Consider the following 144,020-nt stretch of genomic DNA (forward strand, 5'->3'; position numbering starts at 1 on the left):
AATGATAAAAACAAGTTTTCTACAGTTAATATATAAAATAATTTTCTTCTTCCAATTTTTTCTACTAAAATGGTGTGAATAAATTCCATATAAAGAAAAATATGTTGATTTATTTGAAAAAGCTTCGAGCAGAGTCAAGAAGAAGTGATGAAGTGCCAGATTGAGAGCTACCATAGATAAAAAGGATAAAATACAACAAAATAATTATTTTCTTTTCACTTCTTTTACTGAAGTGGTGTACATAAATTCCAAATAAAGAAAAATTGTGTCAATTTAATAGAAGTACCGTCGACGAAAGTCAAGATGAAGTGATGAAGGCCCAGATTGAGAACTACCGGAGCTAAGAACGACGATAAGAAGCTTTCCACAATTAGAATACAAAATAATTCTCTACTTCTAATTTCTTCTACTAAAGTGGTGTGAATAAATTCCAAATAAAGAAAAATATGTTGATTTATTTGAAGTAGCTTCGAGCAGAGTCAAGAAGAAGTGATGAAGGTCCAGACTGAGAGTTACCAGAGATAAGAAGGTTAAAAAGAAGTCTTTTACAATCAGAAAACAAACAAATTCTTTTCTTCCCACTTTCTCTACTGAAATGGTGTACATAAATTTCAAATAAAGAAAAGTTGTATCGATTTAATTGAAGTATCGTCGACGAAAGTCAAGATGAAGTGATGAAGGCCCAGATGGACAACTACCAGAGCTAAGAACGATGGAAAGAAGTTTTCTACAATTAGAATACAAAATAATTCTCTTCTACCAATTTGTTCTACTAAAGTGGTGTGAATAAATTTCTAATAAAGAAAAATATGTTGATTTATTTGAAGTAGCTTCGAGCAGAGTCAAGAAGAAGTGATGAAGGTCCAGACTGAGAGTTACCAGAGATAAGAAGGTTAAAAAGAAGTCTTTTACAATCAGAAAACAATCAAATTCTTTTCTTCCCACTTTTTCTACTGAAATGGTGGACATAAATTCCAAATAGAGAAAAGTTGTATAGATTTAATTGAAATATCGTCGACGAAAGTCAAGATGAAGTGATGAAGTCCCAGATGGACAACTACCAGAGCTAAGAACGATGGAAAGAAGTTTTCTACAATTAGAATACAAAATAATTCTCTTTTACTAATTTGTTCTACTAAAGTGGTGTGAATAAATTTCAAATAAAGAAAGATATGTTGATTTATTTGAAGTAGCTTCGAGCAGAGTCAAGAAGAAGTGATGAAGGTCCAGACTGAGAGCTACAGAGATAAGAAGGATAAAAAGAAGTTTTTTACAATTAGAAAACAAAATAATTATTTTCTTCTTACTTCTTCTACTGAAGTGGTGTACATAAATTCCAAATCAATAAAAATTGTGTCGATTTAATTGAGGTATCGTCGACGACAGTCAAGATGAAGTGATGAATCATCCAGAATTAAGAAGTTATTACGATTGAAAGTTACATGTTTGCCCAGTAAGCCAAAACCGTTATAAATTGTAACAGTTTCGACTGGATGAAAAATAACGTGAAAACTTTATCGAGTCCCCTCAAAAATATCTGGTGATATTAATATGAGCCCATAAATCCGTTGGAAAAAAATGTTAATAGCGCGCCCAAAGACACATCGTCTAATTCCCCGATTCACGAAAAACGCCAGAAACCAATAAAACAAAACCGTCACGAATAAATCACGCCGAAAATTCCGTGTCCGTTCTCCGAACGGAAAGATGAAAATCGACTTAATCAGTTCCGTCGTCCCCCGAAAAACCCGAAGGGCAAAAGTGGAACGAGTTTTTACGGCGTAGAATAAAATATAATGTGGTCGCGGACACGAAAATCGCATAAACGACGGAAATCATGTCATCGCCGGATAATTTGGTCGCGTCGTCGCGAGGGGGTGCGGGGGGTGGACGAAAATTATAAATCAAAATTTGACAAATCCACCGCCCGTTACGGCAGAGACGTCACCTGGTGTCGCGTTCGTATCCGCCGGCCTCAGGGAGGATCAGAGATTGGTCCGATCAATTGGGGGCAGTGGTCCCCAAAAACCTTCGGAGGAAAATCGACTAATTTGGGCCTAAAACTTATTGATCTAGCTCCAGTTAATGAACCTTCAGCAAATACAACGTTGTAACTTCTCACGTTGACCAGTTGGGGCCTTAAAACAGTCGGTAAGGCCGAGAAACGTTCATCGGAAGGCTGAAGCGGAACATTTTGGGGGTCCCCGCTTGGTAATAGAAGGATGAACGTTACAGATACGCAAAACAAAACACTCATTAATATATAAATCGCATGCCGAATGATTAGGATTGGGTAAGACGACATGCGACAAGCCGATACGGGCCCAACGGAAATTTTCTCGAGCACGCCAGTCAATATGACGTTTAATCAGAACGGGGGGAAAAATGAACAATCGTCCCGTAATTTATCCAGGCCATTACGACGAATGCTAAATGTTATTTAATTCGAAACTGTCCACGATAATAAATTGGCTTCGGATTTTCGACTGATGCCGATCACGAAATATAATTTTAATGGGTTTTGTGTGATGGATTTTGGTAAATTATAGAAAAAAACATGATTTACTATTCGAGGTCACATTAATACATTATAATTTATAGAAGTTAGTTAGTCCTTGGAATGGTTGAAGCTACTTAAGTGGAGCCCTCTTTAATAGACACATTGGCAGGGCTATTTTAATCAACACATTCTAATTGTGCACCTGATTAAGCCGAATCAATGTCGTAAAAGTAGAAGTGTCCCCAACAGGAACTAATGTAGTGAAAATTCAATTTATGTTTCAAACTCCACTACTGACCTTACGCTTCATCTGACTAATATGTCGTTCTCGTCTAGTCCCCCAAATTGTTGTTCGACAACTTTATATTCCGCCCTCATAACTTCAGTAATTCTGCCAGAAGTTGCATTCAATCAATTAAAGTATCAAGTTTATTACCCGAGTTGTTAAACTCACTTTTCTATCAGGTTGAAGCTTTTTTTTGAAGAGAGTGTTTGTGCTGGTGATGTAATAATGGCAAGACTTAGCTCTGACGAATGGTAATCACAATAATAACACCCATGACCAAGATCACATAACTAATAGAAAAAGGTTTCAATCATGCTCTCAGTCGACAACTAAATTGTTCGACTGTGTGCAAGGAAAATACATCTATCAAACTGGGAAATTACTGCCTTTTGGCCTTTGGTCACTTGCCAGTAACATTCCTGGCGACGGGCATTTGTTATGCCCTAATCGATCAACATGCCTTAGACCGGGGCAGTGCGATTTCTCCGATTGCAACCCTCGTTACTTACAGGGTCCGTAATGTGACCGGTCTGGCCGTGATGTTTAAAGAAAATCGGCGTGAAATAGACTTTAGCAAAATTGTCTAGACACGCAATTGACATCTCGTGCATTTAGCACGGTCAGTCGTGATGAATAAAAGATGATTTAAGGCTAGGTACTAATTTGATTTGTGTGTGTGTGTATGTGTAATCAAATAAATATTACTTTTAATAATAAACTTAACTAACAATAGGATGTATTCTTCTTTAATGAGCAGAACCTATATATACTAAATACATGGCTGTAATTTATAAAAATGGAACAAAGGGCAATAATACAGCACATTGAAGAACTATAAGACTAAAAAAGTGTCTAAACATTCCAATTTATGACATTATAATGGATAAGTGACCTCTTTACTGATGAACACTAAATAAATCTTTGTCTAATAGATTTAATGGAAGTCTCTTCATCCCTTCCACACTTTGCTATTGTAATGAAGAATAGTGAAAAGCTTATTACCAATATTCTTTAAAATCATAAATTAGCCTTTGATAATCATTTGTCTAAATTTTTAATAAACAGAATTCCATATTTCTTCAAAAATTTGTGGTGTATACGTATTAACACATGATTGACGCCTATTACATCTTTTTTCAGTATAACAAAGGATGTAATAGATTAGAATAACCAACTGTAAGTCTAAGCTAGTGTTGAAATTCTAATTGTTTCTGAAAAATCACTTCATCTCTTCCACACTATGCTATTATAATGAAGAATAGTGAAAAGCTTATTACCAATATTCATTAAAATCATAAATTAGCCTTTGATAATCATTTGTCTACATTTTTAATAAACAGAACTTCATATTTCTACAAAATTTTATAGTGTAGACGTATTAACACATGATTGACGCCTATTACATCTTTTTTTTAAGTATAACAAAGGATGTAATAGACTACAATAACCAACTGTAAGTCTAAACTAGTATTGAAATTCTAATTGTTTCTGAAAAATCACTTCATCTCTTCCACACTATGCTATTATAATGAAGAATAGTCAAAAGCTTATTACCAATATTTATTAAAATCATAAATTAGCCTTTGATAATCATTTGTCTACATTTTTAATAAACAGAATTTCATATTTCTTAAAAAATTTGTGGTGTATACGTATTAACACATGATTGACGCCTATTACATCTTATTTTCAGTATAACAAAGGATATAATAGACTAGAATAACCAACTGTAAGTCTAAACTAGTGTTGAAATTCTATTTCTTTATGAAAAATCTCTTCATCTCTTCCACACTATGCTATTATAATGAAGAATAGTGAAAAGCTTATTACCAATATTCATTAAAGTCATAAATTAGCCTTTGATAATCATTTGTCTACGTTTTTAATAAACAGAACTTCATATTTCTTCAAAAATTTATAGTGTAGACGTATTAACACATGATTGACGCCTATTACATCGTTTTTTCAGTATAACAAAGGATGTAATAGACTAGAATAACCAACTGTAAGACTAAACTAGTGTTGAAACTCTAATTCTTTCTAAAAAATCTCTTCATCTCTTCCACATTAAGCTATTGTAATGAAGAATAGTGAAAAGCTTATTACCAATATTCTTTAAAATCATAAATTAGCCTTTGATAATCATTTGTCTACATTTTTAATAAACAGAATTTCATATTTCTTCAAAAATTTATAGTGTAGACGTATTAACACATGATTGACGCCTATTACGTCTTTTTTTCAGGATAACAAAGGACGTAAAAGACTAGAACAACCAACTGTAAGACTAAACTAGTGTTGAAACTCTAATTCTTTCTAAAAAATCTCTTCATCTCTTCCACATTAAGCTATTGTAATGAAGAATAGTGAAAAGCTTATTACCAATATTCTTTAAAATCATAAATTAGCCTTTGATAATCATTTGTCTACGTTTTTAATAAACAGAATTTCATATTTCTTCAAAAATTTATAGTGTAGACGTATTAGCACATGATTGACGCCTATTACATCTTTTTTTCAGTATAACAAAGGATGTAATAGACTAGAATAACCAACTGTAAGACTAAACTGGTGTTGAAACTCTAATTCTTTCTAAAAAATCTCTTCATCTCTTCCACACTAAGCTATTGTAATGAAGAATAGTGAAAAGCTTATTACCAATATTCTTTAAAATCATAAATTAGCCTTTGCTAATCATTTGTCTACATTTTTAATGAACAGAACTTCATATTTCTTCAAAAATTTATAGTGTAGACGTATTAACACATGATTGACGCCTATTACATCGTTTTTTCAGTATAACAAAGGATGTAATAGACTAGAATAACCAACTATAAGACTAAACTAGTGTTGAAACTCTAATTCTTTCTAAAAAATCTCTTCATCTCTTCCACATTAAGCTATTGTAATGAAGAATAGTGAAAAGCTTATTACCAATATTCTTTAAAATCATAAATTAGCCTTTGATAATCATTTGTCTACGTTTTTAATAAACAAAACTTCATAATTCTTCAAAAATTTATAGTGTATACGTATTAACACACGATTGACGCCTATTACATCATTTTAATATTTTAATAGTTCACACAAATGACATATAGAGCACCTTCCATAACCAGTTAAGATGAATAAAACATAGAAGCCTGAACTTCTCAATATTTCAAAATCGTAAAGGAAAAATGCGACCATCAATTCGATCTGTGTGTGGCTATTCTTGTACGATCACATAATCGTTGTACGTACATAAATTGTTCGGGCAAAGAGAAATAATAATAATAAAGAAAAAAATAAAAAATAAATAATATGGCCGACGTAAGTGGTATCGGCAAAACGGACGACATCGTATTAGCTTTATTAAAACAGTTGAAGACCGCCACAGCCCACTGAAGCAGAACATTGTTTTATTGCATCCTCCTTAAAGATATTTAACGTTTGAGCATAAGGAGACTATTAGGCGGTTTATATGCAACCGAAAAAAGTGTCTGGCCAGGGAAACTTTTCAGTCAACTTAATTGTTTTCGAGTACCTTAAATAGTACTTGCGTTGAATAATTAGTCGGGTACCAAGGTGTGGCAACAAGACGCCGACCAAAATGATGTAATTTCGGAAGTCGTTTAATTCGTAGGCCATTAAAATTTGTTTATTTGCTTAAATTACAATAAATTCCTACTTAATTAACTCGGACGTAAATTAGCAACAACAACAAAAAAACACCCCATTTACTGGCACGACATAAAACTCCGTGCATTCGATTCTGGCGGAGCCGATTCAATATTTTATGTTACGCCCAATTTAACATATGATATAATATATGTGACACAACCAAAAGAGCCGGAGCTGAATGGCGGGGACTACCTTCCTTTTCGTGCTGGCATAATGTGGGCCAAAGTCCCATGTCCAGAACGCCAATAAATTTATATGAACACTATCAAATTAATTGATGCAATTTGCTGAACATATAAAATAGTTTTATTATACGTTTCTGTATCAATATGTAAATGGTCAATCATAAAAATGATTAGATCTGTTACTGTGTTTTGAAACCTTTGTTTTGTTGTGTTTTATCACATTAAGATTAATATTTATGAGCAATGTCGTACTTAGTTTTGGTTTTAGACTTTTTAATGTGTTTATGGATTCTTAGAAATGTTGTGATCATTCTTCCTCTTCAGTGTACTTTTCTGATGACCATTGCAGGAAGTGAAATGATGGAGTAAAACAAATATCTATAAAACTAGTACTGATTTTCTTTGTGGTACTGCTTGTTCTTATATTTTATCACTTTAAGATGAATATTTATGAGCAATGTTGTACTTAGTTTTGATTTTAGACGAGAGACATTATGAGAATAATGTGTATATGAATTCTTAGAAAGGTGGTGATCACTCTTTCTCTTCAATGTATTCTTCTGATGATCATAGAAGAAAAAGAAGTGATGGAGTACAACAAAGAATTACAAGACTAGTACCTTCTAATTAATTTACCAATAGTACCAATTTTCTTTCAAATCATAAATTAAATCTCGGTTTTAAACCTTTGTGGTTCTGTTTGTTGTTATGTTTTATCACTTTAAGATGAATATTTATGAGCAATGTTGTACTTAGTTTTGGTTTTAGACTCTCTTAATGTGTATATGGATTTTTAGAAAGGTGGTGATCACTTTTTCTCTTCAATGTATTCTTCTGATGACCATAGAAGAAAGAGGGGTGGTGGAGTACAACAAAGAACTACAAGACTAGTACTGACTTTCTAATTAATTTACCAATAATTTAGTATCAATTTCTTTTATTGTATTCATTGATGAAGAAGGACGAATAAATTAATTCTTAGTTTTAAACCTTTGTGGTTCTATTTGTTGCTATATTTGATCACATTCATCACTATAAAATCAATCCAAACATTCTAATTGATTTATTAAAAAATCTCTTCACCACATCATCATTATGACATTATACATAACAGGTAAACGAGCTCCATAGTCGATTATTACCAATTTTCGATGAAACCATAAATTAGCACTTAACACCTATTATGCCTCGATTGTTCCCTCGTCCCAATCAAAAAAGGGCGTGCTTCCAATTCCGTAACAATCGACTATCAGACGGCGTAGCAACGGAAAGGGAAACGTACATTAGCCTACTTGTTTTATGACGTTTAATTGGAAGCGTTTACCATATGAATGGGCACGTCTACTAGACTGTGGCAGGTGTTGAACGCAACACCGTCATTAGTTTAGGTTTGGTCCTTTTCAACGAAACATAGGCCACTTCCGGGGACGTGGGACGATTTTACGGGTGCTAATCCACTAATTCCTGAAGACTCAATTTGGCTACAAGCGACGGATACGGATTTTTTTAATATCGCTTCCCCCCAAGACTGCGATGATCTCCTTGGCCGTAATTAAAAGAATCAACTGCACATCCTCCCCGTAATCCGGGTGCACGCAATCAATCAATAAGTCGACAACACCGCGTAGGCCTTTTTTAACCCTAGATCACGCGCTGGGGTTGTAGCACGACGAGGGTTTTTTTTCTGCTTCGGTCTGTTCTGAGGGGGGGGGCGAACGTGGATTTTTTCTAATGCCCGAATCTAAATTCATCCCGTGTCTCGATGTGGATTTGGTAATGATAGATAAATTCGGTTTTATTATAGACGAGAGGACGGGGGATAAAGACCCGGTATGACCACGGGCCGGACGACTCAGTCTGGCGGATGATGCGGAAAATACTGTGATTGTGGCGGACTTAATAATCGGGAGTTTTTTGGGGGATTTCATAACTTTTAGACGTTGCAAAGTTATCAAGTTTTTGCCTTAAATTTACTGAAAACTGGAGTATCTTTAATTAATTCTTATTCCATAACTCTTGAGGAAATTCCAGATGATTGAACATCAATTACGACTCTTGTAACAAAAATTGTGCTTGAAATGTATTAATAATAATCCAGGCAATTTTAGAAGTTCTTAATGCTCATGAAATTTGCTTGAATTCTTATCATTGAGCTTGTCAAGCTTTGAATGTCTAATAGTTTTTGATAAAAGCTTTGTGGACCAATTAAGGAGTCATCATTCTATAAAGTAGCTTAAAGTATAATAGTTCAGGCACTCTTTTACAAGAAGTAACTAGTTTTGAAAAAGTTTTATGTAGATTACATTTAATTAATCCTTACTTCATAACTTTTGAGGAAATCCCAGATGATTGAACTTCAATTAAGACTCTTACAACAAAAATTGTGCTTGAAATGTATTAATAATAATCCAGGCAATTTTAGAAGTGCTTAATGCTCATGAAATTTACTTGAATTCTTATCACTGAGCTTGTGAAGCTTTGAATATGTGATAGTTTTTGATAAAAGCTTTGTGGACCAATTAAGAAGTCGTCACTCTATAAAGTAGTTTACAGTGTAATAGTTCAGGCACTTTTTTACAAGAAGAGACTAGTTTTGAAAATGTTTGTGTAGATTATTTTTAATTAATCCTTACTCCATAACTCTTGAGGAAATTCCAGATGATTGAACATCAATTACGACTCTTGTAACAAAAATTGTGCTTGAAATGTATTAATAATAATCCAGGCAATTTTAGAAGTTCTTAATGCTCATGAAATTTGCTTGAATTCTTATCATTGAGCTTGTCAAGCTTTGAATGTCTAATAGTTTTTGATAAAAGCTTTGTGGACCAATTAAGGAGTCATCATTCTATAAAGTAGCTTAAAGTATAATAGTTCAGGCACTCTTTTACAAGAAGTAACTAGTTTTGAAAAAGTTTTATGTAGATTACATTTAATTAATCCTTACTTCATAACTTTTGAGGAAATCCCAGATGATTGAACTTCAATTAAGACTCTTACAACAAAAATTGTGCTTGAAATGTATTAATAATAATCCAGGCAATTTTAGAAGTGCTTAATGCTCATGAAATTTACTTGAATTCTTATCACTGAGCTTGTGAAGCTTTGAATATGTGATAGTTTTTGATAAAAGCTTTGTGGACCAATTAAGAAGTCGTCACTCTATAAAGTAGTTTACAGTGTAATAGTTCAGGCACTTTTTTACAAGAAGAGACTAGTTTTGAAAATGTTTGTGTAGATTATTTTTAATTAATCCTTACTCCATAACTCTTGAGGAAATTCCAGATGATTGAACATCAATTACGACTCTTGTAACAAAAATTGTGCTTGAAATGTATTAATAATAATCCAGGCAATTTTAGAAGTGCTTAATGCTCATGAAATTTGCTTGAATTCTTATCATTGAGCTTGTCAAGCTTTGAATGTCTAATAGTTTTTGATAAAAGCTTTGTGGACCAATTAAGAAGTCATCACTCTATAAAGTAGCTTAAAGTATAATAGTTCAGACACTTTTTTACAAGAAGTGACTAGTTTTGAAAAAGTTTGTGTAGATTATATTTAATTAATCCTTACTCCATAACTCTTGAGGAAATTCCACATAAATGAACATGAATTCCATCTTCTTGTGTCAAAAATTATAGATTTTAGTTGAACACCAACAAGATTTGTCGTTTAAATTTGTGTCATATCAATGGGCGACCGACAAAAATTGAAAAATATGTATGTATAACCATTGAACGACAACCCGAGACGACCGCAAATGCAGTCGGACGAGCCGAAATGCCAACGCTTCAGAAATCTCTGAATCCGGTCGTCTGTGATCATGATAGACAGTTGACGAACGCGTAGACATCTGATGATCAGCGAATAATTCCCCTCCCGGTCGCCGGTCGTCCGCACAACTCGACCGGGCCCGAAGACAAGGACGGTACGACATCGGCACCGACACTTGTTAAAATTTTTCAGCGCTTCGTCTGTTGTTTCTTCCTTTTTTTTTATCTTTTTGTTGCACAAGCGGATAATAATATAAGACCGAGGCGAAGTGTTAAAATTGCGATTACGGTGTTTGCAACTGGTACGTGTGTGAAATTATAAAAGGTCAGGCTGTCGCAGAAAAATAAATTGGTCTAGTAATACAAATAACTGCGTAATTAGGTGGGGATTTTTTTTTTCAATTAAGGGACCCGCTCGTAATCCGCTTTATTGTTATTGTTGATACGTGTCTCGGTCGACACTGTCCCGCTGATGGTATAAAGGAGTAACAATTTTAATGGGTAATTCTTGGCTAAAGAAAAACCGATGCATTGCGGTGATGCGATTCCGAGATTTCTGACTTGTCACAATCGAAAATGCCCCAATTTAATTCATAAAAGCCATTAGAAGCATCTTAAACTGTCAGTAGTTAAGAGGAGATGTTTTTTCCTTCTTCTTCCATTTGTAAACTCCAACAACAATGGGTGTTTCCAATGATTGAAAGACAAACTCATTGAACACATCTTAAGCTGCCAATAATAAAGATGAAATGTTTTTACCTTCTTCCCCCAATTGTATACTCCACCGACCTATGTTCGAAAGATTTTTGCGTCCACCACAACAACAGTAGTAAATCAAATAATAAAGATAAAATCTTTAACGTGGCAAAAATTTGAGCGCCACATCAAACGATTCGATTAGTCGGTTTTTTTATCGTCGTCGGCAAATTTCTGTACAAATTACATTTGAATAATTAAATCATAATGGCTAATGAACGAACGACTGGATCGACACGCATTTATTTTAATATTAATTAAATGTAAATAGTCGCGGCACCTGTGTGGGTGTAAATATACCGGCCGAGTTTCAAGCAATATGATACTATCGTGGCGGCGATAAAAACGAATAAATTTAAATCGTCTGAATTATGATTCGCGTTTGTGCTGGCGTGTTGATGATTATATGGCCATTTAAAGTGTTTGCAGTATCATATTCCATTTACGTTTATATTTATTGTTGTCGGATTCTAAAGCAATGTAAAACTCTTTTGAGGTACGGCTTTCTATTAGATTATGTTAAGGTTAGATTATCGTGCGTAAGATGGACATTTATCTGATTTATTTTAACAACTAAAATCTGTAAAAAATCATGTAATTCTTCCACTTTTGTCCTATGACTTAAATACAGAAATTAGAGATAATAAATGTGTCAACTTCAGGTGAAGCCTGAGAATTAATTTAATCCTTCCATTTCCATTCCTTTAATTGATGGCATTAAAGATATTGAATATATCAATTTCAGATAATGTCTTTGAAGAATAACATAATTTTTCTATTTTTCCTAAGACAAAACTACAGAAAATAGAGATAATAATTCAGCTGAAGCGTGAGAAATAATATAATTCTTCCATTTGTTTCTTTTGGCATAACTTTATAAATTAAGGATACTGAATATATCAATTTCAGCTAATGTCTTTGAAAAATAACATAATTTTTCCATTTTTCCTTTGACATAACTACAGAAATTAGAGATATTAAATGTGTCAACTTTAGCTGAAGCCTGAGAAATAATATAATTCTTTCATTTGTTTCCTTTAGCATAACTTTAGAAATTAAAGATATTGAATATATCAATTTCAGCTGATGTCTTTGAAAAATAACATAATTTTTCCATTTTTCCTTTGACATAACTACAGAAATTAGAGATAATAAATGTGTCAACTTCAGCTGAAACATGAGAAATAATATAATTCTTCCATTTGTTTCCTTTAGCATAACTTTAGAAATTAAAGATATTGAATATATCAATTTCAGCTGATGTCTTTAAAAAATAACATAATTTTTCCACTTTTCCTTAGACGTAACTACAGAAATTAGAGATAATAAATGTGTCAACTTCAGCTGAAGCGTGAGAAATAATATAATTTTTCCATTTGTATAACTTTAGAAATTAAAGTTATTAAATATATAAATTTCAGCTAATGTCTTTGGGAAATAAAATAATTTTTCCATTTTTCCTTTGAATAACTATAGAAATTAGAGATAATAAATGTGTCAACTTCAGCTGAAGCCTGATAAATAATATAATTCTTCCATTTGTTTCCTTTGGCATAACTTTAGAAATTAAAGATATTGAATATATCAATTTCGGCTAATTTCTTTGAAAAATAACATAATTTTTCCATTTTTCCTTAGACATAACTACAGAAATTAGAGATAATAAATGTGTCAACTTTAGCTGAAGCGTGAGAAATAATTTAATTCTTTCATTTCTTTCCTTTGGCATAACATAAATTAAAGATAATGACAAGTTTCAATACTTAAATTTAGAAGTTTTTTGAAGATTTATGAAGATAATTATGAAAAAATCATTTTATTGTACAAAAATATCCAAAAAAAAAATGTTTTGGGTGGTTAAAACAAACTTTAGGCACAAATACTCAGCTTAAATCAATTATAGAAGCAACTCTGACATTTATAACCAATTGTAACCACATTGTTTATTTGTCGGGTCGGTTAGGAAAACACGTAGTTCTCCGGCAAGGTAAAAATTTTAATAAGAGACGTCGCTTGATGCACCGCGACACGAAACAGATTATTGCGACATGATTTTTAAGAGTATTTACAGTACGAGGCGGAATTTTCGTGACTACCCAGTTTTATTACCATTGCGGTGGGTTTTTTTCAATTTGCATGCCTCCCATTTGTGTAATATTGCATTAAAATCGTTGCCATTCTGGCATAATGTCACAGTATTTCAATTTTAATATCGCAGGAAATGGATAGTTTATGCGACCGGAGGCAGGAACTAGCAGGAACTTGCTTTTGGGAAATTATCATTTTACATATTAAGGTTGGCCGTTTAATAGGTTGAACGAATCGATACTTTTTTTGTTTTTTATTGGAGCAAACCGTGAAACTCCGGATCGAACGGCCCCCGATACTGCTCCGGTTACGACTGCATAGCTCCAGAAATTTATCATTTAATTATTTAACGAAATCCGAGTGATTTACGGCCGCCGATAGACCCAATTATCCATAACTTAGGACCGCAATTAGCAAATTTATTAGGAAAGTTGTCCATTTCATGTCTGCCGTAAGTTTATTACTAATGGCTTAACTTGCTATTACTTACTTGTCAATGTGTTTTAGTTGAAAAGTTTACGCGCATGCAACTCATTGCAATTTTCTTAATAAATACCATCGGAATCGCCTGCATTTCAAGCGTAAATTTTCTAACTTCCAAGTTATAAGTTGCCGTGATTTATTTTAATGGAGTTTATTGCGGTTGTTTGGGCTTTTTTTGGGCCACAAAATGGTTTAATTAATGTGTTTCATACATAAGATTTATAATTACGGAAAGGTCCCACTTAAATTTGTCTAAACACAAAACCTATAAGTTTTCAGGAACCCATAAATTTCAACGATTTAACTTAATCCTGCAATTTAGTACTCAATAAAGTTGGTTTAGGATGATTTTTAAGTTGATTTACTAATTTTAATTCGTGATTAATCAAGTATTAATAAAGTTTTTCTAAGATTCAGCAAAAATCTTACTCATATTTGTCCAAATCCAAATCCTGCAAATCTTCAGGACTGCATAATTTCATCTTACTCATATTTGACCAAATCTAAAACCTACAAATCTTCAGGACTGCATAAATTTAAAGATTGAGCTACAGTCTTCAACTTATTTAATTTTATTACTTAATAAAGTTGAAACATGTTGATTATTAAGTTGATTTGTTAATTTTAACTCATGATTACTCAAGTATTAATAGAAATAAGTCTCGATTTAATAAAAATTTTGTAAGATTCCGGATAAATCTTACTCATATTTGTCCAAATCCAAATCCTGCAATCTTCAGGACTGCATAAATTTAAAGATTGAGCTACAGTCTTCAACTTACTTACTTTTATAACTTAATAAAGTTGAAACAAGTTGATTTTTAAGTTGATTTATTAATTTTAACTCATGATTACACAAGTATTAATAGAAATAAGTCTCCATTTAATAAAAATTTTGTAAGATTCAGGATACATCTTACTCATATTTGACCAAATCTAAAACCTACAAATCTTCAGGACTGCATAAATTTAAAGATTTAGTTACAGTCTTCAACTTATTTATACTTTTATTACTTAATAAAGTTGACACAGGTTGATTATTAAGTTGATTTATTAATTTTAACTCATGATTACTCAAATATTAATAGAAATAAGTCTCGATTTAATAAAAATTTTGTAAGATTCAGGATAAATCTTACTCATATTTGTCCAAATCCAAATTCTGAAAATCTTCAGGACTGCATAAATTTAAAGATTGAGCTACAGTCTTCAACTTACTTACTTTTATAATTTAATAAAGTTGAAACAGGTTGATATTTAAGTTGATTTATTAATTTTAACTCATGATTACTCAAGTATTAATAGAAATAAATCTCAATTTAATAAAAATTTTGTAAGGTTCAAATCTTACAAGTATTCAGCATTGTATAAATTGAAGGACTTAGCTACATTGCGCAGCTGATTTACTTTATGAAGTTGATTCAGGTTGACTTTTAAGTTGATTTATTAATTTTAACTCATGATTGCATCAATAAAAATAAATCACAGCACAATAAAAGTTAATTAACATGATTTTAACGGACTGGAAATGTTGTTGATTTACTTCTATAATTTAGGATAATGGTGGGACACCCACACTTGTACAATTTTCACCAACCAGAAATTAAACAAAGGCTTGTTTCTTTGTTCACCGATGTCATTTGTGTAGCAACTGTTCCGTCCGCATATCTAGACCTGTTTAGCATTTGAATTCGGATCGTTTTCCTGTCACATTGTCGATGAGCCGTTTAATCAACGAAAGAACGGCTGAACATTTTAAAAAAAAATGTAAATTCGACCAAATGGCCAGCGATTAGGACGAACAATAATCAGTTACACCTACAATGCTATCGGTTCACCCGATCAGAATGTGTGTCACAAAATTACACGTGTATTTTTTAAAATGCGATAAAACCAACCAACTAACCGTGTCCAAGGTGGGACATTCCACACCACGTTTAATTTTTGTATATTTCATTTTTTTTTTGTTATCACTGTAATCATTTTACATCTTTACATTATTACTAATTACTTCAATTAATTTAGTAAAACGCTTCTTTAATAATACAAATATATAAACAGTGATTGGTTAATTTGTTTTCAAAGTACTTACTGCTTATAGTCTTACAAATTACTACAAAAAATTGGTTTTTATTTAAATATAGAAATTGTTTTGTTGTAAAACTATTCTTGTAACAAATACAAATAAGTAAACAGTGTTTGGATAATTTTCTTTCAAAGTATTTACTGCTTACATTCTTACAAATTACTACATAAAATTGGTTTTTATTTAAAAATAGAAATTGTTTTATTGCAAAACTATTTTTGTAACAAATACAAATATATAAACACTGAGTGGATAATTTTCTTCTAAGGTACTTATTGCTTACATTCTTACAAATTACTACATAAAATTGGTTTTTATTTAAAAATAGAAATTGTTTTATTGTAAAACTATTCCTGTAACAAATACAAATATATAAATAGTGATTGGATAATTTTCTTTAAAAGTACTTATTGCTTATATTCTTACTAATTACTACATAAGATTGGTTTTTATTAAAAAATAGAAATTGTTTTATTGTAAAACTATTCTTATAACAAATACAAATATATAAACAGTGATTGGATTTTTTTCTTTCAAAGTTCTTACTGCTTACATTCTTACAAATTATAACATAAAATTGGTTTTTATTTTAAAATAGAAATTGTTTTATTGTAAAACTATTCTTGTAACAAATACAAATATGTAAACAGTGATTGGATAACTTTCTTTCAAAGTACTTATTGCTTACATTCTTACAAATTACTACATAAAATTGGTTTTTATTTAAAAATAGAAATTGTTTTATTGTAAAACTATTCTTGTAACAGATACAAATATATAAATAGTGATTGGATTTTTTTCTTTCAAAGTACTTACTGCTTACATTCTTACAAATTACTACATAAAATTGGTTTTTATTTTAAAATAGAAGTTGTTTTATTGTAAAACTATTCTTGTAACAGATACAAACATATAAACAGTGATTGGATTTTTTCCTTTCAAAGTACTTACTGCTTACATTCTTACAAATTACTACATAAAATTGGTTTTTATTTAAAAATAGAAATTGTTTTAATGCAAAACTATTCTTGTAACAAATACAAATATATAAATAGTGATTGGATAATTTTCTTTCTAAGTACTTACTGCTTACATTCTTACAAATTACTACATAAAATTGGTTTTTATTTAAAAATAGAAATTTTTTTATTGTAAAACTATTCTTGTAACAGATACAAATATATAAACAGTGATTGGATTTTTTTCTTTCAAAGTACTTACTGCTTACATTCTTACAAATTGCTACATAAAATTGGTTTTTATTTTAAAATAGAAGTTGTTTTATTGTAAAACTATTCTTGTAACAGATACAAATATATAAACAGTGATTGGATTTTTTCCTTTCAAAGTACTTACTGCTTACATTCTTACAAATTACTACATAAAATTGGTTTTTATTTAAAAATAGAAATTGTTTTAATGCAAAACTATTCTTGTAACAAATACAAATATATAAATAGTGATTGGATAATTTTCTTTCTAAGTACTTACTGCTTACATTCTTACAAATTACTACATAAAATTGGTTTTTATTTAAAAATAGAAATTTTTTTATTGTAAAACTATTCTTGTAACAGATACAAATATATAAACAGTGATTGGATTTTTTTCTTTCAAAGTACTTACTGCTTACATTCTTACAAATTGCTACATAAAATTGGTTTTTATTTTAAAATAGAAGTTGTTTTATTGTAAAACTATTCTTGTAACAGATACAAATATATAAACAGTGATTGGATTTTTTCCTTTCAAAGTACTTACTGCTTACATTCTTACAAATTACTACATAAAATTGGTTTTTATTTAAAAATAGAAATTGTTTTAATGCAAAACTATTCTTGTAACAAATACAAATATATAAATAGTGATTGGATAATTTTCTTTCAAAGTACTTACTGCTTATATTCTTACAAATTACTACATAAAATTGGTTTTTATTTTAAAATAGAAATTGTTTTATTGTAAAACTATTCTTGTAACAGATACAAATATATAAACAGTGATTGGATTTTTTCCTTTCAAAGTACTTACTGCTTACATTCTTACAAATTACTACATAAAATTGGTTTTTATTTAAAAATAGAAATTGTTTTAATGCAAAACTATTCTTGTAACAAATACAAATATATAAATAGTGATTGGATAATTTTCTTTCAAAGTACTTACTGCTTACATTCTTACAAATTACTACATAAAATTGGTTTTTATTTAAAAATAGAAATTGTTTTATTGTAAAACTATTCTTGTAACAGATACAAATATATAAACAGTGATTGGATTTTTTTCTTTCAAAGTACTTACTGCTTACATTCTTACAAATTGCTACATAAAATTGGTTTTTATTTTAAAATAGAAGTTGTTTTATTGTAAAACTATTCTTGTAACAGATACAAATATATAAACAGTGATTGGATTTTTTCCTTTCAAAATACTTACTGCTTACATTCTTACAAATTACTACATAAAATTGGTTTTTATTTAAAAATAGAAATTGTTTTAATGCAAAACTATTCTTGTAACAAATACAAATATATAAATAGTGATTGGATAATTTTCTTTCAAAGTACTTACTGCTTACATTCTTACAAATTACTACATAAAATTGGTTTTTATTTAAAAATAGAAATTGTTTTATTGTAAAACTATTCTTGTAACAGATACAAATATATAAACAGTGATTGGATTTTTTTCTTTCAAAGTACTTACTGCTTACATTCTTACAAATTGCTACATAAAATTGGTTTTTATTTTAAAATAGAAGTTGTTTTATTGTAAAACTATTCTTGTAACAGATACAAATATATAAACAGTGAATGGATTTTTTCCTTTCAAAGTACTTACTGCTTACATTCTTACAAATTACTACATAAAATTGGTTTTTATTTAAAAATAGAAATTGTTTTAATGCAAAACTATTCTTGTAACAAATACAAATATATAAATAGTGATTGGATAATTTTCTTTCTAAGTACTTACTGCTTACATTCTTACAAATTACTACATAAAATTGGTTTTTATTTAAAAATAGAAATTTTTTTATTGTAAAACTATTCTTGTAACAGATACAAATATATAAACAGTGATTGGATTTTTTTCTTTCAAAGTACTTACTGCTTACATTCTTACAAATTGCTACATAAAATTGGTTTTTATTTTAAAATAGAAGTTGTTTTATTGTAAAACTATTCTTGTAACAGATACAAATATATAAACAGTGATTGGATTTTTTCCTTTCAAAGTACTTACTGCTTACATTCTTACAAATTACTACATAAAATTGGTTTTTATTTTAAAATAGAAATTGTTTTATTGTAAAACTATTCTTGTAACAGATACAAATATATAAACAGTGATTGGATTTTTTCCTTTCAAAGTACTTACTGCTTACATTCTTACAAATTACTACATAAAATTGGTTTTTATTTAAAAATAGAAATTGTTTTAATGCAAAACTATTCTTGTAACAAATACAAATATATAAATAGTGATTGGATAATTTTCTTTCAAAGTACTTACTGCTTACATTCTTACAAATTACTACATAAAATTGGTTTTTATTTAAAAATAGAAATTGTTTTATTGTAAAACTATTCTTGTAACAGATACAAATATATAAACAGTGATTGGATTTTTTTCTTTCAAAGTACTTACTGCTTACATTCTTACAAATTGCTACATAAAATTGGTTTTTATTTTAAAATAGAAGTTGTTTTATTGTAAAACTATTCTTGTAACAGATACAAATATATAAACAGTGATTGGATTTTTTCCTTTCAAAATACTTACTGCTTACATTCTTACAAATTACTACATAAAATTGGTTTTTATTTAAAAATAGAAATTGTTTTAATGCAAAACTATTCTTGTAACAAATACAAATATATAAATAGTGATTGGATAATTTTCTTTCAAAGTACTTACTGCTTACATTCTTACAAATTACTACATAAAATTGGTTTTTATTTAAAAATAGAAATTGTTTTATTGTAAAACTATTCTTGTAACAGATACAAATATATAAACAGTGATTGGATTTTTTTCTTTCAAAGTACTTACTGCTTACATTCTTACAAATTGCTACATAAAATTGGTTTTTATTTTAAAATAGAAGTTGTTTTATTGTAAAACTATTCTTGTAACAGATACAAATATATAAACAGTGAATGGATTTTTTCCTTTCAAAGTACTTACTGCTTACATTCTTACAAATTACTACATAAAATTGGTTTTTATTTAAAAATAGAAATTGTTTTAATGCAAAACTATTCTTGTAACAAATACAAATATATAAATAGTGATTGGATAATTTTCTTTCTAAGTACTTACTGCTTACATTCTTACAAATTACTACATAAAATTGGTTTTTATTTAAAAATAGAAATTTTTTTATTGTAAAACTATTCTTGTAACAGATACAAATATATAAACAGTGATTGGATTTTTTTCTTTCAAAGTACTTACTGCTTACATTCTTACAAATTGCTACATAAAATTGGTTTTTATTTTAAAATAGAAGTTGTTTTATTGTAAAACTATTCTTGTAACAGATACAAATATATAAACAGTGATTGGATTTTTTCCTTTCAAAGTACTTACTGCTTACATTCTTACAAATTACTACATAAAATTGGTTTTTATTTAAAAATAGAAATTGTTTTAATGCAAAACTATTCTTGTAACAAATACAAATATATAAATAGTGATTGGATAATTTTCTTTCAAAGTACTTACTGCTTATATTCTTACAAATTACTACATAAAATTGGTTTTTATTTTAAAATAGAAATTGTTTTATTGTAAAACTATTCATGTAACAGATACAAATATATAAACAGTGATTGGATTTTTTCCTTTCAAAGTACTTACTGCTTACATTCTTACAAATTACTACATAAAATTGGTTTTTATTTAAAAATAGAAATTGTTTTAATGCAAAACTATTCTTGTAACAAATACAAATATATAAATAGTGATTGGATAATTTTCTTTCAAAGTACTTACTGCTTACATTCTTACAAATTACTACATAAAATTGGTTTTTATTTAAAAATAGAAATTGTTTTATTGTAAAACTATTCTTGTAACAGATACAAATATATAAACAGTGATTGGATTTTTTTCTTTCAAAGTACTTACTGCTTACATTCTTACAAATTGCTACATAAAATTGGTTTTTATTTTAAAATAGAAGTTGTTTTATTGTAAAACTATTCTTGTAACAGATACAAATATATAAACAGTGATTGGATTTTTTCCTTTCAAAGTACTTACTGCTTACATTCTTACAAATTACTACATAAAATTGGTTTTTATTTAAAAATAGAAATTGTTTTAATGCAAAACTATTCTTGTAACAAATACAAATATATAAATAGTGATTGGATAATTTTCTTTCAAAGTACTTACTGCTTACATTCTTACAAATTACTACATAAAATTGGTTTTTATTTTAAAATAGAAATTGTTTTATTGTAAAACTATTCTTGTAACAGATACAAATATATAAATAGTGATTGGATTTTTTTCTTTCAAAGTACTTACTACTTACATTCTTACAAATTACTATTTAAAATTGGTTTTTATTTTAAAATAGAAGTTGTTTTATTGTAAAACTATTTTGTTAACAGATACAAATATATAAAGAGTGATTGGATTTTTTTCTTTCAAAGTACTTACTGCTTACATTCTTACAAATCACTAAAAATATTCTTGTAACAAATATAAATTATATTAGGTGATGGATTCTTTCAAACTAATCTATCTGTTATGTCCCTAATAAATATTAAGGCGATATACAACAGAAGCAATGGCTCGTATAAATGACGTCCCATCTCCGATTCCACGTCCCCATCCATCCGCTTCGGATTCCAAAAAACGGTAACATATTAATAAACCCCTCTGGCCCCCACTTTTTTCCATTCTTTCCCTTCTTTTTTCCGCCAGTCCGAATTCCGTTCATTGTTTTCGGTGGCCCGAAAACCGGATAAAATACGAGCGGGTCCGGGACACCGGGACGAGAAAAGGTGTGATCGGCTCGCGGCTCAGGTGTGGACACTTTCGCGAGATGAAACGCGCCGCGCGAGGTAAACTAGCGCTCCCCCCGTCAGGAAATTCGTGTTCGGTAGCTCGGTGTGCGCTCACCGGGGATTTTTTACGAGACTCTGTGTTTTTGTTTTATTTGCTCTTGAAACGGTGGACGCGGATTTTTCGGATTTCGGCCAGAAATGCGAGAGCGGACGGAGACTAGAGCCAGACGATTCAGTCAAACTACAATTTGCCTTGAGCTTTAAAATATATTTTTGATTAGTTTTTTAACCAACATTGCTGCTGCATGCTTCTCATCTTTAAGTTTGTACTAGAGAAAACCACTTCTATTTTTAAATAAAAACCAATTTTATGCAGTAATTTGTAAGAATGTAAGCAGCAAGTACTTCGAAAAGAAATTATCCAATCACTGTTTATATATTTGTTTTTGTTGCAGGAATAATTTTACAATAAAACAGTTTCTATTTTTAAATAAAAATCAATTTTATGTAGTGATTTGTAAGAATGTAAGCAGCAAGTACTTTGAAAGAAAATTATCCAATCACTGTTTATATATTTGTATTTGTTGCAAGAATAGTTTTACAATAAAACAATTTCTATTTTTAAATAAAAACCAATTTTATGTAGTGATTTGTAAGAATGTAAGCAGTAAGTGCCGTGAAAGAAAATAATCCAATCACTGTTTATATATTTGTATCTGTTACAAGAATAGTTTTACAATAAAACAATTTCTATTTTTAAATAAAAACCAATTTTATGTAGTAATTTGTAAGAATGTAAGCAGTAAGTACTTTGAAAGAAAATTATCCAATTACTGTTTATATATTTGTATTTGTTGCAAGAATAGTTGTACAATAAAACAATTTCTATTTTTAAATAAAAACCAATTTTATGTAGTAATTTGTAAGAATGTAAGCAGTAAGTACTTTGAAAGAAAATTATCCAATCACTGTCTATATATTTGTATTTGTTACAAGAATAGTTTTACACTAAAAAAATTCTATTTTTAAATAAAAACCAATTTTATGTAGTAATTTGTAAGAATGTAGGCAGTAAGTACTTTGAAAGAAAATAATCCAATCACTGTTTATATATTTGTATCTGTTACAAGAATAGTTTTACAATAAAACAATTTCTATTTTTAAATAAAAACCAATTTTATGTAGTAATTTGTAAGAATGTAAGCAGTAAGTACTTTGAAAGAAAATTATCCAATCACTGTCTATATATTTGTATTTGTTACAAGAATAGTTTTACACTAAAAAAATTCTATTTTTAAATAAAAACCAATTTTATGTAGTAATTTGTAAGAATGTAGGCAGTAAGTACTTTGAAAGAAAATAATCCAATCACTGTTTATATATTTGTATTTGTTACAAGAATAGTTTTACAATAAAACAATTTCTATTTTTAAATAAAAACAACTTTTATGTAGTAATTTGTAAGAATGTAAGCAGTACGTACTTTGAAAGAAAATTATCCACTCAGTGTTTATATATTTGTATTTGTTACAAAAATGGTTTTGCAATAAAACAATTTCTATTTTTAAATAAAAACCAATTTTATGTAGTGATTTGTAAGAATGTAAGCAGCAAGTACTTTGAAAGAAAATTATTCAATCACTGTTTATATATTTGTATTTGTTACAAGAATAGTTTTACAATAAAACAATTTCTATTATTATATAAAAATCAATTTTATGGAGTAATTTGTAAGAATGTAAGCAGTAAGTGCCATGAAAGAAAATTATCCAATCACTGTTTATATATTTGTATTTGTTGCAGGAATAATTTTACAATAAAACAATTTCTATTTTTAAATAAAAACCAATTTTATGTAGTAATTTGTAAGACTGTAAGCAGTAAGTGCTTTGAAAGAAAATTATTCTTTCACTGTTTATATATTTATATTTACTACAAGAATAGTTTTAAAATAAAACAATTTCTATTTTTAAATAAAAACCAATTTTATGTAGTGATTTGTAAGAATGTAAGCAGTAAGTACTTTGAAAGAAAATTATCCAATCACTGTTTACATATTTGTATTTGTTACAAGAATAGTTTTACAATAAAACAATTTCTATTTTTAAACGAAAACTACTTTTATGTAGTAATTTGTAAGAATGTAAGGAGTACTTTGAAAAAAAAAAAATTAACCAATTACTCTTTACATATTTGTTTTATTTTAAAGTGTCACTTTGTTTATGAATTTAAAAAATTAATTGTGGTAAAAATTGACCAGATTTTAATAAAATTGATAAAATCATTTTTGACTGAAACTAAATGAAGCAAAAAAAAGTTGATTTATTCTTTAAAAACAAAAACCAGAAAAAAAAACACATTACCTTCTCATAAAAATATAAAATCATGACCAGAATGGAGCAAGTCGATTTGAAATGTAATTAGCCCTTTCAACATCAAGACCAATTAATTTCTTTAAACTTGTCAACTTTTCTCTTACAGTAACATAAAATACTTCCATAATTGAAACTTCACATTCCCAATTATAAGACCGAACATAAATTATTTTACCTCGCCTTCCAATTTTTATGACTGACCCGGAGAGAGGTTGAAAACGGCTTGAAATTTTTTGGACATCCTGCCGTTTAAAACGCAGGAAAAAGTGTCCGGCGACAGTTAGTCAGTTACATTTCGGAACGGCATGGAATGGCCCGTATCCGACCTTAAACGGTTCCTTTATTCTTGTCACTTGGAGCGCGAAGCCTCGGCCTTTCATTAATATAAATTTTATGTCACCCGCATTTGTTTTATTTGTAGGATGGTATAATAGACTCGTACCACTTAGGCTGTCAAATTAATGCACGTTAAATTCGTGGTAATTGCCCCGCGACCGATTTTTGTTGAAATGTATCCCACAATTTGCCCCGATATAGGCACGGCGTTTGTTTACGGCCATTTCCTCCCGTCCTTTCAATACATCTGACGTCGGTAATGCGGTTTTGATCAAGCTCATTTCAATGTTGTCTACGTTTTACTGCCTCCACTTTTTGTTGCTCCGATTTTATTCGTTAATTTTATGGAAATTAATTAACATTCGACTCGTACCATGCACAATCGATGTTTGACCAAGACTAATTGTGGTGTTAATTATCGGGCTTATAAACGGGGTGTCGTCCGGATGAAATTGTTCTAATGAGACGGCAAAATTAATTCGCATGCTTTCGATCGACCACTTTTTTGATCGCATCGCATCGCCACTAATCTAAGGCTTATCAGTTACTGTGTTCGTTAATCCATAAATTAAACCTGAACTTTAACGCTTTTTTTAATTATATTTTATTCGTTTCATATATGGATAATGGCAATGGGAATAATAAATGTAACACACAAATTATTGTTTTTCATCTAAAAGTAACATTTTTTAATTACATTAGTTCATTGTAGTCGTTCTGTACCAATCTTACCTTACAACACAGATACATACTATGAATGAGACATTAATAAAAATCATAGAAACACTGACAATACAAATAAGAAATAGAACACACAGATTAATTATTATTTTAAAATTCATATTTGCTAATTAGTTGAGCTTCTTGTTGCCTCTCTTTATTAGTTCCATCTTGTACTATGATACTGACATTCAAAGAGACATTAATAAAAATAATGACAATTAAAATAATAAATGTAACACACAAATTACTGTTTTTCATCTAAAATTAATATTTTATAATTACATTGTTCATTGTAGTCGTTCTGTATCAAACTTACCTTATAACAGAGATACAGACAATGAATGTGACATTAATAAAAATGATAAAAGCACTGACAATACGAATAATAAATATAACACACAGATGAATCATTGTTTTAAAATTCATACTTGCTAATTAGTTGAGTTTCTTGTTACCTCTCTGTATTAGGTTCATCTTGTGCTATGATACAGATATTCAATGAGACTTTAATAAAAATAATGAGAATTAAAGTAATAAATGTAAGACACAAATTACTGTTTTTTATCTAAAATTAATATTTTCTAATTACATTGTTCATTGTAGTCGTTCTGTATCAAACTTACATTATAACAGAAATACAGACAATGAATGAGACATTAATAAAAATGATAGAAACACTGACAATACGAATAATAAACATAACACACAGATGAATCATTGTTTTAAAATTCATACTTGCTAATTAGTTGAGTTTTTTGTTGCCTCTCTGTATTAGTTTCATCTTGTACTATGATACAGACATTCAATGAGACATTAATAAAAATAATGACAATTAAAATAATAAATGTAACACACAAATTACTGTTTTTCATCTAAAATTAATATTTTATAATTACATTGTTCATTGTAGTCGTTCTGTATCAAACTTACCTTATAACAGAGATACAGACAATGAATGAGACATTAATAAAAATGATAAAACACTGACAATACGAATAACAAACATAACACACAGATGAATTATTGATTTAAAATTCATACTTGCTAATTAGTTGAGTTTCTTGTTACCTCTCTGTATTAGGTTCATCTTGTGCTATGATACAGACATTCAATGAGACATTAATAAAAATAATGACAATTAAAGTAATTAATGTAACACATAAATTACTGTTTTTTATTTAAAATTAATATTTTCTAATTACATTGTTCATTGTAGTCGTTCTGTATCAAACTTACCTTATAACAGAGATACAGACAATGAATGAGACATTAATAAAAATGATAAAACACTGACAATACGAATAACAAACATAACACACAGATGAATTATTGATTTAAAATTCATACTTGCTAATTAGTTGAGTTTCTTGTTACCTGAATACAGATATTCAATGAGACATTAATAAAAGTAATATACAGATAATGACAATAAATGGCAATAAAAGTAATAAATTCTCCAAAATTAACATTTTCTAATTAGATTAGTTGATTGTAGTCGTTCTGTATCAATCTTACCTTGTATTTGTGATACAGATATAAAAAAGGACATTTATGAAAATTATATAAGTAACATGTGTACAAATTTAATTTAAAATTCATATATTTCCTAATGCATTTAGATTAGGACTATTAAATAGGATAAAATAGTTAAAACAGGTGTTTACACATACTGCTTAATAGATAGATCCTTTTGGTGTAAAACATTATAGGGGCTAACCGTATTGCTACTGTGAACATATGTAGGTGTTTATTATTAGTAGGCCGATAAATTTCCAGCCAATTCATTATGCATAATGGCTAAAAATGGACGTTTTGTTTAAACAATCTGAATCGTTTAAATTTATGATCTTGCACATAAACACGCCATTAAACTTTAACCTGACAGTAAATAATTTAAATTTATCATATATTAATTAGCAATTAGTAATTATTAGCCCAAATGTTGCTTGCATGAGTCATAAGTGGCTTAGACTGTTCGATGAGTTTGACCCACGATTAATTATTATCAATGTGCAAACGATAATAATTGTTTTTCGTTTGCACATTTCGGATAAATACATAAATTCTAGACTTCAATCAGACGATCGTATCTCAAATGATGAATAAAACTATGATTTTTTTCACGACGAGGCTCAAAGATACGATTAATTGAGCGTGCCAGGACAAACAATGCCAATTAAAGTTTCCCCTTTTGCCAATAAGACCAAGAACTTTCAGCCCAGCCACCCGCATACCCTTAGCACAAGTAGCCGGACCTTAGCCCGCATCCCTGCTCCGGTCAAATGCAAATAAAAACTCTCTGCGACCGAACTAAGACGACAGAGAAAAAAAGGGAATCGCGACGAGTCGACAGTTTTTTTCCTCACCCTCTCTTCTGCCCAACTGACCGTCGTCAGTTTCCATTTGCATAGCGTCCGGAAAAGCAATCTGCTGATTGCCCCCCCGCCTCGATGCCTCCATAATGCTGCGTCATCGGTTCTGCTAAAATAACCCGGTGTGGTGCAACAGCTCATAAAAAATGTATCGCTGTATCTGCGAAGTTGAGGACATTGTCAAAGTTCGTGGTGAAAGTGTTTACTTGACCTTTAGGTCTCATTTTGAAATGTAAATAGACGATTGCACCGTTTATCGAAGGCACAAAAATAGCTCGTGCACGTAAAAATGAACGCACGGCGGTACGTCCTGAAGGTGGTACCGGGCGGTGCGGCTCCTCGAAAACTTTAGTTCCCTTAATCTGCACGTCCAACGTGTCCGCCATGCTGCCGTACCGCACAGTACTCCCACGTCAGAGGATATTAATCACCCCCTTTTTGCGATTCACCACAGCAATTCCCGAACGAATAATTCCATCGGGCCCCGACGCGGCCTCCATTAAATAGGTTTTCCCATAGTTTACCGTCTAATTTAAACGCGTCGCCTTTTTACCAACCTCTCGCTGCTGTATACGGCAGCAGAAATTCTGCCGCTGCGAACGCTCTCTCGTCGTCGTCGTCCACTTAAGCAGGAATCCGCAGATTGTTAAGTAAGTCGCGGTCGGCGCGAAAACATTTTCGCGTCCGTCGTCGCGTTGTTTGTCGTCGCTTTTTATTTTTCCTGCTCACTCTGTTGTGCGTATTTATTTATTTATTTTTTTTTTTCTTATTTATTTTGTTCACGTTGTACGTTGGTTGCCGTTTTGCAACGTTGAGTGCCCGGGACATTATTTCTGGGCTGTCAATCGTCGAACAATCGCGTCGGGCCGTGGCGCGAGAAAATAACTGAAACGCGGCCCGATGTTGGAGTGTTATTCGTCAACCGGGTGACAGGACGAGTGTTGGCACCTTTCTCTCTCCGAAACTGGCTTGGACTTTTTGGATTTTTGATGGAATATTCGCAGCACTCCAATCTTCCGTTAGAACGTTGATTTTTTTAGAAAGTAATACTTAATTTCAGTAATCTATCAACTGTTTTCAGGATTAAGTACCTGAAAACAAAAAATAAATAATTTATTAAACACTTGCATCAAGATTTTTTAAAATTAAAAAGCGGGGGGACCAAATTAATAAATAGAAGACACTGAGGACTCCTTATTAATGAAAAGAAGATGCTGTAAAGCAACCAAAGCTTCTTGAAAAGCAGAAGAGAGGGAACCAAATTAATAAGTAGAAGAGGCTGAGGTCTCTTTATTCAAGTTGTTTTCAAGAAGTGGATGACCTCAAAGGTATTAAGATGACAATTATGGTGTAAACATGATGTTCTTCACAAAGCTTATTAGAAAGAATGAAACCAGACAAGCTTCTGTATTCAGTGGAACCTTAAACAATTCTTAAGGACTGTAACTCAAGAATTGGAATCCTTATTAATGAAAACAAGATGCTGTAAAGCAACCAAAGCTTCTTGAAAAGCAGAAGAGAGGGAACCAAATTAATAAGTAGAAGAGGCTGAGGTCTCTTTATTCAAGTTGTTTTCAAGAAGTGGATGACCTCAAAGGTATTAAGATGACAATTATGGTGTAAACATGATGTTCTTCACAAAGCTTATTAGAAAGAATGAAACCAGACAAGCTTCTGTATTCAGTGGAACCTTAAACAATTCTTAAGGACTGTAACTCAAGAATTGGAATCCTTATTAATGAAAACAAGATGCTGTAAAGCAACCAAAGCTTCTTGAAAAGCAGAAGAGAGGGAACCAAATTAATAAGTAGAAGAGGCTGAGGTCTCTTTATTCAAGTTGTTTTCAAGAAGTGGATGACCTCAAAGGTATTAAGATGACAATTATGGTGTAAACATGATGTTCTTCACAAAGCTTATTAGAAAGAATGAAACCAGACAAGCTTCTGTATTCAGTGGAACCTTAAACAATTCTTAAGGACTGTAACTCAAGAATTGGAATCCTTATTAATGAAAACAAGATGCTGTAAAGCAACCAAAGCTTCTTGAAAAGCAGAAGAGAGGGAACCAAATTAATAAGTAGAAGAGGCTGAGGTCTCTTTATTCAAGTTGTTTTCAAGAAGTGGATGACCTCAAAGGTCTTAAGATGACAATTATGGTGTAAACATGATGTTCTTCACAAAGCTTATTAGAAAGAATGAAACCAGACAAGCTTTTGTATTCAGTGGAACCTTAAACAATTCTTAAGGACTGTAACTCAAGAATTGGAATCCTTATTAATGAAAACAAGATGCTGTAAAGCAACCAAAGCTTCTTGAAAAGCAGAAGAGAGGGAACCAAATTAATAAGTAGAAGAGGCTGAGGTCTCTTTATTCAAGTTGTTTTCAAGAAGTGGATGACCTCAAAGGTATTAAGATGACAATTATGGTGTAAACATGATGTTCTTCACAAAGCTTATTAGAAAGAATGAAACCAGACAAGCTTTTGTATTCAGTGGAACCTTAAACAATTCTTAAGGACTGTAACTCAAGAATTGGAATCCATATTAATGAAAACAAGATGCTGTAAAGCAACCAAAGCTTCTTGAAAAGCAGAAGAGAGGGAACCAAATTAATAAGTAGAAGAGGCTGAGGTCTCTTTATTCAAGTTGTTTTCAAGAAGTGGATGACCTCAAAGGTATTAAGTTGACAATTATGGTGTAAACATGATGTTCTTCACAAAGCTTATTAGAAAGAATGAAACCAGACAAGCTTCTGTATTCAGTGGAACCTTAAACAATTCTTAAGGACTGTAACTCAAGAGTTGGAATCCTTATTAATGAAAACAAGATGCTGTAAAGCAACCAAAGCTTCTTGAAAAGCAGAAGAGAAGGAACCAAATTAATAAGTGGAAGAGACTGAGGTATCTTTATTCAAGTTGTTTTCAAGAAGTGGATGACCTCAAAGGTCTTAAGATGACAATTATGGTGTAAACATGATGTTCTTCACAAAGCTTATTAGAAAGAATGAAAACAGACAAGCTTCTGTATTCAGTGGAACCTTAAACAATTCTTAAAGACTGTAACTCCAGAATTGGAATCCATATTAATGAAAACAAGATGCTGTAAAGCAACCAATGCTTCTTGAAAAGCGGAAGAGAAGGAACCAAATTAATAAGTAGAAGAGACTGAAGTCTCTTTATTCAAGTTATTTTCAAGACGTGGATGACCTCAAAGGTCTTAAGATGACAATTATCGTGTAAACATGATATTCTTCACAAAGCTTATTAGAAAGAATGAAACCAGACAAGCTTCTGTATTCAGTGGAACCTTAAACAATTCTTAAGGACTGTAACTCAAGAATTGGAATCTTTATTAATGAAAACAAGATGCTGTAAAGTAGAAGAGACTGAAGTCTCTTTATTCAAGTTGTTTTCAAGAAGTGGATGACCTCAAAGGTCTTAAGATGACAATTATGGTGTAAACAATGATATTCTTCATAAGGCTTATTAGAAAGAATGAAACCAGACAAGCTTCTGTATTCAGTGGAACCTTAAACAATTCTTAAGGACTATAACTCAAGAGTTGGAATCCTTATTAATGAAAACAAGGTGCTGTAAAGCAACCAAAGTTTCTTGAAAAGTAGAAGAGAAGGTACCAAATTAATAAGTAGAAGAGACTGAAGTCTCTTTATTCAAGTTATTTTCAAGACGTGGATAACCTCAAAGGTCTTAAGATGACAATTATGGAGTAAACAGTGATATTCTTCATAAAGCTTATTAGAAAGAATGAAACCAGACAAGTTTCTGTATTCAGTGGAACCCTAAACAATTCCTAAGGACTGTAACTCAAGAGTTGGAATCCTTATTAATGAAAACAAGATACTACGAAGCATCCAAAGTTTCTTGAAAAGCAGAAAAGAAGGTACCAAATTAATAAGTAGAAGCAACTGAGGTTTCTTTATTCACGTTGTTTTCAAGAAGTGGATAGCCTTAATGATCTTAAGATGATAATTATAAGGTAAACTTGATTTTGACTAATCTTATAAGAAATATTGAAAGAAAATATATATTTAATGAAACTTAAAGACAGTCACTGAAGAGTTCGAATTCAGCTTAAGACAGAACGACCAAAAAAAAAACAAACAAAAATGAATAATTTAATTCATCACCTGTGATGCTAATTGAGTCATCACCATAATTTGTAGTCTCGATGCCCAAGGCCGAATATGCTATTTCGTTACGAAAATAATTGACTCGCACACATAATTCCCCTCGGATGGCTCCAATCACCACAACGGGCACCACATTAAAATTCTCTGTACGCGTCACACATACGTCTTATTATAAATAACGAGGTCGGACGTTATTCCGCCGAATCAGTGGAAAAAATCAACAAAACGCGGCGACACGTAACTCGACCAGCTTAGATGGCCGATTCCATATTTTTTATCCTCTAATTCTCACCACGATTCGTGTCGGCGATCTTATCGTTGACGGTTTTTTTTTTATTTATTTTATTTGGTGCGCCGTTTTTTCCATGTTTCGGGTGTTAAAATTCGGTTTAAGGCTTCGTGATGAAGCATTGTTGGTGGAAGCTAATAAGACGGTGCCCGCATCTCCACCAACTCATGTCACAGGTCCAAAACGAGGAATTTCGGTGATCAGGTGATCGGCACGTCGAAAGGGATCACCTCCAAGACCGCAAAAGCACCATTTAACTTCCGATCGCATTAGCAAGAGGTACGACGCGCACCATAGTACTAGACAAGAGCTGCGTAAGATCTGATCGTCGAGATAGCGGCGAAGATTGATGATGAAAAAAACGGGGCGTACGGGACGGGCGCGGTGCCGGTGACAAGAGGAGAATAGACACCCGCCGCTCGTGGCAGCGGGGGGCACTACCTCCGGCTACCCTAAAAATGTCATTCCGGGCCCGAACGAAAGCGAAATTGTGTGCGAGTGGTCAGGGGGGCGGATCGCGTCATTAACGTCTAGACACGGGGCCTTTTGTTTTAAAAATGTCAGGGTTATTTATGGCTCCGGTGGTACCGTACGCCGTGGAATCAATTTTGGAATTTTTCACACGTTTTTTACGACCTCGGAGGGGTGCATCTTTAACCCCAGCACCAGTCACTCGAACGCTCGACCCATCTTCCATCAGTACAGTACCATTCGGAGTGGATGCGCCGAGAAGGCATCGATCGACGAAAAAAATCCGCGTCGCCTTGATCGATCCCCACAATTTCTGCCCAGCAGTGATAAAGCACACAATCAGGAGGCACGCATTCAGCGCATTTTGCACCTGTAAAGTGGTAGCCCAAGGCCCGGTGCCGTTAGGCCGTTGTTTATGGGACAGGGGGCCCCTTTGTAAGGCCGCCGCGTCGATCTACGACGCTGCCAGGTCGTATACCAATCAACGGGGTCGAGGAGGTGTACCACACGGATGCCCACCGTTACGGTACCATCAGATTTTATGGGGATTTTTTTTAAAAACGATTTTTGTCTTTTGAATTCATGATGAAAATATGTCTCAATGCGGAATTTTAATCATTTTTTTTTAATATAAAGGATTTACAGGGAATAAGATTAATTCTGTAATATAATTTATATTTTTTATTAATAAATATTTTATTTACAACAAAAAAATATTTTCTTCTGTTTTTTAAATATTTTTCTTAATTATAATTTAATATTTGAGCATATTATAAAAAAAAAACATTTTTAAACATGTGTTACTGTTACTTTTTTATCTAATATTTTTTTCAAGTACATATTTTGTATTATTATTAAATATTTAAATATATTATCCAAAAATTATAAATAATTTAAATAATTCACCTAATTATCCAAATTATAATTAATATAAAATAATAATTAACAACAATAATATTTTTATGAGAATTAACAAATAATTATCAAAATTTTATTTAACATTCTATAAAATGGCTAAACTAAAAAAGGTCCTTCATTTTTTCTTAATAATTTTCTTAAAATTATTTTAATTATAAATTATTTTTGAATTTTTTTACATATTTAAATGTATTATCAAAAAAAAATATTTCAATATTTTTTTAACAAATATTTTTTTTACTATTCTTCTTAATTACAAATTAATTTTTATTATTATTAAATATTTAAAAATATAATCTAAAAATTATAAAAACTTAAATCAGTTATCAAAATATTATTTACATAATTATTAAATATTTATATTTTTATATAAAATAATAATTGACAATAATAATTTATATAATTTTTTATCAGAATTAACAAATAATTATCAAATTTTTATTTAACTTGATATAAATTGGCTGAACTAAAAAAGGCTCCACATTTTTTCTTAATACTTTTTTTAATATATTTTTCTAATTATAAATTATTTTTATATTATTATTAAATATTTAAATATATAATATTTTTCATAATTACAAATTAGTTTCTTCTTATTATTAAATATTTATATATATTATAAAAAATTATAAATATTTAAATCCAATTTTAATTCTTCCATTTATTAAAATTTATATTTACATATAAAATAATAATTAACAATATTAATTTATATAAATTTGTATCAAAATTAGGAGTTAATTATCAAATTTTTATTTAACAATATATAAAATGGCTAAACTAAAAAAGATTCCATATTTTTCATAATAAATTTCTTAATATATTTTTTTAATTATAAATTAATAATTTAATTATTATTAAATATTTAAATATATTATCAAAAAAATATATTTAAATATTTTTTATCAAATATTTTTACATATTATTTTTCTTAATTAAAAATTATTTTTTATTATTTAAATATTTAAATATATTATGAAAAAAATATGAAAATTTAAATCAGTTACTCAATTTTAATTCTTCCATTTATTAAAATTTATATTTATATATAAAATAATAAATAACAATAATAATTTATATAAATTTGTTTCAGAATTATGAGTGAATTATCAAATTTTTATTTAATAATATATAAAATGGCTAAACTAAAAAAGATTCCATATTTTTCTTAATAATTTTCTTAATATATTTTTTAAATTATTAATTATTTTTATATTATTGTTAAATATTTAAATATATTATCAAAAAATATATATATTTTTTAAAGAAATAATTATTATTAAAATTTATTATTATCAAAAAATATAAAAAAATATACATACAAAATTTATATTTATCATACTGTAAAATTGCTAAATGAAAAATGGTGTTTTATTTAAAACCGCAAATAATAAAAATCCATTTGGATAATAAAAAATTCATGGAATCATATACAATGATAAAATTCTATTGTTTCCATGATATATTTATATTCTATTCAAATTCAACATTTGTTTATTAAAGGTCAAATGTTTTCTATTTAAATATAGATTATTTTTTACAAAATATTTAGAGATTAATAAAGTGAATTTTATTTTTTATATGCATTTAATATTTTATAGTATAAATATAAATTTTAATAGTTTTAATCTTTGTTTAAATTTAACAATTGTTTATTAAGTGTTGACTTTATAAAAAATAGATATTTTATATTTTAAAACTTTATTGTTTTTTATTATTTAATTTTAAAATGACTGTTTATTTAAAAGGCAAGAAAAATCAAATAACCAGTATCAAATAAAAATTGAAAACTATGTAATTTCCAAGGGTATGATCAAGAAATTTATATTACCCGTTAAATAATAAAACATCGACATAAAATTAGCAGTTCAAGGCGCAATTTGTAATCGCACCGTCCGTTTTCCAACATCCAATTACGCATTACGTAGGTACGTCGAACAAATAAAAAAATCACCCTCCAAAAAGGAAGTCATATAATTCATATATATTCGCAATTAATTAAATGCCCCGCAAGTGGCGTCCACCCTTATAATAACATGTTAATAACAGTAGTAGATAATGCAAAACGTTCAACACCTGTGAGCAACAAATTTAATTAAACTACATTAAACTACCACCATGTTTACGAAAAATTTAACAACGGCGTCACAACGCCCGACTTTTTTCTGCTAATTTGTGGACAATGGCTCAAACAAATTACCTACATGCGACCGAGCTGGGGATAATTAAAAATTTATTAAGTACTAAGAGGTTTTTTTGCGCCTATATGTCTAAGTACACATGTCCGTTGTGTATGTGGGATACAACAATGTCGGTAAATGGTGTTGTGAGTTGAGCCAGTATTTTAATTATTGGCTGGAAAGAGGGCTGGAATGCTACTGGTATTTATTTTTTGTTGAACGTGCTCGTTGTCTGTTTTGTTCTAGCATAATTATTGTTATAGATTATTGCACCTAACCACACTAGCACCACGGTGCTAACCTCTTGGGAGCTTTCGGGAAGCATTGTTAATCAATTTCATTAAGATATATTATAACTGTTTCTTGATAGTTTTGTTGAAGCATAATAATAATTATTATAGACTGGTGGATAAATACCATACTAGCACCACAGAGCTAACTTTTTGGGAGCTCTAGGGTGACATTATTAATTAATTTCATTAAGATTTATTATAATTTAACTATTTCTTGATAGTTTTGATGAAGCATAATAATAATTATTACAGACTGGTGGATAAATACCATACTAGAACCACAGTGCTAACCTCTTGGGAGCTCTAGGGTGACATTATTAATTAATTTCATTAAGATGTATTATAATTTAACTGTTTTTTGATATTTTTGTTGAAGCATAATAATAATTATTACAAACTGACGAATAAATACCATACTAGCACCACAGTGCTAACCTCTTGGGAGTTCTAGGGTGCCATTACTAATTAATTTCATTAAGATGTATAATAATTTAACTGTTTCTTGATAGTTTTGTTAAAGCTTAATAATTATTATTATAGACTAGTGGATAAATACCATATTAGCACCACAGTGCTAACCTCTTGGTAGCTCTAGGGTGGCATTATTAATTAATTTTATTAAGATATATTATAATTTAACTGTTTCTTGATAGTTTTGATGAAGCATAATAATAATTATTACAGACTGGTGGATAAATACCATACTAGAACCACAGTGCTAACCTCTTGGGAGCTCTAGGGTGACATTATTAATTAATTTCATTAAGATTTATTATAATTTAACTATTTCTTGATAGTTTTGATGAAGCATAATAATAATTATTACAGACTGGTGGATAAATACCATACTAGAACCACAGTGCTAACCTCTTGGGAGCTCTAGGGTGACATTATTAATTAATTTCATTAAGATGTATTATAATTTAACTGTTTCTTGATAGTTTTGTTGAAGCATAATAATAATTATTATAGACTGGTGGATAAATACCATACCAGCACCACAGTGCTAAACTATTGGAAGCTCCAGGGTGACATTATTAATTAATTTCATTAAGATGTATAATAATTTAACTGTTTCTTGATAGTTTTGTTAAAGCTTAATAATTATTATTATAGACTAGTGGATAAATACCATATTAGCACCACAGTGCTAACCTCTTGGTAGCTCTAGGGTGGCATTATTAATTAATTTTATTAAGATATATTATAATTTAACTGTTTCTTGATAGTTTTGTTGAAGCATAATAATAATTATTATAGACTGGTGGATAAATACCATACTAGCACCAGAGTGCTAACCTCTTGGGAGCTCTAGGGTGACATTATTAATTAAATTCATAAAGATGTATTATAATTTAATTGTTTCTTGATAGTTTTGTTGAAACATAATAATAATTATTATAGACTAGTGGATAAATACCATATTAGCACCACAGTGCTAACTTCGTGGGAGCTCTAGGGTGACATTATTAATTAAATTCATAAAGATGTATTATAACTTAATTGTTTCTTGATAGTTTTGTTGAAACATAATAATAATTATTATAGACTGGTGGATAAATACCATACTAGCACTACGGTGCTAACCTCTTGAGAGTTCTAGGGTAGAAATATAATTAATTTTTATTAATATTTAGTGGTTGTACATAAACAGAACCTTTTAGTTGTTGAGACAAAGAAGAAACGTTTGCCTCTCTTTTAAAAATGTTAGATTTGGCTAGTCTTAATAAATTCATTTTAATGTGAAAATAATGTAAAACTCCTCAAATTCACCATCGACCCTTGTACCGTCAAAATCATTACTTACGACCAGCCAACGTTCGTAAAAAACCAACTAAACAATAAATAATAATTAATGAATTTCGTTGATTTTACCTGGCGATCGTCTCGTGCAGTTTTATCTCGAACTAGGATCAAGCCTTGGAAAGTAAAAAACGCAGCAGGTGACAAATACAACACAAAACTATCTACCGACTGTTGGTGTTTTTATGTTGAAAATACGCAATCCGAGTCGTACAAGTTTTCGAACAAGAGGCAAGATTGATTGGGGGTACCGGACTAGTGGCTCCTTCGATTCATTAATTATGGGACAGTGCATTATTTAAATTTATACTGGTTTTTATGATGAAATGAGGCTTTTGATTTATTTCTTTTGTGCTTCGTTTTAATGTAAATAGGCTGGATTCTGAGATTGTCTAGAATGCTCAAACTTTTCTAGTATTTTTTGTAGATTAAAGAAGCTACTTTCAACTCTTTGGGCCTTATATCACTGGCACCGTGTGTATAACACAAATACCCGTATAAGTGCACACAAGAGCAAATTCGCATGCCTCAGATTATCCAGCAGTTTGTCAAAGGCAGAAGATGAAAATGGGCTGGCACCGTTTCGATCCGGGTTCGGTTTTATCGGCGAACGCGCCACTGCTTTTCAGCAATGTATTCTATGTAAAGTTCTCCGGTAACACTAGATAAAACAGTGGATATAATGCTTTTTACAGATATGTAACTAATTGCCCGGGCTTACAGTAGGTAATTATTCATTAATTGACTTTACTACTTGACAATGTTCTTAAGAATCCTTTTGCCGTTCGCCGACCAACGCTGTTTTCTAGAGGACCGGGCCCAAACTTTGCAGGCCTGTATAATAACGGGTATGTTAATTTAATATGTTTTTACCTTTAAATGTTAAAAAAAGTTCAAAATTCTCTGACAAATATTTATGAATTAAGAATTTCTAAGAAATTACTGAAAATCTTTCAAAGTACTATTGAACAATTTAAGTAACACCAAATAACTTAACTCTTGATTATATAGTACTTTTTTAAAATTATTTGAAAAACGTGTCTGTTTATAAATATTTGAAGATATTCTCTTCTTCTTCCATTATTTTTAATATTTTGTAAGTACTATTCAACAACAATTTAACTGACAACAAATACAACTTAGATTTGGTTCTAAAGTATCTTGAAATCAGTTAAAAGTACTTTATTAAAGGGTATGTTTTTACTATTAAAAGTACACCTTTCCTTCACTCATGTGTATGTTTTTAAAATTATTTGAATAACGTGTCTGTTTATAAATATTTCAAGATATTCTCTTAAAGAAATTACCCGAATCATCCATTCTTTTTAATATTTTGTAAGTACTATTCAACAACAATTTAACTGCCAACAAATACAATTTGGCTTTTGATTCTAAAGTATCTTGAAATCCGTTAAAAGTACTTTAATAAACGGTATGTTTTTACTATTAAAAGTACACCTTTCCTTCACTCATGTGTATGTTTTTAAAATTATTTAAATAACGTGTCTGTTTATAGATATTTGAAGATATTCTCTTAAAGAAATTACCCGAATCTTCCATTATTTTTAATATTTTGTAAGTACTATTCAACAACAATTTTACTGACAACAAATACAACTTAGCTTTTGGTTCTAAAGTATATTGAAATTAGTTAAAATCACTTTATTAAGTGGTATATTTTTACTATTAAAAGTACTCCTTTTCTTCGCTCATGTGTAAGTTTTTAAAATTATTTCAATAACGTGTCTGCTTATAGATATTTGAAGATATTCTCTTAAAGAACTTACCCAAATCTTCCATTATTTGTAATATTTTGTAAGTACTATTCAACAACAATTTAACTGACAACAAATACAACTTAGCTTTTGGTTCTAAAGTATTAAAGCAATTAGTTAAAATTACTTTATTAAATGGTATATTTTTACTATTAAAAGTACACCTTTCCTTCACTCATGTGTATGTTTTTAAAATTATTTGAATAAAGTGTCTGTTTATAAATATTTGAAGATATTCTATTAAAGAAATTACCCAAATCTTCCATTATTTGTAATATTTTGTAAGTACTATTCAACAACAATTTAACTGACAACAAATACAACTTAGCTTTTGGTTCTAAAGTATCTTGAATTCTGTCAAAAGTACTTTATTAAATGGTATGTTTTTACTATTAAAGGTACACTTTTTCTTCGCTCATGTGTATGTTTTTAAAATTATTTGAATAACGTGTCTGTTTATAAATATTTGAAGATATTGTCTTAAAGAAATTACCCAAATCTTCTATTATTTGTAATATTTTCTAAGTACTATTCAACAACAATTTAACTGACAACAAATACAACTTAGCTTTTGGTTCTAAAGTATATTGCAATTAGTTAAAATTACTTTATTAAGTGGTATATTTTTACTATTAAAAGTACACCTTTCCTTCACTCATGTGTATGTTTTTAAAATTATTTGAATAACGTGTCTGTTTATAGATATTTGAAGATATTCTCTTAAAGAAATTACCCGACTCTTCCATTATTTTTAATATTTTGTAAGTACTATTCAACAACAATTTAACTGACAACAAATACAAGTTAGCTTTTGGTTCTAAAGTATATTGAAATTAGTTAAAATTACTTTATTAAATGGTATATTTTTACTATTAAAAGTACACCTTTCCTTCACTCATGTGTATGTTTTTAAAATTATTTGAATAAAGTGTCTGTTTATAAATATTTGAAGATATTCTATTAAAGAAATTACCCAAATCTTCCATTATTTGTAATATTTTGTATGTACTATTCAACAACAATTTAACTGACAACAAATACAACTTAGCTTTTGGTTCTAAAGTATCTTGAATTCTGTCAAAAGTACTTTATTAAATGGTATGTTTTTACTATTAAAAGTACACCTTTTCTTCGCTCATGTGTAAGTTTTTAAAATTATTTGAATAACGTGTCTGTTTATAGATATTTGAAGATACTCTCTTAAAAAACTTACCCAAATCTTCCATTATTTGTAATATTTTGTAGGTACTATTCAACAACAATTTAACTGACAACAAATACAACTTATGTTTTGCTTCTAAAGTATCTTGAATTCTGTCAAAAGTACTTTATTAAATGGTATGTTTTTACTATTAAAGGTACACTTTTTCTTCGCTCATGTGTATGTTTTTAAAATTATTTGAATAACGTGTCTGTTTATAAATATTTGAAGATATTGTCTTAAAGAAATTACCCAAATCTTCCATTATTTGTAATATTTTGTAAGTACTATTCAACAACAATTTAACTGACAACAAATACAACTTAGCTTTTGGTTCTAAAGTATATTGAAATTAGTTAAAATTACTTTATTAAATGGTATATTTTTACTATTAAAAGTACACCTTTCCTTCACTCATGTGTATGTTTTTAAAATTATTTGAATAAAGTGTCTGTTTATAAATATTTGAAGATATTCTATTAAAGAAATTACCCAAATCTTCCATTATTTGTAATATTTTGTAAGTACTATTCAACAACAATTTAACTGACAACAAATACAACTTGGCTTTTGCTTCTAAAGTATCTTGAATTCTGTCAAAAGTACTTTATTAAATGGTATGTTTTTACTATTAAAGGTACACTTTTTCTTCGCTCATGTGTATGTTTTTAAAATTATTTCAATAACGTGTCTGTTTATAAATATTTGAAGATATTCTCTTAAAAAATTACCCAAATATTCCATTATTTGTAATATTTTGTAAGAACTATTCAACAACAATTTAACTAACAACAAACACAACTTAGCTTTTAATTCTGAAGTAACTTGAAATTAGTTAAAAGTACTTTGATTAAATGGTATGTTTTTATTATTAAAAGTACCTTTTTTCTTATCTCATGTGTATGTTTTTAAAAATAATTGAATAACGTGTCTGTTTATTTGTAATATTTTGTATTTTGTGTTAGGTACTGTACCAGTACTTTATTGAGTAGAACAGTGCGTAGAGTTAAAAAAGCTAAATGCGACTTAAAGTTCTTAGATAGAGACGCAGTTTGGCCTGTAGTCGTTCGAAGGCCCGTGGCTCAAGCTCGCCGCTCTTAGATTGCAGTTTATTTGGGAAACACTTGAAATCGCAGTCTCGCAAAAGGCGATGCGATAATTATTTTATTTATTATGACTGGCCGCTAATTGATTAAGGATCCGGACCCAGATGGACGTGCGAGTGGGGATGCACAAGTGCAGAGAGGCCGAAACGCTAACACGCGGGCGACCGTGTTCAATTCGACCACGGCCGGGGTAATTAGGATGCATTAAGGCAATAATTGGCCGATAAATTACGCCACGTCGCCGATCTGACCGGCCTGTCGGAAACTGCGGTGGTGCACCGCTGAAATTTATACGCCTTTAATCGGCTGCGAAAAAACCTTCGGACGACCTTCGAACATTCGTCGTTCCCACCCTCAACTCGATTTACTCGACGGTGTACCCGAATTTCGCAGAAGTTCGTGCCGGCCAAAAAATAACAATAATAATAATAATAATAAAATACTGCATAATTCAGCAAACGTAATTGGCCATTTGAATGGGTTACCTTCCTACACCGCCGATATGATCTGTCATACTTTGAAATGACCATACTTGAGGCACTTGCAGATCTCACATCCAGATTGCGTATGAATCACTGTCACTTTAAAGGTGAATTTTATTAGAATTATGGCCGGTTTATATGAAATTGCACGCGGTAATTATGTTGTGGATAGTTTGTGTGGGTTTTTTTGCAAAACGATTATGTTTTTAATTAGTTGTGTTGGCTCAAGTAACAGGTAATTATTGTAATCCATATGGAACAAGTGACAACGAATTTGTCAACTGTATGTAATTAAATGGTTTTTTTATTGCTGATGATGCTAATGTGGGTATAAATATGAAAAGCTTTTGCAAATATTTAAGAGGACATATTTCAAATAAAGGGAATAGAATTTTATAAGTTATAAAATATGTGTTATAGAATCTGAAAATTTATAAATCTGTAAAAATTGTAAGATGTAACATTTGTAATATCTGTAACATCTGTAATATCTGTAGTATTTGTATATCCGTAATGCCTGTAATATCTGTAATGTCTGTAATATCTGTAACATCTGTAATGTCTGTGATATCTGTAAACATCTGTAATATTTGTCATAACTGTAATATTTGTAATACCTGTAATATTTGCAATATCTGTAATATCTGTAATGTCTGTAATATCTGTAACATCTGTAATGTCTGTGATATCTGTAACATCTGTAATATTTGTCATAACTGTAATATTTGTAATACCTGTAATATTTGCAATATCTGTAATATCTGTAATAAATGTAATATCTGTAATATTTATAATATATGTAATATCTGTAATATCTATAATATCTGTAATATCTGTAATGTCTGTAATATCTGTAACATCTGTAATGTCTATGATATCTGTAATATCTGTAGTATCTGTAATATCTGTAATATCTGTAATATCTGTAATATTTGTAATATCTGTAATATCTGTAATATCTGTAATATCTGTAATGTCTGTAATATCTGTAATATCTGTAATAACTGTAATTTCTATAATATCTGTAATATCTATAATATCTGTAATATCTGTAATGTCTGTAATATCTGTAATAACTGCAATATCTGTAACATCTGTAACGTCTTTAACACCTGTAATATCTGTAATAACTGCAATATCTGTAATATTTTTAATATCCGTAATATTTTTAATAGACGTAATATCCGTAATATCTGTAATATCTGTAGTATCTGTAATATTTCTAAAATCTGTAATATCTGTAATATCTGTAATATCTGTAATATCTGTAATATCTGTAATATCTGTAATATCTGTAATATCTGTAATATCTGTAATATCTGTAATATCTGTAATATCTGTAATATCTGTAATATCTGTAATATCTGTATTATCTGTAATATCTGTAATATCTGTAATATCTGTAATATCTGTAATATCTGTAATATCTGTAATATCTGTAATATCTGTAATATCTGTAATATCTGTAATATCTGTAATATCTGTAATATCTGTAATATCTGTAATATCTGTAATATCTGTAATATCTGTAATATCAGTAATATCTGTAATATCAGTAATATCTGTAATTTCTGTAATTTCTGTAATTTCTGTAATTTCCGTAATATCTGTAATATTTGTAACATCTGTAATATCTGTAATAACTGCAATATCCGTAATATCTTTAATAGCCGTAATATCCGTAATATCTGTATTATCTGTAATATCTGTAACATCTGTAACATCTTTAACCTCTGTAATATCTGTAATATATGTAAAATCTGTAATAACTGTAATATTTGTAATATCTGTAATATTTGTAATATCCGTAATATTTTTAATATTCGTAGTATCTGTAATATCTGTAACATCTGTAATAATAACTATAAAATTTATAAAATCTATCTATCTACAAAATGTGTAAAATAATCTATAAAATCTATAAAATCTATAAAATCTATAAAATCTATAAAATCTATAAAATCTATAAAATCTATAAAATCTATAAAATCTATAAAATCTATAAAATCTATAAAATCTATAAAATCTATAAAATCTATAAAATCTATAAAATCTATAAAATCTATAAAATCTATAAAATCTATAAAATCTATAAAATCTATAAAATCTATAAAATCTATAAAATCTATAAAATCTATAAAATCTATAAAATCTATAAAATCTATAAAATCTATAAAATCTATAAAATCTATAAAATCTATAAAATCTATAAATCTATAAAATCTATAAAATCTATAAAATCTATAAAATCTATAAAATTTAAAAAATCTGTAAGATCTGTAAAATCTAAAGTCAACAAAATAAAAAAAAAACTAAAATCTATAAGAAATTGTATAAAATCTATAAATGTGTTTATAATAAGTTTATAAATCTATAAAAAATATAAAATATAGAAGTGTCAATAAAATCTAAGAAAAAGTCTATAAAATCTATAAGAAATTGTATAAGTGTGTATAGAAAATCTATAAACTTTAGATAATTTATGAAATCTACAGAATTATAAAACCAATAGAATCCATAAATATAGAAGAATCAAGAAAATCTAAGGAATTAAAAGTTGTATAATTTTCTAGCAACATATTTAGAATATTACTGTGATTCTGATGATACTAATTATTAATTAACAACTGTTGAACAAAAAAACATTGTTAAATTTTTGTTATTGGTATAACAACATAATTAAAACCGCGTATAATTATTACATGTAGAGTGATATGTCAATCAAACAATCCGCGACACATCCAAGGACGACCTCCTCAAAGCCCGAAACCGACCCGGTCCGCTTATCGTCCGGCCCGATCGATATGTGCCCATTTATTGAAACAAATCGAGTGTTTTGAACCAATTAATAAGCGTTCGGAACATTCATTTCACCACATTTTTGTTCTATCGACGTCCTAATCGTCGGCATTTATCTGGCGCGGCGCCCTTTGATGCGGCCCCAACTTGTCAACGGATCATATTATAATGCGGGCGAACGTACATGTCCAACGGTCCGAGTGTTCCACGAAAATTTTCGAGCCATTTTACACATCGGTGTCTCCGATTGATTAATGGACACGGCGGCATCCCGACGCGCTTCTTTCCGTGGGCATCCGTTGTACCTTTCAGTACCGATTGGCCCAATCAACAAGATCGGGTTACCGCAAATTGGCGCCCACTCGAAAGAGTCACTCGTTTGGACCTAAATTAAATGGTCTTGAACTTGGGGGTTAAATCTCCAAAATTGGTGGTACCGTACTCGCTTAACACGGTGATGTGGGGGACCTAGAGGTGTGTAAGTGCTGGGACAAGTCAAGGTGACAATAGTTCAGTTAATTCGGAAGGTTTTAAAAGTAATTCCAGTAATATATGTAGGTAGGTACTTGAAGTGTCCATCACCGAGTCAACGTGTACAGTTCCTGTACTAAGACATGACCAAACTATAAAACATAAAATTGAATTTTGACTCGTTCATAATAAAACTATGAATTTAAACTAGATTTGCGTGGTGAGAAAACCGAAGTAGTTTTTACCTTGCACGAGGTCAACATTCTTTCAGTACCCGACACCTATCTAAAGTACTGACTGATAAACACGTCATGGTTTTTAGACGACGACGGCGTGACACCGACTGGCCAGATAACTATTTTAAATAATAACATGACCAATCGGAAAATAATAAGCCATCGACGTATTTTAGACAATTGAATAAGGCAATTAAGTGGTGTCACTTTGTCAATGTTCAGACCGATCATTTTCAATTTCCAATCTCAGCTCGCACCACCGAGATAAACTCCTTTTAATATATGTTCGGTGTCCTCTGTGTCTGTGGCTTTCGATCGAAATCATAGATAGTGCTACTGTTTTAGGAATTTAATTTCTGGAAGTGTTATCTCACGGATTCCTCGAATTTTTACTAATTCGGACAGGGACGGAATTAGATGGACCATTCATCAATCCGGTGTCATTCCAGCTTTATTAATTAACAAGTTTTAGTGCTGCGTTGTGTTACAAAGAGGAATTTCAGTAAAATAACTTAACTGCCTTTTAAATTACTCACCGTTAGTACCGTTTGTATGGCAACAACTATGGTATGACCAAAAGTTGGTTTGGCACACCCATTCTACATAAAATTGTGCCCCAACAACTAATCAATTATCTCGAACCCCAATTAAGTCCTATTTTGTTAACAATTAATTATTTATTAAACAATAGAAGACTCCAGTTGAGTACGACCCTGGTATGGTGACCATATCGGCCATAAAACGAGAATCAAACGGAATCGGACTGTTCGTAGATTCGTAATAAAATATAATTGGGTATCTGGACACACACTGGTTGATTTTAATTGTCCGTAAGCACTTTTCAGGTGAAACCAATAAAGTCAGAAATGTTAATTGAACGGTGCTCGGGCAAGATGCGCTCCAACACGGCTAATCATACAAATTGGAGGGAAAAGCAGATGTCTGTGTGTGTGTTTTAAATTGAGTTTCTAGGAATTTTTCTTTTATTATTAAGTTGTAGGAATAATTAAATATTTATCCGGATCGATTTTTGGAATTGTTGGAATTTGGAGCACTTAATTATCTGTAACAAAGAAGGGTGGAACTTGAAATGACTCAAACAGAAGTCTAAGAAGTCTTTTTAATAGTGTGTCCTGCTGTAACTAATTCTTCCTAATGTGTTTACCTTAAAAACCTAAAAAAATGTTAAACAAAATATGTAGATGTTTTTTAGACTTAGAATTATAATTAAGAATGTCTATTAAGTTTAGAAATATTGATAGTTAAAAAAATCTATAGCTTAGAGAATTTAAAGTTTTCAAGAAGTATATGTCTATTAAGTTTGTAATTTGTAAGCAGTCCAAAGAGTTTCACTGTAACAAATTGTTCCTAATAAATTCACCTCAAAAATAATTTCAAGATTAGAATTAGAATTACTTATCTTATTTTTACTTTTTTAATAATTTTTCAGGAAATTAGTACTAGTAAAAAAATAAAAATCCATAAAGTTATTAAAGTAAAACTATGTAACTTAATCAGTATGAATTTAATCGTATGGATTTAATCCTATAGATTTTAATTGTATGGAAATTGATCGTTTGGATTTTGATCGTATGGAAAATGATCGTATGGAATTTGATACTATGGAAAATGATCATATGGATTTTGATCGTATGGATTTAGATGTTATGGAAAATGATCATATGGATTTTGATCGTATGGAAAATGATCGTGTGGATTTTGATGTTATGGAAAATGATCATATGGATTTTGATAGTATGGAAAATGATCGTGTGGATTTTGATGCTATGGAAAATGATCATATGGATTTTGATCGTATGGAAAATGATCGTGTGGATTTTGATGCTATGGAAAATGATCATATGGATTTTGATCGTATGGAAAATGATCGTGTGGATTTTGATCCTATGGAAAATGATCGTATTGATTTTAATTGTATAAAAAATGATCGTATGGATTTTGATCATATGGAAAATGATCGTATGGATTTTAATCATATGGAAAATGGTCGTATAAAAAATTATATGAATTTAGATCGTATAGAAAATGATCGTATGGATTTTGTTCCTATGGAAAATGATCGTATGGATTTTAATCGTATGGAAAATGATTGTGTGGAATTTGATAGTATGGAATTAGGTTACTTTATGTTTTTAGTAATTTTTCACGTTTTTAATGAATTTTTGAGATTTTAGTTTTTTACGTTTTTAGTAAATTTTTACGTTTTCCTAATAAATTAACCTCAAATATAATTTCAAGATTTATAATAAGTTTAAGAAGCTTTTAAATATATAAAATGTAAATAAAAATTTAGAAAATCCAGGAAGTCCTACAGAATTTAGAGTTTAGTAGGAAGTTCATAACTTGTAGGCAGTCCTAAAAGTCTCACTATAATAAATTCTTTCACCTCAAAAAATATTATCAATAACGTAATTTATACTTTCAAATTTTTCTCAGAAGTTTTAAAGCTTTTAATAATCTGTTATATGTAAGGAAGCTTCTGAGGCAGTAAATGAGATATGTATTTAATAAAATAATGGTCAGTATTTAATTTGAAACGAAATAGTCCGGACAAATTATACTTTTTTCTTTTGAAGTTACATTCTGGCCTTACACTGACGGACGCGTTAATCAGCCAAGTGTACACCACGTTGGTTTCATCGCTGTCAGCGGCACGAAAAAAATAAAACGCGATCGCCGCGAGTATCCAGCAACGAGAGAAGATAAAAAAGAAAACGGGTCGGGCCCATTCCCCGGCAATTCAATTCTCCAAAGGGAGACGCACCCGGTATAAATCACGTGGCGATTTATACGAAACCAACTAATCGCCGTGTACGGCCTTCCCCGCGTTTGCTGAACTGAAGCGCCGCCGAAGACGACGCTCACTGTTTCGGTATTAATGCCTAATTGGATTCCTGGCGATTCGCGATTGTTCTTTATCCAAAAGGAGCGCGGCCGCGGCCGCGGCTACCGTTCCTGCCGTTTTTTACGGCGGCCTGGGTGTCGCGCCGTGGCGGCCGCATCGTGTGCAAGGGATTTCGATCGTTGTTATGGTAACGATCGGGGTTAGGCTGATTAAATGTTTGCCTAATTTCATCAATTATTGATGGGGTATCGGTTACAGACAGATAAATCTGTCTCGGGAGAGGGCGGAACCATTAAACGGCAACGGCGACTCAAATCTGCAATCTGTAATGGATTAGGTTGATTAGTCGATGCAAAAAATTTTCTCTAATTTGATTGGGAATACAGTTTTTCTCATTATTAGATCCTTTACTGAATGTTACAGAATGTATAATGGTCTTCAAGAAGTTGGAAATACCCTCAGAAACATTTTAAGCTTCTTCTTATAAGTCTTCCAAGTTTTACAAGGATTATTTGAAGGAAAAACTACTAAACGATGAAATTTGTCTATAATTTGAATGAAAGTACCTTTTTCCACATTATTAGATCCTCCACAGACACTTACAAAATGTATAAGGTCCTTGAAGAAGTTGGAAACACACTCAGAAACATTTTAAGCTCCTTCTTATAAGACTTTTAAGTTTTAAGATCTCTTAATTAGGAACTTTTCATTAAATTCAACATTTTACATGGATTATTTGAAGCAAAAACTATTGAACGATGAAATTTGTCTATAATTTAAATGAAAGTACCTTTTTCCACATTATTAGATCCTCCACAGACACTTACAAAATGTATAATGTCCTTGAAGAAGTTGGAAACACACTCAGAAACATTTTAAGCTCCTTCTTATAAGACTTTTAAGTTTTAAGATCTCTTAATTAGGAACTTTTCATTAAATTCAACATTTTACATGGATTATTTGAAGCAAAAACTATTGAACCATGAAATTTGTCTATAATTTGAATGAAAGTACCTTTTTCCACATTATTAGATACTCCACAGACACTTACAAAATGTCTAATGTTCTTGAAGAAGTTGAAAACATCCTCACAAACATTTTCAACTTCTTATTATAAGTCTTTTAAGTTTTAAGTCTTCTTAATTAAGAACCTTTCATTAAATTCAAGTTTTTACAAGGATTATTTGAAGCAAAAACTACTGAACGATGAAGTTTGTCTCTAATGTGAATGAAAGTACCTTTTTCCACATTATTAGATCCTCCACAGACACTTACAAAATGTATAATGTCCTTGAAGAAGTTGGAAACACACTCAGAAACATTTTAAGCTTCTTCTTATAAGTCTTTTAAGTTTTAAAATCTCTTAATTAGGAACTTTTCATTAAATTCAACATTTTACATGGATTATTTGAAGCAAAAACTATTGAACGATGAAATTTGTCTGTAATTTAAATGAAAGTACCTTTTTCCACATTATTAGATCCTCCACAGACACTTACAAAATGTATAATGTCCTTGAAGAAGTTGGAAACACACTCAGAAACATTTTAAGCTCCTTCTTATAAGACTTTTAAGTTTTAAGATCTCTTAATTAAGAACTTTTCAATAAATTCAACATTTAAATGAATTATTTGAAGCAAAAACTATTGAACGATGAAATTTGTCTCCAATTTGAATGAAAGTACCTTTTTCCACATTATTAGATCCTCCACAGACACTTACAAAATGTCTAATGTTCTTGAAGAAGTTGGAAACACGCTCAGAAACATTTTCAACTTCTTATTATAAGTCTTTTAAGTTTTAAGTCTTCTTAATTAAGAACCTTTCATTAAATTCAAGTTTTTACAAGGATTATTTGAAGCAAAAACTACTGAACGATGAAGTTTGTCTCTAATGTGAATGAAAGTACCTTTTTCCACATTATTAGATCCTCCACAGACACTTACAAAATGTATAATGTCCTTGAAGAAGTTGGAAACACACTCAGAAACATTTTAAGCTCCTTCTTATAAGACTTTTAAGTTTTAAGATCTCTTAATTAGGAACTTTTCATTAAATTCAACATTTTACATGGATTATTTGAAGCAAAAACTATTGAACGATGAAATTTGTCTGTAATTTGAATGAAAGTACCTTTTTCCACATTATTAGATCCTCCACAGACACTTACAAAATGTCTAATGTTCTTGAAGAAGTTGGAAACATCCTCACATTTTCAACTTCTTATTATAAGTCTTTTAAGTTTTAAGTTTTCTTAATTAAGAACCTTTCATTAAATTCAAGTTTGTACAAGGATTATTTGAAGCAAAAACTATTGAACGATGAAGTTTGTCTCTAATGTGGATGAAAGTACCTTTTTCCACATTATTAGATCCTCCACAGACACTTACAAAATGTATAATGTCCTTGAAGAAGTTGGAAACACACGCAGAAACATTTTAAGCTCCTTCTTATAAGTCTTTTAAGTTTTAAGATCTCTTAATTAGGAACTTTTCATTAAATTCAACTTTTTACAAGGATTATTTGAAGCAAAAACTATTGAACGATGAAATTTGTCTATAATTTGAATGAAAGTACCTTTTTCCACATTATTAGATCCTCCACAGACACTTACAAAATGTCTAATGTTCTTGAAGAAGTTGGAAACATCCTCACAAACATTTTCAGCTTCTAATAATAATAAGTCTTTTAAGTTTTAAAGTCTCTTGATTAGAAACTTTTCATTAAATTCAACTTTTTCTTCTTTTTACTCTGTGATTAAGTTAAAATCTGATAATTATAGGAGATTTGGAATCTTAAATAGGCCACATTGTATATTTAAATAATATATTTTAATTTTAATAATAAATATACACAAACATCTACATAAATAAATATTTTAGTAATTACATTAATAACAATTACACATAATATTTAAATTTCACAGATTCCATGAGGGAAAATAAATAAATAAACTTAAACAAATTGAAATCCAATGGGAAACATAATGTATTAAATTAATTAATTCAATATTCATTGTGAATGTGTATTTTTTGTTTATTAACCCCAAGAATTTCTTACTTAATGAATTAATTTGAATAAATTATCGGGTACGTTATAACTTATGGGCATACGTACATTTTATCATTTTCCGCTGAAACCAGTGAAGTATGAACATGATTTATACACGACTCTTTACACTGAAATCTTAAGAAAACTTAAGAGTATCTAAAACGGGCAATAGAAAGTTCCGTAACGTTAAATAATAGATTGTGTCGCGTCTGCGACATTTAAACATTCTAAATGTTGGTGCGGTGTGATTTTTCAATCGACAACGCACACGTATCGAAAGAGCGAAATACGGCCGTTCTTTTTCTCCATACACACACACACACACACAGAGACACACAGACACTCAGAGAAACACAGATCTTATCACGAACTATTAATTAAAACCACCGCCGGGAGATCTAATAATTGATACACCTTAATTCGGTATTAGATAACTTATAATGGCATCTAAAGGCTACAAAACGCTGGTCGGTGGAGACACTGTCGATAAATCAGCCGCGGTAACAATGCAAGGTTACGCTATTTTGCGATAATAACAAACAATTGTCCGTTGTAAATTATAATATTTGCATTTGATTCATACCGTCCCGTGTTCTGAGTACATCGGAGGCCGTTCCTTTATATGGCGTTAGGAAAAATTGTTTGTTTATCATGTGTTATGTTTTATGGTGATTGATTTGCTGGTTCATTTGTTTTATTCAAACAGGTGATTCAAATTATTTAATATGCTGCCCATTTGTTACATTGTTTATTCAATTTATTCGATTTTCTGTGCCTAAAAGTGTTCCAAATTTGTTCAGTAACTGTTTATTTTCTGTAACATTCAGTGAAGGATGTAATAACGTAACAAAACGTACTTTCAATCAAATTGGAGACAATTTTCGATATGCACATCAGCGGAATTAAAATTCCCATTTTTACTAATAAAATTTTCCTTCTGATCATGAAAAATTATTATATTTAAATAAATATGAGAAAAAATTAGAAATTAATTTTTTGCTAACGATTTTAATTATTAAAATCAAGTAAAATGTATATATTTGTGATTACTTCTTATTTACATTAGAATAAATTATATTAAATATACAGTATGGCCTCTTTAAGATAGAAACTTTTCTGTATTCATTAATTTTGAATCAGATTTTAATGATTAAAAATATAAAAGATGTATATTAAATACTCTCATCAGGTAAAATTAAAATTTTCTTCTTTTCCAATAAATTTTTCCTTTTAATCATGAAAAAATAAATATTATTTTTTAATAAATCTGAGTATTAATTAAAAATCAATCTTTTGGTAATGATTCCTTAAAATCAAGTAAAATGTATATATTTGTGAATACTTTTTATTTACCTTTGAATAAATTATATTAAATATACAGTGTGGCCCATTTAAGATGAAATCTCTCCTGTAATTAATTTTTTTTTTTTTGGATTTTAATTATTAAAAATCAAAAGATGGACATTAAAAACTCTCCATGTCATAAAAATATTATATACAACAGGTTAAATTAAAATTTTCTTCTTTTCCAATAAATATTTCTTTCTAATCATGAAAAAAAAAAATATTATTTTTTAATAAATCTGAGGATTAATTAAAAATCAACCTTTGGGTTTTGATTTTACTCCTTAAAATCAAGTAAAATGTACATATTTGTGATTACTTCTTATTTACATTAGAATTAATATATTGAATATACAGTGTGGCCCATTTAAGATGGAATCTCTCCTGTAATTATTTTTTTTTTCGGATTTTAATGATTAAAAATTAAAAGATGGATATTAAAAATTCTCCATGCTATAAAAATATTATACATCATCAGGTAAACTTAAAATTTTCTTCTTTTCCAATAAAATTTTCCATTTAATCATGACAAAAAATGTATAATTTTTTAATAAATCTGAGGATTAATTAAAATTTAACCTTTTGGTAATGATTTTACTTCTTAAAATCAAGTAAAATGTATATATTTGTGATTACTTTTTATTTACCTTTGAATAAATTATATTAAATATACAGTGTGGCCCATTTACTTTTTTATGTAATTACTTTTTTTTCGAAATTTAATTATTAAAAATCAAAAAACTCTTCATGCCATAAAAATATTGTATATCAACAGGTACAATTAAAATTTTCCAATAAAATTTTCCTACACACCATGTAAAAAATTATTATATTTAATAAATCTGCGTGTAAAAAATGGAAATTATTATATTTCTAATGAATTTAATCCTTCCGACTAAGTAAAAGACGAAATGAAATGCCAAAAATGCCCCGAAACTATCAGATAATGTCCTAACACACATTGGTTCTCACAATTAATTTAATTTATAGTGCCGACAAGACGCAGTAATTCAATTTCGTCTGTTACACAAGGTTCACCGTGACACCGCACAGTTATACACTTCTATAGAAATTTAAATTAGCACTAAAGCGATTCTTAAAACTAATTATTTAAGTCTATTATCTATTCTCGGATGTTTTTCACATTTTATACTACCATTTAGTTGGTTTCATTGATTAGTAGACATCACTGATTTCATTAAATTCAATATTTATTTATATATTTTATTATTGAAACCTAATTTTAATAAAAAGTTACATCTTAGGGGGGCCACACTGTATATAAAATCATATTCTTGTATACAGTGTGGTTTATTTTAAGTGGTAAAATATTTATTTTATATTTTATTATTGAAACCTAAGTTTAATAAAAGTTACATCTTAGGCGGGCCACACTGTATATAAAATTATATTCTTGTATACAGTGTGGTTTATTTTATGTGTCAAATTAAAAATAAAATTATTAGATATTTTAACGTATTATAAAAATTTGAATATTTTATGTGTTAATTAAATTGCCATGTGGTCAACATTTAACGGTACAAATTTAATAATATAAGATATGCGATAGTTAATCAAAAAGGGATATAAACAATCGCCAATTTATCTATATAACTTCCCCTTTACGAGGAATTCTTTTGGGATTTCCCGCAGTACTAAATTTATATACAAATTTGCACTGGGTTGGTTTTAATTGCGGTTTCTTGATCCGTTTGCGTAATGCATGAAATTTGTTGCACGAGTATTTCAAACGGAAGAAGTCATTGATAAAATAGAAATTTGTCACCAAAATTGATTACTTAACCATTAATAAATAATTTTATAACTCATATTTATATGTGTTGTAGTTTAACTTTAGAGAAAGAGAATGAATTTACAAAAAATAGGGGATGAAACACAGGGAACATCCATCATCCAGCCTTTGGAGCTTCCTCAACGCACACGCACAACACTAAGTTAATTAGGCAGGTCCACGAGGCCGGAACGAATCGAACGACACCCCCCGCGACCCGACGCGTCCCCCAGCCACCCCCGGGAACATAGATCACCTCCGCACGTCGCGGCGGGCGTCCTCTTTATCGCGTTTTAAATGACGCGCGAACTCAAAAATCATGCGAAGCCCGGCTCATTTAACCACCCCCGAAAACGCGACACCCCGTCGCGCTGCACACAAAAAAACACGTCGCCGAAATTTCGCTTTATGGTCCGTGGGTAATTCACTTAGTTGGCGGCGCTGTTTTCGCGCCTCGTTGCCCATGGAACACCATCTGTCAATGGGCGGATGGAATTATGTCGCGGATTCGGGTTTTAAGTGTCGGGGGTTGAAATTTCGAAGTACTGAGAACGAGTTTACTGTGTTTATTAATTTGTCGGTTGTGTAAATAAAAACAGGACATCTGGAGTCGAAACAAATGGATGTACATTAATACGTGGTAGGACGGATTTATCTCCGCATTGTATCTACAACCCCTAAAAGATCCTCGACGTAACCGATATCTTGATATCGACCTAAGCTAACAGTGGCGTACACCCATTTAAATCTTGTACCTCGTCAAAGAACCGGTTCCTCAAGTTTTTAAACTTTTATTCCATTTATTCCAATCACATCTCCGAATTTACCCCTCCAATAATTTAAAATAAACTAATACTTGTCCATGAGGGTTGACGACTTAGGGATGTATATAAAAGCACATTTGTTCTACCACTGACCGATTGATTCGTACGCGTTCCCCACAATTTTCCCTAATCCCGGATTTGGAAAATAACAATTTGTCCTGAGGGAACAGTAGAATGTAATTGACGTCTTTATCTTCGGTTATCGCCGATTAATTTTTGATCCACTCGTATGTCATACATCGGACCCCGGTTACACAGTTAAAATGTCCATTAAGCTTCCAACATATCGGATTTCCCTAAGTGCACAGTTAAGGGATGGACGTGCATAACATCCTTCAGATGTAAATCTCGATGATAATAAAAATTTTACTTCTATGTGTCTTTTGTGTAATATTTGTTGGAACATTCTTAAACAGAGCTTTCATTGAATTATGTTACAAAATAACTTGAGTTGATTAAGTAGTGTTGAAAAACAATCTTCTATCTTTGTATATATATAATATTTACTGAAGCTTTTAATACACAGCTTTCTCTAACTTAAATTATGAAGTAAAAACTTGTAACAGTGTTCAGCAACAGCTTTCACACGTAAATCATGATCAAAATAAAAAATTTTACTGCCCTGTCTCTGTTTCATAATATTTACTGAAGCTTTTTATACACAGCTTTCTCTAACTTAAATTATGAAGCAAGAACTTGAATAGATTAAGTAGTGACGAAAAACAATGTTCAGGAACAGCTTTCACATGTATATCTTGATCAAAATAAAAAGTGTTACTGTTTTTATTTGTTTTATAATGTTTACTGAAACTTTTTATACACAGCTTTCTCTAACTTAAATTATGAAACATGAACTTGTAAATCTTGATTAAAATAAAAAGATTTATTGTTCTGTCTCTGTTTTATAATTTTTACTGAAACTTTCTATACACACCTTTCTCTAACTTAAATTATGAAACAAGAACTTGAGTAGATTAAATAGTGACGTACAACAATGTTCAGCAACAGCTTTCACATGTATATCTTGATTAAAATAAAAAGTTTTACTGTTCTGTCTCTGTTTTATAATGTTTAAGAAGCTTTTTATACACAGCTTTCTGTAACTTAAATTATGAAGCAAGAACTTGAGTAGATTAAGTAGTGACGAAAAACAAAGTTCAGCAACAGCTTTCACATGTATATCTTGATCAAAATAAAAAGTTTTACTGTTCTGTCTCTGTTTTATAATATTTACTGAATCTTTTTATACACAGTTTTCTCTAACTTAAATTACGAAGCAAGAACTTGAGTAGATTAAGTAGTGACGAAAAACAATGTTCAGCAACAGCTTTCACATGTAAATCTTGGTTAAAATAAATAGTTTTACTGTTCTGTCTCTGTTTCATAATATTTACTGAAGCTTTTTATACACAGTTTTCTCTAACTTAAATTATGAAGCAAGAACTTAAGTAGATTAAGTAGTAACGAAAAACAATGTTCAGCAACAGCTTTCACATGTGAATCTTTATCAAAATAAAAAGTGTTACTGTTTTTATTTGTTTTATAATGTTTACTGAGATTTTTATACACAGCTTTCTCTAACTTAAATTATGAAGCAGGAACTTGAGGAGATTAAGTAGTGACAAAGTTCAGCAACAGCTTTCACATGTAAATCTTGGTTAAAATAAATAGTTTTACTGTTCAGTCTCTGTTTCATAATATTTACTGAAGCTTTTTATACACAGCTTTCTGTAACTTAAATTATGAAGCAAAAACTTGAATAGATTAAGTCGTGATGAAAAACAATGTTCAGGAACAGCTTTCACATGTATATCTTGATCAAAATAAAAAGTGTTACTGTTTTTATTTGTTTTATAATGTTTACTGAAACTTTTTATACACAGCTTTCTCTAACTTAAATTATGAAACATGAACTTGTGTAGATTAAGTAGTAACGAAAAACAATGTTCAGCAACAACTTTCACATTGTAAATCTTGATTAAAATAAAAAGTTTTACTGTTCTGACTCTGTTTTATAATATTTACTGAAGCTTTTTATACACAGCTTTCTCTAACTTAAATTATGAAGCAAGAACTTGAGTAGATTAAGTAGTGACGAAAAACAATGTTCATCAACAGCTTTTACATATAAATCTTGATCAAAATTAAAAGTTTTACAATTCTGTCTCTGTTTTATAATATTTACTGTATCCTTTTATACACAGTTTTCTCTAACTTAAGTTATGAAGCAAGAACTTGCTTTTCTGTCTCTGTTTTATAATATTTCCTGAAGCTTTTTGTAACTCATGTTGTAAAACAATATTTACCAACAGTTTCACAACGTGGAAACTGTCGCCAGTTGCAACAACAAACAAACCCACCACAAGAAAAAATAAAATTAGAACAAAGTAACAAACGTTGGCCAGGTAACAAATTAATTTCCCACGATTGGTCAAGATCACAGTGAAAACCGAACGGCGTAAAAGGCGAGCGAAGCGCCACTGCCCTCGTCGGCTATTAACTTTTAACAAATACCAGATTAAGCATAAATATTTAACTAATGAGCGGTATTCCGGTCTCCTGTATACCTCCACACTCACCGGCTCAGATAAACTTTGTTACCGAACAGATTTTCAACCAATTTAAGGCTACGGGTGGTAATTACCAGTTTCCATGTCAACTGTTAATTTGTGATATTATTGCCACTTTTATCGCGCCCCTAAAAAAAAAATTACGAAACTTCAAATGCTTTATTGATGAGACCTTTTCAAGGACAAGAGTGAGTAATATAGTCTTAGTTTTCTAATTAATGGTTTAGTTTTTGATGTTTCTGTGTTATTAAGATAATGGTGGATGCGTTGAATTGTTTTAAATAATGGTTAGTAGGCTTTAAATAGTTATCTACTTTACCGACACTTATGTCAAACTATTACTTTATAATTTTAATTGGTTAATTAATAATTTAATTAATTAAAAATTGTCTGTGAAGTGTTTTAATAATTTGACATATGTAATGGTAAAGTAGGTATCTACTCTTGCCGAAAAACTAATACAAATACTGAATGTTGATGCACATGGTACCCTACCGTCACCCATTCTCCCTCGCATTCCTGGAAAAAAGGTCGGATGTTTTTATCAAAATAATTTAAATGCCGAAAGTGTCGCCGACTATTTATACCGGACCAAAACTGTTATAAAGATCTCAGATAATGCGACCGGGCTACCGGTTTTGACTTTTTCTCGATTTGAATAAAGATCGGCCATCGTCGGGACACTATTTGAATAATCACACTTCGCGTTGCATCCGAATTGTGCCGCACAAACCACCACCAACTTTTTCCCCCCGAGGGTGGCGGAGCACCGCCAAAATCCCCGACCAAACAAAGAACAGGCGAAGGCTAGCTTCCATAATTTTATGTCGTCGGATACCAAGAATCGTAGGTGACTACATTACATTATTCTGTGTGGCATATATGGGCAACATTCTTTGACATACATTCAGCATTATGTTTCTTTCTGGCTAATGCCTTATTGTAGGCAATAAATAAATGGCAAATAGTCGATGTAAAATATGCCCGATTGCGCCGTGTGTGTAAGCCACTAATATACGACGAAATCGGGGGAAGTTTAAGGTTTTATCAATAAATACAATGCTAACGAGAATATTGCAATGGAACAAGCGCTGAATTATTATGTATCAGTGTTAATATGTTGGTGGTGTACAGTTCTGAAACTGGTACATTTAGATCGTAGATAAAATGAGTTTGTGTAATATTTATGTAGCCTTGTTTTTGAAGTTTAGTTTAAGAATTAGGTTTTTAAAATGGGTATTTAATTGTAAGATTTAACTGTTATTATCACATAATTATACAGAGTAAGTGAACATTCTTGTTGTTTGTGTTATTACCAAACAATTTTATTTATTTTATTGATTAATAAAACGGTTCTAATTCAAATATATTATGAATATTGAAAAAAAAAATGATAAATTATTTTTATTGCAGTCATAAATATTTGATATTAATTTAAACTGTTCTTTTATTATCACCAGTATAATTAAATTATATAAACATTTCTGCAATCCACTTTGAATTTAATAAAAAGATAATTCTATAAATACCTTTGTTTAATTATTAACTAATAAAAAATATTCCATAGATCTGCTGAAACTACTTAACTGTAACACTTACCTTGTACCAACTTGGATTTTCTAACACTTACCTTCAGTGGTTTAGGGTAATTGGAATAATTAAAATTCTGTGGAATATAATAAAAGATTTACCTTAATTTAATTATTAACTAACAACAAATATTCTACAGGACTACTGAAACATTTAACTGTAACCCTTACCATGTTTTAACCTGGATTTTCTAACACTTACCTTCAGTGGTTTAGGATAATTGGAATAATTAAAATTCAGTGGAATTATAATAAAAAATCTTAAAAACTACTAAAATGAATTAATTGTTAATACTTACCTTGTTCCAATTTTAAATTTTAACAAAATCTTCTCTGTAATTTATGTTAATTAAAATAAAAAAATTATGTGTAGTAATAATTTTAAAATTACCTTAACTTAATTATTTTGTAATAAAATACAGACAGAACTTTAAATAGTTTAATTAAAACACTTACCTCGTCCTAACCTCAAATTTTAACAAAACCTTCTAGCACTTACCCTCATTAATGTATTTTAATTAAAATAATAAAAGTTTGTGTGGTAATAATTTTCTAAACTAATTTAATTTGATTTAATTTGATTCACAAAACTTTGAAAAGTTTAATTATAACACTACCTCGTCCTAACTTCAGATTTTAATAAAACCTTCTAACACTTACCTTATTCCAACCCCAATTAAAAAAATAAAAGTTTAGGTGGTAATAATTGTCTAATTACCCTAATTAATTTTAATAAAGAATATTCCACAAAGTTTTGAATAGTTTAATTGTAACATTTACCTTGTTCCAACCTACATTTTTAACATTTTAACAAAATCTTCGAGAACGTATCCTCAGTAATGTATTTTAACTTAAATAATAATTTTCTAAATTACTTTAATCGTCTAACAAAAATATTTCATAAAGGTTTAAAACAATTAATTGTAACACTTACCTTGTTCCAACCTCAAATTTAAAAAAAAAACTTTCTAGTATGTATCCTAGTAATGTATTTTAATTAAAATAATAAAAGTTTGTGTGGTATAAAGTATCTAAATTACCTTTATTTAATGATCTTATAATAAAAAATAGATATTCCACAAAACATTGAACAGTTTAATTGTAACCCTTACCTCGTCCTAACCTCAAATTTTAACAAAACCTTCTGGAACTTACTCTCAATAATGTATTTTAATTAAAATAATAAAAGTATGAGTGGTAATAATTTTCTAAATTACCTTATTAATTATCTTTTAATAAAAGATAGTTCACAAGACTATGAACAGTTTGATTATAACACTTTCCACGTTAAATCCTCAAATTTTAAGAAAATCCTCTAGAACTTACCCTCAATAATGTATTTAAAATAATAAAAGTCTGTGTGATAATAATTTTATTATTACCTTAATTTAAAACTTTGGATAGTTTAATTATAACACTTACCCCGTCCCAACCTTAAATTTTAACAAAATCTTCTAGTACTTATCCTCAGTTATGTATTGTAATAAAAATAATACAAATCTGTGTAGTAATAATTTTTTATATTACCTTAATTTAAAACTTTGAATGGTTTAATTATAACACTTACCTCGTCCTAACCTCAAATTTTAACAAAACCTTCTAGAACTTACCCTCAATTCAATAATCAATTAATGTGTGAGATAATATTTTTTTATATTACCTTAATTTAAAACTTTGAATGGTTTAATTATAACACTTACCTCGTCCTAACCTCAAATTTTAACAAAATCTTCTAGCACTTATCCTCAGTTATGTATTTTAATTAAAAAAAATTATCTTTTAATGAAAGATATTTTACAAAACTTTGAATTGTGTTTAATTGTAACACTTACCTTATTCTAACCTCATTTTTTTTCTTGCACTTACCCCCAGGAATTTATTTTAATTAAAATAATGAAAGCCTGTGTGTATGAATAACTTTTTATTCTTAAAATTACTTAGGACATTTACACAAAATCCACAGTTCACAATAGTCTACTTTGTTACAATATTGTTTTTTTTTTTTAAAAAAAAAAAGTGGTAGACCAGTTTCTATGCCAACAAAATAAATAAAAACATACCTCTCTCGAACTGGTATTCGTTTTTCAAAACGTAAAAGCGTTGATTTCTTTACATTATTTTGCTATGTACATTTTCATTGATTTTGTCACTATCTGCGTGTTCATTCACATAAAAGGAACTAAATCGTGTTTGAAATAAATAATTTTGAATATAACTTTAGATATTATACTAGTTTTTTTTTTACAATATACAATCTTCAACACAGGATTATTTACAAAATCAACTTAAACTTTATATGTTACACCTTATATACAATTTAAATTTAAAAAGGAACACTATGTATATTATTATACAAAAGCAGAGTAGAGATAGTCTATTAATTAAAACAAAAAATCACAAGTATATACATAAAGAGCGGCCCTGGAACTCAGCCTATCACAAAGTCGCCTCGACTCGAACCGAATTCCAAAGTCCTCCACTGTAGTTTGCCACTGTGTGTTTAAAAAATAATAATAATAATAAAATAAAAAAGTATTGCACTGCATTCAATAAATATCGAAGTAATTATTTTTAAAACGATTTTGTACAGCACCATTTCATAAAAAAAAAAATGAAATTTACCTCGAGATTTAATTTCTTTACATAACATACACATTTTTTTTGTACTTTGAAGCCGTTATGAAAAGCACTTTTGGGTAAAAAATACGTCAAATCCCCATTTTGAGTCACTAAAACGACTGAGCACTTTTTAGGTTTATCCTTTTTTTTATTTTTGAGGGCGGGGGTGTCCCCCCGGATCACGGATCGTACAAACGACATTGCATTGGGTTTGTGTGTAACCAGGAGTACGGTAATTGGAAACTTAAAAACTCTATGGCGGATTATCACTACTTCTCAATGTCCTCGACCTTTTTCACGTCCAAACCGTTCACCATCTTCTCTATGCTCTTCAGATCGCTGGGACTGCTGCTGGCCGCCTCGGGCTTGGGCGACACCGACGTGGGCCTCAGCGGCGGCGACAGCGACCCGCCCCGCAGCTTGCTCGTCGAATTGGGCGAGTTGCTCAGCGACCTGGTGTGCGAGCTCGGCGTCACCGTCTCGAACGCGCTGCCCAGCGGGCTCGAGCTGACGCCGGGCGTCGTGTTCGAGTTGGGCAGGGTGTACGGCGTGAACCGGTGCCCGCCCTTGAGGTGGTTGTGGATGGGCGACGTGGGGCTCAGGTGGTGGCCGGTGGTGTGGGGGTTGGGGTGCGCCAGGTTCTGGTAGTGCGAGAACAGGGCGGGGTGCTGGGCGGCCAGCGCCAGCTGCGCGTTGAACAGCAGGCTGGGGTTCATGCCGGCCGGACTGTGGGCGCCGGTGAACAGGCTCAGGGGCGGCGGGAAGTGCGAGGCGGCCGCCCCGTGGTACATCCCCGCCGCGCCCGGGTAGAGGTACGGTAACAGGTGGGGCGGCGGGTGGATGGGGGGGCCCACGCTGATGTTGGGGCTGGGGTACTCGCCGGACGCGTTGTTCGACGGGCCGGCGGCGTCTTTGGGGCTGGAGGGACGGGGCCGGAAGGCCGTGCTGCCCGGGGATTCGGAGCAACTGCTTTCTGAGCCGGAGTCCTCGTGCAGTCGTCGCCTTATCGAGTCCTCTTCCGCACCTGCAACAACAAATACACCAACATTAGACAAAATTCCAAGATGGCGCCTCTGGAAGACAAAACCAAACAACAGATCCTTACCTGAGTGATTGAGTGACGACGCCACAGGAGTGGAGGCATGCAAGGAAGGTCTGGGCGAGTCGGCTGTGCCGACCACATCCAGTTCACTGTCATCCGTCTTGGACACAGTAGAACTGTCAGCAGACATCCTGGCTGGCAATGGATGAGACGTTTTATCGTCCGTATGCCTCTGAGCGAGCATGGCTTGTCTGAAACAATAGATAAAAATAAAATTATAAAATTTGTTGTTCGTATGATCCAATTGTGACAATTCCCCATCCGATTGTCGGCTACTCGTTGAAGCCTAAACAGTTTCCGTTCCGGAGAATGGGTGGTGAGTCACCCGGTGTTAAACGTCGCGCGAAAAAAGGCGAGGAAAATTTATGCCTCCGTCACTTGAAAAGGTTACCCGGCTATAATTATCTCCAGCGTGCGGTCAATTAGATTTCACTGCACCCCTTTTTCAATTGCTTCCCTTGCACCAACGGTTAGGGGGCGAAGGGGGGGGTACGTTTCCCGTCGCCTCGTATCAATTTCCAGTCGCCGATCAATCGACGGCGATTGTCTTACTTCGTTGCCTGATGCGATTAAGGAGGCTGGGACTATCGATTGTTCGCCCCAGTTTTTTTTGTCTCATCTAGGAACGAAGGAGGCAGGAAGGAAAAGGAAGCGGTGGCGAATAAATTTAGTTGGAGTCCTGTCTAAACGTTGGGCATATCGGCGCAGCTTATATGCAAATAAGACTATCATCACCACCCTTCCATTAGACGTGACCTTAACCAAATGTCGCCCAGTTTAATGCGATACTGTCACCCTATGGTTTAGCTAAATGACGACTTTATTTTCTCTGTGTTGTGTGGACCTTTTAATTTAAATTTACAAGATCCACGTTTTCCTGGGCGAGGGAGCGACCGCTCCGCATATTTTACATCTAACAAGATAAAGTTGCAAAGCCGAAAATTATCAGGGGGGACGCCGCAAAGACCTTGTTAGCATGCGAATAAATTGAGGTTTTATTGAAAACGTCAGGAGGGCAAAGTGCATTAAAGGACGATAACGGAAACTATAACGGATTTGATACTTACTTCTTTTCACGTTTGCCGGCTCCCGTGTCCCTAAATCCTTTGGCGAATGGGTTATTGTCGATTTTGAGCTGGGTAATCTGCAACAACGAAAAAAAAAAACTACATTAGCAAAGTGATCGAGTTAGAAAAGCTATAATTAAAGACGCATCTGCTCCGAACAGTCATCGGGAACGCATAAAAATAATTGAGTACCGTACGTCTCGGTACGCCATTAACACCAAACGGAGCAAAATTGTGCCGTTAACAAACGAAAGGAAAAAATATATCATAAACAATGCCCTAATGTGTTCCGATGTCATTTCGAAACGGCACAGCGGCATTTAGCGTTAAATAAATCAAAATTAATAAAGCCATTATCTCGTACCGAAGAGTGCTATTTTATGTCGGGTCGTTAAATACTATTGTTCATTGTGATAATGACTTAAGTGCACATGTTCTTTTTTTCCGTGGCGTCTTTTAATAGGCTCAAATACGACAAATGACCATCAACTTATTAACCATTGGCTGGCGACGGGCAGAAAAAAGACGACCAGCACCATCTCAATATGCGGCCAACGGATACATTTAATCATGTATGGTGGCTGCGTCTTTTTTTTTTTCTTGCGAACAAGACAAACGTAATTGTTATTGGAAGGTCAGTGTTAATCTGGACAATGAGCGGTCGAAGACTGTTTCCCATCGACACCATTCAATTTTAATTTAACGGTTTTTTTGCTGGATGAAAACAAGTTGGTCGGCGTGGAGAGAAGACTGAATTCTTCAATAGAGTTGGAATCTAGAAAACTCTTTGGATGGTACCAGGAGAAGATTTAATATGAATTGTCTTGTGACATTGATAATATCTTCATTATTTCATCATTTATGAATGATTTCAATATTAATTAAACGGTTTTCAGCTGGAAGAGGACAAAATAGTCAGCAAAGATAGAAGACTTCTTTAACGACAGACCAAATTTTGAAAATTGAATTCTTTAATAGTCTTGGAATCTACAAAACACTTTGGAAGATGTAAGGAGATGGTTTAATATGAATTGTCTTGTGTCCTTGATAATATCTTCTTTACACCATTACTGAATGATTTCAATATCAATTTAAAGGTCAGCAAAGATAAAAGACTTCTTTAATGAGTGACTAAATTTTAAAAATTGAATTCTTTAAACCCTTTGGAAGATGTAAGACACAACAAGAAGACAAGAAGAAGACAGCATGATGTGCGAAGAAGAAGTCTTTAATAGTATTAGAACATAAAAAGCACATTAGAAGCTTAAGAAGGAGTAAACTTAATGCGCAATAGTTGTGCTGCGATAACATCTCCATAATGCCATCATTTCTAAACGGTTCGAAGCAATTTGGAGCCACATCATCTCCATAAATCACCTGGATAAAAACCCAGTAATTGTCTTCGTTACGCAATTACGTCACCGACCCAATTTCGATCGCCCACCGTTGGACGAACCGAAACAGTTTGTCGCAAGCCCATGCCCAGGTGTCATCATACTTGTGTCACCAGCTCCAGACCTACACGAAGCCCGAGTCATAGGTCACTGGAAAATTAACGCGTCATTACACCTCGGCGGGCAATAAAACCGTTTTGGGTGGCTGTAATTACGTAGAAACTCCACCGGCATTAACACGAGATAACGATCTAATTTGGTGCCGCGGCCGCAAACCGAAAAATCAAAAACGTACCCGCGCATCTCGTCAGCGCGCTAATTGTTCCCAGAAATCTGTCACCGGGAATGTCAGTGTGTGGAAAAAATGCCGCTACAACTCGAATAATTAGAGCCGCACGGTTGCGACGGCCTGTTCCGAGAACCATCGCCGACTAGTTTTTTGTGTCGTATCCTGTAATTTCGTCTGTTATTATCTGAATTTAAATACGAACGATGGACGGCGTTTGGTTTTTCAGTACGGTGCGACCACCTGTGCAACCCTCGCATTAATTGGTCTAACTAGTTTTATCTGGCTCTAATTGTCTGCGCCAACAAACTCAAGCAATTCATCTCTTCCTCCAAGTTTCTCTGTTTACAGATGGCCAATTAATAAGTAGGTAGTACCATGGTAATAAACTGTAACTTCTCATCTCAACTTGGAGAATAAGTAGAAGAGGAGAAAAGGGTGTCAAACCAGCCTTTTCCTTCTTCCATAATTTTTCTGCTGAACAAATTGGCAAAGTGAAGATTAATAATTTTGAATTTTTGTAAAGGTGTATCCAAGAATCTCTGCCTTCAATTATTACTTCTCGTTTCTCAGTGGAAGATTGTTATTTTTACAGTTGTTCTTCCAAATTAACTTCTCTGGCCAATTAATTGGTATCACCTTCATGGAAATAAACTATAACTTCTCATCTCAACTTGAGAATAAGTGGAAGAGGAGAAAAGGGTGTCAAACCATCCTTTCCTTCTTCCATAATTTTTCTGCTGAACAAACTGGCCCAGTGAAGATTAATAATGTTGAATTTGTGTAAAGATGTATCGAAGAATCTCTTCCTCCACCTATTACTTCCCGTTTCTCAGTGGAAGATTGCTATATTTACAGTTGTTCTTCTAAATTCTTCTCTGGTCAATTAATTGGTACCACCTTCATGGAAATAACCTATAACTTCTCATCTCAACTTGAGAATAAGTGGAAGAGGAGAAAAGGGTATCAAACCAACCTTTCCTTCTTCCATAATTTTTCTGCTGTACAAATTGGCCCAGTGAAGATTAATAATGTTGAATTTGTGTAAAGATGTATCGAAGAATCTCTTCCTCCAACTATTACTTCTCGTTTCTCAGTGGAAGATTGCTATATTTACAGTTGTGCTTCCAAATCAACTTCTCTGGCCAATTAATTGGTACCACCTTCATGGCAATAAACTATAACTTCTCATCTCAACTTGAGAATAAGTGGAAGAGGAGAAAAGGGTATCAAACCAGCCTTTTCCTTCTTCCATAATTTTTCTGCTGTACAAATTGGCCCAGTGAAGATTAATAATATTGAATTTGTGTAAAGATGTATCGAAGAATCTCTTGCTCCACCTATTACTTCCCGTTTCTCAGTGGAAGATTGCTATATTTACAGTTGTTCTTCTAAATTAACTTCTCTGGTCAATTAATTGGTACCACCTTCATGGAAATAACCTATAACTTCTCATCTCAACTTGAGAATAAGTGGAAGAGGAGAAAAGGGTATCAAACCAACCTTTCCTTCTTCCATAATTTTTCTGCTGTACAAATTGGCCCAGTGAAGATTAATAATGTTGAATTTGTGTAAAGATGTATCGAAGAATCTCTTCCTCCAACTATTACTTCTCGTTTCTCAGTGGAAGATTGCTATATATACAGTTGTTCTTCCAAATTAACTTCTCTGGCCAATTAATTAGTACTACCTTCATGGCAATGAACTATAACTTCTCATCTCAACTTGAGAATAAGTGGAAGAGGAGAAAAGGGTATCAAATCAGCCTTTTCCTTCTTCCATAATTTTTTTGCTGTACAAATTGGCCCAGTGAAGATTAATAATGATGAATTTGTGTAAAGATGTATCGAAGAATCTCTTCCTTCAACTAGTACTTCTCATTTCTCAGGAGAAGATTGCTATATTTACAGTTGTTCTTCCAAATTAACTTCTCTGGCCAATTAATTAGTACTACCTTCATGGCAATGAACTATAACTTCTCATCTCAACTTGAGAATAAGTGGAAGAGGAGAAAAGGGTATCAAACCAGCCTTTTCCTTCTTCCATAATTTTTTTGCTGTATAAATTGGCCCAGTGAAGATTAATAATGTTGAATTTGTGTAAAGATGTATCGAAGAATCTCTTCCTCTAACTATTACTTCCCGTTTCTCAGTGGAAGATTGCTATATTTACAGTTGTTCTCCCAAGTTAACTTCTTTGGCCAATCAATTGGCCTTCCCAACTCAACATAAGATTAGGTGGAAGAGGAGGAGGGTCGCTGTAAGGCAACCAGAGAAGTTGGCACTCACCTTTTCGTTTTGGTAGGCAGTAACCGCAATGAACTCCGTTTCCTTGAAGACGTACGTGCGAAACGTCGAATAGGGCAGCTTGAGTATGTCGTTCGCTCGGACTAGATGAAACCTGGGCTGGTACTTGTGCATCGAATTCAATATCGTCTGTAACAAAAACACAAAAAACGTTTCACTTCAGTCTCAATCGCGGCGTACTTACATATTTTTTTTCTACATAAAATGTTAAACGAATCTAATCGGTCTAACAGATGGCATGGGTCTTGGGAAAACGCTTGTTTCAAGTCGGTCGTGATGAGACGTGCAGATAAAATCGGTACGTATGCAAATCGGGAACCGGGTTCGCTGGTTCGCTTTAAATGGCCGCCGAGCAGTAGTTTAACGAAATAATTAGGCTCGGCTAATCTACGACCGGCAGAGGCTAATTTACTGGACGGCGCTGACAACATATTAGCCGGGCGATTTCGACCTGTGGGTTTTTCGTTCCCTCGCTCCGTTTGCCGATGTGTGAATCGCTGGTTTGCCCTTAACTCAGCTGTTGTTGGTGGTACTTTCATCAATATGGCGCCTCCAATTTATTGGGACCAATTAGAGAGGCATCGACACTTGGACTTGGACTTAGACTTGGAGATCAGTCTTACGTTGCTCCACCACATAAATCCCAAAGTGGGACAAATAGATTGAAATATATTTAAAATATACGGAGATTATGCTCGGCGGTGGGTCTGAGGACGATTCAAATGCCCCGATTTACATTGCATGGAAATGAATACATTGTATATTTATCAGGGGAAACAGGTTGAAGCCACCGCTTAACAAGTAAGGAAACGATTTTTTCCACAAACAATTAGATTGACACGACCGAGCTTTTTTTCATTTTGGAAAAGCTCGTACTTGAAAACACATAATTTATCACGCTCCAAGACAAAACACAAACAAGAGATAAGCCTCCATCCCGACAAAGACGCAGTGATAAAAGTTGATATTTATAATTACAGCTGTTAACTGAGTTTTACTCCGTATAAATAAATAATAATTAGCGTTATTATTTAAGGTTACATACAATTTGTAATTCATTACGGCCGCGGATAAAATATGCCGACGTCGCATGCAGGTGTGGATTTTTTTTTAATTATTCAATAGGCAGCAGGATTAAAATTTATTCCTGCTTGTGTCACCGTCGATGGCGAACGATTAATGGACTCCGCCGCAACAAAGAGCATCAGCTGTCCGTTCGTGACATATCTGGAGGAATTTCGATTTCCGGTACCGCTTTTTGCACAGGTGGTACCGTACGGCCGATTGTAAACGGCAGAGCTTTTTCTCCGGACATTTTTCAACCCCATCAACTCCAGTGGCCGACCAGAGGCGACGTAAAATGGAAAAGTGCCCCACCGATAGCAGTACCGAAGTACGACAATCAACCGAAACCACATAAAGATAGCACAGACTGGGAAAAAGAGGCCGGCATTTGTATTTAATGCCATCGGAATTATAAAATCCGAATCGGTGAGTGCTACCGGTTTTACACGCACGCTAGATGCGGTCGGTGGCGCTTCATAAAACCGACCTGCATACTTTTGTTTTACTGCCTCGCCGGAGCCGACGCAATAAAACTGGCGAGAGATCAAAGAGCGACCCGAATAGGAAATTCAAATGTCGAAACGCAACATTCACCCCAATTAACCATTTTGGACGTGTTTCGCCCGGTACGGTTTTCGATGCCCGGAATCTCGTTATTGGTCAATTAAGATACGCACAGTCCTTTCGGACCCCACACATCAAGGTGATTGTCGTGCAGGAAAGTGGCCGGCACCGTTTCATACTCGGGTTTTCGTCACCATTTAAGCCGAACATTATCACTTCGGTCCGCCAAGTCCACTTAAAATCTCACAGGCGCACGGCGTACTAGTCGCGGCCACCGGCGGGCGGTACCGAACTGACATTTGCTTGGGCGACTGTGGGCTTATCTGTACGGTAGCTTTGAGACGTTTCGGAAGTGGTTTTGTTTGGATATCAGGAATTCTGACTGTTTTTTTGGGGCCTTGGTTCGATTTACTACGGAATTGTTCTTCCTAATTAACTTCTCCGCCCAATTAATTGATACTACCTACATGGCAATGAACTATAACTTCTGATCTCAACTTGAGAATAAGTGGAAGAGGAGAAAAGGGTGTCAAACCAGCCTTTTACTTCTTCCATAATTTTTCTGCTGAACAAATTGTCCCAGTGAAGATTAATAATGTTGAAATTGTGTAAAGATGTATCGAAGAATCTCTTCCTTTAACTATTACTTCTCGTTTCTCAGTGGAAGATTGCTATATTTACAGTTGTTCTTCCAAATTATCTTCTCTGGACAATTAATTGGTACTACCTTCATGGCAATAAACAATAACTTCTCATTTCAACTTGTGAATAAGTGGATGAAGAGAAAAGCGTGTCAAACTAGCCTTTTCCTTCTTCCATAATGTTTCTGCTGAACAAATTGGCCTAGTGAAGATTAATAATGTTAAATTTGTGTAAAGATATATCGAAGAACCTCTTTCTTCAACTATTACTTCTCGTTTCTCAGAGGAAGATTGCTATACTTACAGTTATTCTTCCAAATTATGTTCTCTGGCCAATTAATTGGTACCACCTTCATGGGAATAAACTATAACTTCTCATTTCAACTTGAGAATAAGTAAAAGAGGAGGAAAGGGTATCAAACCAGCCTTTTCCTTCTTCCATAATTTTTCTTCTGAACAAATTGGCCCTGTGAAGATTAATAATGTTGAATTTGTCTAAAGATGTATTGAAGAATCTCTTCCTTCAACTATTACTTCTCGTTTCTCAGTGGAAGATTGCTATATTTACAGTTGTTCTTCCAAATTATCTTCTCTGGACAATTAATTGGTATCACCTTCATGGGAATAAACTATAACTTCTCATCTCAACTTGAGAATAAGTAGAAGAGGAGGAAAGGGTATCAAACCAGCCTTTTCCTTCTTCCATAATTTTTCTTCTGAACAAATTGGCCCTGTGAAGATTAATAATGTTGAATTTGTGCAAAGATGTATGGAAGAATCTCTTCCTTCAACTATTACTTCTCGTTTCACAGTGGAAGATTGCTACATTTACAGTTGTTCTTCTAAATTAACTTCTCTGGTCAATTAGTTGGTACCACCTTCATGGCAATAAACTATAACTTTTCATCTCAACTTGAGAATAAGTGGAAGAGGAGAACAGGGTATCAAACCAGCCTTTTCCTTCTTCCATGATTTTTCTGCTGAATAAATTGGCCCAGTGAAGATTAATAATGTTGAATTTGTGTAAAGATGTATGGAAGAATCTCTTCCTTCAACTATTACTTCTCGTTTCTCAGTGGCAGATTGCTATATTTACAGTTGTTCTTCCAAATTAACTTCATGGCATTGGTACTACCTTCAACATTAGAGGAACAAGGATCATCAAACTTTTCAATTAAACAAACAGTCCCATCAAATATAATATACAAGACCATCTCTTCCTCCAACCATTGCATCTCATTTCAATGGTCGTACCGACACGAGGAAAAATGAATGACGTCTCCGTTGGGCGCTCGCATATTTTCCCAAAGTCCGAGCACGGATGAATAAAACGGCAGAACCTGTTTCGTTGTTGCGGTGCGCCCGATCGGCCCCGATGATTTGTACGGTGAGTACGTCGCCGTGTCTGTGTGGTCTCCGTACCGTTTGAGAAACGGGGGAAGGGGGGAGGGGTGACTGATGCGGATTTCAGCGAAAACGTGACGTCAATTCATGAAATTTACGCGGTACTAACTAGCGTAATTACTCCCGGCCTCTTAGATCGGTACGGATTTTGTGGCTGGCTCCTTTTCTCGGAAGATCGGTGCGATAGTACCGAGGCTGAATTGGAGTCGGGAGAAAGCGGGGAGGTTCTATTGGCGTTAAATTGAAGGGTATCTGTTTGCGTTGGGGGTTTTGGAGTGAGCAAGGCTTACAACGGGGATTAGTGTAATCCGGTCTAACTCAATTATTGGCTTGGGTGTTGTAGTGTAGGTGGTTTATTGGGGCGAATCGATACGTCAGCGACACCCCGGACGGGGACGCTCCGAAGACGAGCCGGGGGCACCATCATCTCGGAGTCGGAGCCGGACCGGGGGTCGTGCGAGTGGATCGCGGATGTTTTCACGTGTTGTGGGGTGCGTCGTAGAGAGGGCGCGTCGCCTCCAAGAATGCACACCAGTGGTAGAAAGGAAGTAGCCAGCAGGATCGATGTCGAGACTTCCTGCCGGCTTGTGTAACGCCCTGGGGGGACCGTGCCAGTTCCACGCCGTTGCCCGGCCCGTTCCTTCCTCGACGTTCGGCGGCGGTTTCGGCGGTGGTTCGACGAACGGAAATTTATGCGTGGCCGGGGAGACCGCGGGACGTTTGAACGGGGCCGCCTGCCAAAATATTATTTATATTTTACGGCCCCGGTCCGCGGTGTGAGGTAGAGAAATATTAAAATGATTCTTTCGCATGGATAATTAGCGAGTCAGCTCGCCACTCTCGGGGGACCGGCTCATTTGGCCGCGTACATGCATAATTTTCCCATTTGGATTCACGTTATTGAATCGGCCGATCTGGCCGTTTCAAAAACGCCGACAACTTTATAACTGTGTCCACGGCGTTTATCGGGGTTTTTGCGCCGCGGACCGTTTCTATATCTCTCGGGGATTCGCAGAAGATTATAAATAAAAAAATTGAAAATAAATGAACGACGGATTCGACTTTCCTTCCCACTTAATAATCAAATAATTAGCAATAGTTTAATGTAGGAACGTTGCTGTGCTGATGAGACAAAAACAAAATAATTAAGTAACAAAACAAATTTACTACTATCTCTAAGTTATTTGTTTAAATAATTGGTAAATTGATTAATTAGTAAGGAGAAATGTTCTTACGTCCTCTTTAAAACGGAGCCAAAAACAAAAAGGTCCAAAATATTTATTCACAATTAAAAGTTACCACGAAATCACATAAAAAACTGTCTAAATTATGTTGAATAATTCATTTCAACTAAGTTAAATTAATGTAATATTCATCAAAAACTGTTTTAGAAGTGATAATTATATTATAAATCAGTGCTTTTAATTTCAAACCACATAAAACAACTCTAAAATTCTGTAACTTATTCATAAATTATTTTATTTAATCAAGTAATTTTGATTAATTCAGAATAAATTATTCATCAAAACTATTTCAAAGATAATAATTGTGTCTAAACTTTTTAATTGATATTCTATTATAAACTACATAAAAAGTTATATAAATTGTATTTTTAAACATTAATAAATTATATGAAATGTTGAATAATCTTTCATTTTATTCAATTTATTTTGATTTATTCTGAGTAAAATATTCATCAAAATTATTCTAGAGACCATAATTGTGTATAAAACATTCATAAACTGTATAAAATGTTGAATAATTATTTTATTTAATCAAGTTATTTTGATTTATTCTGAATAAAATATTCATCAAAACTGTTTCAAACATAATAATTGTGCCTAAACTTTTTAATTGATATTCTCTTGTAAACTACATAAAAAGTTGTATAAATTGTGTTTTTAAACATTAATAAATTATATGAACATTTGAATAATTCTTCATTTTAATCAATTTATTTTGCTTTATTCTTAGTAAAATGTTCATCAAAATTACTTTAGAGACAATTATTGAGTTTGAACACATAAATAAAATAATGAATAATTATTTTATTTTATCAAGTTATTTTGATTTATTCAGAATAAAATATTCATCACTGTTTCAAAGATAATAATTGTGTCTAATTTTTTTAATTCATATTCTATTGTAAACTATATAAAAAATTGTCTAAAATATTTTTTAAAACATTACTAAATTATATGAAATGTTGAATAATTCATTTTAAACAAATTATTTTGATTTATTCTGAGTAGAATATTCATCAAAACTATTTTAGAGACAATAATTGTGTATGAAAATATTTGTAAACTGTATAAAATGTTGGATAATTATTTTATATAATCACGTTATTTTGATTTATTCTGAATAAAATATTCATCAAAATTGTTTCAAAGATAATAATTGTGTCTATACTTTTTAACTGATATTCTATTGTAAACTACATAAAAAGTTGTCTAAAATATTTTTAAAACATTAATAAATTATATGGAATATTGAATAATTCTTCATTTTAATCAATTTATTTAGATTTATTCTGAGTAAAATATTTATCAAAACTACTTTAGAGACAATTATTGTGTTTGAAAACATTCATAAACTGTATAAAATGTTGAATAATTTTATATAATCAAGTTATTTTGATTCATTCAGAATATAATATTCTTCAAAACTGTTTCAAAGATAATAATTGTGTCTAAACTTTTTAATTGATATTCTTTTGTAAACTACATAAAAAATGGTATAAAATGTTTTTTAAAACATTAATAAATTATACGAAAAGTTGAATAATTCTTAATTTTAGTCAAATTATTTTGGTTTATACTGAATAAAATATTCATTCAAACTAATTTATGGTATGTAATAGTTATGTTTGAAAACATTCACAAAATACATGCAATGTTTAATCAAAATATTGTGATTTAATAAACATTATTTAGAGAGCTTTTGAAACAAATAAATTTCATTCTTTTAAATATAAATTTATATATAAGTTTCTCAATTTCCAACAACAACTGGACGGAAATACAAATTAGATACAAAAAACAAACAGGCAAATTATCAGCAGAGTGCAAAATTTGATGCAATTAACCGTTTTAAACTTAATTATGTGTACAGAACGTTCCAACTACAAACTAATTTGTTTATTACGCTCTTCAATGTCGAAATTCTTCAAATATGCGGGCCACAATACTAAACGTTCCTCCGTATCAAATTAAAAAGATTCTCAAAACATTATTCCCATTGTTCCACACCAATCCATTGTAGTTAATTAGCTGGTTTCAAATAATAATCATAAAACTCAAAATCAAAGTTGGCAAATCCCCCCCTCCCGCCTAATCGAATTACAAACAACCAAATTGCCCACAATTAACTGACGGCGACTTAATTATATGTACAAAGTATTTTACCCAAACAACTAATTGGTTATTACGCCGCTTAATCCGACAATCCCGGCCGAAATATGCGGGGAACAAAATTAACAACGTTCCCGGGGATTAAAAACACTCGCATCTCAACCGTCGACGAAAATGATCGTACGCGATCCGTTACCTGGTCGCGGGTCGTCCGGTACGCCGTGGCGCCAGAAGGTAACGCCCCACCTCGGTACGACTTTCCCTTTCTCGTCCTCTTCAGCCCTCGACCAGTTTCGCGTCCGATTTTAATTATTAATGGGTTGCCATTTCTGTTTGTTTTTGAGGTTCATTGAATCATCCCCCGGGGAGTACCGAGGTGGTACCGCGTTTGCATGCAATGGTTTCATTTTTTTTTTTCTACTATTCTATTCCATTTTATTGATTTATTGATAATCGTTAACGGTTTTGGGGGACACGTTAAAAATTACTTTGTTTTTTTTTTTGTATAATAATTAATAAAATTTTACATACCAAAAAATCTACAGCCTTTTCTTTTAACTGAAACCAAATACATTGCTTTTAGATTTTGTTCATAATAATCTACACAACAACAAACTATTAACTAGGTTATGTCAGCATAAAAATATGGCAAAAATGGTGACCAATAAAAAATCGTCAACACCTACTTGGGTATTACGAAGGAGGCCAGATAAACAACATACGATAATTTGATTTGTTTATTTTCGGTTGACGCAAAGTTATCTCGGCCCGCATTAATAAATATAATTAATCAAAGAGTAAAATTAACAAACAGCTTTGATAAAATGTGGCATTTCCCTTATCTTTATGAATGTTTGTTATTTAACACTTCTCCGATTCATGTCAATTAGTAACATCGACACAATCTCGACCAATTCATTATTGCAGTTATCGGTACTTTCAAGTTAGCCGCGTCGGGATTTAATTGTGACATGCGCCCCGCAGTGGGGGGAGCACGGTAAGGTCACCGCCGGACCGCTTGGATACACGAAATTGTTTAAAAAAAAAAAAAACATTAAACAATCCCACAGCCAACGCGCAGTGGTACCGGGGACGGATACAATCAGCCACCCGTCGCTATTTTGATTTCCCGCCGACGAACTCCCCCACCGAAGCGTTCCGTGACCCCGACGAGCGTCAATTCGGTCGCGGAGATGAAGCAATCGCCCCGACGCGTCTTCGCGAGGCCCCCCGTATCAGTTTTCGGCGATCTCCACGTCCGAGGTGGCCGAGGTACTCGGGTAATAACAGTGCCCGCAACGGACCGGGATAAACAGAGGTTCATATACATAATTATATGTTTGTTTTACAGACAGCTCGGGGCGTTGTTGGTACGGCGATGATTGATGGCGCCACTTTACTACCCGTGCCCGAGCCTCCTCGCCCCGGCTCGTTGCGGCCCCAACGTCGGACGTGTCTGCGTGTCCGGACGCCCGGACTCGGGGTTTTTCATTCATGATCCGGCCAACCCCAGATCGCTATCGCCGGTTTCGATCGGGGCACCGTGCATTACGGCGGTGTTTCGCCTTCTGGTTTGTTGGTTTGGTGGTTTTCTGGGAAGATGTGCTCGCCAGCTTGGCTGATGGGTGTGGGAGATAAACGGCTGGAGGTGCCAAATTTCCTCTTGTTCAGACAGAATTGACGACAGTATTGATTAGATGGTGTATTCCATACATTACAACCAAATATTGGTACTTAAGAAGTAAATACCATTAATTAGACATTTGATGAAACGAAGAAGGTGGAAGCCAGCATCAACTTGCAACTAGAAGACCAAATGTGAAGAGTAAATAACTAAGTAAAAGGCCTCTTCAAAGTTTTCACATCTTTGAAATAGTACTCATAGTACCTATACTATAGAATTTCTTCTAAAAGCTTTAAATTGGTATAAATAGTTAACTTATGTATTTATTCATTACATTCGTTTCCAAACCTCCTCATTTCTTCTTATTATATTGGTTGCTTCTATTAAACTAAGACTTCTTTACAGAGTTCATCATTTAATAAATTGAAGAAGACGAAAGTCAGCATCATATTCATCGATGACAATAAAAGACGAATCGTTGCTATAGATATTCTAAAATCAATACATCAAAGGGAGCTGCTTGCTGTTTATGTTTTTCTAAGATGGGCTTACCATCATGTCTGATAACTAAAGAAAATAAATAGCTAGAGGTACCAAATTTAGTCAGTTGCCAGCCTGTCTTCTTCTTGCTCGAAGAAGATGATGAGCAAATATAAACATAATTTGGAAGAAAGAAGAATCATTACATAGTTGATCTTTTGATAAAGAGAGGGAGATGGAAGACAGAATCATCTTCATTGACGTCAGTAAAGGATAAATCATTGCTATAGATATTAAACAATTTTAACACTAGTTTTCACTATTAGATGGTGCTAAAATCAATACATCAAAGGGAAAGATCAATATATGAAAAGTAAACAATTAGTTAGCAGTTCCTCTTCAAGGTTTTAGCTTTGAAATAGAAATTGGTTGCTTCTATATTACTACAAGACAATGTCTAATCAAAGTTGATACACCAAGAGCAACTTAAAACTTCTATCAAGGAAAAAGCTGTTCCTCCATCTTTCCATTATTGACAGTTGATATGTATTAGAGAAAAACTAAAGTTTGAAGCTTCTTCTCAAACTTCCTTAATTCTTACATGTTCATTTAAGATTGATTACCATCTATTCCAATCATTGCTTCTTCTAAAACAAGGAAGTTTTTAATTTAATCTATTTTCTAGTGGTAATTGAGTAATTGAACCTTCATCACCTCAACCTTTCTAATCATTAACTGAATGTTAAACGGGAATTAAAGACCTTTCCACAAACATTGAGGTCTTCCAGAATGTGTTATTTGAAGGACTTCTCCACAATTTCTAGATAATTTGAATTCACCAACTTGTTTTCATTGTTCAGAACTGTTGAATCTTGATCATCATAAGATGGTGAAGCAATATGAAAAGAGCCAGAGCTTTCCACGATGGAGGAATTAACGACAAATTAACCCTTCACAAACATTGAAGGTGTTGGGTCTTCCAAAATATGTTATTTGTAAGACTTGTATACAATTTTTAGATAATTCAACTTCACCTGTTTATCTTCATTATTGAGAACTATTGAATTTTGATAATTTTCTCAGTTTCTCTCTTAAACTTGCATCAGAAGGGTCTACATCATGAGGCGATAAAGTACTATTTTACCATCCATTTCAATCATTGCTTCTTATAAACCAAGAGAGTTTATAATTAATCACCTTTCTAATAATTAACTGAATGGTAAACATGAATTAAAGACAAATTGACTCTTCACAAACATTGAGGAGTTAAGTCTTCTAGAATATGTTATTTGAAGGACTTCTACACAATTTCTAGACAATTTGATTTTACCAACCTGTCTTCATTGTTTAGAACTATTAAATTTTGGTTCCTTGGTTCCTCTCTTGAACCTTGATCAGAAGAATCTACATCAAAAGTGCCACAGCTAGATTCATCAAAGGAAGTAATTGTTCCTCCATCTTTCCACGATGAAGAAATCGATAAAGTGTGATAATTAAAAATAAAAACAATGGAGGAAATCGAGGAATATTTCCAGTTTGGGTTGGTTTTTTTGCGTCGCCGACGAAAACACGGCCATTTATCATTGGGAATGTGCATTTCAGTGTTGGCAACGTAAAATAATAGTACAAGCGGCGTGCGATCATAAACATTTGTCCAATTCACGTAAACGCCAGTCCCGTCGATAAATCGACGTGGAACATTGTTGGCGACTGCACAAATAAATAAACAGCACTTCACCGCCAAACAAAAAGCGAGAATTCTAAAATAAAATCGAACAATGTCTTCGCATTCGGAACTTGCCGCCGGTAATGATAGTATTGTATTTTACCCAATATACCTATATCGCGTGACGGAGGCTCATAACCTCAACACTTTCAGAACATTAGTGGCCATTTCAAAGTTGTATTAACACTATAAAATTACCGAACCGCAGTACGAATATCGACCTCACCCAGCCTCTGGTTAAGGTCGAAATTCGTCGGTGCCGCGCCTCGATTTGGCCCGACAAAGGGTGTTATATTCTTTTGTTACACATGCGAGGAGAGCCGCGTTTTTCCCTCCGTTGGAAAAGCGTCGTGGAAAACATGCGATCCACCACGAAACGGAACACCGTAATCACCGAGTCCCACGATCGGTTTGTTTGTGCGTTCAAAAATCTTTTCCTCCTCCCGTGCACAGCTTCCAAATTGATTGTCGCGCAAACAAAGACTGATCAAACAGGGCGGCCGACTTTGTGCCCGTTGAGCAAATGTTTGTCCAAGTATTAACCGATCAAAAGCACTACTTAGCAGCGACTCCTGTTTACACTGTCAGAAAAAACTAAGCGAATTGTTGTGTTCACCTCCTGGTGCCTGAGTTAATTGTGGCCCACCAAAAAACTCCGCGTATCCACTTAATGATTATATTAAAAGGTGTCTTCGTTATGATGGGAGTCTTATGAAACCCATCTCGGTATTTAATTAAATTCCTCGCCTTCATTTTTCGGTCGCCCGATGCATTTTAGGTGCCGGCCCGTCAGTTCCAGACCACCTTTGACGAAACTACGCCGGGCTCATCTCGCTCTCAGCCGAGAGTAAGACAGAGACGGTCCGGGATAGTAGGCCGAAAAATTAGATAAAAAACCAGCCAGAAGTCGCGGTAAGTAAGTAGAGAAATGTGTCGTCGGTATCTAAATTGCCTCTGTTATCGTTTATTCAGCTACTGTCCGTTTGGGTGGCAGGTCGACGTCGAAATAAATGGTCAATAGTAGCTTTTAACACTTGATAACAAATGAAGATAGGACACGAATTAATGTATTTTATACCTCCGGCCCCGACACAGCACCGAGGACATTACGAAATTGTTTTCCACCGCTGCCCACGTTGGCGAGAGGCCTTTTTGTCGGCCCGGCGTGCACGTTCGTGTTGTGTTGCTTCGCTGAAATCGGTTAATACGTTGTTAGCGGTAGCATCGGACCCCGGACTGGCGGCAAATATTTGTACAATGTTTAGACGGAGCAACACGAGTCAATAATTGAACAACTGGTCATTCACAAGAGGGAGAGGACCATGGAAAAAGAAATGGGCTCCCTTCGGGAAGACCTTGACTCGAGGGGTCCTGTCAATTTGATTTCGTAGGTCAACACTGTTTCAAATGTTTCACAGTGTGACAACCATTTAGCTACAAAAGATTTCTTCTAGCTCCTCATGATGAGCTAGAGGAAGACTTGTGAATGTTTAAGTGATAATCTTGATGAATAATATTGCCTCAGCCAACTAGCCAATTCTAAATTTGATTCGTTTGTAACTAAGAGGTTTCACAGCTTGTCAATCAGGAAGGAGTCACTCAACAACTAAAGACTTGTTCTAGTTTTTCTGGAAGATGAAATACTAATTGATTTCTTCCTTGCTTGACACTATTTACAACTGTTATAAATAAATCAATATTAATGAATATTTAAGTGATAATTTTGATGAATAATTATTGCCTCAACCAATTAGTCAATTCTAAATTTGATTTGTTTATAACTAAGAGGTTTCACAGCTTGTCAATCAGGAAGGAGTCACTCAACAACTAAAGACTTGTTCTAGTTTTTCTGGAAGATGAAATACAATTGATTTCTTCCTTGCTTGCCACTATTTACAACTATTATAAGTAAATCAATATTAATGAATATTTAAGTGATAATCTTGATGAATAATATTGCCTCAGCCAACTAGCCAATTCTAAATTTGATTCGTTTGTAACTAAGAGGTTTCACAGCTTGTCAATCAGGAAGGAGTCACTCAACAACTAAAGACTTGTTCTAGTTTTTCTGGAAGATGAAATACTAATTGATTTCTTCCTTGCTTGACACTATTTACAACTGTTATAAATAAATCAATATTAATGAATATTTAAGTGATAATTTTGATGAATAATTATTGCCTCAACCAATTAGTCAATTCTAAATTTGATTTGTTTATAACTAAGAGGTTTCACAGCTTGTCAATCAGGAAGGAGTCACTCAACAACTAAAGACTTGTTCTAGTTTTTCTGGAAGATGAAATACAATTGATTTCTTCCTTGCTTGCCACTATTTACAACTATTATAAGTAAATCAATATTAATGAATATTTAAGTGATAATCTTGATGAATAATATTGCCTCAGCCAACTAGCCAATTCTAAATTTGATTCGTTTGTAACTAAGAGGTTTCACAGCTTGTCAATCAGGAAGGAGTCACTCAACAACTAAAGACTTGTTCTAGTTTTTCTGGAAGATGAAATACTAATTGATTTCTTCCTTGCTTGACACTATTTACAACTGTTATAAGTAAATCAATATTAATGAATATTTAAGTGATAATCTTGATGAATAATTATTGCCTCAGCCAACTAGCCAATTCTAAATTTGATTCGTTTGTAACTAAGAGGTTTCACAGCTTGTCAATCAAGAAGAAGTCACTCAACAACTAAAGACTTGTTCTAGTTTTTCTGGCAGATGAAATACTGTTTGATTTCTTCCTTGCTTGCCACTATTTACAACTGTTATAAGTAAATCAATATTAATGAATATTTAAGTGATAATCTTGATGAATAATTATTGCCTCAGCCAACTAGCCAATTCTAAATTTGATTCGTTTGTAACTAAGAGGTTTCACAGCTTGTCAATTAGGAAGGAGTCACTCAACAACTAAACACTTGTTCTAGTTTTTCTGGAAGATGAAATACTAATTGATTTCTTCCTTGCTTGCCACTATTTACAACTGTTATAAGTAAATCAATATTAATGAATATTTAAGTGATAATCTTGATGAATAATTATTGCCTCAGTCAACTAGTCAATTCTAAATTTGATTCGTTTGTAACTAAGAGGTTTCGCAGCTTGTCAATTAAGAAGGAGTCACTCAACAACTAAAAACTTGTTGTAGTTTTTCTGGAAGATGAAATGCAATTGATTTCTTCCTTGCTTGCCACTATTTACAACTATTATAAATCAATATTGATGAATAATTAAATGATAATTTTGATGAATAATTACTGCCTCAGCCAACTAGTTAACACTTTATTTGTTTCATTTGTAACTAAGACTTCTTTTAGTTATTTTAAAGATGATTTCTTATTTCTAATCAAATCAGTATACATAAATAATTGATTAATAATCATTCTAGTGACCAACTAGTCACTGGCAATCAAAAGCAAGTCTAAGACTTCAACCAGCAACCTCTTGATCATCATAAATGAACGAATAATACTGATGATAAACAATTATCGAAGCTGAAAGTCAACACTTCAGAAAATTGACAAAACCTCGTTACACCACGAACAACCCGGGACCAAATAAACTCAAACGACAAAGATTGTATCTGCAAGATGACAAAATACATCCCAAAAAAGGTTCCCGTTTGTTGGCGTCGAATTTGAATTCCGCACGGGATGCGGACTAGTCGATCGGTTCCATAAAAAGCGGGGGAGGGCTGTCTCGGTTTCGGCCTCGCTAAAGTGCATCGGAAGATTAAAGATATCCAGCGCCGTGCCCCCGGGAATAGTTTAAAAGGAAACCTTTGGGCGAACAGGGGGGGGATCGGACCGAACGGAGGGAGGACGGAAACCGCGATACCGAATTATATGGTCGGTAATGCGATTAGGGGGTGCGGCGTTATTAAAATTATATTATGGAGGGCCGTGTGTGTGTGTGTGTGTGTGCGAGTCCGGGGGGGTTAACTCCATCACGTTCCACGCGGTCAAGTCCCGAATACCTCGAACATGCGTGGCACGGAAGGGGATGGCATTGTTTTAATGGCGAACAAACAAAAGTTTACCGTTTTCGAGACACCTGTTGTCTTTACCTGGACGGCTGCCCCCCCAAAAAATCACTTGCCAGACCGAAAACAATTATAAACAAGAGACGAAAATATTAAAATAAAAAGGAATACCATTATTTATTTGCTTTCGTTGAGACGACGACGACGAACATCGACTGGGCAGAAGCAACCGACTAATAAAATACAAAATGTCTGACAGTTGAAATAGGCCCTGGCGCCTCGTATTAATTTTTATATTTTAATTACCTCGGAGGCCCGAAAGTTAAGTGATTTAAGAGTCAGGGGAGAGGGCAATAAAATATTTAACATTTCAGGCATTTGACTCGATAAATTTAAAAGTAAAAGAGAAACCTCGACCCTCGAAAAGTCTCTTTGTCATTTCTATTTATGCGGAATATTTTAATAGGCCGTAAGGAATAAATAGATGCCGTAAAAGTTTTAACTGACTATTATTGCCTTAGATATTATCTCTTTACCAATTAAACACGACGGTTTATAAATATGCTTTTAAAAAGACTTTTACTACTTTGTTCTTATTATATTAAAGGTCTGTGAATAATTAATTATTTTATAAATTACACTTTTATAAGTTCCTAATATCCACCTTTCTAGTTTTATAAAGTGAATATGTCATTTTTATCCTAGTTAAGGAAGATAAATGACTAATGGTGATAAAATCTTCTAAAAGGTCCTCATTCCTTCTTCCAAATAGATGACTACATATTTCATTGGTTGCTTCTATTAAACTAAGACTTCTTTATACAGTTCATCATTTAATAAATTGAAGAAGATGAAGGCCAACATCATATTCATCAATGACAATAAAGGATAAATCGTTGCTATAGATATTCTAAAATCAATAAATCATTTGCTGTTTATGTTCTTCTAAGATGGGCTTACCATCATGTCTGATAGCTAAAGAAAATAAATAGCTAGAGGTACCAAATTTAGTCAGTTGCCAGCCTATCTTCATCTTGCTCCAAGAAGATGATGAGCAAATATAAACATAATTTGGAAGAAAGAAGAATCATTACATAGTTGATATTTTGATAAAGAGGGGGAGATGGAAGACAGAATCATCTTCATTAACGTCAGTAAAGGATAAATCAGTGTTATAGATATTAAACAATTTTAAGACTAGTTTTCACTATTAGATGGTTCTAAAATCAATACATTAAAGGGAAAAGATCAATATTTGAGAAGTATACAATTAGTTAGCAGTTCCTCTTCAAGATTTTAGCTTTGAAATAGAAATTGGTTGCTTCTATATTACTACAAGACAATGTCTAATCAAAGTTGATACACCAAGAGCAACTTAAAACTTCTATCAAGGAAAACGCTGTTCCTCCATCTTCCCATTATTGACAGTTGATGTGAATTAGAGAAGAATTAAAGTTTGAACCTACTTCCTTAATTCTTACATGTTCTTTTAACATTGATTACCATCTATTCCAATTATTGCTTCTTCTAAAACAAGGGAGTTTTTTATTTAATCTATTTTCTAGTTGTAATTGAGTAATTAAAGCTTCATTACCTTAATCTTTCTAATCATTAACTGAATGTTGAAGAGGAATTAAAGACAAATTGTCCCTTCACAAACATTGGGGATGTTAGGTCTTCTATAATATGTTATTTGAAGGACTTCTACACAATTTCAAGATAATTTGAATTCACCAACTCATCTTCATTATTGAGAACTATTGATTTTTTATCATCTTCTCAGGTTCTCTCTTAAACTTGAACCAGTAGGATCCACACCGCGAGGCGATGAAGTAACATTTCACAGCGGCCGTCGTTCGAAATGATTTAGCGTGGCCCGCTTTCGTGCGACATTAACATAAAGGGTGTAAAATTTATTATGACGATCCCATTAAAATGGGCCCGGAACGCGGGCGCCTGATAAAATATTTTACGCGTGACACTTTATATAAGTTAACCGTCATAACTGACGCCGAATTATGCGCCGCGGCGTTTTTGTTACTCGCAAATTATCCCGGACGCCACCCAGTTGTCCCGCATTTTTATGCGCCTAATTAGCGACAGCCCCGACACGACAGCCCGAAACGGACGGGAACTCCAGTTTTACGTAAGCCACTCGAACCCGGTCCACTTGATCGGTCTTAATTTAAATCCATCTGGTCTCATTTTAACCGGGTTACCGGCGGATAATCTTCGGGAAAAAAGACACCGCCCCATTGTGTCGACTGTCAACGTGAATAGCGGGCGCACTTACGCCACAACGGGCGTTTTGAAAGACGTTGCGGTAGCCCGAACGGTCCGCTATCTCGATCCCAAAACATCCTTTTGTCGGGACATAATGGGTGCCCGTTGCGGGCCTGTCAAATTTTCGGGGCGGCAGGTGCTCCCGTACCCGGGCCAAAACACACAAACATTCGTCGTCCTCGTCCAACGATCTATGATTAATGAAGTTGTAATTGGAGTTATGTCCGACGAACGCACCAAATTATAACCCGCGTTGGTGCCCACAAATTTCTTCGGTTTCATTTCGTTTTGGCAGTTGATTTATCTCACGGAATGTCATCGCCCTGGTTTTCGGTATTTTTTTAGCGCCAGGTAAGGCACCCGGTGACGAGAACGAACGTGGGTCGTAAATTTTTTAAAAAGTCAGATTTTAGTGTCCTAAGACAAAGGCGGTGCCGTTTTGCCCACGGAGACCCCTGCGGCCGTCCTCTTGTTTTCTTTTTATTACTCCTTTTGTTTTTCTTTTTAGTGCCATCCCAAGTCCTCTCCGGGTTAAATGCCGATCGTAAAAATGAAGTGCACACCGTAGGGCTGTACTTCGGTTACTTTCAAATCATTATTGGCTTACGCATCGTTAATGGTCATAATGGATTTTTGGCACCAACCACCATTTAAATGACAGCTGAGGGATTATTATGGTCTTCCAAATTGTTCAAACCAATAAACCATTGATTAGTCAATAAATCATCAGGAAAAAAACAAGTATTAGACCTTTGGAATTTGCTCTAAAAGGTTTAAATTGGAATAAATAATTCACTTATGTATTTATTCATTACATTCTTCTCCAAACCTCATCATTTTTTCTTACAGATAGATGACTACATATTTCATTGGTTGCTTATATTAAACTAAGACTTCTTTATACAGTTCATCATTTGATAAATTGAAGAAGATGAAAGTCAGCATCATATTCATCGATGGCATTAAAGGATGAATCCTTGCTATAGATATTCTAAAATCAATACATCAAAGGGAGCTGCTTGCTGTTTATGTTTTTCTAAGATGGGCTTACCATCATATCTGATAACTAAAGAAAATAAATAGCTAGAGGTACCAAATTTAGTCAGTTGCCAGCCTGTCTTCATCTTGCTCCAAGAAGATGATGAGCAAATATAAACATAATTTGGAAGAAAGAAGAATCATTACATAGTTGATATTTTGATAAAGAGAGGAAGATGGAAGACAGAATCATCTTCATTGACGTCAGTAAAGGATAAATCATTGCTATAGATATTAAACAATTTTAACACTAGTTTTCACTATTAGATGGTATTAAAATCAATACATCAAAGGGAAAAAATCAATATTTGTGAAGTAAACAATTAGTTAGCAGTTCCTCTTCAAGGTTTTAGCTTTGAAATAGAAATTGGTGTCTAATCAAAGTTGATACATCAAGTGCAACTTCAAACTTCTATCAAGGAAAAAGATGTTCCTCCATCTTTCCATTATTGACAGTTAATTTGTATTAGAGAAGAACTAAAGTTTGAAGCTTCTTTTCAAACTTCCTTAATTCTTACATATTTTTTAAGATTGATTATCATCTATTACAATCATTGCTTCTTCTAAATTAACGGAGTATTTAATTTAATCAATTTTCTAGTAGTTATTGAGTATAATTAAAGCTTCATCACCCCAATCTTTCTAATCATTAACTGAATGTTGAAGAAGAATTAAAGACAAATTGACCTTTCACAAACATTGGGGATGTCAGGTCTTCTATAATATGTTATTTGAAGGACTTCTACACAGTTTGTATATAATTTGAATTCACCAACTTGTCTTCATTGTTCAGAACTATTGAATTTGAATCATCTTCCCCCTTAAACATTAAAATTAAATGATATCTAGGGGAAAATCATGAGCTTCCCAATAGTTCAGATCAATAAACCATTGATTAGTGAATAAATCATCGGGAAAAAATCCCAAAAAACGTCGAAAATGTTATCGTCGGTGCTAGTGGTTGTAAAACAAATGGAACACGAGCTACATTTGCATTTACAACGGTCGTGGACCAGCGAACAGTCCGTCGAGACAAAGGGCATTAAATCTACACACACACACACAAGTTTTATACTAAACGGGGTACGTACAATTCAATTTCCCCAAATTAAAATCAATGAGTTAACCTCCGACTAATTATCCAACCAAAGCGTCTTCCCGGTCCAAACACAATGACCCGAGAGCGTAAAATAAAATTTCCCATCCCCGGGTCTCATCCTCGCTCCCACACATTTTAAACATGGCAAAGAATTTCCGAGCCAATTCATCCGTGAACCCATCCTTAATGCGGTGTAGGAGACAATTTTTTCTTGTCATTCGATTAATTTTTGGCCCGCTGAACTGGAAGGTCAAAGGGACCGATACGGTTGCCGAGTGCCCGACCTTATTTCCACCGTAAATACGTGCCACGTCGCCTCCGGTTTTTCCTTGCAAGACTCCGGCAATTGTTCTTTTCAACCCCTTTGCCGGGAAGTTTTCAACAAAAGTCTCGAAAAACGGCGTTTAATGTAGATTATTAGGGCCGATAATGCGCCGAACGGTTTCAATGGAGCCCCGGAACGCGGGTTTTAACCCTAAAAAGCCGGGCTGTATTTAGGCAATAGCCGATAGTGATCTAGTTTCAGATCCGCCCGCGATAACGGTGCTAAACAGGTGAGATAAAGGCGGTCGTGTTTTTTTTTTTGTGTGCTGTGCAAAAAGTCGATAGTTTACGGGGACACGTCGAAAGTGACCTTTTTTGTCGGGAGGTTTACTTTAAAAGTTTGCTTTCAGGCCGATTCTAAAGATGTTTGTCGCTGTGAATGAGGCAAAAAAAAAACACTTAAGGTGAAGTAAAAGTGATGTAAATCATCTTAAGAAAAAAGAAATTGCCATAACACATCTAAATGTTTATCTCAAAAGTTTTTTAGTATTCAAATTAGGCTTTACAAGATAAATATAATTCACGGTTGTGACATTTATTTTGTAAAAAATCAGAAATATTTGATTTGTAATTTTATTTTCAATTAATCTTAATTAAATTTCAATTGATAAAACATAATTAATGCCTTAAAAGATAAACGAGATGACAGAAATTAATTTTTGTTAGGAGATAAGAAAACAAATTAAAACTTGATAATTACAAGATATTCAGAGAGTTGAAAAGACAACGAAACAAACATAAAAAACTCCTAAAAACTGCTTTTAAATATTTTTAAGATAAGATTTTAATCGTTGAAACCACAAAAAATTTACACGTGAAAGAATATTTTAAAACAAGGTGAAATATATTTTTCTATAAATAAAACAAATCTAGAATATCATATTTAAAAATATATTTTCATTAACATTTATTTAAATTAGTTTGTTTTCGACATATAAAGTGATAATTAATTTATCTTCCACCATATTACTTATATTTTTTAATTTATTAAAATAAAATTAAATTTTTATATTTTTAACTGCAGTTTTTTATTTTGTAAGACATTAAGATATTTTAAATAGTTGTTTGGGTTCTGAAAGAATAAAAATAAATTTGGATTGTTTACATTATTATTTATGCAAATTTATATTTTACTTAACATTTTAGTTAAACATAACTGGATTTTATTTTAATTTTACTTTAATTTTAAACCATTTTTAAAGATATTTCAGATGTTTTTACTTTAAGCAGAGACTAGAGGTAACTTGAAACAAAACTAGATTGTGTTTTAATGTTTTACTTTAATTTTAAACCACTTTGTAAAGATATTTCAGATGTTTTAAATTTAAGAAGAAATTAAAGATAACTTAAACAAAACTGGATTGTGTTTTAATGTTTTACTTTAATTTTAAACCATTTTATAAAGATACTTCAGTGTTTTTACTTTAAATAAAGACCATAGATAACTTGAAACAAAACTGGATTGTATGTTAATGTTTTACATTAACTTTAAACCATTTTTTAAATATATTTCAGTGTTTTTACTTTAAGCAGAGACTAGAGATAATTTAAATAAAACTGGATTTTATTTTAAATTTTTACATTAATTTATACCATTTTTTAAAGATATTTCAGATGTTTTTACTTTACGAAGAAATTAAAGATAACTTAAACAAAACTGTATTGTGTTTCAATGTTTTACTTTAATTTTAAACCATTTTAAAAATATACTTCAGTGATTTAACTTTAAGCAAAGATCAGAGATATCTTGAAACAAAACTGGATTGTGTTTTAATGTTTTACATTAATTTTAAACCATTTTCTAAATATACTTCAGTGTTTTTACTTTAAGCAGAGACTAGAGATAATTTAAATAAAACAGGATTGCGTTTTAACGTTTTACTTTAATTTTAAACCATTTTTTAAAGATATTTCAGATGTTTTTACCTTAAGGAGAAATTAGAGATAACTTAAACAAAACTGGATTGTGTTTCAATGTTTTACTTTAATTTTAAACCATTTTATAAACATACTTCAATGTTTTTACTTGTATTTTAATGTTTTACTTTAATTTTAAACCATTTTTTAAAGATATTTCAGATGTTTTTACGTTAAGGACAAATTAGAGATAACTTAAACAAAACTGGAATGTGTTTAAATGTTTTACTTTAATTTTAAACCATTTTATAAAGATACTTCAATGTTTTAACTTTAAGCAAAGATCAGAGATATTTTGAAACAAAACTAGATTGTGTTTTAATGTTTTACATTAATTTTAAATCATTTTTTAAATATATTTCAGTGTTTTTACTTTAAGCAGAACCTAGAAATAATTTAAATAAAACTGGATTGCGTTTTAATGTTTTACTTTAATTTTAAACCATTTTTTAAAGATATTTCAGATGTTTTTACCTTAAGGAGAAATTAGAGATAACTTAAACAAAACTGGATTGTGTTACAATGTTTTACTTTAATTTTGAACCATTTTATAAATATATTTCAGTGTTTCTACTTCAAGCAGAGACTAGAAATAATTTAAATAAAACTGGATTGCGTTTTAATGTTTTACTTTAATTTTAAATCATTTTTTAAAGATATTTTAGATGTTTTTACTTTAAGGTGAAATTAGAGATAACTTAAACAAAAGTGGATTGTGTTTCAATGTTTCACTTCAATTTTAAACCATTTTTTAAAGATATTTAAGTGTTTTTACTTTAAGCAAAGACAAGAGATAACTTGAAACAAAACTGGATTCTGTTTTAATGTTTTACATTATTTTTAAAACATTTTTTAAACATACTTCAGTGCTTTTAGTTTAAGCAGAGGACATTTTTACATAAACATAGACTAATATTTAAATAATTTTTATTTTTTATTATTTTAAAAAAATTTCTTCCAATTTGGAATGAAAAAAACCTTTAATTTGTTCATTCAAATGAATAATTTTTTTAAAGTGGTTTGAGTAATAAAAACATTACTTGATGTTGTGCCTTGTTTAACTAAAAAGTTACACGTTGCCCAAAAATCGAGGCCGACTCTCATAAATATCACAAAGCCTTAAGAAGACTTTCGATAATTTCTCAATCCCCATCGCATTATCGAAACCGCATCGCTCATTACATTAAACACATAAATCTTGACGGGCCCGAATCACCGACCAATTAACCGTGCTCCCGTAATTGAGCCCTGAGGTGCGCGTCGGGCGACACGACGCGTACGAGCACACCGACCACTAGGTTTTTCGTCCACCCTTCCCCCGGTTTCGGGGCACCTACCGGGGGGGGGTTGCTCCGAACCCCTGTAACGCGAGCGGCAGCCCTCCCGCGAGGCGTGGCCTCTGGCCCTTCGCGATGCTACGCCGACGGCGGCGTGTGTGCGAAACGTATATACAGGGGGGACGCGTCGCCGGCCCGGCCACTAAACCTTGAACGTCTCCATCTTTTAATGGCAATTCCGCAAATAATAAAAATGCTTATTATCGGAGGTGGCTATCGATAAAAAGGCCGGCGAAAGAGAGAGATACGTATAATTAGCGAATTTTTCAACGATTCCCCGGCTTAATTGTGAAAAGACCACCTAGAGTGCGGGCTTTGACGGTTTTCGCGGTCGACCGGGCCGCAGTTAAGATGCCCCGCGATAACGTTTATTATATATCCCTACTTTTATGACTTTTCGAAACGACCGGCTACTTAGTTTCGCAGTTTCGCACAGTGACACAGAGACGTGGACGACGCCGATCGTCCTGAACCGACTTGGACTTTAATGGTCTTAACCCCCCCCCTCCCATCAGCGAGAAAAAATAAAGTTGTTTTATCGAGTAAAATATTGTGGCACCGACCAAAATACATAATGTTATTGATTGAAAATAAAAACAAATCGTCCGGCCGGGTCGTTAAAAATGAAAGGATGTGTATTTAAATTTGGATGGTAAAGCTTTATTTAGTAGTCACGACATCAGAATGTAGCATAAACACTTTTATAAAGTCATTGTGAAAGCACAAAGCTTTTGTGTAAGGATTATACTTGCTTACAATAAAATTCAAGGACATTATAAAAGTACAAAGCTTTTCTGTAAAATGTATCTGATAATGAAATTAAAAGCTTATTTTTAATAAAAAATACAAATCTTTATTAAAATGAATACTAATCAATTATTTTAAAGTGTTTTGTACAAATAAAGAGAATTTTATATTTTCGGTTTCAAAGCAAATACGTTAAAAATCATTCTGAAAGCACAAAGCTTTTGTGTGTATTCCTTAAAATAATATTAAAAAGTAAGTTTTTAAATAAAAAATACTAATTTCTATTAAAATTAATACTAATTAATTATTTTAAAGTGTTTTGTACAAATTGAGACATTTTTATAACTTCTGTTTCAAAGTAAATACAAATATTTTTTAAAATTCATTCTGAAAGTACAAAGCTTTCCTGTAAGAAGTTTTATTCATTAAAATAAAATTAAAAAGTATGTATTTATAAAATACAAATTTTTATTAATATTAATTAATTATTTTAGAGTGTTTTGTACAAATTGAGACATTTTTATATCTTTTGTTTCAAAGTAAATACAGATATTCTTTAAAAGTCATTTCAAAAGCACAGAGCTTTGCTGTAAAATGTTTTATTCCTTAAAATAAAATTAAAAAGTATGTTTTCAAATAAAAAATACTAATTTCTATTAAAATTAATACTAATTAATTATTTTAGAGTTTTTTGTACAAATTGAGATGTTTTTATATCTTCTGATTCAAAGTAAATACAGATATTCTTTAAAAGTCATTCTGAAAACACAAAGCTTTGCTGTAAGAAGTTTTATTCATTAAAATAAAATTAAAAGGTACGTTTTTAATTAAAAAATACTAATTTCTATTAAAATTAATACTAATTAATTATTATACAATATTTTGTACAAATTGAGACATTTTTATATCTTGAGTTTCAAAGTAAATACAGATATTCTTTAAAAGTCATTTCAAAAGCACAGAGCTTTGCTGTAAGAAGTTTTATTCATTAAAATAAAATTAAAAAGTATGTTTTTAAATGAAAAATACAAATTTTTATTAATATTAATATTAATTAATTATTTTAGAGTGTTTTGTACAAATTGAGACATTTTTATATCTTCTGTTTCAAAGTAAATACAGATAGATATTCTTTAAAAGTCATTTCAAAAGCACAAAGCTTTGTTGTAAGAAGTTTTATTCCTTAATATAAAATTAAAAAGTTTGTTTTTAATAAAAAATACTAATTTTTATTAAAATTAATACTAATTACTTATTTTAGAGTGTTTTGTACAAATTGAGATGTTTTTATATCTTCTGATTCAAAGTAAGTACAGATATTCTTTAAAAGACATTCTGAAAACACAAAGCTTTGCTGTAAGAAATTTTATTCCTTAAAATAAAATTAAAAAGTATGTTTTTAAATAAAAAATACTAATTTCTATTAAAATTAATACTAATTAATTATTTTAGAGTATTTTGTACAAATTGAGTCATTTTTATATCTTCTGATTCAAAGTAAATATAGTTATTCTTTAAAAATCATTCTGAAAGCACAAAGCTTTTCTGTAAGAAGTTTTATTCATTAAAATAAAATTAAAAAATATGATTTTAAATAAAAAATACCAATTTTTATTAATATTAATATTAATTAATTATTTTGTATAGTTGTTTGTATAAATTGAGAAATTTTTATATCTCGAGTTTCAAATTAAATACAGATATTCTTTAAAAGTCATTCCAAAAGCACAAAGCTTTCTTGTAAAAAATATTATTACTTACAACAAAATTAAAAACTTTATTTTTTAATAAAAACTAGTAATATAAGACATTTTTTGTAAAAGATACAACAAAACTAAAGAGCTTCCATTTTAATAAGAGAATATTAATTTCTATTAAACGACGTATATTTAAATTTGAATGCTGAACTTTATTTATTCGCCTCGACATCAAAATGCACAATTAAAATTCACCCAAAAAAAAATGATTAATTTAGTTTTATTCAACATAATTTATCGGAAGCGTTTGGATAATTATCGTTAATCACATCGATTAATGTGGTTTTGAACATATCGAATGTCGATTGAGTCTTGACACAGAAAAAAAATTGCCATAAAAGTTATCCTTGATCGTAGATTTCTATGCGATACAATAAAATATCATAAAAAATGTTAATATTTAAATACAATAAAGTATAGTTATTCAAGCAATGTCCATTTTCAGTGTGATCTGAATCCATAAATAAATTCGCATAATTTATTTGGCGAGGTCGAAAAATGCAAGAAAAACTGTTTGTTTGGTTCCGTTTAAAAAATGCATAAATAACTATTTGTTATTAGCATTAGATGTTGTAATTTGTTTCTGATTATTATTTTAATGTGCTTTTAAGAAGTTAAGAATAAAAGCACGAAGCTTTGCTGAAAAAAAAGCTTTGTGAAACCATGTTGGAACTAAGTTTATTTTTATGTTAATGCATTAATCTATAAAAAGTTTGTCGATGATCATAAATAAAATTGCTAGTCACATAAGTCTAATCGATTTTAGACCTCTTCATATTTTATGAAGTTTTTCTACAACCGAGATTGGTGTTACCCAAATTGATTAATCAAGAAAAAGTATCAAACTAAGACGAAGAAGACTTCAAAGCTGTTTCTTCATCATCACTCATCTTCAATTAAAGCTAAACTTAAAGTTAACCAACTAATGTTGATGAATTAAAGGAAAATGACCAAACAGGAGTTGCTTTTTGGTCATTTTCCTTCAGGACTTAAGTTAAGAAGATTTAAATTAAGACTACTTACAAAGCCGTGTTTGTCGCTGATGTTGTTGGTGAGTTTTAACTTGTGAAAGGACACAACCTTCTGCATCCATTGCTCCCCCGTCGACGGACTGTCGGGATGGATGTACATCCTCTTCGGCATCTCAGGATCAGCCTTCCCAGCCACCATCCACCTACTATGGAACACAACAGACAAAATTCAATTCTCCCACGTCCCCTTTTCAGTTTTTTTTTTTTTTTTTTTTTTTTGGGCATGCACTTTATTAATAGTATTTTAGCTAATTTACAACCATGCACACAATACTAGAGTCTACATGGGTGAAGAAACATGAAAATATCGAAACTCAAAACCGTCTTTAGTATTCAGCAATTTTGATATTTCCTCACTACATTTACAAATTACGCATGCTTCTTGCCTAGTACACTTTCGGGCATCTGTTTTCGGTTCGCAATTTTGTTCTTTTGTTCTAGTTCTTTGCCTTTCGGTTGGTTGGTGGAATAAAGCAACGATAAAAACAAACACCCGAACGTTCGGGTCCAAGAAATCAGCGTTTTCTTGAATACGAACATGTCGTTAACAACAAATCGCTACCCAAAAATTAAAATTAACAAAAAAAAAAAAAAAAGGTGGAATAAAGATTTTACTTCTAACCTGTTATGGAATTTATACCGACAGTCATCTGCTGCAACAATGTCCATCAGCAGTATGTACTTTGACTTTTTGTCTAACCCAGAAACGCGCACCTTATAGGCAGGAAACATACGTCTGAAACAATTGGCAAATGTTAATAATCATCGATTTTGGGACGCGTACCTGTTATGGAACTTATATCGGTAATCGTCGGCCGCCACAATGTCCAGCAGCAGTATGTACTTCGCCTTCAGATCGAGACCGGACACGCGAAATTTCATTTGCGGAAACATTTGCCTGCAAATCCAAAAACTCTGAGCCTCCACTTCACTGGGCGTGCCCCCCTCCAAAAAAACAACCCCCCACACCGGTGAATTATTAACAACGTTAATGATTCGGCATCATTAGGAGCAACAATAATATCGCTTTTCAAGTATATAAAACTTTTTATCGTCATTACCAATAATTGTACGTTTTCAATACGTTTGGCTAAAATATCAATTACCCTAATTGCCTTTTTTCCCATTTATGCCCCTAAATAAACATAAAACCAACATTAAATGACAATAGATACGTACTTCACCGTTTTATAAATCATTAATCGATAAGGAAAAAAAAAGCTGGTAACCAAACATACGCAGGTCATTTGCATATTACCAACATTAACGTTTTCATTTGTTTATTGAAGACGACGCTTAATCTATCTGGAATATCGTTATTTTTGTGTTAATATAATTAACGAAAATTTCAGGTAAAAACTATACACACACACCAAGTCCATCATCAATCAAAAAACTTTCGAGGGAAACCATTAACCTTTTATTAATGGCGTCTGAAATTCAATAATTTTTTGTTTGTTTAATAAATAAAACACCGTTTGCGATTTACAACGTGAAATTCAGCATAAATTATACGTAGATGGAGACTAAGTATTTAGCACCATAACATTATTTATGCTTTAATTAATTATACATATTAAAAAGGTTATTTGCATACGAATTGTAAATGTTATTGTTAATATTATTAAGTAATTTTAGCTTCTTTTGATGTTTTTAATATTTAATTTAATGTGTAACATTTTTAATAGTTTACAAAATGAACAAAAAAAGTTGTAAATTAAACTAAAGAGTCAAAATATTAATTAGGAATTAGCACTATGGTGCTAAACTTCAATTAGCTTAAAAGAGTTAATTTTTATAAAGAATAATAAAAGGAACTTAATTTATAAAATAAAAATTTTACATACTAAAACATCTAAAAAAGAACTGAAAAACTTAACACCAAACTAAAATATTATATACTATAAATTTTTGTTATTGTTTGAATTCTAATCACTGAAAATTAGTTTTGAATTCAAATTTTGGTAAATTTAATAAAAAAACTAATAACAAGTCAGAATATACATATATTAAAAATTAGCACTATGGTGCTAAACTCTCGTTGACTGAAAAGACTTAATTTTTATAGAGAATAATAAAAGGAAGTTAATTTCTAAAATAAATATGATATATAATAAAAATTTTACGTTAAGTTAAGTTATCTCCAGGATAAAATATTATATACTATAAATTTTTATTATTGTTTGAATTCTGATCACTGAAAAGTAGTTTTAAAGTCAAATTTTAGTAAATTTAATAAAAAAACTAATAACAAGTCAGAATATACATATATTAAAAATTAGCACTATGGTGCTAAACTCTTGTTGACTGAAAAGATTTAATTTTTATAGAGAATAATAAAAGGAAGTTAATTTATAAAATAAATATGATATACAATAAAAAATTTACATTGTTATTAATACTGAAACATCTTTAAAAAAACTGGGAAATATATCTCCAGGCTAAAATATTATATACTATAAATTTTTATTATTGATTGAATTCTAATCACTGAAAATTAGTTTTAAAATCAAATTCTGGTAAATTTAATAAAAAAAATTTATTCTTTAATTTAAAAAATAGTAAAATAAATTAATGATATACTAACAAGTCATAATATATATATTAGAAATTAACTCTATGGTGCTAAACTCTTGTTGGTTGAAATGACTTAATTTTTACAGAGAATAACAAAAGGAAGTTAATTCATAAAATAAATATGATGTATAATGAAAATTTTACATTGTTATTATACTGAAACAGCTAAAAAAGAACTGGAAAAGTTATCTCCAGTCTAAAATATTATATACTATAAATTTTCATTATTTTTTAAATTCTACTCATTGAAAATTAGTTTTAAGCTCAAATTCTAATAAATTCAATAAGACATTTTATTGTTTAAATAAATAAATTGTAAAATAAAGAGCTTGAAAATTTCTTAAAATTTAGCACTATGGTGCTAAAATCTCACTGACTGAATAGATTATACTTTGTATAAAAATTAAGTTAATTTATAATGTTTGTAATTAAACAGAAGGAATTCAGCACTGTTAGTAATATTGAAATACCTAAAAGGTACAGAAAAATGTAGTACCGTACTAAAACAATATGTACTTAAATTTCTATTATTATTAATTATAATTTAATTTATATGTTTGTAATTAAACAGAAGGAATTCAGGACCTAAAAGGTACTGAAAAATGTAGTACCGTACTAAAACAATATTAAATTTAACGATTTAATTTCTAACAAGTTTAATAAACAAGCCACCACACAATTTAAAACCGACTGAAGTGAGCAGACGTTTAAAAGACACCGAGAGCAGGCACGAAAAAAACTTCCAACCCCGAGTGTACGCTAATTTCAGAAATAGCTCGTGTGGATGTACGCTCTGTGAATCGGTGAGAATAATTAGGGTGCTTTTCTCCAGGTCCTGCACTCCGTTCACCCCATTACTGCGTCCTTGTGTGCATGTGTGTAGCGTTCTTTTCGCGGGGTTGAAATCACCCCTCCGCGCTCCCGCACCGTCTCGTCCATTCATCGGCGACACGTCTCTTCGGGCATCGGGCATGTTTAATTTCATTTTTTTTTTTATTTATTATTCGCTAATTGAGTCGAGAGAGAAGACGCTCCGGTATGCTCAATAAAACTGGAAACATTTTAATATACGCTTGTTTCAATATTTCCAGTTGTGGAAACGTGGAGAAATTCTTCCACCCCGTCTTGTAACCAGTCGAGCGTCAGACATAATATCCGTATATATTAAATATTTTCAGTCGCCGTATTTTTATTTACACTGGTCGGAGAGATACACACTTAGGGGGAGCGACGAATTAAGGGGGGCGCATGAATGGGACGCGGAATTCGGCGGCGAAAGGGGCCCGGAATTGTGAGTGAGGCGGTTTGGAGAAATTATTTTTCATGTATTGAATTCTCTCCGAGTTTAATCAAGGAAGGAAACTGTACCGAACACACGAAATTTATTCGTCATCCACTTTTCGGTAACAATGCACGAAACGTCGCAAGGCGAGGCACCGCATTTCAATTGATCACCCCACCCCGCTGTATATATAAAAAAACACCCCAGCCCATAAATAAGCTCGTATTAAGGGATGTTTACATATTATAGACAGCTGTACGGAATTCGGGGGCTGGTTTTTGTCGAAATCGCCATTATACCCCTCTGATATCTTCATTTAACGGGTCCGATAATCGACCCTATGGACGGCGAAAGGTGTGTCAGTTATAATGAAAATTTTCACGCCCCAACGGACTTTATTAAGCCCACATTGTGCCCGAATTATCTCGCACCGGATGGAAAAACCGGCGCATCTTCCCGACCTCCTAATTCACATCAAACAATTATTATCCGGTTAAGGGGCAAATGACACGGTTCAAACGGAATTAAATATTTGCGGGGTCGCCGCCGCCGCCGCTAAATTGGCCTCCTCCTCCTCCACCACCTCAATTTCCATCGTCCGCATCGGGGTTCGCACCTCTGGGAAATTCGCGTGGAAATTGGACGAAAGGCAATCATCTCGGCGCGGCCCGTTTAGAGGCCTCTCGAAAGATGTGCGGGGCTGAACGTGTAGTGGGTCCTTTCCGTCGTCGCAACCCTCTTTTGTCCGTGAATTGGGTTTCGATCGGGTTTAATCGATTAGTCTCACACACACGGTGACGTTAGAGACACTTTCTAATTGCTCTCTCGTCCTATTAACGGGGATTATGATAATGTTGGGGTATCTGTTTAATTTGTGCACCTTTAAGTTGGGAATTTTTCTAAAAACTTCTAAAAAGGTACTGAAACGATGCCTACACATTCTTCTAATTAGTCTTAGGATTCCTCAACTTTGTTATGTCACTGTAGATTATGATTAAGTTAAGGAATGTGATCAGTATGTACACTTGTAAGTTGGAAACTTCAACAGATATGAAGAGGTAGTACCGCAATGTCCACAAACTTTTCTAACAACTGTTTGGCACCCATTAAATTTGTCATATTTTGTTGAGGAATATGTTTAGTTGTGCTCTTACAAGTTGGAAACTCCAATAGATATAAAAAGGTAGTACCGCAAAACCCACACACTCTTCTATCAAGTCTTTGGTGTTCATTAATTTCGTCATATTATAGAAGATTATGATTATGTTTCGTTACAAATTGAAAACTTCAACAGATACAAAAAGATAGTACCCCAGTGCTCTTACACTCTTCTATCAACTGTTCATTTACTTCATTAACTTTGTCCTATTATCGAAGATTACGATTAGATTTAGGAATGTCTTCTCAAGTTGGGAACTTCAACAAATATGAAGAGGTAGTACCGCAATGTCCATAAACTCTTCTAACAACTGTTTAGCACCCATTAACTTTGCCCTATTGTAGAAGATTATAATTTTGTTCAGGAATATGTTTAGTAGTACTCTTACAATTTGGAAACTTCAACAGATATAAAAAGATAGTACCGCAAAACCTACACACTCTTCTAGCAACTCTTTGGTATTCCTTAATTTCGTCACATTATAGAAGATTATGATTATGTTTCGTTACAAATTGAAAACTTCAACAGATACAAAAAGGTAGTACCGCAGTGCTCTTACTCTCTTCTAGCAACTGTTCATTTACTTCATTAACTTTGTCCTATTATCGAAGATTACGATTAGATTTAGGAATGTCTTTTCAAGTTGGAAACTTCAACAGATCCAAAAGAGGTACCACCATCCAATTAATGAGATTACAACGTCCCAAACTCTTGAAAGTGCTCCTTGAGGTTCATTAACTCCGGGGTCCATTATCCGGGATTACGATTACGCCGAGGAATCCCTCAAGTCTCCCTCCTTTATATCGGAACTCCCAAAAAAAGGTACTAAGCACCGAATTAATGCGATCGCATTGACCACTCGAGTAAAAACGTCCCGCCGACTTGTGAACAATGCTCATTACGGTTTTACGACACCGTTAATCGGCTCCGATCGGCTCTCTAATCCCGTTCCAGCGGGCCCCGGCATCTCAAGTTGAGATTCTCAACGGCGTGATTCATGGCCGGGGTACCGGGGCACACTTTTCGTGGGCCGATCTCTCTTTCTCTCAGGTATAATCATTACGGGTTCTTATTTGTTTTGCGGAGGAAAAACGGTGGCGCCCTTATGACGGGCCGTCGACGGGGGGCATCAGTCGGTGGAGCGGACCGCGGGGCCTTAACAGTCTGGAATCTTTCTGACCGCGGTCGGCTCCATCTCGCATCGCTCGGATGTTTTATGGGTGCCGTGATTTGTTTTGGTGGGTTCTTCGACGTGCGGGGCCGCAACGTGTAAGGGTCATGTGCCGCACCACCTTGGTGATGTGAATTGGTGACGTATCTTGTACGACAACGTGGTAACACGCATAAATCAATTCCGGCTGATAAGGACGGTCGATATTATTAATTGCCCACCCTTTTCGGCCTTTATCTAGTCACAATAAAACCGGTACTAATTATTCAAAAATTGACAGATGGTCTCCTATAACTTCGGCGATAAGGAATTCGTTAGAAATTATCGTACGCACTAATTTATAATCCCCCATTTCGTCTGATGTTTTCGTGATCGTGTTCCACCGCTTATCAGCAAAACAAGTTATAAGGTCCCGAGTCAGAGATCATCTTGGGCCCCGATAGCGTACTTGGCAGACCATCTGGGATCAACTAATACTGTTGAAATTCGACGCTGGCTTATCAAAACGGACGAAATTAAATTGTGATAAGTTCGCGTTCGTGGAACTATCAACAACCGTTTGATTTATTGGCGGCGGAATGTTATAATTGTAAGCAGTACGACATTGTTTTTACCACGTCCGTGCTAAATTTAGATCCGTACCGCATTACTCCATTATACGTCTTTGTTGATCAACCGGGCAAAGATGACATGTTTATTTTATGGCACTGGTAAATTTACATGTGACTATGGGTACTACTTACAATGAGTTATTTAAATTGAACTCCTGTTGCCAACTCAATCCGACAACGTTAATTAATCTCTTCAGGCTCACAACAAGTTTTTATGAGTTTTTAACAGTTTATTAGATACTAGTTGTACCTTATAATTATGGAACTTTTTCACTCAATCGATTGCAGTTTAATTATCAGTGAAAAACTTGAATAATATTTAGCACTGTGGTGCTAAATCAATATCTTGACAATATGCAATAAATTTATATTTTAAATATTTTGTCAGCATTGCAATTTATTTAATTACCTTTGTAAAATATTAGAATAATATTTAGCACTAAGGTGGTAAATTAAATTTTTTTTAATACATTACAATTTAATTAAGTACCACCATCATACGAAATTAATATATTGACAATGTCTCATAATTTTAAAATATGTTTGTAACAAGAATTCCAATTTAATTACTATTTATGGAGGTAAAATAATATTTAGCACCATGGTGCTAATTCAATATATTGACAATATGTAATAAATTTATATTTTAAATATTTTTTCAGAATCAATAGCAAATTATTTAATTACCTTTGAAAAAAATTACAATAATATATAACACTAAGGTGCTAAATTAATATATTTTAATACATTACAATTTAATTAAGTACCACCATTATACGAAATTAATATATTGGCAATGTCTCATAATTTTAAAATATGTTTGTAACAACAATTCTAATTTAATTGCTATTTAAGGAAGTAAAATAATATTTAGCACCATGGTGCTAATTTAATATATTGTGAATATGTAATAAATTTATATATTAAATATTTTTCAGAATCAATAGCAATTTACTTAATTACCTTTGAAAAAAATAGAATAAAATTTAGCACTAAGGTACTAAATTAATATTTTTCTAATTCTTTACAATTTAATTAAGTTGTCTCATAATTTTAAAACATGTATATAATAACAATTCCAATTTAATTACTATTTAGGAAGGTAAAATAATATTTAACACCATGGTGCTAAGTCATTATGTAGATCATATCTTATAAATTTATATTTTAAATATATTTTCAGTTTCAATAACAATTTAGTTAACTAATTACCTTTAAAAAAATAAAATAAATAGTCTTAGCACCATGGTGCTAAATCAATATCCCGTCAACCAGCGACAGTCCATCAATCGATTAACTTTCAACTTTCCACGTCCACCAACAATGTTAATTGAACGTTACAGTTGGTCGTCTTGGGCCCCAACCCAATAATTTATGTAAAACACAGTTTCCATTCAAAATTGCTTTTTTATTTACATTCTATCATCCTGTACGTTTTTAGTGGTGTGTGTGTGTGTGTGAAGGGTCCAAATTACAGTGTTTATTTTTCGATGATTGCATAATGACGGGTTAGATAGGTGAGAAAAAGGATCAGTGGGCAATTAAGTACAGGGCCCCATAAAATACCACACGGAATTCGGGTACAGTCCGGTTAGGAACAACGTCGGATGCTGCGTCCACGGCCGGACCGTACGAAATTGTACGTAATGATTATGATTAAGACGTGCCAACGGATTAGATGTTGATTGTAATTATACGGTTGGCGCAGTTTGCTCTGGGATATGTTAATATGTTTTTTAGCTTGATAAAACAACAGTTCCTCGTTTTGTTCTTATTTTTTTTTTTGTTCTTCTTTTGGGGGGTGCATTTGGAATCAGTTCAGTTCTTTGATCTCATTACGAATTAAACGGGAACGGGGCCAAGAATTTTACAGCTTACTTACTCCGGGAGATTAAATTATTCAGTGCCCCCTAATGATAGGACAGGCCGGATTAAAAATTACACTTATTACTTTATGTGGGGGCTCATTAGTATTAAAATATCCGTGTGCCTAATTGTATGTCATTGTCTCAAAGTAATTTTAATTTTATGTCATTACGTTATAAAATCTGGCCCCGGGGTGAGGGGGTGGGGTTTAACCGGTGGGAACATGAAGACGTTTAAGGTGATGTTTGTTTTAATATTCGATTAAATATGAACCCCAAGGGGGCTTTCTCGAAATGTCACCGATAAATTGGCCCGAAAAATATTTTAAATCCTTACCGGACACGTATAATTACGGGGGAGGCGTGACCCCACGGTGCCACGGAGAGACATAAATCATGGGCGAATTTGTTGGGCAGCCACCTCAATGCAGAAAAGGTATATTTACAAAACGCATACATTAGTATCTGGGACGTAATATCTGGTTAGGACAGTCGATGACTGGGGGCTATCATTTTTAATGGTGGGTTTTGGGGCAGTGGAAGGCGCCTCTAAACAAGACGTTGAGACGTCCGAAACGAACGGGACACGAAGCCACGTCGAGATTATGCTAATCTGCGGGGCATTTCGAAAATTGTATTTGTTTTGGGACCACACAGCGCTGACGCAATCAAAAATCGCCCCTTCCACCGTCGAAATGGGACGCGAGGAAAGTCGTAATTGAAACCACATTATTTATTATAATGGGAAACGGGTAAGGAGGTTTCAGTTTAGCGTTACGTGCTAATTAATCTTTCAGCCAGATATCTATAATTAAATCGGTTTAAGGTAAATGTTGACAAAGACTGTGACCATGTGTAATTACTTGTACCACTTGTACACAGAATAGAAAGATTTGTTAATTGAAATAAGTACGAGTAAAAAAGCGTGCTTCGAAAACCTTGGATTTGAATAAATCAGTCGTGGTTCACATCTTCAATTAATACGTTTGTATTAATTAAATGCTTCAACTTTTACTTCTTTAATTAAATGTGACTGACTATTCCCATTGTGATTACGAGTTTATTAATGAAAGTGTTATATTGTTAATAAATAAATATTAATTCTCTGTTGTCTAATTAACAAGTTAACGTTGCATAATGATGATTATTTATAGAAAATCATCTTGATGGAAAAAAATATTATTGGTCTTGTTGTTATCAGTAGAAATTGTTTTTGTCCTTCATTATAATTAATTTCTTCAGCCTCCTCCTTAGGTAATTTTTGTTCAGATTGAGGCACATTTGGACTTTCTTCTTACCACCATTGGTTTTCTTCTCTATATTTTTGTCAATTTTTTATTATTGGAAGAAATTTAACCCTATTTTAAATTGGAACTTTTTGACATTTATTAATATTTGTAGATTTTTCTTCCACTTACTTCAATTCAAATCGATTTTTGAACATTGGAAGAACTTATATCCAATTTTGAAGCCAATATTGGACTTTTGAACACATCAAAGTGATAATTGTACAATTTAGTATTTGAATTCCTTTTTCTTGTCCTCCTCCTTAATCTAGGACATGAAATCTTTCCTTAAGTTGAACTATATTCATTCCTGTAACTACAACAGGCTTTCTTCTTTATAATTCGATAATGTTGCTACATTTTTCTTTCACTTATTTCAATTCAAATCGATTTTTGAACATTGGAAGAACTTATATCCAATTTTGAAGCCAATATTGGACTTTTTGAACACATCAAAGTGATAATTGTACAATTTAGTATTTGAATTCCTTTTTCTTGTCCTCCTCCTTAATCTGGGACATGAAATCTTTACTTAAGTTGAGCCTTATTCATTCCTGTAACTACAACAGGTTTTCTCCTTTATAATTCGATAATGTTGGTACATTTTTCTTTCACTTACTTCAATTCAAATCGATTTTTGAACATTGGAAGAACTTATATCCAATTTTGAAGCTAATATTGGACTTTTTGAACACATCAAAGTGACAATGGTACAATTTAGTATTAGAATTCCTTTTTCTTGTCCTCCTCCTTAATCTGGGACATGAAATCTTTGCTTAAGTTGAGCTATATTCATTCGTGTAACTACAACTGGCTTTCTTCTTTATAATTTGTTAATGTTTATACATTTTTCTTTCACTTACTTCAATTCAAATCGATTTTTGAACATTGGAAGAACTTATATCCAATTTTGAAGCTAATATTGGACTTTTTGAACACATCAAAGTGACAATGGTACAATTTAGTATTAGAATTCCTTTTTCTTGTCCTCCTCCTTAATCTGGGACATGAAATCTTTGCTTAAGTTGAGCTATATTCATTCGTGTAACTACAACTGGCTTTCTTCTTTATATTTTGTTAATGTTTATACATTTTTCTTTCACTTACTTCAATTCAAATCGATTTTTGAACATTGGAAGAACTTATATCCAATTTTGAAGCTAATATTGGACTTTTTGAACACATCAAAGTGACAATGGTACAATTTAGTATTAGAATTCCTTTTTCTTGTCCTCCTCCTTAATCTGGGACATGAAATCTTTCCTTAAGTTGAGCTATATTCATTCGTGTAACTACAACTGGCTTTCTTCTTTATAATTTGTTAATGTTTATACATTTTTCTTTCACTTACTTCAATTCAAATCGATTTTTGAACATTGGAAGAACTTATATCCAATTTTGAAGCTAATATTGGACTTTTTGAACACATCAAAGTGACAATGGTACAATTTAGTATTAGAATTCCTTTTTCTTGTCCTCCTCCTTAATCTGGGACATGAAATCTTTGCTTAAGTTGAGCTATATTCATTCGTGTAACTACAACTGGCTTTCTTCTTTATATTTTGTTAATGTTTATACATTTTTCTTTCACTTACTTCAATTCAAATCGATTTTTGAACATTGGAAGAACTTATATCCAATTTTGAAGCTAATATTGGACTTTTTGAACACATCAAAGTGACAATGGTACAATTTAGTATTAGAATTCCTTTTTCTTGTCCTCCTCCTTAATCTAGGACATGAAATCTTTGCTTAAATTGAACTAAATTCATTCCTGCAACTACAACTGGCTTCTTTCTTTATAATTTGATAATATATTTATACATTTTTCTTTCAGATTAGATTAGAAGAATTTACATCTAATTTTGAAGGAAATGTTGATTTTTTTCTATCATATAATTTGTTAAGCATTGGAAGAGGTCGTATACAATTTTGAAGACATTAAAGTGATAATGACCCAGCCGAAGTAATAATGGTACAATTACAATAATAAAAAAGTGTCCCAAAGGCCATCATTAAAAACAATAGGAGCAACCTGATTTAGCATCAGATAACCGGGCGTAGATGACTTGATTTTGTCGAAATCACAAATTATAGTGGTCGATGGCAAGCTGTAACAATCAGTGAGGTGGGTTTGTTACCAGATAGTCCACAATTACTTGTGGGTACCCACCTCTGTGTTGATATATTGGTAGTAACAACGTTGTTAAGGCCATAGCCGGGACGCTGGCTAGCTCTCATCATAGGTAATAACTGCGCTACAGCCGGCCAGATGGAAAAATGCAGATTATTAGACCACCATGGTGGAATATTCGCACTGGTCCAATACCACCTAGTGGATGTGTATGATAACTACAAAATTATAGGCTGGCTGAATGGGCCGGCAGTCGCCCAGACCGATGCCTCCACGTGCAACAAGGACCGAAAACAATGCTCCATCGATCTGACCCACACCGATGATGTGTCTGTTAATGTAAACATGTAATTATGGGTGGTTTTTTTTCTTCGGCTCAATTGTTTATTTTCTTTTACCCTCACTCCTTCTCTGTCCGGCTGAAGTCCAAACCTAACGAGCCTTCGCCCGTTGTTGGATGTGTGGTCCTCCAAACAGCTGTCTCAAAATTATGTGTTATTAGATGGGTTTTTCGGAATGGCTCGACGCAATAAATCCCTTCGATAATCACGTCTAATTCACATCGTCCTCCGCAACTCCGGTCGTACCTGGTGTACATCAGGTACAAGTGTGAGTGCGATTGCCCGATAACCTCCGGACAGTCGTACCAATTACCCGTTTGACGGGGTGAAACACGGAATCCATTCATGCTCGTGTCTCGTACGGTTTAAAAATTAGATTGGCCCCGCCGATAATGGTGGACGAGATGCCATTTCACGACGCACTCTTATCCCACAATCGGACGTACGCACGATGATGGATGCGTAAAAATATTTAATTATTGTAATTATCGCGACGATTAAGAGGTGCGTTCCGTGCGAAATTTGCAATTTAGATTCGGGGTGGCGGGAAGTTCCTTCGGGAAGATCGTTACGTTCTGATAAATGGACCCCGTGCGTTGAGTAAAAAATAAGTTTTATCGGGCTTCCTCATCGGCCGCGACGACGAATCGCCGATGTTGCCGGTTAAAGAAATTTGTTTGCGGAGTTATCGGCACCGAATAAATTGTTTTGAATTATCTACGGTGCTGTGCATATTTATGGCGGTTTATGTCAGAAATTTCAAACAATGTTTTAAAGTAAGGTAGTAAATTGTGGCCGTTAAATGTTTCCTGTCATTCTCTCGTTTGTTATTTTGCACTCAAATATTAAATGTACAAATAGATATGTGCATTTACTTTTGTTTTTTTACTGTCAACTCCGATGTTAACTATTTTTTTTATTGTCGCTTTTCTTGTTAATATATTAACATATATTGATAACAGATATTTATGAATTCTAAAATAATTTATTTAATTTTTTTTATTATTTTATTTATTAATTTACAAAATATTAAAATAAAGATTAATTAATTTAGAAGAAACAGAATATTTCATTTAAATTACTTAATTCTAAAATTTCATAAAATTAACATTATTATTTAAAAATATTTACAATAAACTTTGTACTTTAATATTTTTCTTAATAAATTTATACATTTTATAAGATTTAACTGTTTCCTCAGATGTTTTATTTATTAAATCAATATTTTATGACAGAATATTTTATTTTTATTATTCAACTCCCAAAATCCCTAAAAATTGACAGTATTATTTAAAAACAATATTGTTATATGTTTTTATTAATAAAATTAGCCATTTTTATAGAATTAAAATAAGTTCACACAGTTTTTAGCCATTAAAATCAATATTCAATGGAAGAATATTTTATTTATGTCATTCAGCTTCTAAATTTTATAAAATTGACACTATTATTTAAATAAATTATTGTAAACTAGTTATTTTGATGTTTTTATTAATAAAATTAACCATTTTTAAAAGATTAAAATAAATTCATACAGTCTTTAGCTGTTAAAATCAATACTCAATGGAAAAATATTTTATTTGTAACATTCATATTCTAAATTTTATAAAATTGACACTATTATTTAAATAAATTATTGTAAACTAGTTATTTTAATGTTTTTATTAATAAAATTAGCCATTTTTATAAGATTAAAATAAATTCACACAGTTTTTAGCCCTTAAAATCAATATTCAATGGAAGAATATTTTATTTATATTATTCAACTTTTAAATTTCATAAAATTGACACTCTTATTTAAATAAATTATTGTAAACTATTTATTTTAACGTTTTTATTAATAAAATTAGCTATTTTTATAACATTAAAATAAATTCACACAATTTTAGCAGTTAAAATCAATATTCAATGAAAGAATATTTTATTTATATTATTCATCTCCTAAATTCCAATTGACACTCTTATTTAAATAAATTATTGTAAACTAGTTATTTTAATGTTTTTATTAATAAAATTAGCCATTTTTAAAAGATTAAAATAAATTTACACAGTTTTTAGCCATTAAAATCAATATTTAATGGAAGAATATTTTATTTATATTATTCAGCTTTTAAATTTCATAAAATTGACACTCTTATTTAAATAAATTATTGTAAACTACTTATTTTAACGTTTTTATTAATAAAATTAGCCATTTTTATAAGATTAAAAGAAATTCACACAGTTTTAACAGTTAAAATCAATATTCAATGAAAGAATATTTTATTTATATTATTCAGCTCCTAAATTCCATAAAATTGACACTATTATTTAAATAAATTATTGTAAACTAGTTATTTTAATGTTTTTATTAATAAAATTAGCCATTTTTATAAGATTAAAATAAGTTCACACAGTTTTTAGCTGTTAAAATAAATATTCATTGAAAGAATGTTTTATTTATATTATCAACTAACAAAATCCATAAAATTGACACTAATATTTAAATAAATTATTGTAAATTGATTATTTCAATGTTTTTATTAATAAAATTAGCCATTATTATAAGATTAAAATAATTTCACACAGTTTTAGTTGTTAAAATCAATATTAAACAGAAAAATATTTTATTTAAATTAAATTCCATAAAATTGACACTAGTATTTAAATAATTTAATGTAAACTAATTATTTTAATGTTTTTATTAATAAAATAAGCCATTTTTATAAGATTAAAATAAGTTCAAACAGTTTTTAGCCGTTAAAATCAATATTCGATGGAAGAATATTTTATCTATACCGTTCAGCTCCAAAATTCCACAAAATTTGCACTCTTATTTAAATAAATTATTGTAACCTGTTTATTTTAATGTTTTTATTAATAAAATTAGCCATTTTTAGAGGATTAAAATAAGTTCACACAGTTTTTAGCCGTTAAAATTAATATTCAACGGAAGAATATTTTATTTATATTATTCAACTCGTAAATTCCATAAAATTGACACCATTATTTAAATAAATTATTGTAAATTAGTCAGTTTAATGTTTTTATTAATAAAATTTAATAAGTTTTTTGGCCATTAAAATAAATATTCAATGAAAGAATCTTAAACTTTTCAGCCTTTAGAATTAAATTGAATAAAACAAGTATTGATTTCAATGTTTAATTTTCTCTTTTATTAATATCTACATTTTTATTTTCTCGCATAAAATTTTAGAACAAACTTTGTGTTTGCTTTGGGTTAACATAAAACGTTCCACATTCAAATATGAGCATGTTGAACGTTTTATCATTTGCTTTTCTCGTTTCCATTCTTTGAAATTCTTCATTGAAACTTTTACTATTTATTTATTTATTTATTTATTTATCAGTGGATTTATAATTGAATGTGCGTTGGCAATAAAAATATGGAAGACCAAACACGTTATATCAAAATAGATTTTGATATTATCAACTTTTATAATTAGTCAGTCTGTAAATTTTATGGCTTAATTTAATAACGAGACTTCCCGAATGTCATTATAATTTCACCCAAAAAAAAAAAAAAAAATAAATATTTATGAAGTTATTTTTAATATATTTTAATTAGTTTTATTTATTAATTTAATTTTAAGACAATTTTGTCTGTTTACTTAATATATTTTTTATGTAATTTTTAGGCAAAACTGCAATTAATCCAGACGGCCACACCAAAAACTAATTATCTAACCGCCACCCATTTATTCCGGCCTTTATTCAATTAAAACCCGTCAAAATCATGCGGCTAATTAAACCGATCTGGCTGGCAGTAAAACAAAAAAAAAATAATATATATAGTAAATCGGACCCGGCCAAATTGGACGTGCACACACGGTGTCGAAATCGGTGGAAAAAATTAAATTAAAACAACATTTAATTAATGCAGTGTAAAAAATCAATTTGCGCGTCCGACGCCCAATTGAAAAATTGTTCACGCTCCACATTTTTGTTTTCGTTTTGTTTCTGCTTTTTCGTGTGTGTGAGGCCACGTCCGGCCTATTTTCGGAAGACGTAAATCCCCGATTATCCGGTTAATTATCCGCGGTGGTCCAATTAATCGGGACGAGGATGGTGTCGAAAAAAAAAAAAAAAAAACAAAAAATCGACGCATGAACCAATTAGATGAAATAACGAACCGGAATCCGGGTTTGCACTCTGTGTGTGCGGCGGTTTGCCGACGGCAAACGGCTTTGCCTTATTAATTTCCGTTAATGGCGAGCGCAAACAAATCCAGGGATTCGTCCGGGACGATTGTCAAGTCGCGGCCGCGGGCCTCACGGCGAGGAACAAACGAAAACAATCGGCAATTAAATGGTAGCGGGTCACGATTAAATCAAACGTCGATGGTGATTTGTTAATTGGTTGTAATTGCGGTTGTACTCTTCGGCGATCTGGCAACCGTGCACGCGTTGTCCGAGAATATCACTTTGGCTTAGCCAAAAACTCGGATTCCCTCCGGGTTCGGTTTGGCTTGAGCTGCGGTCATAAATGATCGTCTAAGTCCGTCAAATCGGGTAAATATGATTGATAGTTGACGGCGTCCAGTCCAAGTGATTGACTTCACTTAACTTCAGGTTTAATTTTCAGGTATACGCATAAAAAATAAATTGATAAATTGGTTACTTAAATGGTAAATTACTTGTTTTCTTAACCGGAACTATTTTCTAAGGCAATAGTTGTAAAAAATTGTGTCAATTTTAATCTAAAAAACTTACATCTTAAGTACTATTATTTAGAAAAAAACTGTGGTAATTATTGTGTAATTTTGTGGTTATAAATGGATGAATTGTTCTGTCAAATCAGATAATTTTGATGGATTGTTTGTGATCTCAGCAAAGTGACTTTTGTTTCGAAGAATTCAATTTTATTGTTTCTTAAGGATAAAGTGCCCTAAAATTAATTTTTAAATTATTGGCAAAAAGCTTAAAAGTTTGATAAAAAAACAAATACGAAAGTTGAGCTTTTAGACTTAATTTAGACATTTTAAATTAATATTGGTATACTTCAATTAGTAAAAGCTTAAAAGCTTAAAAATAATTTTGGTATATTATATTTTATCTATTATCATAATTTATGGTAATTTAATTCAATGTTTTTCACAGGATTTTTAATTAAAATATTTATTTTATTGTGAGTTTTATTAATTTAATTTAGTTTGAGATTCTTTAATTAAGGTAACTTTAATTTCTATTTTTATTTAGAGTACAAATTTTATTTTTTAATATTAAAAGAAGAAAAATAAATAAATACTACGAAAGTTGAACTTTTAGACTAAATTTTAAATAATATTAATTTAATTCAATTGGCAAAAGCTTGAACATCTTTCAGTATATAATATTTTATTTTTCATCATAATTTCTGTGAATTTAATTTAAAGTTTTTCTATAGAATTTTTTACTGGAATATTTATTTTATTGTGAGCTTTTCGATTAATTTATTAATTTACTTTAGTTTGAGATTCTTTAATTAGGGTAACTTTTGTTTTCTATTTTTGTTTCTAAGAGCAAATCTTTTTTTAACTTTAAAAGAATAGAAATAAATAAATACTACGAAAGTTGAGCTTTTAGACTAAATTTAGACATTTTAAATAATATTAAATTAATTCAATTGGCAAAAGCTTAAAAGCTTGAACATCTTTTAGTATATAATATTTTATTTTTCATCATAATTCATAAGTATTTCTATAGAATTTTTTTATTTGAAAAATTTATTTTATTGTGAGTTTTTCGATTAATTTATTATTTTACATTAGTTTGAGATTCTTCATTACTTTCTATTTTAATTTCTATGAATACAACTTATATTATTTTCAAAATAAAAAAGAGAAATATATAAGTTGAGATTTTACACCAAATTTAGACATTAAAAAAAAAACTAGTTTACTTCAATTGGCAAAAGCTTAAAAATATTTAGAGTATATTATATTTCATTTTTTATCACAATTTCTGTGAATTTAATTCAAAGTGTTTCTACAGAATTATTTATTGAAATATTTATTTTATTGGGAGCTTTTTGATTAATTTATTATTTTATTTTAGTTTGATGGTTCTTCATTAGAATAACTTTTGTTTTCTACTTTTATTTCTAAGAATACAACTTATATTATTTTTTAAAATTCAAAAAAAAAAAAATAAATAAATAAATACGAAAGTTGAGATTTTAGACTAAATTTGACATTTTAAAATAATATTAAGCTTCAATTGGCAAAAGCTAAAAAACTTCTTTTAATATACAATATTTTATTTTTTATCATAATTTCTGTGAATTTAACTCTAAAAATATAACTTACTTTTTATAGTTCAAAAATAAGAATTACATAAATATTAAAGTTGAGCTTTTAGACAAAATTTAAACATTTAAAAAATAAAACTAGTTTATGTCAATTGGCAAAGGCTTAAAAACTTGAAAATATTTTTGGTATATAATATTTTATTTTTTATCATATAAAAGAAAAAGATTTTTTCACTGTAACATTTATTTTATTGAGACCTTTTCCATTCATTTATTTGTTTATTCCAGTTTGAGATTTATTAATTGGAATAAATCTAAACATTTTTAACCATTTTTATTTAATTTTATTACCATGTCCTCGACAGTTTTATTTATTTTTAGCATCATAAAACTTTTTAATATGTTTATTTAACCTTTACTTGTATATTATTTTTTTTCAGACACATTTCAATTATAATTGAACTCACGTTTTTATATTTGAATTCTCAGAAATTACTTTTATTTATGTTGGTTTGTCCTAAATAAGTAAATAGATTAACTATTTATTACCTTTTTAGATTTTAATTGTTCTCGGAAACACATTTTATTTTATTTAAAGTTGGTCTATTTTAATTTATTTTATTTTATACAAGTCTAAAAAGTTTTTGATTTACATTTTTATGTTCTAAAGAAATAAATACACAAATAATTGCGTTGTTACATTTATATCATTCCTGGAAATAGAAGCACTAAAGTTCTTAAGTTGTTTTGAAACTTTCTATAACTATATTTTTTATAAATCATTAGCTTCACAACATTATACAACATTAATTAATCTATTCTTGTTTTGCCTCAAATTTAAGTTTATCTTTTGCATTTTATATTTAAATAAATGTTAGTTCTGAGAAAACGGACTACAACAAACTTTCCTTTGAGACCACAATATGAAACAAAATTGTCTTTTATGTCTTCGAAATTGAACATTTCATTCAATTAGTGTGTTCCCCTTTCAAGACTTCATCTAAGTCTTTTAACCCACCACTTTTTACATCGCTGTCTATATATTTTTTTACGGCACTAAAATTTCTGTCACAATATTGATTTAGACTCGTTATTTTTTATGATTTTTTAAGCTCATTTTAATGTTTTTTTTTTGTATCATAGTTTGGGTTACTATCTAATCAAGATCAAGTTTTTTGTTGTTGTAGTTGTAGTTGTTGTTGTGGTGATTTATGTTCTTGTTTTAAACAAGCTTTTAACATCCCAACGAGTTTGGGTCAAGTTGTCGTTGTATTAACTTAATTGAAGCTCATTTTAATATTTATCTTTCTTATTATTAATCTCTATTTATTTAATCTAGATCAAATTTTAAAGAACTACAGTATAAACTAAATCATCCCAAATAATTTGGGCAACAACTTTATCGAAGTTTTTATTTTTTATGTTCACTATCTAATTAAGGCTTTAGTTTTTTTGTTGTGTATGTACCAATTTTTTCAGCTCTCAATTTCAATCATCCCAAAGGACTTAGTCAGATTTCTTTTTTATGGCCACTATTTTATCAAGACTTTGGAGCTTTTTTTAGCTTCTCCTTTCACTTTCAATAAAAATTGGGCTATCCCAAAATATTTGGGTAGACTCATCTAGTTGTACTATCTAATTAAGGCTTTAGTTTTTTTGTTACATATTTGTTTATGTACCAATTTTAAGTAACTTTGGAGCTTTTTTAGCTCCCAATTTCAATCATCCCAAAGGTAAATTTATGGTCACTATTTTATCAAGACTTGAAGTTTTTTGTTATAATTATGTGATTTTTGAGATTTTTTAACTTTGTTCTTTAATTTTCAATAAAAACTGAGCCATCCCAAAATATTTGGGAAGCCTGATCTTGTTGGACTTGGTGACTTTCTAACCGGATTTTCGTACTTGTACATAAAAATTTTCGTTACATACCTGCCACTTTTGGTGATGACCATTTCGGTGCCCAACTTATGGAACTTTTCCCACAAATCTTTCCCTTCCAACGTAACTTTGGGATCGTCGACGACGCCGTCCTCCTCCGGCTGTATGGCCCTCAACGGCCTCACCATGGCCGGATGGTGGTTGTGCGCGGCCACCGCGGCCAGCACCACGTCCTCGGCGGTCGTGAACGGATGCCCGGACAGCGGATGGTGCGGATGCGGATGGTTGATTTTCGGTATCAACGTGCCCGGATAGCAGCCGTGCGGGTTGCCGGCCGGGAAGCCGGCCAGTCCCGACGGGAAGAAGCCGCCCGGCGACGTGGCCGCATTCGACCCCGTCGTATTGTTGTTGGCGGCGGTTAGCAACGAACTGACACTGAAATCGGTCTGGCGCGGCAGCTGCAGGAACGGGTGGTAGGCCATCGTGGTTTTCGGTTTCGTGTCCAAGCCAGTGTCTAGAACTGAATCAAATCTCATAACTGTTTGATGGGGTAAGCGGTTTCACACAACCGCTTTGCACGAACAATCATAAATCCGGGGACACGGGCTACCGGCAGTACATCCGACTCAGCTTCCGGGTTTTACTGTGTCCGTCAATTTTTAATCCGGGGTCGTCGGTATTCGTCACTAACAACGCACTCACTCAAAAATATCGGGTAGAATGGACGTGGACGCGGGTTGTCCCACTGGTTCGGTACGCGCCCGGTACGGTCGGTGTGCCGTTGGTCGTTGTGTGTGTACAGTCCCTTCACTGGTGGCGAACCGCTCTCGGCTTCACACCTCCATTCGCTGGCAGAGACGGAGTTTCACTAACCGAAGAAACTCACACTTGGCCGTGTTAATGATCCGGACACTCTGTCATTGGCCGGGCGGCGTGAGGTCGCCGGCGAGGCGGCCAATCGGGCGGCCACGTACGACTCGCCCCCACCACCGGCGCGAGGACGGCGGGCGTGACCCGGGCGCAGTCGGCCCCGGTCGAGGCGTCGCCCCGTCGCTTTTTGTCGCCGCGTTATGCCGCTGTCGCTGCCGCTGTCGTCGCTGCCTTTTTGTTTGGCGTGGCGATGATGCGTTGTCGCCTGGGCATTTTTCTTGGTCGGCGCGTCGCGCGCGTCGCCTCGCCGCTCGCAGGTGCGGGACGCCTGAAAACTGATTGCGGGGATTAAGAGGACGGTTTTTCCGGGTGCGTGGGGGTGAGATGGGGGGGCGAGAAAATTCGCGGGGATTGCACACTTTGGCGGCGGTGCGGCGTTTCCGCGTTTCACGGGGTTCTGACGGGTGGTTTTTTGGTTGTGTCGAACGTTACGGCCCGGCGGGATTATCGGGGATGCTTGGCTTTGGAGTTGTGGAACGACGGCTTTCTGTTTTCCGTCCGCCTCTGATTACAAAGTGTGTTTTGCTATATTCAATTGTAAAAATACAACATGTCGAATCAATGTTTTTTTAGTAATTCTAGAGCATTGGATTATTTTACTTGGATTTTATTTTGATATTGTTTTAAAACAATGAAAATATATTCTATCAAAAAAAAAAGTGATGATTTGTTTTATAATTTTGCTTGTTTTGTGTTTTATTACTGATTTTCTTTGTTTAATGTTGGTAAGTACAAATAGAAAAGCAATTTGGAATTTTTGTATATTCATTTTATGACTATAATTATTATCTTTAATTTAAATTATGTATTTAAAAATAAAATAAAATCCTTAAAAACTTTTTGATATTTTTATTTATATTGATAAGTGAACATAGAAGAGTAATTTAGATTTTTGCCCAAAGAAATTCTTGTATTAAAATCTAAACTTTCATTTATTATCTCCTAAATCAATAATTATTTTATTTTATGACTATAAATAGTGTCTCTAATTTTAATTATGTACTTAAAAATAAAGTAAAATTCTTAGAAACACTTTGATATTCTTATTTAATTTGCCTTTTATTAAGAAGTGGACATAGAAAATTAATTTAGATTATTTTTACTCTAAAAATTCTTACATTTAAATCTGAACTTCCTTTTATTATCTCCTAAATAATTAATTATTTAATTTTATGGGTGTAAATAGTATCTCTAATTTGAATTATGTATTTAAAAATAAATTAAATCCTTAGAAATACTATGATATTCTTATTTTATTTGCTTTTTTATTGAGAAGTAGACATAAAAAATAAGATACATTATTTTTTTTAAAAAAATCATATTAAAATCTAAACTTCCATTTATTATCTTCTAAATCAATAATTCGTTTATTTTATGACTGTAAATAGTACCTCTAATTTGAATTATGTACTTAAAAATAAAGTAAAATTCTTAGAAAAACTTTGATATTCTTATTTTATTTGCTTTTTAGTGAGAAAAAAAAGAGAAAAAAGTAACTTAGATCATTTTTTCTCTAAAATTTCTTGAATTTAAATTTGAACTTCTTTTTATTATCTCCTTAATCAATAATTTTATAATTGTAATTGATATTCTCTTTTATTTACAGTAAACATATACAAAAAATAACATAGATTATTTTTTCTCTAAAAATTTTTATATTAAAATCTTAACTTCCATTTATTATCTCTTAAATGAATAATTCTTTTATTTTATGACTGTAAATAGTGTCTCTAATTGAAATTATGCACATAAAAATAAAGTAAAATCTTTAGAAAAACTTTAAATTCTAATTTTCTAAACTTCCTTTTATTGTCTCCTAAATCATTAATTATTTTATTTTATGACTGTAAATAGTGTCTCTAATTTAAATTATGTACATAAAAATAAAGTAAAATCCTTAGAAAAACTTTGAAATTCTTATTTTATTTGCTTTTAATTGAGAAAAAAGATATAAAAGTAATTTAGTTTATTTTTTCTCTAAAAATTCTTATATTAAAATGTAAACTTCCATTTATTAATTCCTAAATCAATATTTTTTTTTATTTTATGACTGTAAATAATGTCTCTGATTTGAATTACGTATTCAAAATAAATTAAAATCTTTAGAAACACTTTGATTTCTTATTTAATTTGATTTTTATTAATAAATAGGCATAGAAAAGTAATTTAAACTATTTTTTTGTCTAACAATTCTTGTTAAAACTAATAAACTTCCAATTATTATGTCCTAAATCAATAATTCTATTATTTTATAATTGTAAAGAGACAATTTTTTAATCAATTCATTTAAAATTAATATTTTTTAAGTGTAGAATAATTAAAAATCAATTTTTGTTTAAATTTAATGAAGCTAATTTTCAATTTAACTGTTACAAACATCACAAAGACTAAATGAACACAAAACGAATAATTTTATAAACAAAATAAAACGATTAAATAAACAATTAAGCTTTAGTAAATAATAATTTTGTAAAAACTCAATTACTGATATAAAAAGTAATTCAATTTATAAAATATATATTTATTTAATAAATTATAATTGACACATTATTTACAAACTGTTTTGTAATGGGACACATATTTAGTTTTATTTTTCGAGATAAATATGTTAATTAATTAATAACATATCAGTATATAAATTATTAGAATTTAAATATTATTATTAAATGATAATTTTATGACAAAAATTGTTTTAGGAACATTTAATAAGATATTTTATTTAATAAATAAACCAGCCCAATGTTTTTTTTCTATTTACATTTACGTAGATTTTTACTAAAATAACATTATAACAATCTATTTATTTATTTGAATTGAATTAAAACATAAAAAATGTTTGTTTTGAGAACGCAACTTAAAATAATAAATATTATTTTGTAAAAATGTGCAGAGTTGGAAATATTTTTTTAAAAAACAAATTAAATTAAAATATAAAATTGTAAATAAATATTTTTTAACACAAACAATGGCAGTTTAATTAAAAATATTTACCCATATACATAAACGTAAAAGGAAAGTTAAAAATAAATAAATAAATAAATAAAAATAATCGATAAGTATTAATTACAACGTCATTTGGTAGGAAACTAATAATAATAAAATTGATACCTTCATTATTAACATGTTTTAATGAACATTATCATCTGATACTTTACCACTAATATGGTGCAACCTCATTTGTGATACTATTATTAGCCGTTTATCGCTTTTATTTATGACATTTTGCACAAATAATATTTTTTTTATTTTCATTTATTCCAACCAAAAAAGGTTTTGGTGTCGCCATAAGTTATTTTTTTCCAGGTAGGTACTTAATTATTTATTACTTTTCTATCAATTTTGCCTTGGATAAGTTTAAATTACATTCTAAACATTTTAATCACTTGAAACTAAATTCTAATTATTTTTACTGAGTTAAAGAAAATTTGTTGTAATTAATCTAACAAGATTTTAATTAATTAAAGGAGTTAATAATAGGTACAATTTCAAGTCAAATTAAAGAATTAATGAAATTTTAATTTATTATTCAATAAGCAATAACAAATTAAATAAATGAATTAATAATTAAAAATTAATTATTCAAGAAACTATTGATAAAATCTAGTAACATTATAAAAATGAATGGTTTATATGAATATGAAAAGATTGAAAATATATTGTGTATTTTTTTTATAATTCATTTATTTATTTATTTATATTTATAAAACTAAATGATAAAAATATTTACATTTTACTTCATATTAGTCAAAAATTAATTATATAATTTTTCTGTTTATATTTTCTTCTAATTTCGAGTAATTTAAAAAAATATCTTAAAATTATATGATAAAAATTATATAGACATTTTTTATAGTTACATATATTATAATAAAAATTAATAAAAAAAAAATAAAATGCATTGTTCATAAATCAATTGCTAAAACCTTACAAAATTTCAAAATTAATTTTTTTTTCTTATTTTCAATATAATTATGAAAACGTGAATTAATTTGTTTATTTATTTGAATTATGATAAATATTGAATTATTTCATAAAATAATATAATTTCTGATGTGTCAAAACATAAACAATACTAAAAAATGATGAATAATACTTATTTTATTTAAAAAATAAAATTCATTAAGACATTGCATATTTTATTATTTTTTTTTAATAACTGGATTTTATCAATATTTTTTTAATAAAATTTATTTTATAATAATTTTAAAATACAAAAATATGAAAAAAATAAAAAAATCATTAAGATAGTTTATATTTAATTATTATTTATGTTTAAAAAATTGATAAAAACCCTTATTTTAATTAAAAATGGCATTTTGTTGAATAATTTTTATATACATTTCATATTTTTTAATATAACTTGATTTTTGACATATTTTCTTTAATAAATTGTAATTTATTATAATTTTCATATACAGTAATGTGAAAAAAATCAGATAATCTGTAAAAAATTTAATACATTATTATTATTTTTGTAATATATTTGTATTTTATTAATATTTTTTTAATAAATTGTAGTTTATTATAATTTTCAAATATAAAAATGGCAAAAAATAATTAAAAAATTCTATATTTAATTATTATTTTTATATAAAAAAATAATAAATATATAAAATATATATGAAATTATAAAAAAAATTCAAGTCTTTTCATATTTTTATAATTTAATTTGATTTTAGACATATTTTCTTTAATAAATTGTAATTTATAATAATTTTCAAATGCAAAATGTAAAAAATCAGAAAATTATTAAGAAATATGTTTAATAATTATTTTTATTTAAAAAAATGATATATATTTTTTGATAGAACTAGATTTTACCAATATTTTCTTTAATAAATTGTTATTTATTAGATTATTTTTAAATACAAAAATGAAAAAAAAAAACATTAACAAATTATATACCTTTTTTTTCTTTTTTATCAATATTTTCTTTAATAAAATATAATTTTTTATATTTTTTCTAATACAAAATGTGGGAAAAGAATATCAAAAAAGAAAATTATATTTAATATATTTAATAAAAAGTTTCAAAAGTCAATTTAAAAAATAATAATAAAATATGAAAATTTTATTTATTTATTTTACAATGTAAAAGGGTTGTTATATATGATTTAATTAATTAGAAATTTATTTTTTACTTAATAAATATTGAAAAAAAATAATTTTTTTAATTAATATTTTCATGAATAGTTATGAAAATGATATGAAAGATTCAGAATATATATAATTTTTTTTTTTTTTATTTTTCTAAAGTCTATATCACAAAAAATTTCTGTAATAATTCTGTACAATTATGTTAAGAAAAAATTATCGCTTTTCACGAAGTTTAAAATCCAAACCCAAAAATTTATCCAAGAGGAAATTTTTATTTACATTTCACCAAAAATTGAAGAAAAATGAGTAAGAAAACAATTATCACAAACCGATGCCCGTTCTTAATGATGCACCAATCAATCCGTAAATCGACACGGTTGTTAGAAATCGTCCAGGATGTCCGCGAACTCCATCCAGATGCGCCCAGATCTAGATCCATCTGTTCCCCCCTCCGTGGCAAATTGGCCTGGCATTTTTTTCAGGAAACAACCGCCCGCTTCCCATCGCATCGATATTTAACTTAATCATCCTGATTATAATGATTTACTTCATCGATCCGACCTTATTACGTATTCAAAAATTAATAAACACAAAAATGGGGATAATTCGACAAAAAACCCACACACACACACACACACTACAGCTCCGGTAATTGATTAAAACGGAGCCGGAGCGGGGACAAAAAAAACCCTCATTACACGCACAAACACCGGAATATTTTAAGCTGTGGGTAATTTGCCGGCAAATACGTTTACGATCACAATATAAATAATTAAATTATTGGTTATACGCACAACATTTTTTTTATCTCCGATATATAATATAATATCAATTAGGTAAAGAACCATAATTTTTATCTAATTAGTCTAATTGTAAGTACCGTAGAAATTATACAGGCTGGATTACAGTTTTTCCCATTGACGACGGTTTTTAGTGAGACCGACGAACGGAAGGGACGATTATTTAGATACGCCTGGTAAAAAATCAAAAGGCCGCACCTGTTCTACATCGGTCGGTCATTTAAAACGTTTTGTCTGTGTCTGTGTGTCTTTTATTTGTTGTTGTTGTTTTTATTGTTTAATTTGTTTACAATCGAATCCACGATGTCAGTTTTAATTTGGGATAAAACTACACTTATCAACCACGTTAATTATTACAAATCTTGTTAGATTAATTGCAAAATACATAGTTTCAGTCAACTGAATTCATGAAAAACTTTTCGGTTAGTAATTTTTTTCTTTTTTTTTTAAATAAAAATACAAAAATATTTTTATTATATATTGTAATATTTTATAAATATTTTAATACATTTAATTTTTTATAAAATATTTATTGCTTTTTTTAATATTTTAAAAAATAAAAAATTTACTAAAAATAATCAATTTTAATTAAATTTTATTTTTTTAATTTATTATATGTAATTATTATTAATTATTTAATTTAATAAAGTTATAATAAATTTACTAATATTATTAATTTATTATTATTTTTTAAATATATATTTTTAAAATATTAAGAAATTTATATTAGTAAAATACTTAATTTAATAATTTTTTATTTGTAATTATTATTAATTTTTTAATTTAAGAAAATTTATTAATATTAATTTTTTAATGAAACAATTTGTTTAATCTATCAGAAAGTTATAAAAAATATTTTATATCATTAATTGTCACCAAATTTTCTTAAAAATTCCTGATATATTCACAATAAATGGGAAATTAAAAATTTGATTTATATGTTATTATATTTTATTGTTTTTCAATTTTTTAATTTATAAACATTGTTACTCAGAATATTAGTTGGAATACATCAAAAAATTAATTAATAAACAATAAATAACAAAAATAAAATTATGTCACATTTAATTATTTCAACATTTTTAATTTTTATTTAAATATTATTTTAAATTTATTTATTTTATTTTATTAAAATATTATTTCAAATTTTCTAAAAAAATTCTGAATAATTTATTCATTATTTTGAAAAAAAAAATAAAGTAAAATTTTTTTCTAATATCTATTTTTTTATTTGATTTATTTTTGTGTACAGTAATTAAAAAATTAATTATTAAATAAAAAATTACAAAAATAAAATTGTCTCGTTTGATTATTTCAACATTTTTATATTATACCAATTTTAATACTTTTTATTAAAATATTATTTTAATTTTATTTATTTTATTTTATTAAAATATTATTTCAAATTTTCTAAATAATTTCTGATTAATTTATTCATTATTTTGAAGAAAAAAAAAATAGTAAAATTTTTATCTAATATCTATTTTTTTATTTGATTTATTTATGTGTATAATAATTTAAAAGTTAATTATTAAATAAAAAATTACAAAAATAAAATTATGTCTCTTTTGATTATTTCAACATTTTTATATTATTCTAATTTTAATACTTTTTATTAAAATATTACAATAAATATTAAAAATACATAAAGATAATTATTTTAATAAATTAATTAGTGTAATTTGATAGAAAGTAATAAAAAATATTTTATATCATATATTTTTCAAATTTACTTTAAAACTTCTAATTTATTCATTATTTTGAAGGAAAAAAAAATAGTAACATTTTTATTTAATGTCTATTTTTTTATTTGATTTATTTTTGTATAAAAATAATAATTTGAAAATTAAAGAAAAAATTACAAAAATAAAATTATGTCACATTTATTATTATTTTAACATTTTTATATTATTCTGATTTTAAGAGTTATGATATTTTATATCATAAATTGTCACCAAATTTTCTTAAAAATTCACAATAAATGGGAAATTAGAAATTTGATTATTATGTTATTATATTTTATTGTTTTTCAATTTTTTAATTTATAAACATTGTTACTCAAAATATTAGTTGGAATACATCAAAAAATTAATTAATAAACAAAAAATGACAAAAATAAATTTATGTCACATTTGATTATTTCAACATTTTTATATTATTCTAATTTTAATAGTTTTTATTAAAATATTATTTTAATTATATTTATTTTATTTTATTAAAATATTTCAAATTTCTAATTAATTTATTTATTATTTTGAAGAAAAAAATAGTAAGATTTTTATCTAATATCTATTTTTTTATTTGATTTATTTTTGTGTATAATAATTTAAAAATTAATTATTAAATAAAAATTACAAAAATAAAATTATGTCTCATTTGATTATTTCAACATTTTTATATTATTCTAATTTTAATACTTTTTATTAAAATATTACAATAAATATTAAACATACATAAAGATAATTATTTTAATGAATTAATTAGTGTAATTTGATAGAAAGTAATAAAAAATATTTTATATCATATATTTTTCAAATTTTATAAAAAAATTCTAATTTATTCATTATTTTGAACGAAAGAAATAGTAAAATTTTTATTTAATGTCTATTTTTTATTTGATTTATTTTTGTATATAAGAATAATAATTTGGAAATTAAACAAAAAATTACAAAAATAAAATTATGTCACATTTATTATTATTATAACATTTTTATATTATTCTGATTTTAAGACTTGTTAATAAAGTATTTCGAAAAAATTATTCATTAGTTTAAAAAAAAATTATATATATAAAATATTTTTTAATTTTATTTATAATTATATATAATATTTTGCAAAATATTAGTTGGAATATATGAAAAATTTATTATTAAACAAAAAATTACAAAAATAAAACTAGATAAGATAAGATTATTTTAAAATATATTTAAAACAGTATATTGCATAATTTATTTATTAATTAATATTAAATTAATTTATTAATATTCGACAGATATTTTTACAACATATTTGATAAAATTTTTTCCTCAATACAATAACTAATTATTTTCAAGAACATAAACAATTTCATTGTCCAAAGAACAAGAAAAGACTGAAACACAAGAAGCATTGTTTTCGCAAAACAATACAACCGAAACCCGAGCACGGAGTGCGCCGTTTCAGCAATTACAGTTAACAATTAAAATAAAAAAAAAATTCGCATTAATCCACCGCCGATTAATTATTATAATGTTGGGCATTCCGTGTCGGTCGGAATTTAAATAATAATTTACCGATTCGAAACTGAACTCGCTTAACATAACACACTTTGTGCACTCGCAAATTTACATTAACAACATTAACAATATTCTATGCGGATTCAGCGATAAATCGTCGCTTGTACTTGTCATGATTAATATAAATGCTTAATTCATTTAAGTCCGTTTGATTTATTGGTCGTCGTATACATTATATTATCGGACAAGTTGTTGAGAAATTTGTTAAAAGCGGAACTGTATGCATGTTTAGGTGCTACTTACCATATTTACAATGTGCCTGTTTAGTAACAAAACGTGCCTTTTTTCATTCTTTCTTTCATTCTTTCGTTTTTATTTAATACCATATACTAATTACGTTGTACATGTTAAAAATGTCATTTGGGTTTGGATATTATCGACATGTTGTGCATATACTTGGGTAATTAATTTAATGTCAGTTGCACCCTTTAGTATGCCATATTAAATTATTTTTTATAAATTCATTGGTTCTGAATGTTAATTTTACTTTCCTATGTCAATTTCTTTTATATTAATTGTATTTAAATATTTAAACTATAGATAAAATAAAAAATGAACAAATAAAATTTATTTTTTTCTTATTCTTTAACATTTTTAATTTGATTTATAATTTTAATTTATATATAAACATTTTATTTTATTAAATGATATTCAAACCTGACATTAGAATTTTTTCTTTCATTATTTGTATTTTCTTTATACTTTAATTAAATAAGATTCAAAAATGAATTGTTAAATATTTTTTCATTAAATTATTTTTTTTTCATCACAAAAATTTAATATTTAAGAAATATTTCATATTAAGAAGTTTTTTTTTTACAAAAATTTAAATATCTAAGAAATATTTTAGAATAAGAAGTAATCCTTTTAAATTTCTTTATTTTGAAATTCAAATAAATAAATATTTAAATATAAATAATAATAAAAAACAACAAAAATTTACAAAAAAAAACTTCGGAAATTATATTTATTTAAAAAAATAACGAATATTTTTGGTAATTTAATAATTAAATTAATATTGTTATATTTAAAGTCAAATGTGAAATTTATTCAAAAAATTGTTAATTATTTTTATTAAATTAAATAATTTTTTCACAAAACATTAAATATTTTACAAATATTTCAAAATAAGAAGTTGTCCTTTAAATTTCATTAATTTTAAATTGAAATAAACATAAATAAATATTAAAATATAAATAAAAAGGATAATAAAAAATTATAAAAAACTTCAGAAACTATATTTATTTATAAAAATAACGATTCTTTTTAATAATTACATTACCAAATAATTTATAAGAAGTTTTTCTAGAAAATTCTTAATTATTTTTTGTTAAATTAAATATTTTTTATTTAAGAAATATTTCAAAATGAGAAGTTGTCCTTTTACATTTCATTATTTCAAAAATGAAATAATTACTAAATTTTAAAATATAAAATATAATAAAAAATAAAAAAATCTTCAATAAATATATTTATTTATAAAAATTACAATTATGCCAATTTAATAATTAAATTAATCTAATATATAAGAATGTCAAACTGAAGTTTTCCCAAATAATTGTTAATTATTTTTTGTTAAATAAATATATTTTTTAATAAATAATAAATATTAAAATAAAAATAATAAAAAATAAAAAAAAATTTAAATATTTAAGAAATATTAAAAAATCAGTTGTCCTTTTAAATTTCATTATTTTAAAATTAAAATATATAAAAAATGTTAAAATATAAATAATAAAAAATAAAAAAAATTATATATTTATAAAAATAATGATTATTTTTAATAATTTAATAGTTAAATTAATATATAATATATAAAAAGGTCAAAAGTCAAGTTTTTTCAAAAAATTATTTTTTTTTTAAATAAATTATTTTTTAACCAATACTTAAATAATTAAAAAATATTTCAAGATAAAAAGTCATCCTTTTTAATTTTATTATTTTAAAAAAATAATAAACATAAAATATAAGTAAAATAATATTAAAAAATGAAAAAAAAAAAAACTACAAACTATATTTATTTATAAAAATACGGATTATTTCATGATGAAATTAACATATATTATTATAATATATATAAAAGAAAGTCAAAACTCGTCCTTTTTACTTTTCTTCAATTAAATGGCAATAAATGATTTGACAAGTAATAAAATAAAACATTAGAATTAATAATATAACTTGTCAATTCAACAAAGTGAATCATTCATAATTTTCTAGTTTTATTATTAACAGAAAAGAATTTTATTGCTTTTATTAAGTAATAAAATTTATATTTATTTCTATATAAGCAATGAAAAATTAAATTCCTAACTGAAATTTTTCAATATTTCAGTTGTATTTTACAGAAATATGTTTTTAGTAACAATTAGTAAAATATTATAAATCGACAACAATAGAAAGAATAGAATAGTGAATTTATTTATATACCAAATTATTTTTTTATCTTTTAATTGTTGAATTTTAATTTTTAATTTTATCAACAAAAGGAAATCGTTTTTATATGCGTTTATGATACATATTTAAACTTGAGGAGACATTTAAAAAACATTAGATTGTAATTAGGATGCTAAAATTGTGACATTCCACATCATAATTAATAAAAAATAAAGCACCACATAGTAAAAATTGTAAATAATTAAAAAATGGCCAACGTCAAGCAATGTATTTAAAACGTCGACTCAATTAATAATAGAAATTAACATTAAAATTCCACCGCTAATTAACCACCACCTTAATCCGTCCCCCAGGGCAAAAGAAAAAACAATCAATCTAAAATTCCATCATAACTCACCCCCAGTTCGCTCTCTAGCTCTAGCTCTATCTACGTTGCTCTACGACGTTGCTGAAACACGCCGAATGGAAAACCCGGAAAAGAAATAAAACACAAAACAAAATAAAATCGACGTCCGGATTCCGGGCGATTTCCGTGGTCCGCGTGCGGATAAAAATAGGTGGGCCTTTTTTTCGGTGGTTCGGGCCACGCCGTTATGTCGTTTCGCACTGAAAGCGCGGCACTGAAATCGTGTCGTTTTCAGCGGGCGCGACGCGCAGCCCGATCGCCGTGGTGGACGGGGCTCTTGCGCCTTTTGGCGTGCGAACGGTGCGAATCGAAGTTTCGCCCCTTTAAATGAGTCAAATGTTTCAAATAAATTCCTGAAATAAATAATAATAATGATAATAATGAAATTATCAGCTGTTAAAGTCTATGTTTAAGATTTATCTTAACTTAATCTTAATTATCTGAAGTCAATTAATTTTAAAATGACATAAATTGATTGTTTTGTGTAATTTTTTAATCTTTTGACATTAAATATATATTTTTTTAACGCATAAAACGTTTTACAACAAGTAAATTCTTAAAAAACATGAATTTATAAGCTGTTAACATTCATGTTAATTCCTTATCTTTATTTAATAAAAAGTGCAATTTTAATTTTAACATCATAAGATCATTAGATAATTAATTGTTTTATAATTGTTCAGTAATTGGTCTAACTACATTCAATATTATAACATGTGAGACTATCAGCAGTTTAAATTTACATTTGCACTTTATCTCCAGCCTGTGGAGGAAGTTAATTTTTAATCTACATAAATAATTTGTTTGGTTTTGATATCTCAAGAATGAATTAAATGTTGCATTACATAAATTCCTAAAATGCATAAAATTATTAGCAGTTTTATAAAATAAATTTATATTTATGATCCTTAACTTTAGTCGATAAAGGCGTAAATTAATTTCTAATTATAGTCACGTTTAGTTTTTTTGATGCTTAATTTGTTTAAATTCATTCAAAATTTTACTAATTACGAAATTATCAGCAGTTAAGGTTGATGATTATTTAGTCAATGACTCTAAATAAAACAAATGATTGGTTTTTTAACTTCATAAAAACTATTTATATATCTAAATTCAGTCGTCAACCTAAAAAAATTATCAGCAATTAAATTTTATGACTGATTTTTATTTCCAGTCAATGAACATTGGAATTAATTTTCAAGATGATTCAGTTTTCTTAAAACTATTAAATGGTTTGTATAAATTTAATCAAGAAATATGAGAAATTAACAGCAGGTAATATTTTAATATTTTATCTAAAGCTTTACTCATGAGAAGTTTTTGAATTTCATGGGTTACAATTTGTTTTACTTATTGAATTTATTTTATGACTTGACAGTTTAGTTTTTGAACTAATCGAACGTTTTATTAATCTTAATTTATGTACAAATTCTTGCTCTTTAGCTCTACAATAAAGTTTTGTTTTAATTTTCAAGATAACAAAGCTTATTTGTCTTATTTTGATATTAGCTTGTAGTATATCTTATAAGCCACTTCAGAGTCCTTAAAATTCTTAAATGTTTTAACAAGTTTAACCTGAAAATTATCAGCAGTTAATATCTACATTTCATCCAAAGCTTTAAACGAGATAATTTTCTGAATTTAATGGTTTACAATTTGTTTCTATTATTGATTTTCATTAATATGTTGACTGTTTAGTTTTTGAACTCATTAAACGTTTTATTAATCTTAATTTGATGTCCAAACTTTTAACAGTTAAAATTTATTCTTCTTCTTTATCTCTACAATAAAGTTTTGTGTTCATTTTCAGGATAATAAAGATTATTTGTTTTACTTTGATATTAGCTTGTAGTTTATAAGCCATTTTAGTATCCTTGAAATTATTAAATGTTTTTACAAATTTAATCTCAAAATTATCAACAGTTAAGATAATTTAAGAGAATTTTTTGAATTTCATGGTTTAAAATTTGTTCTAATTATTGATTTTAGTTTATGGATTGACAGTTTAGTTTTTGAACCCATTAAAGGTTTTATTAATCTTAATTTTATGTTCAAACTTTCAGCAGTTAAAATTAATTCTTGTACTTTAGCTCTGCAATAAAGCTTTGTATTCATTTTCAGGATAACACAGATTATTTGTATTATTTTAATATTAACTTGTAGTTTATAAGTCACTTTATTGTTTTTGAAATTCTTAAATGTTTTTACAAATTTAACCTCAAAATTATCAGCAGTTAATATTTACATTTTATACAAAGCTTTACTCAGAAGAATTTTTTGAATTTCATCGTTTACAATTTGTTCTAATTATTGATTTTAGTTTTTGGATTGACAGTTTAGTTTTTGAACACATTAAACATTTTATTAATCTTAATTTTATGTACAAACTTTCAGCAGTTAAAATTTATTTTTGCTCTTTTGCTCTACAGTAAAGTTTTGTATTCATTTTCAGGATAACACAGATTATTTGTTTTATTTTGATAATAACTTGTAGTTTATAGGTCACTTTAGTGTCTTTGAAATTCTTAAATGTTTTTACAAATTTGAAATTAAAATTATCAGCAGTTAATATCTCCATTTTGTACAAAGCTTTACTCAAGAGAATTTTTTGAATTTCATGGTTTACAATTTGTTCTAATTATTGATTTTAGTTTATAGATTGACAATTTAGTTTTTGAACACATTACACATTTTATTAATCTTAATTTTGTATTCAAACTTTCAGCAGTTAAAATCTATTCTTGCTCTTTTGCTCTTTAGTAAAGTTTTGTATTCATTTTCAGGATCAAACAGATTACTTATTTTATTCACTTTAGTGTCTTTGAAATTTTTAAATATTTTTACAAATTTAACCTCAACATTATCAGCAGTTAATATCTACATTTTATACAAAGCTTTACTCAAGAGAATTTTTTGAATTTCATGGTTTAAAATTTGTTCTAATTATTGATTTTAGTTTATGGATTGACAGTTTAGTTTTTGAACACATTAAACATTTTATTAATCTTAATTTTATGTTCAAACTTTCAGCAGTTAAAATTTATTCTTACACTTTAGCTCTGCAATAAAACTTTGTATTCATTTTCAGGATGACACATATTATTGTTTTATTTTGATATTATCTTGTAATTTATAAGCCACTTTAGTGCCCTTGAAATTATTATTTAATATTCAAGCTTTCAACATTGTTATTCTTTATTTTTTAACTTTATAATAAGGTTTTCTATTCATTTTCAGGATTGGACAGATTATATATTCTTAATGTGTCTTATAAGATTTTTTTCAAATAAAAAGAAACTAATTTTCTAATTTTTGTGATTATTTGTTGAGTTCATACATATTTAATCTTGAAATATTTTAAACTAACAACAGTTAATTAATTTAAGAATTAAATGGATTTTTTAGCACTGACTTAAATTTAAGTATTACGTAATATTTAATTTACAAAAAAAATTGTGGTGATTGATATAATAGTAAAATGACCTCGTTCATTTAATACATAATAGATTAGTTATAAAACAATTTTTTTTTAAATTGTTGCACGAAAAAATGCATATGATTAAACGACTATTTATATACTTACAAGTCACAACAAAGTCTTTAAGTTTTAGCGATTAATTAAATCCCCCACATCAAAATACCCATATAATAGACATACGGGATAATTATGCATGACATTGTTCATTCATTTTTTATTAAATTTTTTCAAAACGATTTTCCCTTCATAATTTTTACCACTCGATCATTTTTTCCATCGGTCTAGACACGATGCGGTCCAATCATCCGGTCAGGTTTTCGCGTACAAAATTTTATCGGGCACAATTTTCGATAATTTTTAATTACCCCCCAACGAAATTTCGCATGTAAAACGTGTTTGCCGTGAATTTTCGACCGATTCAATTTGTTACGAGGCGGTTCCGCCACCCAATATTTACGTAGAAAATATTTGCACAGCTCATTACTCCCATCGCCCGTTTCGCATCACCCCCTCACCCACCGCAACCAACCCCCGCACGCTCATAATTTCCAATTGCACGCCGCGATCCGGCTGTTTTTTCAATTATCGCCCGACGCACAACGAAAGAGAGAATTGAACGGCAAAAAAATAAACGACAAATGAGTTCTCTGTTCCAATATAGACACAACACTTGTCCGGTTATTTTTCCAACTGAAATAGTGAAACTAAACAGCAATTACACCCGTGATTGTTTGCCATTCGATATCATTTTTTAATCCGGGGCCGCTGACGCTGTTGGAATATCAGCTTTTTTTTCAGGGCTTTTTGTGTGTTTGATTTTCGTCGCAAATGGCTGATGAATTGTCGGAGTACTGTACTATAAAAAAATTAATTAAAATAAATATTTTAATTAACCATAAATTTTTCCAGAATTTAATAGTTTCACAATCTAAAATCTGGAATCAAAATGAGGCAAATAAGACTTTAATGACCCATAAATTTTAACTACATATGTACTTCGAGATTAATATTTAGAAAAACATTGAATTTAAAAATTATAATGGTTTCAATATATTTTATTAATGAAAATAATGAATGTAATCCAGAAAATTAATTTACACCTTCATTAGATAAAGATAAAAATCAAAGCGTAAAATTTAATTGCTAATTTATTGAATCTAAAACCTTGTTGAAACAAAAATTTAATTGATTTTGTCAAGCATCACTGCCCATTGATAAATATCAAAGTCATAAACTTTAACTGTTGATAGTTTTAATTTTTTCAGGATTAAATGTTTATTTAGTGAATTAAAAAAAATATTGTGACATAGTTTGAAAGCTGAAACAACTCAACAAATTATCCTGAAAGCATAATAATAATCAGTACTATCCTGAAAATGAATAGAAATCTTTATTGTAGAATAAATTTTAACTGCTGAAAATTTGAACTTAAAATTAATATCAATAAAATGTTTAATGTGTTCAAAAACTAAAGAGACAATGCATAAACTAAAATCAATAATTAAAACAAATTTTAAAATATGAATTAAAAAAAATTTCTTGAGTAAAGCTTTGGATAAAATATAGATATTAACTGATGATAATTAATTTGTAAATTATTTTTTTTTAACAAGTAAAGTGCTCTTTTGAAATTTTTAATATAAATAATTTCAATCAAAAAAACAAAGAGATGTTACAATTATCTACTTTTTTATTAAAAACTCTTTAATATCTGCTTATTTGTTTAATATTCTTAAAAAAATTGAAAATTATCAAATTAATTTTTACTAATATTATTTGTAAAAATTTAGAAAAATATTTACGGTGTATTATTTTTGTTACATTTCAATGAGAAAATTAATTTCTTTCATTATCATCCACGAAAAAAAGCCCTCATTAATTTTTGCTTCCTCCAATTTTGCATCAGCTAAAAAACAAAAACGACTAAGTAGGAAAAGAGTGTATGCTTTTTTAAACCGTTGTGTCTTTCGAACGCGGAATTAATAAGCAATTAATAGTGCAATTAACATTTTTGGTTCCTTTACATCAATGCCGCCAATGGTAATTAAATATTTCAAGGTTGCTGCTCATTTTCAATGATTTATATTAGAAGAAGAAAGTGTTTGTAACTATTTTTTTGATGGTTTTATTTCGAAGTGGAGGTATGAGAAATTATTCAAATGTGTCAGATAATTAGCAATTGTTTAATGTAATTTAATAATATTTGATTAGACAGATAATTAATTTATTTTCTACTATTTAACTAAAAATTATAATTGACTATTTATGTAAGTAATTAATTAATGAAGGCGTTGGCATCAATAGTGGGTAATACACTGTATTACTGTATAACATTGTTGAACAGTTATAATCAAATTTCATTTCATATTCTTGTTAATTGACGTTTATGATGCTTTGAGTGAACACAAACGTCAAAAAAATAAAAAGCTGTCAAATCAATTGAATAATACTCATTATTCAACCAAACAATCATCATTATTCAATAACTGTATTGTAATAGATGTATTATTTAACGTTTTTTTTTTCATTAAAATTAATAATATATTAAAAATTGTATTTACTCAACATTTTCCCATAAAAAATATAGAATAACATTTAACTAAAAACAAAGTGTCACTCGGTGGTAATACATTGTATTACTGTATACTATTATTGAACAGTTATGATCAAAATTCATTTAATATTCTTGTTGTTATAACATTTATGCTGCTTTGAGTGAATACAAACGCCAAAAAAATAAAAAGCTGTCAAATCAGTTGAATAATACTCATTATTCAACCAAACAATCATCATTATTCAATAACTGTATTGTAATTGATGCATTATTTAACGTTTTCTTTTCATTAAAATTAATAGTATATTAAAAATTGTATTTACTCAACATTTTCCCATAAAAAATATAGAATAACATTTAACTAAAAACAAAGTGTCACTCGGTGGTAATACATTGTATTACTGTATAACATTATTGAACAGTTATGATCAAATTTCATTTAATATTCTTGTTGTTATAACATTTATGCTGCTTTGAGTGAACACAAATGCCAAAAAAATAAAAAGCTGTCAAATCAATTGAATAATACTCATTATTCAACCAAACAATCATCATTATTCAATAACTGTATTGTAATAGAGGCATTATTTAATGTTTTTTTTTTTCATTAAAATTAATAATATATTAAAAATTGTATTTACTCAATATTTTCCCATAAAAAATATAAAATAATATTAAACTAAAAATAAAGAGTCACTCGGTGGTAATCATTGTATTACTGTATAACATTATTGAACAAATCAAATTTCATTTAATATTCTTGTTGTTATGGTATTCTGCTGCTTGGAGTGAATACAAACACTAACGATATAAAAAAATTGTTAAATCAATTGAATAATATTCATTATTCAACTAAAGTGTCATCATTATTCAATAATTATATTTTAATAGATGCATTATTTAACAGTTTTTCAATAAAATTGGTAATAAATTGTAAATTGTTTTTACACTATTTTTTTTATTAATAATACATATAAAATTTTTAGTTAAAAAAAAATTGAGTAACAACCCTAAGAGGATTAGGGTTATTTTTGTACACAAATTTATTATATTAAACATGTTTATTTATCTCAATAAAATAAATCGAAAGGTCACAGGGCAGAAAGCAAAGCAACAGGCAAATAAAACAACCCCTCCACCCACTCTGGGTACTACAGGTACCGCAGGTACGCACCCGAAACACACACTAATCCATCCGGACCCCAGGGGCAGGCCTGTCCAAAGCCATGGGACAAGAAACGGGACGCCGGTCCGGAGCGCAATTCCACCGCGGACTGCCGATCGCGACTGACGGCGGCCGCGACGGCCGGGGGCGTGGCCCCGCCGCCCCGGTGGGGGCAACCGGCTGGGCGGGGCGACGACGGCGCGATAATCCGCGCGTCGGGCGGTTTGACGAGGCGGGGTGGTGGGGGTCGAGCGATCGGCGCGTCCGGCGGCGAAGGCGTCGCGCGACCGATTCCCGAAGTGAGAGTCAAGTGGCTACGCGGAATGTCGCCTCGGCCGCGGCCGGATCCGCGCCTGAAACGGCGGGGCGGCGGTGTGGGGAGGGGGTGGTCGGTCGGTTTTCGGTTTGGAGGATCGCGCTAGGCCGGGGGGTGGGTGGACGCGGCGTGTTAATCCGGCGTGTTAATGGTCTCGCGGACGGGGATTCGGGCGGGCCGGACTGGCGGTTGCGATTGTTTCTTTTTTTCTTGAGGGGTATTGTTTTGTCGGGGGTTGTGCCAGTTCTTACTTAGAAGTTGCGGTTTCAGTTTAACTGATATTCTCTTCAAAATTTTTACACAAATTTATTTATTACATGAATTGTAGTCATAAATATATTGTTAAATTATTGTAGAATATTCAAAAATTCATAATAATTTATATACCTTTAAATTTCAATTTCATTAATTTGTATAAATAAATATATTTAGAAATTTTTATTAAAGAACATTTTAACATTTTATGTTAATAATCTTAAAAAAATATTATTTCTTAAAATTTCAAGATTAAATTAAAATATTTTCATTGTTACAGATTTTTTTCTAGATTCATTTTATTTTAATTATATTTATATTTAAAACTTAATGATTATTAATAATAATTTAATTGACAGAAAAATTTGGTATAATTAGAAAATATTGAATAATTTAAACATTTTATTTAAACTAAATTTTAATAGATTTTTTCTAGATTTACTTTTTATTATTTATTATTAAGTACGTTTAAAATTAATGTTGTTTATTAATTTTAAATTTAAAAACTTGTTAGGTATTTATAATATTTACATTGTTACATTAATTGTAATTAGAAAATATTACAGAATAATTATATTTTAATTTAAATTATACTGAAAAATATTTTTATTAAAAATAATTTATTGATACTTTTCTAGATTTATTTTGTTTTTATTAATAAATATCTTTTAATTTGAATAATAATCATAATTAATTATAATATATATTATATATTATTATAAATTACTACATTAATTATAATTTGAAAAAATTGAATAATAATTAAAGATTTCTCTTATTATCTTCTCTTTCTTATATTTTGACAGAATTTTTTGATTTTTTTCATAAAATATTTAAGTAAAAAAGTTAAAATATACTAAAAATAATATTAATTTATATTATATATTATTGTTTATTAAATAAATTAATTTTTTTATTAAAATAGTTAAGAATTTTTTTTGTAATTAAATATAAAAATAATAATTGTTTATTAATATTAATTCATTTTATTGTTTATAAGATTTATTATTATTTTTTTTTTCATTTTCTCTTTCATATTTTGACAGAATTTTTGGGTTTTTTATTAAATATTTACGGAAAAAGTTATTAAAATTTATTTTATAATTAAATATAAAAGTTAAAATATATTGTTTATTAATATTAAGTCATTTTATTTTATTGTTTATTAAATATTATATATAATTTTATATTTTTTTATTTTTTGACAGTTTTTAATAAAATATTTCAGTAAAAAATATTAAAAATTATTTTATAATTAAATATAAATGTTAATTAAATATATTTTACTATTTTTGAAATAATTTGTTTATTAATATTAAGTCATTTTATTTTATTAATTATTAAATATATTTAATTTTTGGATTTTTTCATAAAATATTTGAGTAAAAAATTATTAAAATTCATTTAGTTATTAAGTATAAACGTTTAAAATATACTGAAAATTATTTGTTTATTAATATTTAATACATATTATTTAATTGTTTATTAAATATATTTATTTGTTTAATTTTCTTTTTTATATTTTAACAGAATTTTTTTGTTTTTTTTACTAAAAAATTTCATAAAAAATTATTAAAATTTGTTTTATAATTAAATTAAATATAAGTTAAAATATATTGAAATAATTAGTTTATTAATATTAATTCATTTATTATTATTTATACTTATTTTTATTTATTTTGACAGATTATTATAATATAATAATTTTATATTATAATGCATAAATATTATTATAATATAAAATATTTAATAAAAAATATAATTTAAGATAACCATAAAGATTACTTAATAAACAAAATTTACTCAATTTAAAAATTCATTCCAAAAACTAAAAATTTAAGCGTGGTTTAAATAAAATTAAATTAAAAATTAGTTGAACAATTTTTGACTGTTAATTGTTTGTGTACTTTTTTACGGTTCATTCAGTCAAAAAATAAAGTTGTTTAAAAAATGTTTAAACTATTTTTAATCCGTGCAACGAATAAACATTCAATCGGCAGAATTATTGAATTTTTTGACAATACATTAAATTATTAAACAATAACTATAATAAATGGAACAATAACATGGAACTTGTAGATACTAAATATCCGAATCGTTCAATACGCGAACAAAAGCATTTTTCAATTGACAAAATATGTTAATTTAAAATTCCATTTATTTTATATTAATTATTGCTGCATCCAAAATTATATTACATTAGGTAAATTATACATTATCGGAAAAATTGCTAGAATTGAGAGGATTTCGTTTTGTGCAAATTAATAAATATATTTTGGAAATGAACAGAATAATAAATTAGCCCTTTTTTGTTCGGTTTGTTTGATTTTTAGGTCGTGAAATTTATACCGCGATTTAAAAACAATTCGGTTAAATATAAATAGAAATTTCAAAAGTAAATGATTTTAAAATTAATTAATTCAATAATTTTTTAACAAATAAAACAAATTAATAATTATTAGGTATTGAAATTACAAACAGTTTTTTCAGATTTAAAATTATTTTATACTTATATTATAGTATTTTTGAGTTTCGAGTCGTACCACAAAGTAGTACTTGAAGTTCAAGCCATAGATAATGTATTAACAAGTAAAAGATTTATTTAGATAGATTTACAATTTCAAAATTTAAAGTTAATTTTTATATTCTTGAGTTTCATGTCATACAACAAGGTGGTACTGAAACCATTGTCTCAAATATTTTCTTCATAAATAAAAGATATTCTATATTTTAACTTTATTTTAAATTTAAATTTTTCTGTTTATTTAGCCATATATTTCATTTTTACAATTTGTTTAGTAATCAGTACCTACTTGGTACTATTTTTATAATACGGTTTCGTTTAAATTTACTCGACTTGGATTAAACCCACTTTGAAAACTATAAGTTAACTTTGTGTATTCTTGAGTTTTATGTCATATAACAAGGTGGTACTAACATTTTAAATCATTGTTTTAAACAATTCTTTAATAAATAATAGATAAAATTATTTTCAAGTCATAAAATTTAAAAAGTTTATTTTAAATTAAATTTTTCTGTTTATTTTAGCAATAAATTTCATCTTTCAAAATTTTTTAGTAATCAGTACTTGGTACTATTTTTATAATATAGTTTCGTTTATATTTACTCTACTTGAATTAAAGTCACTTTGAAACCTATAAGTTAATTTTGTGTATTCTTGAGTTTTATGTCATACAAGTTGGTACTAACGTTTCAAATCAGAGTTTTAAATAATTTTTGAATAATTTTTGAATAATAAATAAAAGATAAAACTATTTCCAAGTCATAAAATTTAATAAGTTTCTTTTAAATTTAATTTTTTCAGTATATTTAGTGATAAATTTCTTCTTTACAATTTTTTTTTGTAATCAGTAATTGGTACTATTTTTATAATATGATTTCGTCTATATTTACTTTACTTGGATTAGACCCACTTTGAAAACTATAAGTTAATTTTGTGTATTCTTGAGTTTTATATCATATAACAGGGTGGTCCTAATATTTTTTAAATCATTGTTTTAAATAATTCTTTAATAAATAAAAGATAAAAATATTTTCAAGTCATAAAATTTAAAAAGTTTATTTTAAAATAAATTTTTTTGTTTATTTCAGCAATAAATTTCATCTTTCAAAATTTTTTAGTAGTCAGTACTTGGTACTATTTTTATAATACAGTTTCGATTATATTTACTCTACTTGAATTAAAGCCACTTTGAAACCTATAAGTTAATTTTGTGAATTCTTGAGTTTTATGTCATACAAGGTGGTACTAACATTTCAAATCATAGTTTTAAATAATTTTTGAATAATAAATAAAAGATATATATTATGTCAGTGCATGGTACTATTTTTATAATACAGTTACTTTCATATTTACTCTATTTGAATTAAAGCCACTTTGAAACCTGTAAGTTAATTTTGTGTATTCTTGAGTTTTATGTCATACAAGGTGGTACTAACATTTCAAATCATAGTTTTAAATAATTTTTGAATAATAAATAAAAGATAAAACTATTTTCAAGTCATAAAATTTAAAAAGTTTTTTTTAAATTTAAATTTTTCAGTTTGTTTAGTCATAAATTTCTTCTTTAAACTTTTTTAGTAATCAGTACTTGGTACTATTTTTAGATTATGGTATCGTTTTTATTTACTGTACTTTGATTAAATCCACTTTAAAAACTAAAAGTCAATTTTGTGTATTTTTGTGTTTCATGTCATACAATAGAGTAGTACCAATATAAGGGTATTTAATTAATTAAACCTTTTGAAACTGTTGATGAATTGTTTGTTTTGTAATTCCCCCATTGTGTATAAGACTGCACACCACCCCGAAAATAGGTCGACGATAAAAAACAAGAGAAACAAAATGAAAAAATCCCCGAATTTCCTGTTTGGATATTGGGCAATAAGCCCTCGTTAATGAGAGTCACGACATAGCGAAAGAGGGAGAAACCGGCGGAAGACTTGACCCCTCGGCGATGTGGAGGAGAACTATCGATCCGGCTCCGCTATCTGTTTTCGGGGATGACTCACAGATTGGTTTTCTAACGTTTGCTCTCGTCCCCCGTCCGCGCTCTCGGACGCCGCCAACAAAAACAAAAAGGTCAACAAGGCCGTCCGCGTCAATATTTGGTCCGTGCCGATTTCGATGCTCACTTCACTTCGACCAAAAAAAAAAAAAAAAACAAAACGCAAAGAAAAAACGAAGGAGTTAATTTCCAGAGTCGGCAATAACGGTACGCAACTTAAGTTGTCATACTAATTGTCTGGCAATCATGTCCAATTTAGCCCCGATCTATTGTTCGTACTCGCGGCTTCTCTACGACATTTTAAAATGAGAAGGCAAAAAAATAAACGGAGAAGACGGCGGCGCAGAAAAACCGCCGGCATTGTTCGGTAATTGCATCGGAATATCTAATGGACGCGTAGGCAGGCTCGTAATTTTATCAATAGGTACGCGGAGGTACCGCATATGGCGTTTTGTGCGCCGCAATAATTCGCGGGATAAATCCGAGAGATATGATCTGTGCCGTTTTCTGCGTTGCGACAGTGTCGTTGTTGATGGATTCGATGCTTGCAACAACGGACGTTAGTACCACTATGGCTTTTATGGATTGGTTGTTTGGTTTTTTTCTGTTTGTCCGTTTAGTACCACTTTGTTGTATGACACAAAACTCGAGAGTTATTAAAGTTTTAGTTATTAAATTAGATTTGATCTGAGTAAAGTAAATAAAATTAGTACTGACTATTAATTTATAAAATATTTATAAAAGTACTAAAATATATTAAAAATAATAAAATGGAACTCTTCTTTTCATTAATTTTATTATCATTATCATTTTTTGTATACTACTGTGATCGTACTACAGTGTTTCTAGATAGTACCTTCTAAACCACCAAAATATAGTTAAAATAATCATATTCAATTATTGAACTATATATAATTTTTAACCGATATAAAAGAAAATTTTTCCCTTAAATTTGAATTCTAGTACTGTAAAAGCATAGGTACTGAAATAGTACATGTACACTCTACCAAAGTTAAATGTTATGAATTTAAAACAAAATGGGGTCCTTCCTTTTGTCAATTTTGGCATCCTTCATGTAGTATTTTGATCCTAATACAGAGTTTCTACATAGTACCATCGGAACTACCAAAAGATAGCTGAAATAGGCATAATACAAATAAAATACTGCACTATGTATACATTTATTGTAAAATGTGATTTTATAATTATTCAGTATAAAGAAAAATCTTGAAATTACAATTCTTAATTCTGTAGAAGCTTAGGTACTAAAATACGAGAACATTGTAGAACATATAACCTGTACCAAAGCTAAAGGTTATAGATTTAATACAAAATTGAACTCTTCCTTTTGTTAATTGTCACTCATTGTGTAGCTCTTTGATCATACTATATAGTTTCTAGGTGGTGCCATCTAAACTACCAAAAGATTAAATAATCATATTACACATTAAATAATTTATTTTACATTCAATTATTTAACCAATATAAAAGAAAATCTTGTTTCCTTTACAAGAAATTTGATTACTTAATAAAGGTACTGATATAGTTCAGGTAAACACTAACAAAGCTAATCAATTTAAGACAAAATGGAACTCTTCCTTTTATTAATTTCTTCGTGTACTACTTTGATCGTATTACGAAGGTTCTAACATAGGTAGTACCACCTAATCCACCAAAAGATGACTAAAATTGGATCGTACACTTTGCATTAAATTATTGAATAATATAATTTTATATTTAAATAATATAAAAGAAAGTTTTGTTTCCCTTATTAAAAATTTGAATCTTGAGTACTGAAATAAAACGTTCTAGAATTGAGAATAGTTCGTTTTAAATTAGCTTACATGAGTTATTTCAGTACCTAAACTCTTTTGTCATTTGATGTTCAAGTCAATGCAACCTCCAAAGTAGTACCACATGACTAATGGCCGATGTGCAAGGATTAAACAATGAAAAGTTAATAATAGAAATGAAGACACGTCCATCAGATTATAATACACATACGAGATCTTCACATAATTATCACGGTCATACTCAAACATTGTATATGTATTGTATATGGCGTTTTGTCTGGTTTCCTTTATTAAAAAATTGAATTATTAGTACTGTAAAAGCTTGGGTACTGAAATAGCACGTTCTAGAACTGAGAATAGTTCGTTTTAAATTAGCTCACGTGAGTTGTTTCAGAACCTAAACTCTTTTGCCATTTGATGTTCAAGTCAATGCAACCTCCAAAGTAGTACCACATGACTAATGGCCGATGTGCAAGGATTAAACAATGAAAAGTTAATAATAGAAATGAAGACACGTCCATCAGATTATAATACACATACGAGATCTTCACATAATTATCACGGTCATACTCAAACATTGTATATGTATTGTATATGGCGTTTTGTCTGGTTTCCTTTATTAAAAAATTGAATTATTAGTACTGTAAAAGCTTGGGTACTGAAATAGCACGTTCTAGAACTGAGAATAGTTCGTTTTAAATTAGCTCACGTGAGTTGTTTCAGAACCTAAACTCTTTTGCCATTTGATGTTCATGTCAATGCAACCTCCAAAGTAGTACCACATGACTAATGGCCGATGTGCAAGGATTAAACAATGAAAAGTTAATAATAGAAATGAAGACACGTCCATCAGATTATAATACACATACGAGATCTTCACATAATTATCATGGGCGTACTCAAACATTGTATATGTATTGAATATGGCGTTTTGTCTTGTTTCCTTTATTAAAAAATTGAATTATTAGTACTGTAAAAGCTTGGATACTGAAATAGCACGTTCTAGAACTGAGAATGGTTCGTTTTAAATTAGCTTATATGAGTTATTTCAGTACCTAAACTCTTTTGCCATTTGATGTTCAAGTCAATGCAACCTCCAAAGTAGTACCACATGACTAATAGCCGATGTGCAAGGATTAAACAATGAAAAGTTAATAATAGAAATGAAGACACGTCCATCAGATTATAATACACATACGAGATGATCACATAATTATCATGGTCGTACCCAAACATTGTAATTACGAAGACAGTGAGTACTTGTACAGTATTTCAAGGACCGAATATAACATTTCTCATGAATTAAACCCTCACCGACAATCTGCCGTAAGAACAATTACCCCCTTCGAAAAAAAAAACAATTAGTAAAAAATACCCATCATAAAACATATTCAAGGAAATCTCCCAACATCGGGCATCTATATGGGAACCGAACGACATATGTGAATGTAATTGTACACCTCTTGTTG

The 144,020-nt window shown here is 30.2% G+C and overlaps 1 protein-coding gene across 3 annotated transcripts; it reads right to left on the bottom strand.

Annotated features, from left to right (window-relative positions):
• Positions 1-61,766: 61,766 nt before the first annotated feature.
• On the bottom strand, positions 61,767-116,520 carry LOC109605634 (optomotor-blind protein). 3 transcript variants are annotated; one of them, XM_049969184.1, is made up of 8 exons: positions 115,611-116,520; positions 95,647-95,760; positions 95,017-95,170; positions 76,193-76,219; positions 68,617-68,763; positions 64,649-64,725; positions 63,585-63,772; positions 61,767-63,503 (listed from the first exon to the last, which is right to left on the bottom strand). In XM_049969184.1, the coding sequence occupies exons 1-8, from the start codon at positions 116,093-116,095 to the stop codon at positions 62,749-62,751; spliced, it is 1,947 nt and encodes a 648-aa protein (XP_049825141.1). In that variant the 5' UTR covers positions 116,096-116,520; the 3' UTR covers positions 61,767-62,748. The 3 variants fall into 3 exon arrangements, with proteins under 3 accessions (XP_049825141.1, XP_049825140.1, XP_049825142.1); XM_049969183.1 differs by lacking the exon at positions 95,647-95,760 and adding an exon at positions 95,809-95,922; XM_049969185.1 differs by lacking the exons at positions 76,193-76,219; positions 95,647-95,760 and adding an exon at positions 95,809-95,922 and having other exon boundaries at positions 115,611-116,519.
• Between the last annotated feature and the right edge of the window lie 27,500 nt (positions 116,521-144,020).

Source organism: Aethina tumida, chromosome 6, assembly GCF_024364675.1.
Source record: "Aethina tumida isolate Nest 87 chromosome 6, icAetTumi1.1, whole genome shotgun sequence".
Classification (NCBI taxonomy): domain Eukaryota; kingdom Metazoa; phylum Arthropoda; class Insecta; order Coleoptera; family Nitidulidae; genus Aethina; species Aethina tumida.

What these genes read in the sequence shown, in the direction of transcription:
- LOC109605634 (XM_049969184.1), bottom strand. Translation starts at nt 116,095, where the DNA reads ATGAGATTTGATTCAGTTCTAGACACTGGCTTGGACACGAAACCGAAA. An exon ending in CTGCCTACCAAAACGAAAAG is followed by an intron (nt 64,726 to 68,616) that starts GTGAGTGCCAAC and finishes TCGTTGTTGCAG; the next exon opens with ATTACCCAGCTCAAAATCGA. An exon ending in GTCGTCACTCAATCACTCAG is followed by an intron (nt 63,504 to 63,584) that starts GTAAGGATCTGT and finishes TTGTTGTTGCAG; the next exon opens with GTGCGGAAGAGGACTCGATA.